This window comes from Tachyglossus aculeatus, chromosome 5, assembly GCF_015852505.1.
Source record: "Tachyglossus aculeatus isolate mTacAcu1 chromosome 5, mTacAcu1.pri, whole genome shotgun sequence".
Lineage (NCBI taxonomy): Eukaryota > Metazoa > Chordata > Mammalia > Monotremata > Tachyglossidae > Tachyglossus > Tachyglossus aculeatus.
Window position 1 is genome coordinate 17,890,822 of NC_052070.1, and position 144,179 is coordinate 18,035,000.

A 144,179-nucleotide genomic window follows, 5' to 3' on the forward strand; every position below is an offset into this window, starting at 1 on the left:
GATAGTTTGTGGGTAAATGGACCACTGTACCTTTTTAAGTCATCCATGTTTTTCCATCTCCCTCATTTCACAATGCTTTTCCTGCTGAAAAAGCTATCTGACAGAGAGCACTGTCTTGTGGTCTTGACTTTTTGTTTCTTTCTGTCTAGCTGCTTTTGCTTTTATTAAGGCTTCATGCTACTGAACAAACATTCAGCAATCTGCTCTTAACTCTTGTACTCCAGCTCCCTGGGTAATCGTTCATAAATTTGTCAGGAAGCCATGTCTAGCATATCGACCCGTTGATGTCGCGTTCTCAGAGAACAGATGGTGAAGAATCATATGATCTGATACCAACACAGATGAGTGTGCAAACATACTTCCTTTGTTTTTGTTGTTAATATCTATTAGGCACTTTTTCAAACGGAGACCTCCTCAGGGAAGCCAAACTCAGAAACTAAGAAGCAAGACACTAATCTCCACCTCTTGAACTGTCAGGTGCCACTAGTGGGAATGGGCGAGGTGTCCTGTAATCACAATGTTCCAATATACATCTGTGTATTACATGATAACATTTACGATGGGGCCAGGTCTGCAAGGAGGAGGGAAAGCAAATGGGGGACAAGCAGGGATTTTTTTACTTTCGGTAGTTAAGTGCATATTGTGTGTCGAGCCTTGTTCGAAGCACTGGGGTACATACAAGTCAATCAGGTCAGATACATCCCTGACACAGTCTAAGTAGAAAGGAGAACAGGTATTGATCCCTATTTTGCAGTTAAGGAAACTTAAGCACAGAGATTAAGTGATTTGCCTAAGATCACACAGCAGGTAAATGGCAGAGGGGAGATTAGGACCCAAGTCCTCTGGCTCCCAGGCCAGTGTTCTTTTCACTAGACCATGCTGCTTCCCAATTTAGAATGTAAGTTCTGTTATCTTCTCCCTTCACCTCCTCTCCAACATGCAGGGGTCGCAAAAGATAGTCCACTGCCTCCATATGTGGTAGGTTGCCCCAACCGCCCCTGAGCAGTGGTATCAGATGGTTGTCATAGAGAAGGGAGATAGGGGATGACTGACCTTCACTGGCCAAGTTGGGCATGGAAGGCCTGCCATAGGTTTGGGAGTCAGAAGGTCATGGGTTCTAATTCTGACATCACCACTTGTCTGCTGCGTAACCTTGGGCAAGTCACTTAACATCTCTGTGTCTCAGTTCCCTCATCCATAAAATGGGTATTGAGACCGTGAGCTCTACGTGGGACAGGGACTGTGTCCAATCCGATTTGCTTGTATCCACCCTAGTGCTTAGTACAGTGCCAGGCATATAGTAAATGCTTAACAAATACCATTATTATTATTATTATTAGTTATTATCTTAACAGTGCTTGGCACAACGCAAGCACTTAAATACCATCATTATTATCTTCCCCATATTCATTCATTCATTCAATCGTATTAATTGAGTGCTTACTGTGTGTGGATCACTGTGCTAAGCACTTAGGAGAGTACAATACAACAATAAACAGACACATTCTATGCCCACATTGAGCTTACAGTCTAGTGGGGAAGACAGACACTAATGCAAATAAATTATTACAGATATATTAATTACATTTATTACCCCAAAGAAAAACTATCTGGAGTCCTAATCACTAGGAGAGGATGGTACTTCAGGGCATGAGGCTCGGGAAACTATCTCAAATGAGTTTTTGGATGTAATAGTATGGCACACAATTCATTAAATCTTGTTAATTTGAGATTTAAATCCAGCATGCATTAAATCATTAAAGTCTTGCTGAAAATGATGGTGTTTCTTAGACCTCTGCTGTCAAGTGATGGCATTTATTAAGCACTTACTGTGTTCAGAGCATTCTACTAAGCACTTGTGGAAGTACAGTACAACAGAATTGGAGGTTATAGTCTACTGGAGGAGACAGACATAAAAATAAATTACAAATAGGGGAAACAGTAGAGAATAAGGATAGGCATATCATGCTGTGGAGCTGGGATGAGCAACAAAGTGTTTAAAGGATACACATCCTAGTGCACAGGCAACTAGGAAGGGTGAGTAGGGGAAAATGAGGGCTTAATCAGAAAAGGCTTCTTGGAGGTGATGTGATGTCAGGAGAGTTCAATGGATCTCATGCATATTTACAGTAATACACACCAACCAAAGCTTGCTTGCAGGCATTTTTAAAGAAAAATAATCAACCAGGTGGAAACACACACATTTTCATACATCCTATGTGAAAGAAGCCACAACTTAGTTGCAGGCAGATCCTTATAGGTTGTGCATCACCATATTCTAGGCATCGTGCTAAACATGGGGGCCGATATCATACAAGATAATCATGGTAACCAAATTTTACTGGCACAATCCTTTAACCTCAGTGAAAGATAGTTGTACCTGAAGCGATTGCCCTTTGGCTGTTATTTGCATCCTTGACTTCATTCCATCTCCATCTTCTCATTCTCTTTTTCCTCCTCTTGGTTCTTTCTCTACCCTCTTATGAGGACAAATAAAGTGCTTTGGGAAAACACAGAAGCTATTCAGATTCAAGGAATTATCTGCCTCTGCCTGCCTCCAGATCTCTTCTTCTGACTCAACTTTTCTCCCATTATCTCTTGCTAAATAGATAAAGGATGAAAATTTAAAACCCAGATCATCCAATGTCACCTTCCTTCCCCACTCCCTTGCATCTTGAACCAAAAAAATTGACTCTACATCAGTTATGTGTTCACTAGGTATGTGATCTACTGGTACAAATTCTTTGAGATCAGGGAATAGATGTTTCATCGTGATTCTGTTCAGGCTGTTGGCACAGCGCCATGTAAATAGAGGTACTTAATAAATTCTGAGCTGGAATTCTGCCCCCTAAAGATAGGGAAGATGATTGTCTTAAGCCCAGGTACCCAAGCGCTCAGTACAGTGTTCTGCATACATAAGTGCACAATAAATATGGCTGAATGACTGAATGGCCAAGGGGACTTGAGAGAGAAAACAAGAATAAGGGAAAGGAGAGGATAGAATGTGTTTACTCTGGCCCCTCGCAAACAAATGCAAAGATATTCCTGGCATGTGGAAAATAATAATAATAATGGCATTTATTAAGTGCTTACTATGTGCAAAGCACTGTTCTAAGCGCTGGGGAAGTTACACGGTGATCAGGTTGTCCCACGGAGGGCTCACAGTCTTTAATCCCCATTTTACAGATTAGGTAACTGAAGCACAGAGAAGTTAAGTGACTTGCCCAAAGTTACACAGCTGACAATTGGCAGAGCTAGGATTTGAACCCATGACCTCTGACTCCAAAGCCTGTGCTCTTTCCACTGAGCCACGCTGCTTCTCTACCATGGTGTGTGTGCCTATCAGGGGCTAGGCAGTTCAGGGGAGAGAGGACTCAAAACATCTGGTGAGGAGGTAGGAGAGAAGGCCTGAGAATGGGGTAGAGATCGATTGATTGACTATTGGTTCCCCTCTCCCCACACTATACCCCTGCCCCAACTTCCTCTGGCATCTCACTGTGCTTCAAAAGGCAAGGGGGCAATCCTGGACGATAAGGAATAGAGTGGTCACTATTCCTACTTAGAGCACCAAGGTCTCATGTTCATAATAATAATAATTATGGTATTTACTAAGCACTTACTAGGTGCCAGGCACTGCACTAAGCACTAAAGTCTGTTGAGGCATACAAAATGATAAAGTGAAAAAGGCTTAGGAAGAGAGGTAGTGGAAAGGAGGTGAAGCAAATTAAGGTGAGATTGCCTCTACTCAGATGGTCCTAATTAAGCCAAAATCCTAAAATGTCAATTTAGTAGGTGAAATTTCTGGTCTTCCCCTGGTCTCCCCCACCACCCATCCAGCAGTCTATCAGAATGACAGGGAGTCTGGAACAATTACACTTCTGCAAGACGTCAGATCCAAAATGGATCTGGCTTGACTTGGACCTCTCTGTGGTGCCTCCCCACTCAGAGAAGATCCCCAAAATCGTATTCCCAGGCTTACAGGGTATGCTCAAGGTGGGCTTGGGAGTCAGGAATCCCCAGTGCCAGTCCACACGGAGGGCTTCTTTGTCACTGTTTTTGCCAGCCCCAGGGAATCTCTCAAAGGGTTTGGTGTCTCCCTTTGAGGGTACTTGTATACATCAAAGGTCAAGAATATAGCACTTTCTGTAAGCCATTCCAGTGTCTTTCCAGTCCACCCTGGCCCTGGGTATATATTAGATTTACATGCCTTCTGAGTATGTACAGTAGTTTCCCACACTATATAGAGCACCAGTCATTCATTCATTCAATTGTATTTATTGAGCGCTTACTGTGTGCAGAGCACTGTACCAAGCGCTTAGGAAGTACAAGTTGGCAACATATAGAGATAGTCCCTACCCAACAATCAATCAATCAATCAATTGTATTTATTGAGCACTTACTGTGTGCAGAGCACTGTACTAAGTGCTTGGGAAGTACAAGTTGGAAACATATAGAGACAGTCCCTACCCAACAACGGGCTCACAGTCTACAAGGGGGAGATAGATAACAAAACATGTGGACAGGTGTCAAGTCATCAGAATAAATAGAAATAAAGCTAGATGCACATCCTCTCTGTTTCAATAGCCCATAACCTTGGTGTTATCCACAACTCGACTCTTTCACTCAACTCTCATTTTCAATCTGTCACCAAATCCTGTTGGTTCAGCCTTTGCAAAATCGTGAAAATCTGCCCTTTCCTCGCCACGCAAACTGCTACCATGTTAAACCAAGCACATATCCTATACTGCTTTCATTACTACATCTGTCTCCTTGCTGACCTTCCTGCCTCTTGGCTTTCCCCACTCAAGTCCATACCTCACTCTGCTGCCTGGATCGTTCTTCTACAAAAACATTCAGTCCATGTTTCCCCACTCCTCAAGAACCTTCAGTGTTGGCCCATCGGAAACTCCTCACCATTGGCTTTAAAGAATTCAATTACCTTTTGCCCTCCTATCTTACCTCCCTGATTTCCTAATGCCAGCACAACCCAGCCCATACACTTGGCTCCTCTAGTGCCAACATACTCATTGTACCTCAAACTTGCCTAGCTCATCGCTGACCTCTTGCCCACATATGGCCTCTGGCCCGAAATGCCCTTCCTCTTCATATCTGACAGACAATCTCCCCTCCTTCAAAACCTCACTGAGGGCACATCTCCTCCAAAAGGTCTTCTCAGAATAAGTCCTCATTTACTCTGTTTATTGTACTCTTGCCATTCCCTGGAAACCACCACACAATTGACAAGTTCCCCCTCCCACAGAAGTTTCTCCATCATAAACTTATTAAAACAGAGAAACAGTGTGACCTAGAGGAAGGAGCCCAAGTCTGGGAATCAGAGGACCTGGGCTGTAATTCCATTTCTGTCAGTTGCCTGCTCCTTGACTTTTCACTTCTCTGTGCTTCAGTTTCCTCATCTGTAAAATGGGAATTAAATGCCTGCTCTCCCTCCCCTTTAAACTGGGGATCCCATATGAGACAGAGACCGTGTTCAACCTGATTCAGCCTCCTCTCCGATCTCCCATCCTCTTGTCTCTCCCCACTTCAATCCATACTTCATGCCACTGTCCGGATTGTCTTTGTCCAGCAACGCTCTGGGCATGTTACTCCCCTCCTCAAAAATCTCCAGTGGCTACCAATCAACCCATGCATCAGGCAGAAACTCCTCACCCTCGGCTTCAAGGCTCTCCATCACCTCGCCCCCTCCTACCTCACCTCCCTTCTCTCCTTCTACAGCCCAGCCCGCACCCTCCGCTGCTCTGATGCTAATCTCCTCACCGTGCCTCGTTCTCGCCTGTCCCGCCGTCGACCCCTGGCCCACGTCATCCCCCTGGCCTGGAATGCCCTCCCTCCCCACATCCGCCAAGCTAGCTCTCTTTCTCCCTTCAAGGCCCTACTGAGAGCTCACCTCCTCCAGAAGGCCTTCCCAGACGGAGCCCCCACCTTCCTCTCCCCTCCTCCCCCTCTCCATCCCCCCGCCTTACCTCCTTCCCTTCCCCACAGCACCTGTATATATGAATATATGTTTGTAAGTATTTATTACTCTATTTATTTTACTTGTACATATCTATTCTATTTATTTTATTTTATTAATATGTTTTGTTTTGTTATCTGTCTCCCCCTTCTAGACTGCGAGCCCACTGCTGGGTAGGGACCGTCTCTATATGTTGCCAACTTGTACTTCCCAAGTGCTTAGTACAGTGCTCTGCACACAGTAAGCGCTCAGTAAATATGATTGATTGATTGACTGATTGATTATCTTGTATCTACTATAGTGCTTGGCATGTAGTAAGCGCTTTTTGCAAGTACCACATTTAGTATTAGTAAACTGCCTTTGGCCTCATGTGAATTCTTTCTGGAATCTATGCCACCAGCTCAGATTCAACTCTACTTAGTCTCTCTGATGGCTGGAGAGGTAACATGACATGATCCTTCTCCCGTGATTCCTCCTTTTCTTCCTCCCATGATTCCTCATTCTTTTCTTCCTCCTGTGGCTCCTGCTTCTCCCATGATTCCTCCTCCTCCTCTTCCTGTGACTCCTCCTCCTCCTGTGGTTCCTGCTCCTTCTCTTGTGCCTCCTCCTCCTCTTCCTGTGGTTCCTCTTCCCCCCCTCCCCTGGCTCCTGCTCCTCCTCCTCCTCCTCCTCTGGCTCCTCCTTCTCTGCCCAGGGCTCCTCCTCTTCTTGTGGCTCCTCCTTTTCTTGTGGCTCCTCCTCCTCCTCCTGGAGAGTGCCAGTTGTCCAGCCAATGGTCCTTCATCCCAGATTGCTCCCACTAGGAGTCACAGGAAAAAGTAAACCTTCCCTTCAAGGAAACAGCCACCACCAAGGTAGACCAGCTCCGATCTTGCCATGAAGAGGCACTGAGAATACTGAAATGAAGATGAAAAGTGTATACACCTCATACAGGATGAATATAACCAGCTGAATAAACACTTCTACTAGAAAACTTTCTTTGTTTAGGGAAAAAAGATTTGTCACTCCAAGCATAATAAAACCAGCATTTGTCACAGGAGCCAGCACGTTGTTATTTCAAATGAGCTTATTTGAATATGTGACTTAAAGATCTTTGGAAATTGCCCAAGACTCTGCTACAGGTGGGGGTGAAATCATTTACCACTCTTGTGGGCTGGCACAAAAATAGGAGAGCCATTTAAAACAGGAGCAGAATTCAAGGAAGGGAAAGAGCAGAAAGAGACAAAGAAAAGAGTGGAAATTGTGGCCAAAGCTGGCTTGGTGGAGAATTGCTTATGTTGTTATTTTTACCTAAAAAGAAAAGCAAGCAACATCATAGCTGTGGCAGCAGCAGATTGACAGTTAGGAGGCCCTGGTTCTCTCTGTGGGTTCTGACTTCTGAAATGCCATCATGACACCTGAAATCTGGTCTTTGCTCCAAGCTTCTCTGGCTGCCCCCGGGCCTTGGCGTATTCCCAATTCTTCATTTTTTTCAATGATAATAATAATAATAATGGTATTTGTTAAGCACTTACTATGGTCCAGGCACTGTACTAAATGCTGTGGTAGATACAAGCAACTAGGATTGGACACAGTCCCTGTCCCACATGGGGCTCACAGTCTTGATCACCATTTTACAGATAAGCTAACTGAGATACAGAGAAGAGAAGTGACTTGCCTTAGGTGATACAGCAGACAAGTGATATTTGTGAAGTGCTAACTGTTAGGCACTCTACTGAGAGCTGGAGTAGATATTCATTCATTCAATCATATTTATTAAGTGCTTACTGTGTGCAGAGCACTGTACTAAGTGCTTGAGCACTGTATTAAGATATGAGATAATCAGGGTGGATGTAGTCCCTATCCCACAATGGGGCTCACAGTCAAAGTTGGAGGGAGGAGAATTCAATCCCCATTTTACGGATGAGGGAACTGAGACACAGAGAAGTTAAGTGACTTGCCTAAGGTTGCACAGCAAGCAAATGGTGGAGCTGGAATTTGAACACAGGTTCTCTGACTCCCAGGCTCTTTGCACTAGGCCATGCTGTTTCCCCAACCTCATTCCCACTTTCTTTTTCAAGTTTCCCTCCACCCCACCCTCTGAAGTTCAAGAAGGGTGGGTTTAGCAAATCTGGCCTCAATCAATCAATCAGTCATATTTATCATATTTATTGAGCACTTGTGTGTACAGCACTCTACTAAGTGCTTGGGAGAGTACAATACAACAGAGTTAACACATTCCCTGCCCACAGTGAGTTTATAGTCCAGGGGTGGGGGATATAGACATTTACATAAAGAAAAAAAATTACAGATATGTATCTAAGTGCTGTGGGGCTGAGGAAGGGGTGAATAAAGGATGTGAATCCAAGTGCAAGGGTGTTGTAGAAGGAAGTGGGAGAAGAGGAAATGAGGACTTAGTGAGGGAAGGCCTCTTGGAGGAGATGTGCAGTAAATAAGGCAGTATAGGATACGGGCTCAGATTAACATAGTAACACATTGGATATGTGCTTTGAATGAGAGAGATGAATCAAGGATAATGCCAAGTAAAACAGAGAAGATGGTGGTGCTGTCTACAGTGATGGGAATGTCATGGGAAGGACTGGGTTTGGTTGGGAAGATAAGGAGTTCTTTTTTGGACATGTTAAGTTTGAGGTGTCAGCAGGACATCTTAGTAGAGATGTCCTGAAGGCAGGAGGAAATACAAGACTGCAGAGAAAGAGAAAGATTAGGGCTGGAGATGTAGATTTGGAAATCATCCACATAAAGATGGTAGTTGAAACCATGGGAGCGAATGAATTCTCCAAGGGAGTATGTGCAGATGAAGAATAGAAAAGGACCCAGAACTGAACCTTGAGGGACTTCCATAGTTACGGGGTGTGAGTATGCAACCGAGACTGAGAAGGAGTGGCCAGAAGGATAATGATGGCATTTTATTAAGCTCTTACTATGTGCAAAGCACTGTTCTAAGCACTGGGGAGGTTACAAAGTGATTCGGTTGTCCCACGGGGGGCTCACAGTCTTAATACCCATTTTACAGGTGAGGGAACTGAGGCCCAGATAATAATAATAATAATAATAATAATAATAAGGAGAAGTGAAATGACTTGCCCAAAGTCATACAGCTGACAATTGGTGGAGCTGGGATTTGAACCCATGACTTCTGACTCCAAAGCCCGTGCTCTTTCCACTGAGCCACGCTGCTTCTCATAAGGATAAGGAGGAGAAAAAGGAAAGGAGAAGAGGGTGGTAGACAGTGTCTAGGGCAGCTGAGAGGTCAAGGAGGATCAGGAGGGAATAGATGCTGGTGGATTTGGCAAGGAGAAAATCATTAGCGACCTTTGAGATGGCAGTTTTGGTGGTGTGAAGGGCGTGGAAGCCAGATTGGAGGTGGTCAGGGGGAGAATTGGAGAGGAAGTGGAGGCAGCAGGTGCAGACAATTCATTCAAGGAATTTGGACAGAAGTAGTAGAAGGGAGATAAGGCGATAACTGGAGGGAATTGTGGGATCAAGAAAAGTCTTTTTTTTAGGGCTAGATACATGAGCATGTTTGAAAGCGATGGGGAAGAAGCCATTGGAGAGTGAACAGCTAAATATGGTGATCAGGGAGGGGAGAAGGGAGGAGTCACGGATATTTATGAGGTGCAAAGGGATTGGGTTAATGGTGCAGGTGGAAGGGATGGATTTTGAGAGGAGGGGAGAGATCTCCACTTGATATTTTGCAAGGAAAGATGGGAGAGTGGAAGCAGCATGGCCTAGTGGAAAGAGCACAGGCCTGGGAGTCTAATCCAAGCTTTGCTAAATACTTGCTCCATGACCTTAGGAAAGCCACTTAACTTCTCTGTGCCTCAGATCTCCTGTTCTCCCTCCTACTTAAACTGTGAGCCCCATGAGGGACAGGGACTGTGTCCAACCTAATTCACTAGTATCTATCCCAGGACTTAGAACAGTGTTTGACACACGGTCAGTGCTTAACAAATGCCATTTAGAAATGAAAAACAAAGAAGGCAAACAGGAGGGAGAGACTGGAGAGAAGCAGGAGACATTTTAGGGAGAGCACGTCCGATGACTTCTATTTTCTTAATAAATTTCATGGCCAGGTCATTAAGGGCAAGAGGCAATAATAATTATGGTATTTGATAATTGCTTACTATGTGCCAGGCTAAGTGCTGGAGTAGATAAAAGATAATAATAATAATAATAATAATAATAATAATAATAACAATGGCATTTATTAAGCACTTACTATGTGCAAAGCACTGTTCTAAGCACTGGGGAGGTTACAAGGTGATCAGGTCGTCCCATGGGGGGCTCACAGTTTTAATCCCTATTTTACAGATGAGGTAACTGAGGGACAGAGAAGTTAAGTGACTTGCCCAAAGTCACACAGCTGACTCCAAAGCCCATGCTCTTTCCACTGAGCCACACTGCTTCTCATATTCAAATTGGACACAGTCCCTGTCCCACATAGGGCTCATAGCCTTAACCCCCATTTTTCAGATGAGGGAACTGAAGCACAGAGAAGTTAAGTTACTTTCCCATAGTCACACAGCTGACGAGTGACAGAGCCAGGATTAGAACCCATGACCTTCTGACTGCCAGACCAGTGTTCTATCCACTAGGTCATGCTGCTTCTGTAGAGATGTGGCTGGGGTGGGGTTGCATGGTGGGGAGACAGGGGATTTGAAGAGGGAGATAAAAATATGAAACAACTGGAGAGGGCAATGGGATTGGAAGTCAATAAGGATGGAGAAATAATGTTGCCGTGTGGAGGAGAGAATAGAATTAAAGCAGGCAAGGATGTAGTTGAGATGGACAAGGTCAGTGTTATACCTAGATTTCCACCAGCAGTGCTCTCTGGCTCATGCACAGGAGTGAAGGAAGTATAATGTGGAGGTGATCCTGGGCTGTGGGATAGTGATATGAGATCAGTGGAGGGATAGAGGAGCAAGTGACTTGAATTCAGTAATATGGGTGGTGTTGAGGTTATCAATTTTGTTGTCAGGGGAGTCTAATTGGGGCATGGTGACTTGAGGCCTTCCCAGACTGAGACACCTTTTTCCTCTCCTCCTCTCCATCCCCCTCGCCCTACCTCCTTCCCCTCCCCACAGCACCTGTATATATGTTTGTACAGATTTATTACTCTATTTTACTTGTACATATTTACTATTCTATTTATTTTGTTAATGATGTGCATTTAGCTTTAATTCTATTTGTTCTGACGACTTGACACCTGTCCACATGTTTTGTTTTGTTGTCTGTCTCCCCCTTCTAGACTGTGAGCCCGTTGTTGGGTAGGGGCCGTCTCTATATGTTGCCAACTTGTACTTTCCAAGCGCTTAGTACAGTAATCTGCACACAGTAAGTGCTCAATAAATACGATTGAATGAATGAATGAATGAATGAGAAAATGTATACGAGTAAAAAGATCGGAGTTCTCTGTGGAGGGAAGAGGACGACCTCCTTTTCTAATCCCCCACCCTCCTGTCTCTCCCTGCTTCGGTCTATACTTCACTCTGCTGTCCGGATTACCTTTCTACAGAAACACTCTGGGCATGTCATTCCTCTCCTCAAAAATCTCCAGTCGTCGTCTTTCAACCTTCATATGAAGCAAAAAAACTCCACACTCTCAGTTTCAAAGCTCTCCATCACCTTGCCCCCTCCTACCTCCCCTCCCTTCTCTCCTTCTACAGCCCAGCCAGTACACTCCTCTCCTCTGCCACTAACCTCCTCGCTGTACCTCGTTCTCGCCTGTCCTGCCTTTTACCCCTGGCCCATGTCACCTCCCTGGCCTGGAATGCCCTCCCTCCGCACATCTGCCAAACTAGCTCCCTTCCTCCCTTCAAAGCCCTACTGAGAGCCCACCTCCTCCAGGAGGCCTTCCCAGACTGAGCCCCCCTTCTCTCCTCAATCAATCAATCAATCATATTTATTGAGCACTTACTGTGTGCAGAGCACTGTACTAAGTGCTTGGGAAGTGCAAGTTGGCAACATATAGAGACGGTCCCTACCCAACAGTGGGCTCACAGTCTAGAAGGGGGAGATAGAGAACAAAACCAAACATATTAACAAAATAAAATAAATAGAATAGATATGTACAAGTAAAATAAATAAATAGAGTAATAAATATGTACAAACATATATACATATATACAGGTGCTGTGGGGAAGGGAAGGAGGTAAGGCAGGGGGGATGGAGGGGGGAGGAGGGGGAGAGGAAGGAGGGGGCTCAGTCTGGGAAGGTCGCCTGGAGGAGGTGGGCTCTCAGTAGGGCCTTGAAGGGAGGAAGAGAGCTAGCTTGGCGGATGTGGGGAGGGAGGGCATTCCAGGCCAGGGAGATGACATGGGTCAGGGGCCGACGGCGGGACAGGTGAGAACAAGGCACGTTGAGGAGATTAGCGGCAGAGGAGCGGAGGGTGGGCAAGCAAGAAGGAATCAATCATATTTATTGAGCGCTTACTGTGCGCAGAGCACTGTACTAAGCGCTTGAAGGAAGCCAACTCCTCCCCACTTCCCCTTGAGTCTGGGGGAGTGGGAAAAGATGAGGCCCCCTCTGAGGAGAGCAGCATCAGGGGAGATAGCGTTATCTGGGGAGAGCCAGGATTCAGAATTAATTGCTAAATGTCCACTTGAATATACATAAACATTCAAATGAGGAGGAGGAGGGATATCAATATAAAATGACTTATGGGGTTGATTGGACCTGGGTTGTTAAGAATTGACTGGGGAGGAATAATTGGTGGGGGTGGGATGGGTTGCTGTCAGGATGGCTTTGAAAATACGCCAAGCCAGGTATAAAAACTTCTCCCACATACTTTCAGTCCCCTCCATCACCATCGAGAAAATCACTATGGTCACTGCCCCTTTCCCTTCAGCTGCTGAGGCCCCTTGGCCTTGGCTTTGTGGAATATGCTGGGCCAGGGACAAAAACTGCTCCTGCATGCTCTTGGACCTCTCCATCACCGCTGAGAAAAGCATTATGGTAATAACGACCACCTTCTTTCCTACCACCAAGGCCACTTATTCCCGGCAGGCTCCAAGTGCTCCAGGATGGAGATAAAAGCTGGTCCCATGTGCTCTTGGACTCCTCCATCATTTCTGAGAAAAGCATCATGGTAATAACAACCACCTTCCCTCCTATGATGAGGGTCCCTGCTCCCAGCATACTTTGTGTGTACTGGGCCGAGCATTAAAAAGCAGCTACCATGCACCCTGGACTTTGGAGACCCAAGACTTTGAGCCATCAAGACACTGAGGCTTCAGTCCCCATCTTTGTATGCTCTTCCGGTGCTTAGTACAGTGCTTTGCACAGGGTAAAGGCTTAAAAAATGCTATTGCTTCTACTACTCGGGGCGTTGAGGTCTGCTGGATTTGTGGGGGTGAACATACATAATAATAATAATAATAATAATAATAATGATGGCATTTATTAAGTGCTTACTATGTGCAAAGCATTGTTCTAAGCGCTCGGGGGATACAAAGTAATCAGGTTGCCCCACATGGAGCTCACGGTCTTTCATCCCCATTTTACAGATGAGGTAACTGAGGCCCAGAGAAGTTAAGTGACTTGCCCAAAGTCACACAGCTGACATCTTCATCCCCATTTTACAGATGAGGTAATTGAGGCTCAGAGAAGTTAAGTGATATGCTCAAAGTCACACAGCTGACAAGTGGCGGAGGCAGGATTTGAACCCATGACATCTGTCTCCAAAGTCTGTGTTCTTTCCACTGAGCCACACTGAGTGTTGAGCTTGCCCCAAGAACTCCAAAATCAACACACCAAACCTAATTTACAGAGAGCATTTCAGATTTTCCCACCCCAGAATGACCGCAACATTCAGAAGGAAGAAGGCAGCACATTCATTCATTCATTCAATCATATTTTTGAGCGCTTACGGTGTGCAAAGCTCTGTACTAAGCATTTGGAAGAGTACATTATAACAACAAACAGACACATTCCTGCCCACAATGAGCTCACAGTCTAGAGGGAGAGACAGACATTAATATAAATAAATAAATAGATAAATGAATAAATTACAGCTATATACAGATTTATACATATATACTGTGGGGATGCCCCTCTCAGGGTTGCAGCTGGAGTGTCTAGTACTCTACCGGTCTTGACTACTGGAGGGAGAGTCAAGCAGAGGCATACCCATTCCATTCCTAGCTTGAACAGTGGCTAGCCAGTGGAAGGCAATCCGCTACAAGCCCAACTCAACTGTGCTGGGCAGCAGCGACATGGGAGAGAGTCGAGGGAGTCTTTTAGACTGTGAGCCCACTGTTGGGTAGGGACTGTCTCTATATGTTGCCAATTTGTACTTCCCAAGTGCTTAGTACAGTGCTCTGCACATAGTAAGCGCTCAATAAATACGATTGATTGATTGATTGAGGGAGGAGACGCAAGCTTACTTCACGGAAGGAGGCAACGGTAAACCACTTCTGTATTTTTACCAAGAAAACTCTAGGGATACACTACCCAGAACGACTGCAGATTGAGGTGGGTCGCTCTGAAAGGGATGTGTCCATGGCATCGCTATGGGTTGGAGATGACTCGACGGCATAAGATAAGACTATGGGGATGGGAGGGAGGATGAATGAAGGAGCAAGTAAGAGCGGTGCAGAAGGGAGTGGGAGCAGAGGAGTGGAGGGCTTAGTCGGGGAAGGCTCTTTGGAGGAGATGTGCTTCAATAAGGCTTTGAAGTGGGGAAGAGAAATTATCTGTCTGATATGAGGAGGTTGGACATCAACTGAGAAGGATGTGGAATGACCTTGGCTCACAGTGGGGTGTCCTGCACTGGACCATAATGATACTGATCGGGACACCTTGAGCTCAAGTAGTATCTGCACCCATGGCTGGGTAGAGATGGACTGGTTGACTGTGCTAACACATGGCTGTAGGCTGGGCTCCTGCCCTGGTACAAGGGTATTAGCAATCAATCAATTCATTCAATTGTATTTATGGAGCACATACTATGTGCAGAGGATTGTACTAAGCACTTGGAAGAGTACAATATAATAATAAAGACACATTCCCTGCCCAATCAATGGCATTTATTGAGCACTTATGGTGTGCAGAGCTCTGTACTAGGCACCTGGGAGAGTACAATACAACAGAGTTGGTAGACACATTCTCTACCCACAGGGAGCTTCCTGCGGTCGTGTGGTTTAACTGACTCGGTCAGGTCCTGGGAGTTGCTGAGGTGGTTCCATGCCAGTCCTGGCAAAACCAGCATTCAAATGTCCATTTTTCAGTTGGGAGAATCCAACCTTTGTCTTAACTCTCGGCCTGTCTTTTGTTTCCTCCTGCTTTAATTAAAGATTAGTGGATATTTGGAATTGAGAGTAATTGAAAATAATTAACAGGATTGTCAATAATTATTGACAATTTATAGCAATGAATTTTAAATGAGAACTAGAGAATTGACAGAACACTTGGCTGAGGAGCTATCATGTTACTCACAGATGGGAGCTTGGATGAAGATACACATTTGTAGTCGCCTTGTGATCATAGCAACAGAATTAAATTTATTTGCCAGAATCCAATTTGTTGGAAGCAAGTCTTGAACTGGAGAAAACTGAAGGGGAGTTTTACAATTCTTCTGATTTAAATGTAAAATGTAGATGTTTAGTAGAGCACATGACTGGAAATCAGAAGATCATGGATTCCAATCCTGGGCTCTGCCACTTGTCTGCTGTGTGACCTTGGGCAAGTCACTTCACTTCTCTGTGTCTCAGTTACCTCATCTATAAAATGGAGAGCAATTATAATAATAATAATTGTGGTATTTGTAGGAGTAATGGGGAGTAATAATAATAATAATAGCTGTAGTATTTTTTAAGCACTTACTAAGTGCCAGTCGCTGGGATAGATACAAGGTAATCAGGTCAGAAAACAGTCCCTACTTGGGGCTCACAGTCTTAATCCCGTTTGACAGATGAGGTTACCGAGGCACAGGGAAGTTAAGTTAGAGAAGCAACATGGCTCAGTGGAAAGAGCACGGGCTTTGGAGTCAGAGGTCATGGGTTCAAATCCCAGCTCCGCCACTTGTCAGCTGTGTGACTTTGGGCAAATCACTTAACTTCTCTGGGCCTCAGTTCCCTCATCTGTAAAATGTGGATTAAGACTGTGAGCCCTCCATGGGACAACCTCACCACCTTGTAACCTTCCCAGCGCTTAGAACAGTGCTTTGCACATAGTAAGTGCTTAATAAATGTTATCATTATTATTATTGACTTGCCAAATGTCACACAGCAGCCAAGTGGCAGAGCCAGGATTAGAACCCAGGTCCTTCTGACTCCCAGGTCCGAGGTCTATCCACTAGTCCACACAGCTTCTCTGAAGCCACGCTAACAAATACTATAAAAAGAAATGAACCCAAGGAGCATTTGAGATTTCCTCTACTATGCATTTGCCAGAAAAACCTTGATTCTAAGTATAAATTAGAGAAAGAGTTGCAATTTACTATAAGATTGATGTTCTAAAACTAATTATTCCTTACAAACATACCATTTTATATCAACTTCTGTTCTGAAGTGTGCAGTCCTTGTCTTGAAATTCGCTCAATCAATCAATCAATCATATTTATTGAGCACTTACTGTGTGCAGAACACTGTACTAAGCGCTTGGGAAGTACAAGTTGGCAACACATGGAGACAGTCCCTACCCAACAGTGGGCTCACAGTCTAAAAGGGGGAGACAGAGAACAAAACCAAACATACTAACAAAATAAAATAAATAGAATAGATATGTACAAGTAAAATAAATAAATAAATAAATAGAGTAATAAATGCTTTCTGGGACAGGGAATTCTCAAAAAAAGTGTTCTTAATATTATGTTTATTACTATAAATAGTCATAACAATCATAATAATAACATTGGTTAAGTGCTTGCTATGTGCCACGCACTGTACTGAGTGCCTGGGCAGATCTAAGATAATCAGGTCAAACACAGTCCCTGCCCTTCCTCGGGTTTACAATCTAAGTAAGATGGAGAACAGATATTTAATCCCCAGATGGGGAAACTGAGGCATTGAGAAGTTAGTGATTTGCCCAAGGTCACAAAGTAGGCAGGTGGCGGAGTCAGAATTAGAACTCAAGATTAGAACTAGGTCATGCTGCTTCTTGCTTTCTTTAGCTATAAATGATATTGCATTTGACTCTCTATCCTCCCTTGTCACACCATCACAGAAGTGGGGGAATTTTTTATTTGCGACTTTCAGCCAACTTTATTATCTAGGAGGGGCCCTATTTTTAGATATGAGCCTCCATCTGGCCAGTGACCACATAGAGACTTCTGCCCAGCAGTTCTTTGGGGTGCTATTTGCATAATTGACATTTGATTGGATTTATGAATGTGTCTGGGCACCCCATCCATCTCTCTGTTCTACCTCCAAATAGTTGAAGGGTTAATTTATGACCTGCTAATGAGCTAAGTCTTCTGGTTGGTTTGCCAACTCTGTTGTACTGTACTCTCCCAAGTGCATAGTACAGTGCTCTGCACATAGTAAGAGCTCAGTAAATACAATGAGGACATTGAAGATGATGACAATGAGTTCCTGCAAATTCGTTTTGAACCTCTGTCAGTCCCACGATGCAATCTGATGCGGGCGATGCCTGATCAGCCGATCGATCATACTTATTGAGTGCTCACTGAGTGCAGAACACTGTGTTAAGTGCCTGGGGAGTAAAATATAACAATGTAACAGACACATTTCCTGCTCACAAAGAGCTTACACTCTAGAGGGGGAGACACACATTAATATAAATAAATTACGGGTATGTACATAAGTGCCATGGGGCTGGGAGGGGTGGTGAATGAAGGGAGCGAGTCAGGGTGAAGCTGAAGGGGGTGGAAGAAAAGGAAATGAAGGCTGAGACGCTGAAGACCTCCTGGATATGCTTTCAGTAAGGCTTTGAAGGTGGGGAGAGTAACTGTCCATTTGCATATGGAGAGGGAGGGTGTTTTAGGGCAGAGGCAGGATGTGGGTGAGAAGCCAGTGGTGAGATAGATGAGATCGGGTATAGTGAGAAGGTTCGCATTGGAGAAGCGAGGTATGTGCACTAGGTTGCAGTAGGAGAGTAGCGAGGTGAGGTGGGGGGGCACAAGGTGAATTGTGGCATTTGTTAAGCACTTAGTATGTGCTGAGCACTGTTCTAAGCACTGGGGAAGATACAAGGTAATCACGTTGTCACACGTGGGGTTCACAGTCTTAATCCCCGTTTTACAGATGAGGGAACTGAGGCACTGAGAAGTCAAGTGACTTGCCCAAAGTCACACAGCTGATCAGTGGTGGAGCCGGGATTAGAACCCACCACCTCTGACTCCCAAGCCCGTGCTCTTTCCACTAGGCCACGCTGCTTCTTTAATTATGTTACAGCTGGTTATGAACTTGTGAGACAGGAACAATGGTGGCATTGTCTACAGTGATGAGAAAATTTGGGGGAACACGGGGTGTGAATGGGAAGAGTTCTGTTTTGGGCATTTTAAGATTGAGGTGATGGTGGGACATCCAAGTAGAACTGTCTTGAAGGCAGGAGGAAATGTGAGGTTGCAGAGAGAAAGATAGATCAAGGCTAGAGATTTAGATTTGGAAATCATCCACATAGAGATGGCAGTTGAAGCCATGGGAGTGAATGAGTTCTCCAGTTGAGTGGGTGTAGATGGAGAATAGAAGGGGACCCAGACTGAACTTTGAGGAACTTCTCGGTTAACGTGTAGAAGGCAGAGGAGGAGCCTTAGAAAGACTGTGAATAAGCAACCAGAGAGGTAAGAAGAGAACCAGGAGAGGTCATTGTCAGTGAAGCTGAGGTTGGATAATGTTTCCAGGAGAAGGGGGTGGTCCACAGTGTCGAAGGCAGCTGAGAGGTAGAGGAGGATTAGGATGGAGTAGAGGCCATCGGATTTGGTAAAAAGGAGGTCATTTGATTCAGTTTATTAAATAGGGTAGGGGGAGGGAATTGTATCTGGTGGCTGCCACTGGTTGGGTCATCTTGAAGGATTCGCCTGATACATGCATTGTAACTCAGATTGGCACTAATATTTCATGGAACCGTGATCAGCTCACGGTAGGTGTCAATGAATACTATAGAACACATTAAAAGGAAAAAAATCCATTACAGATCATCCAAACTCTGAGTTTTTTGCCCATTTCTTGCTTGGATTTGGCAGTATTTCTTTGTTTATTAACATTTCAACAAGTGACTGCTCAGAAGAGAAAGATGAAGCCAATCAGTTTTGTATTTTTTTAGCCATTCTGGGAGACATTTAGGCTGGGGAGAAGGGTTTTTCATTCATTCAATCGTATTTATTGAGCGCTTACTGTGTGCAGAGCACTGTACTAAGCGCTTGGGAAGTACAAGTTGGCAACATGTAGAGATGGTCCCTACCCAAAAACAGGCTCGCAGTCTAGAATGGGGAGATAGACAACAAAACAAAATATGTAGATAGGTGTCAAAACTGTTAGAATAAATAGAATTGTAGCTATATGCACATCATTAAAAATAGAGTAGTAAATATGTACAAGTAAAATAGAGTAATAAATATGTACAAATATATACAAGTGCTGTGGGGAGGGGAAGGAGGTAGGGCTGGGGGGGCAGTGGGGAGGACTATGTGTCAAGCAGTGTTTTATGCGTTGGGGTTGATACAAGTTAATCAGGTCGGATAAAGTCCCTGTCCCACATGGGGCTCACAGCCTAAGGGGGAGGGAGAACAGGTACTGACTCATTTTACAGATAGGAAACTGAGGAACAGAGAAGCTAAGTGATTTGAAATGGTTGAAATGAATATCTAGAATGGAGATTCAGGATTACTTGTGGATTTCACTGATTCATGCTATTATCTTCAAGCTCCATTTCTATAGTTAAGGCAGTTGGTAAAATTTCTCCAATAAGAATTACTTATTGGAATTCTTGAATGTGTAGGAGAAGCAGCGTGGCTTAACGGAAAGAGCACGGGCTTGGGAGTCAGAGGTTGTGGGTTCTGATCCCAGCTCTGCCACTTGTCAGCTGTGTGACTTTGGGTAAGTCACTTAACTTTCTGTGCCTCAGTTACCTCATCTGTAAAATGGGGATTAAGACTGTGAGCCCTGCGTGGGACAACCTGATTACCTTGTATCTACCCCAGCACTTAGAGCTTGGCATATAGTAAGCGCTTAACAAATACCATTATTATTATTATTATTTTCATTAGACTTCCAACTTTTAATTTGATGTTTCTAAAATTTAAAGTTACAGCTGCTGGTCTTCAGAAAAAGAGTACTAGTAGTAGAAGTAATGAATCAATCAAGGCATATTTATTGAGCACTTACAGTATGCAGACCACTGCACAAAGCTCTTGGGAGACATCAGGAGTAGTAGCAGTAGTAATAGTGGCTTTCTTTTAAGTGCCTAGTTGGTGCAGTGCACTCAGTGCTTGGGAAATACAGAATAAAGAAGTTACAGATTCCCTACGCACAAGGAGTTTTCACTCTAATTTGATGGGGGAGGGACAAATATAAAAATATTTACAGGGGCATAAGTGGTTACCCAAACCGTTTTTTTATGGTGTTTGTTATTAATAATAACAATAATAATAATGATAATGATATCTGTTACATGCTTACTATGTGCCAGACACCATAATAATGATAATAATACTGGTATTTGTTAAGCACTTACTATGAGCAAAGCACTTCTCTAAGCACTGGTGAGGTTACAAGGTGATCAGTTTGTCCCACATGGGGCTCACAGTCTTCATCCCCATTTTACAGATGAGGTAACTGGGGCACAGATAAGTTAAGTGACTTGCCCAAAGTCACACAGTAACTGGGGCACAGATAAGTTAAGTGACTTGCCCAAAGTCACACAGCTGACAATTGGCGGAGCCGGGATTTGAACCCATGACCTCTCACTCCAAAGCCTGTGCTCTTTCTGCCGAGCCACGCTGCTTCTCTACTAGTAAGCGCTGGGGTGGATACAAGCAAATCAGGTTGGACACAGTCCCTGTCCCACGTGGGGCTCACACTTTCAATCCCCCATTTTACAGATGAGGTCACTGAGGCAAGAAAAGTGAAGTGACTTGCCCAAGGTCACACAGCAGACAAGTGGCAGAGCCGGGATTAGGACCCACGACTTTCTAACTCTCAGGCCCGTGCTCTATCCACTACGCTATGTTCAAACACTGTTCTATGCACTGGGGTAGATACAGGTCAATTAGGTTGGTCACAGTCCCTGTCCCTCATGGGGCTCACAGTTTCAAAACACCTACTAGCCCACAAAATTCTCACGAACCCCATGCTTACTCAAGCAGATTTTTTGCTTGGAGAATTCGACATTCACAACTTCACGCCGTTTTTTTTTTTTAATGCTATTCGTTCAGCATTTACTACTTGTCAAGCACTGTTCTAAGTGCTGGGGAATATACAAGTTTATCAGGTTGGACACAGTCACTATTCAACATGGGGCTCACACAGGCCAAGTTGGAAGGAGGATTTAATCCCCATTTTAGAAGGCGAAACTGACTAGACTGACTAGACTAGACTGTGAGCCCTTGTTGGGTAGGGACCGTCTCTATATGTTGCCAACTTGTACTTCCCAAGCGCTTATTACAGTGCTCTGCACACAGTAAGCACTCAATAAATATGATTGAATGAATGAAACTGAGGAACAGAGATGTTTAGTGACTTGACCAAAGACAAACAGCAAGCAATTGGCAGAGATTGGATTAGAAATCAGGTCCTCTGATTCCCAGGCCCCTGCTCTTTCCACTAGGTCCTGCTGCTTCTCCTAGCAGATCAATCAGTCCATCAGTTGTATTTGTTGAGTGCTTACTGTGGGCAGAGCACTGTACTAAGCACTTGGGAGAGTACAACACAAGAATATAACAGACACATTTATTTATACATATTTATTCCATAAATACGACTGAATGAATGAAATTCCCTACCCACTACGAACTTAGTCAGTCATTAAATTGTTTTTATTGAGCTGTTATTGTGTGTAGAGCACTGTACAAGTGCTTGGGAGAGCACAACATAACAATAAACAGACACATTCCCACAATGAGCTTACAGTCTAGACAAGGAGACAGACATTAATATAAATAAACTATAGCTATGTGCATAAATTCTGTGGGGTGAATAAAGGGAACAAGTCAAGGCAATGCAGAAGGGAGTGAGAGAATAAGGATAAATTCTTTCATTCATTCATTCAATCATATTTATTGAGCACTTACTGTGTGCAGAGCACTGTACTAAGCACTTGGGAAGTACAAGTCAGCAACATAAAGAGACAGTCCCTACCCAACAACAGGCTTACAGTCTAGAAGGAGGAAACAGACAATGAAACAAAACATATAGACAGGTGACAAAACTGTCAGAACAAATAGAATTAAAGCTATATGCACATCATTAACAAAATAAATAGTAAATATGTACAAGTAAAATAGAGTAATAAATCTGTACAAATTAATATTATAATGTTGTGATTATACAACCATATAGAAATATAATCGCACTCTTCCAGTTCATACGGATTTAAATTAAACATAATGTTTACCAACTTGCTGACTAAATATAGTGACTCAACTATTGTAGCTCTTGCGCTTTCACCTCCTCTGGCAGGAAGGGTCTCATTGAGTCTCCTGACTTCCTTCGAGTTTCCCTTTCTTCAGCCCACACTACCAGCAACAAGGATGAGTCACCTTTCTGGAAAGTCAGCTGGTCCACATCAATCCTCTCCTTCAAAGTCTACTGTGGCTCTCAGTCTCCACTGGCATCTTACTGGAGCTTCTCAACATTAGGTCCAATGCCCTGCCAGGCACCATAGTGAACTCCATAAAAAAAATCACATTTAAGGGTTAGACACAGTCTCTGGTCTTCCAGGGGCTCACAATCTACAAATAAGGTGGGGAAGGGTTTGGCTAAAGAACCGGTAGGAAAGTTGGCAAAATTTAAATACCAAACAGGGTAATAATAATTGTAGTATTTGTTAAGTGCTTGCTATGTGCCAGGCACTGTACTAAGCACTAGAGTAGATACAAGCCAATCGGGCTGCACACAGTCCCTGTCCCACCTAGGGTTCAGTCTTAATTCCCATTTTACAGATGAGGAAACTGAGGCACAGAGAAGTGAAGTGATTTGCCCAAGGTCACACAGAAGACAAGTGGCAGAGCAGGTATTATAACCCCATTCCTTCTGACACCAGGCCTGTGCTGTATCCTCTAAGCCATGCTGCTTCTCAAGTAAAAGACCAAGTTTGAAGTACAGTAAATCCATGTCCCTCCCTTCCTTAAAAAGCCACCTCCTTCACTGACTAAAGTCACTCTCCTGGTCTTGTCACCTACTGTGGCCTAGTCCCCATTTCTATTCAGATCTGTGCTTTCAGGCCTATATTTCATGTGCAGGTGTGTTTCCTCCCCTTAGGCAGCAAATTATTTGAGGACAGGGAACTGATTTCCTGTGATTCTCCTCAGCGACTAATTCTGAGCATTGCCTATCAGGTGAAAATACCCCATGACATTTATTAAGTGCTCACTACGTGCTAAACACCCTCTTACCATTCCTCTCCAAACTCCTCGAGCAAGTTGTTTACACCTGCTGTCTCAAGTTCCTCTCCTCCAATTCTCTCCTTGATCCCCTCCAACCTGGCTTCTGTCCCCTTCACTCCACAGAAACTGCCCTCTCCAAGATCATCAGTGATCTCCGTCATGCCAAATCCAACGGCCTCTACTCCATCCTAATCCTCCTCGACCTCTCAACGGCCTTCGGCACTGTGGACCACCCCCTTCTCCTGGAAATGTTATCCAACCATGTCTTCACTGAATCGGTCCTCTCTTGGTTCTCCTCTTATCTCTGGCGGTTCATTCTCAGTCTCCTTCTCAGGCTTCTCCACTGCCTCCCACTCCCTAACTGTGGGGGGTCCCTCAAGGTTCAGTTCTGGGTCCCCTTCTATTCTCCATCTACACCCACTCCCTTGGAGAACTCATTCACTACCACGTCTTCAGCTACCACTTCTATGCAGATAATACCCAAATCTACATCTCCAGCCCTGATCTCTCTCCCTCTCTCCGGTCTTGCACCTCCTCCTGCCTTCAAGACATCTCTACTTGGATGTCCTCCTGTCACCTTAAAGTTAACATGTCCAAAACAGAGCTCCTTACCTTCCCACCAAAACCTTGTCCTCCCCGTGACTTTCCCATCATTGTCAACAGCACAACTATCCTTCTAGTCTCGCAAGCCCATAACTTTGGTGTTTTCCTTGACTCCTGTCTCTCATTCAACCCACATATTCAATCCGTCACCAAATCTTATTGGTCCCACCTCACATCACATCACATTGGTCACATCATCGCTAAAATTTTCCTTTTCCTCTCCATCCATACTGCTACCATGTTAATATATTCACTCATCCTGTCCTGCCTGGATGACTGCTTCAGCCTCCTTGCTGACCACCCGGCCTCCTGTCTCTCCCCACTCCAGTCCATACTTCACTTGGCTGATCGGATCAGTTTTCTACAAAAACGCTCAGGGCACGTCACCCCGCTCCTCTAAAAACTCCGGTGGTTGCCCATCCAACGCCGTATCAAACAAAAACTTCTAACCATTGACCTGTATTAATGTCTATTTACTCATATTGACGTCTGTCTCCCCAACTCTAGATTGTGAGCTCCTCGTGGGCAGGGATTGTCATGGTTTATTGTTGTATTGTACTTTCCCAAGTACTTAGTACAGTGCTCTGAGCACAGAAAGTGCTTAATAAATACAACTGAATGAATGAATACCTCACCTTGCTTCTCTTTCTACAACTCAGCCTGCACAATTTGCTTCTCTAATGCTAACCTTCTCACTTGTGCCTCTTTCTCACCCTTCTTGCAGCTAACCCCTAGCCCAAGTTCTGCCTCTGGCCTGGAATGCCCTCCCTCACCAAATCAGATAGACGATTACTCTCTCCCCTACTTCAAAGCCTTATTAAAGGCCCATCTCCTCCAAGAGGCCTTCCCAGACTAAGCCCCAGTTTTCCTCATCTCCCACTCCCTTCTGTGTCGCCCTGACTTGTTCCCTTTGTTCTTCCCCCCTTCCCAGCCCCAGAGAACTGATGTGTCTGTAATTTTATTGATTTGTATTGATGTCTTTCTCCCCCCAAAGGCTGTAAGCTTATTTTGGGCAGGGAATGTCAGCATTTATTGTTGTATTGTACTTTTCTAAGTGCTTAGTACAGTGCTCTATGCACAGTAAGTGCTCAATAAATATGATTGAATATTAAGTGCCTTTAATATTATATGCACCCTAGTGAAAGCTCACTTCCTCCAGGAGGCCTTCCAAGACTGAGCCCCCCTTTTCCTCTGCTCCTCCTCCCCTCCCCATAGGTAGGGACTGTCTCTATATGTTGCCAACTTGTACTTCCCAAGCGCTTAGCCCAGTGCTCAGCACACAGTAAGCACTCAATAAATATGATTGGATGAATGAATGAATCACCCCTACTCCCTCCCTCTGCTCTACCCCCTCCCCATCCCATAGCACTTGTGTATATTTGTACATATTCATTATTCTATTTATTTTATTAATGATGTGTATATATCTATAATTCTATTTATTTATATTGATGCTATTGATGCCTGTCTGTTTTGTTTTGTTGTCTGTCTGCCTTCCCCACTTCTAGACTGTGAGCCTGTTGTTGGGTAGGGATTGTCTCTGTTGCTGAACTGTACTTTCCAAGAGCTCAGGACAGTGCTCTGCACCCAGTAGGCGCCCAATAAATACAACTGAATGAATGAATGAATGACTACTGTACTAAGCACTGGGATAGATACAAGATAATCAGGCCGGGCCCACCCCAAATCCCACATGGAGCTTACAGTCCAAGGGGGATGGAAACTGGTATTTAACCCCCCTTTTACGGATGAGAAAACTGAGGCTCAGGGTAGTGCAGCGACTCAGCCGAGGTCCCAGGGCAGGCAAGCGGCAGGGCTGGGGTTAGAACTGGGGTCCCCTGACTCTCACTTCTGTGCTCTATTATATTACTAGTAGTGGAAAGGGCACGGGCTTGGGAGTCAGAGGTCATGGGTTCTAATCCCAGCTCCACCACTTGTCAGCTGTGTGACCTTGGGCAAATCACTTAACTTCTCTGTGCCTCAGTTACCTCATCTGTAAAGTGGGGATGAAGACTGTGAGCTCCATGTGGGGCCATCTGATGACCTTGTATCCCCCCCAGCGCTTAGAACAGTGCTTGGCACATAGTAAGCGCTTAACAAATACCATTCGTATTTCCTAGACTGTGAGCCCGTTTCTGGACTGCGAGTCCCTGTTGTTGGGTAGGGACCGTCTCTATATGTTGCCGACTTGTAATAATAATAATAACGATGGTATTTGTTAAGCGCTTACTATGTGCAAAGCACTGTTCTAAACGCTGGGGTAGATACAAGGTTATCAGGTTGTCCCAAGTCCAGGAGGCCTTCCCAGACTGAGCCCCTTCCTTCCTCTCCCCCTCATCCCCTTCTCCATCCCCCCCATCTTACCTCCTTCCCTTCCCCACAGCACCTGTATATATGTTTGTACATATTTATTACTCTATTTTACTTGCACATATCTATTCTATTTATTTTATTTTGTTAGTATGTTTGGTTTTGTTCTCTGCCTCCCCCTTTTAGACTGTGAGCCCGCTGTTGGGTAGGGACTGTCTCTAAATAGGCTTCCAGTCTAACAAAACAAGTAGACAGGTGTCAAAACCATCAGAATAAATAGAATTATAGCTATATACACATCATTAATAAAATAGAGTAGTAAGTATGTACAAGTAAAATAGAGTAATAAAGATGTACAAATTATACAAGTGCTGTGGGGAGGGGAAGGGGGTAGGACAGAGGGAGGGAGGGGGGTGATGGGGAAGGGAGGAGGAGGAGAGAAAAAAGGGGGGGCTCAGTCTGGGAAGGCCTCTTGGAGGAGGTGATCTCACAGTAGGGCTTTGAAGGGAGGAAGAGAGTTAGTTTGGCGGATAATAATAATGATGACACTTTTTAAGTGCTTACTATGTGCCAAGCACTGTTCTAAGCACTGGGGTAGATACAAGGTAATCAGGTTGTCCCCCGGGGGGTTCACAGTCTTCATCTCCATTTTGCAGATGAGAGGACTGAGAGCCCGCTGTTGGGTAGGGACCGTCTCTATGCGTTGCCGACCTGTACTTCCCAAGCGCTTAGTACGGCGCTCTGCACACAGTAAGCGCTCAATAAATACGATTGATTGATGTGTTGCCAACTTGTACTTCCCAATCAATCAATCATATTTATTGAGCGCTTACTATGTGCAGAGCACCGTGCTAAGCGCTTGGGAAGTACAAATTGGCCACATATAGAGACAGTCCCTACCCAACAGTGGGCTCACAGTCTAAAAGGGGGAGACAGAGGACAAAACCAAACCTACTAACAAAATAAATAGAATAGATATGTACAAGTAAAATAAATAAATAGAGTAATAAATAGGTACAAACATATATACAGGTGCTGTGGGGAAGGGAAGGAGGTAAGATGGGGGGGATGGAGAGGGGGACAGGAAGGCCTCCTGGAGGAGGGGGAAGGCGCTTCCCAAGCGCTCAGTCCGGCGCTCTGCACACAGTAAGCGCTCAATAAATAGGACTGATTGATTGATTGATTGATTGATTGATTGGGGGGTGGGGGCCCGCCAACTGGGCCCGGGGGTCAAAGGTCAGGGCCCGCCCCGTTTTCCCCCCCCGCTCGGCGTCGGGGCCGCTCCCTCCCCGCCGAGGCTCTGCCCCCTCGTTGCCCCTCCTCGTCCGGGATGATGCTGCTGCCGCTGCTGCGGAGTAGCTGCTTCCCTTCGTCTGCCGGTGGCGGCGGCGGCGGCGGCGGCCGGGCGGGAGGAGCGGGGGCCGGGCGGGAGGCCGGGGGACCGGGACCGGGGCCGGGGCCGGGGCCGAGGCAGGGCGGGCCAAGGGGACCGTATGCCTGCATGGAGCCGGCGGCCTCCCTGCAGCGGCGCGGCGGCGGCGGCGGAGGAGGAGGCGGAGGAGGAGGAGGGCCGGGCCCGGCGTTGGGCTCCCCGGCCCCTCCGGGCGGCCCGTCCCGGCGCAGGAAGCAGCCCCCGCGGCCGGCCGACTTCAAGCTGCAGGTCATCATCATCGGCTCCCGCGGCGTCGGCAAGACCAGCCTGATGGAGCGCTTCACCGACGACACCTTCTGCGAGGCCTGCAAGTCCACCGTGGGTAAGGGAGGGACGGAGCCCGCAGGCCCCAGCGGATCCTCGCCCCCGGGCCCGGGGCTCGCTCGCTCGCACACACACACACACACACACACACACACACACGTGCGTTCAGCCCTCGACCCTTGGCCAGTTCACCGCCTGCCTTGCCAAGGCCCCTTCTCTCTCTGGATCCCGCGTCTCTTTGACCTTAATCACCCCCGCACTCTCTCCGTGCCCTCTCCTCCATCCGCCGCCCCTGCAAACTCGGCCTCCCATGCCCTCCTCACCATACCCGTCTTCTCCCCCCCTGCCCTCCTCACCATGCCCGTCTTCTCCTCCCCCATGCCCTCCTCACCATGCCCGTCCTCTCCCCCCCCGCCCTCCTCACCATGCCCGTCCTCTCCCCCCCGACCTCCTTACCATGCCCGTCCTCTCCCCCCGACCTCTTCACCATGCCCGTCCTCTCCCCCCCTGCCCTCCTCACCATGCCCGTCCTCTCCCCCCCTGCCCACCTCACCATGCCCGTCCTCTCCCCCCCCCCGCCCTCCTCACCATGACCCTCCTCCCCCCCCCCGCCCACCGCACCATGCCCGTCCCCCCAGTACCCTCCACCTCCTCCATGATCCCCGGTTTAATCTAGGCCGCAGGGCAGCCCACTGCTGAATAGGGACTGTCTCTATATGTTGCCAACTTGTTCTTCCCAAGCGCTTAGTACAGTGCACAGCACACAGTAAGCGCTCAATAAATACGATTGATTGATTGATTCCGTGAAACCCCCCCCCTCCTCCCCTACCCCACCAGTCCCACCACCTCCCCCATGTTCCCCGGTTTAGTCTAGGCCGCAGGGCACGGAGGTTTCCGTGAGACCGCCCCCCCCTCCCCCTGCCCCACCATTCATGCATTCATGCATTCGATCGTATTTATTGAGCGCTTACCGTGTGCAGAGCCCTGTACTAAGCGTTTGGGAACTACAAGTCGGCAACATATAGGGACGGCCCCTACCCAACAGCGGGCTCACAGCCTAGGAGGGGGAGACGGACAACAAAACAAAAGATATCAACAAAATAAAATAAATAGAATAGAAAATATGTACAAGTAAAATAAATATGTGCAAACATATATACAGGTGCTGTGGGGAGGGGAAGGAGGGGGCTCAGTCTGGGTCCACCAATTGGGCCCACTCCGACTTGGCGGGGGTCGAGGCCATTGCCGCCCCTGGGGTAGCCGGACATCTTTGGAGAAACTACTACCGGGCGGTTTCATCTCAGACCGTCCCCTCTGCCTCCCGCCGGGACAGGCAGGACTTCGGCCATGGCCACAGGGCCCCCTCCACCTCCTCTTCCAGTCACCCCCTGACCCTCCACACACGCCCCGGCCTATATATGTTTGTACATATTTATTACTCTATTTTACTTGTGCATATCTATTCTATTTATTTTATTTTGTTAATATGTTTTGTTGTCCGTCTCCCCCTTCTAGACTGTGAGCCCACTGTTGGGTAGGGACTGTCTCTATATGTTGCCAACTTGTGCTTCCCAAGCGCTTAGTACAGTGCTCTGCACACAGGAAGCGATCAATAAATATGGTTGATTAGAGTGGGCCCCCCCGACCCTGTGTCCCCCAATCTCTCTGAGCCGGGGGGGTAACCCTCCCTCGCCCCGGGCCGCGGCGGCCTGGAGGGAAACCAGTAGCCCTGTTGGGAGGGGACGGTGGCCATGGGCAGCCCTCAGGGATGACGCGGAAGTGCTATCTCGCCCGAATGGCCCATGGCCCGCCGTGGCCTGCCTTCGCCACCCGCTTGGGATTTCTCCTTTTACCTCAGGAAAATGGCAGCGGCCAAACAGGGGCAGGGCTGCATCGGGAAAACACCATATGCTAGGATACTGGGAGCTTTACACTATTTAATTCATTCAATCGTATTTATTGAGCGCTTGCCGTGTGCAGGGCGCTGTACTAAGAGCTTCCTTTAAAAATTCATTCAGTCGTATTGAGCGCTTAATGTGTACAGAGCACTGTAATAATAATAATAATGTTGGCATTTGTTAAGCGCTTACTATGTGCGGGAGGATACAAAGTGATCAGGTTGTCCCACGTGGGGCTCACAGTCTTAATCCCCATTTTACAGATGAGGTAACTGAGGCTCAGAGAAGTTAGGTGATTTGCCCAAGGTCACACAGCAGACGTGTGGCGGAGCCGGGATTCAAACCCATGACCTCTGACTCCAAAGCCCGTGCTCTTTCCACTGAGCCACGCTGCTTCGCTAAGTGCCTCACTGTAGCACTTAGAACAGTGCTTTGCACATAGTAAGCGCTTGACAAATGCCCTCATTATTATTATTATTATTATTACCAAGCGCTTGGGAAGTACAAGTCGGCAACATATAGAGACGGTCCCTACCCAACAGTGGGCTCACAGTCTACAAGGGGGAGACAGACAACAAAACATATTAACAAAATAAAATAATTCCTGTAATCAAGACTTTGTGCATACGGTTCTTGAGGGCTATGGAGTCCGAGTCATGGGTTCAAATTCCAGCTCCGTCACTTGTCAGCTGTGTGACCTTGGGCAAGTCACTTAACTTCTCTGTGCCTCGGCTACCTCATCTGTAAAATGGGGATTAAGGCTGTGAACCCCAAGTGGGACAACCTGATCACCTTGTTTCCCCCCCAGTGCTTAGAACAGTGCTTTGCACATAGTAAGCACTTAACAAATACCACCATTATTATTATTATTATATTATTATTATTATTATTATTGTTACAGAGCACTGTAGTGCTTAGAACAGTGTTTTGCACATAGTAAGCGCTTGACAAATGCCATCATTATTATTATTATTATTATTATTACTAAGCGCTTGGGAAGTACAAGTCGGCAACATATAGAGACGGTCTCTACCCAGCAGCGGGCTCACAGTCTACAAGGGGGAGACAGACAACAAAACAAAACATATTAACAAAATAAAATAATTCCTGTAGTCAAGACTTCGTAAATACGGTTCTTGAGTAGCTCAGTGGAAAGAGCACGGGCTTTGGAGTCCGAGTCATGGGTTCAAACCGCGGCTCCGTCACTTGTCAGCTGTGTGACTTTGGGCAAGTCACTTAACTTCTCTGGGCCTCAGTTCCTTCATCTGTAAAATGGGGATTGATTGTGAGCCCCCTTGGGACAACCTGATCACCTTGTAACCTCCCCAGCGCTTAGAACAGTGCTTTGCACATAGTAAGCACTTAATAAATGCTATAAAAAAGTCACTTAACTTCTCTGTGCCAGTTACCTCATCTGTAAAATGGGGGTTGACTGTGAGCCCCCGTGGGACAACCTGATTCATTCATTCATTCAGTCGTATTTATTGAGTGCTTACTGTGTGCAGAGCACTGTACTAAGCGCTTGGGAAGTACAAGTTGGCAACATATAGAGACGGTCCCTACCCAACAGCGGGCTCACAGTATAGAAGGGGGAGACAGACAACAGAACAACACATTAACAAAATAAAATAAATAGAATAAATATGGACAAGTAAAATAAATAGAGTAATAAATACATACAAATATATACATATATACAGGACCACCTGATCACCTTATATCCTCCCCAGCTCTTAGAATAGTGCTTTGCACATAGTAAACACTTAATAAATGCTATCATTATTATTATTGAGCGCTTACTGTGTGCAAAGCAATGTAACAATAACAATGATGGTATTTATTAAGCGCTTACCATGTGCAAAGCACTGTACTAAGCACTTTCTTTAAAGATTCCTGTAGTCAAGACTTTGTAAGTACGGTTCTTGAAATAGCTCTCAGGGCCTATGGATGGAAGATGTTGGTTAAAAAAAATTGGTTAAAAAAAATTTAGAAAAGTAAAGCTGCTTAACTCCAAATAACAAATAAAACATTTCATATGTGGATTTTTTTTTTCAGCTTGCTCCCAATCTAGTTCCAAACCCTGATCTGCCACATAATAATGATATTTGTTAAGTACTCAATAATAATAATTGGGGTTCTGTTAGGCGCTTACTATGTGCCAGACACTGTACTAAGTGCTGGGATGGATACAAGTAAATCGGGTTGGACACAGTCCTTGTCCTGCATGGGGCTCACATTCTTAATCCCCATTTTATAGATGAGCTAATTGAGGCACAGAGAATAATAATAATAATGGTGGTATTAAGTGCTTACTATGTGCCAAGCACTGTTCTAAGTGCTGGGGTAGATACAAGGTAATCAGGGTGTCCCATGCGGGGCTCACAGTCATAATCCCCATTTTACAGATGAGGTAACTGAGGCACAGAGTGAAGTGACTTGCCAAGTACTTTACTAAACAATGGGGGGTAAATACAAGATAATCAGATTGGACCGACCTTATTTTCCATATGAGGAAACTGAGTCCCAAATAAATCAAATGGCTTGCCCAAGGTCACACAGCAGGCAAGTGGTGAAGCTGGAATTAGAAACCCAGGTTCCCTAACTCCTACTTGTCTGCGGTTTGACCTTGGGTAACTCACTTGACTTCTCTGGGCCTCAGTTTCCTCTTCTGGAAAGTGATTAAATATCTGTTCTCCCTCCCCCTTGGACTGTGAGCCCTTTGGACGATAGGGATGTGTGTGATCCAATCGTGCCTATTCCAGTGCTTAGCACAAAGTGGGTGCTTAACAAATACCTTTACTGTTGTTATTACTACTGCTAATATTAACTCCATTAATCGCTGCTCCAGGTCAGAAGGTTGGACATTCCTGTATCAAACTGAAACTGTAGGGACAGTTTAAGGAAGGTAGTACCTCATTGTGAATGTGATCAGAACATTAGGATTAACGTATGTGCTCTTTTGGAGTGGAAAAGCCCCTTATGAGGTATAATGACCTCAAGCCAACAGGACTTTTGTTGCTCATATGATCAAGGGCACTATCCCCTTCAACCGAATAGAAAGGATATTCTGTAACTCTGAAGGGAAATTACATAGAAATCACAAGCAATGAGGGATTTTCCCAGGGTAAGTTAAAGGAACATTGAACTTTATACTTTAAGGAACCATTTAAAAAATATCCAAAGGGAGATTTCATTTTAATAACATGGCCATATATCAAGTTCAGTCAGCAGCAAGGATCAGAGAGAAAGGCCTTGCTAATTACATGGACATTTTTATCAGCTTTTATTTGGCAACTTGATTGTTCATCTTCAAATTCTACAGTATTTGTGTTTGAGTGTGGCAGAGAGAAACCTGCATAATTTTAATTTGTCATTAGAAAACTACCCTTGGAGCTGACAATTTTCGTATCATAGCTGACATCTAAGGGGCCTATGATAAGGGAGATTTAAAATTTGTGAGCTTCAGTGAAGTTTTCAACAGTCTATAGTTTCTAAAAATAATGCAAAATAATGGTACTACTTTGTAAATGTTTAAGAATAATCCATCTAAGATTAATTTCTCTTAAAATTAGAGTTATTTTAATGCACTTCCATATTCAAGTGTTTAGTACAGTTTTCTGTACACATTAAAGCACTCAATAAATAATTATCTTATGTTTCCCCCTTTATAGCTTATTTGTTCCAGGCCTCCTGAGTGTTTTTTAGAATTGATCCAACCAATAGTATTTATTTGTTTACTTTTTTTAAGGTATTTGTTAAGCGCTTACTATGCGGCAGGTACTGTATTAAGCACTGGGGTAGATAACTAGTTCATGTCATTCATTCAATCGTATTTATTGAGCGCTTACAGCGTGCAGAACATGGTACAAAGCGCTTGGAAAGTACAATACAGCAATAAAGAGAGACAATCCCTGCCCTTAATGGGCTCACAGTCTAGAGGAGAGGCAGATAGCAATACAAGTAACAGCATCAATGTAAATAAATAGAATTATATATTATATGTATGCATGCATACATAAGTGCTGAGAGGAGGGGTGGAAGAGCAAAGAGAGTGAGTCTTGGTGATGCAGAAGGGAGGGGAAGCTGAGGAAAAGGGGGCTTACTCTGGGAAGGCTTCTTGGAGGAGGTGTGCCTTCAGTAGGGCTTTGAAGGGGGGAAGAGTGATTGTTTGGCAGATGTGAGGAGGGAGGGCATTCCAGGCCAGAGGAAGGACGTGGGCCAGGGGTCTATGACTTGACACCTGTTCACATGTTTTGTTTTGTTGTCTGTCTCCCCCTTCTAGACTGTGAGCCCGTTGTTGGGTAGGGACTGTCTCTATATGTTGCCAACTTGTACTTCCCAAGCGCTTAGTATAGTGCTCTGCACACAGTAAGCGCTCAATAAATATGACTGAATGAATTAGACAGGCAAGATGAAGGCACAGTGAGGAGGTTAGCACCAAAGGAGCGGAGTGTGCGGGATGGGATGTAGAAGGAGAGAAGGGAGGTGAGGTAAGAAGGGGCAAGGTGAAAGAGAGCTTTAAAGCCAATAGTGAGGAGTTTTTGTTTGATATAGAGGTGGATAGGCAACCACTGGAGATTTTTGAGGAGGGGGGGGTGACATGCCCTAAACATTTCTGTAGAAAGATAATCCGGGCATGTCCCACAAGGGGCTCAACAGTTTTAATCACCATGTCACAGATGCAGTAGCTGAGGCAGACAGAAATTAAGGGACTTGCCCAAGGTCACACAGCAGACAAGTGGCTGAGCTGGGATTAGAACCCAGGTCTTTTTGACTCACGGCCCGTGTTCTTTCACCTGGGCTGTGCTGCTTCTACTGTTTGCAGATCATTGTACTAAGCACTTGGGAGAGCCCAAGATAATAGAGCTGGTGTACACATCCCCTGCCCACAAGGAGCTCAGGTCACAGTCTAAAGGGGGCAAAAGACATGAAAAATAAATGGATAAATTACAGCTATGTACATAAATGCTGTAAGGCTGAGTGAGGTACTGTCAAGTACTTAGATCCAAGTGCATAGGCAAAACAGAGGGAGTAGCACTGAGGCTTTGAAGGTGGGGAGGGTGATGTTCTGTTGCATCTGAAAGCAGAGGGTTCAGGCCAGAGGAAGGATGTGGGCATGGTATCTGTGGCAAAAGAAATGAGATTGAAGGGGCCTTGTGGCTTTGAAGGTGGGGAAAGTGATGTTTTGTTGCATATAAAAGGAGAGGGGATTGCAGGCCAGAGGAAGGATGTGGGTAAGGTAATCTGCCACAAAATAGATGAGATTGAAGTACAGTGAGAAAGTCGCAGTTCCAAGAGCAAAAGCTGTGTGCACATGGTTGTAGTAAGAAAGGTCGGTAGGGATGAGCTGATTGAGTGCTTTGAAGCCAATAGTCAGGAGTTTCTATTTAATGTGGAGTCGCATAGGCAACCACTGGAGTTTCTTGGGGAGTGAGGAGATGTGGCTGGATTTTTTTTTTTTTTTTTTTTAAGAAAAATGATCTGGTCAGCGGAATGAAGTAAGAACTGAAGTGGGGAGAGATTGGAGGCAGGGAGGTCAGTGAGGAGGCTGAAGCAATAGTCAAGGCAGAATAGGATAAGTGGATAGTAAAATCAGTAGGGCAGTAGTTTGGATGTAGAGGAAAGGGAGCTTTTATGCAGTGTTGTGAAGGTTGAACTGACAGGATTTGGTGACCAAATGAGAGGGATAAGTCAGGGATAATACCAAGGTTGTGGGCTTGTGAGACAAGGAGGACAGTGGTGTTGGCTACAGTAATGGGATAAACAGGGAGAGGACAAGATTTTAGTGGGAAGAGGAGAAATTCTGTTCTGAAGATGTTTAATTTTAATTTGAGGTGGCAGCGGGACATCCAGGTAGAGATATCCTGAAGGCAGGAGGAAATGCAAAACTTCAGAGTAGGAAAGGTCAGGGCTAGAGAGGTGGATTTAGGAGTCATCTGCATAAAGGTGGTAGTTGAAGCCATGGGAGTGGGTGTAAATAGAGAACAAAAAGGTATCCAGTAGTGAGCCTTATGGAGTCCCGGTGTTGGAGGGTGAGAGGCAGTGGAGGAGCCTGTGAAAAACTGAGAAGGAATAGGAGGAGAACTAGAAGAGTTCAGTGTCAGTGAAGCCAAGGTTGGATAATGTTTCAAGGAGAAGAGGGTGGTTCACCATGTTGAAGGCAGCCAAGAGGTCAAGAAGGATTAGGATGGAGTAGAGGCCATTAGATTAGGCTAGAAGGAGATTAATTGTGACCATAGAGAGGGCAGTTTCCACGGAGTGAAGGGGGGTAGAGGCCGGATTTGAGAAGGTCAGGGAGAGAATTGGAGAAGATGTGGAGGCAGCAAAGGTAGACAACTCGCTCCAGGAGTTTGGAGAGGAATGATAGGAGGGGGATGGGGTGATAACTGGAGGGAGTCATGGGGCCAAGGGAGGGTTTTTTTAGGCTAGGGGGTACGTGAGCATGTTTGAAAGCAGCAATTCATTCAGTTGTATTTATTGATTGCTTACTGTGTGCCGAGCACTGCACTAAGCACTTGGAAAATACAATTCAGTAACAGAGACAATCCCAGCCCCCAGTGGGCTCACAGTCTAGAAGGGGGAAGACAGGCATCAAAACAAATAAATAGGCATCAGTATAAATAAGTAGAATTATAGCTATAAATAGAATTACAGAAGAAGCCATTGGAGTGTGAACAGTAGAAGATGGTGGTCAGAATGGGGAGAAGGGAGAGGGCAAGTGTTTTGTTAAGACGCGAAGGGATGTGTTTGGCGGCACCAGTGTAAGGCTTCTTTGTACTTAAATACAGAATTGATATAAAGGAAAAAAGTTATTTTCGAAAGGGTGCGTTCACATGTTCTTTTCTTATTGCCCAAGAGTGAGCAATAGTGAGATTTGCAGGTTGTTATGCTTTCATTTCCTAAAGGAGGCACCCATTAGTGTGATAAATTAGATGTAAAGCTGCTAGTATTGAAAGTGATCCTTACTTCCCCAAACAGATGTATTGTGGAGTAAAGACAGATCTGATATAGAAAAGCTAAGGGAAATGGCTGGGAAATTTTACATCCTAGCCTGAATTGTTTGTGGCCCTTCATCAAGCCATTTATCTCCTGCCCCTTTTTCCGTTTTTAAGATTAGGATGATAAAGGTTGATTTTTTTTCTCCTCACAGGAATAGTGTACAGGAGAATTAATTTCTTAAGTTATTTGGGAAAAAATACTAAAAATATACAAGATATTGTAGTGTCTTGAGTTGCTTGTTTTCCAAATCTTACCCTGCTTGCTTAGAGTAAACATCCTTTTACTTGGAATAAATATAAATTGGGAATTAACTTTCTGAGTCAGTTGTGCTGTAAGTCTTTCTTTCAGACTTTTAAAAATCATGGTTGTTACAGTGTGATTAGGACCACAAACTCATATGGTAAAATCATGTTTACTGCATAATTCGCAGGGGTTTGACAAATCTAATTAATAATCCTATAATATTAACTGACCTACTTAGAGCAGAATATGTTGGTCTGACATTTCAAAATGGGATTTCCTGTTAAATGAATTTGGGTTGACCATTTCGTGAGACTTTTATGCAGACTTTGTAGCATGGAAAAGTGGTAGATTGTAAATCATTCTTTACAGGCTCCAAAAGCACACAGCCATTAGTGTCCTCTTTGACAAAGAATAGCAAGATCCTGTATTGAAACTTCACTATAGAATTTAGGAAGAGGTTGTTTAGATTTGCTATAGGAAGTATAGTGACAGCTTTTTGAAGTTTGAAATTATTTTCAAGACTGACTCTTGACGTGGCAAAACACTGGATTGCCTAAGAGTATCAGGTTCTGCAAAGCTGCGCCTACCTACGCCATTAGCCTTTTTGATTCTTGGTGGGAGAACAAGAGGAAAAGAAGGTTGTAAAAGGTCAGTGACCCTTCCATCCCTCTCCCCCTTTCTTTGGGAATAGGGGGACATAACTTCAGCATTGCATATCCCCTCCTTCCCTGTCTTTTCACCTTTTGGGAATTGTAGCTCTGTCCCTGTGAACACTAGTGGACACGGAGGCAGATGAGTAAGCAATTATAAAGCTGCTATTAAAAAGTTGACCTATTTCTCACGTGGCTCTCAAAGCTATATGATTTCCTTCTCAAATCCCAAAGATATCAGTAGGTAAATGAATTGGGAAGTTAACTTTCAGTGTGCAAGAACAATAGTGTGAGGTTCTTTTGTAATATTTACATTATTATTATTATCCTCATCATTAGTACTGTGATCTGTTAAGCCACTTAGTGTGCAAAGCACTGCCCAAAGTGCTGGGGTAATTTTATGAGAATGCATTAATATACAGTCCCTGTTCTGTAAAGTATTCATAATCTAAATTGGGGAGGACAGGCACACATAATGATGGGAATGTAATCCAGTCATCAATAAAACAAATTTAAATCAAAATCTCAATAGTAGAATATGGGCTGTAATCATTCAATGTAAATTAAACAATATTTGGAGGGGGAAGCCTTCAGGTATGTCACCCCTCAGGCCAAACAGTGCTGAGGGAAGAATTACCACAATTGTTCCAAACTTACATACTGGGGCCTCTTCCCACTGCTGACTTTTTCTCAGAACTTAGATGGGAAGGGGAAAACTGCCTTGGCCATTGGGGATTCCCCCACCTAGACCCTGGAGTTTCTGGGGCCTCTGGTTGGAAAGGTGCCAGCTTCTACTTGTCCTGTGCTGTGTGACTGGGCAAGTCACTTCTTTGTGCCTCCGTTTCCTCATCAGTAAAATGGGGAGAAAATACCTGCCCTCCCCACCTCTTATCATCATCATCATCATCAACATCATCAATCGTATTTATTGAGCGCTTACTATGTGCAGAGCACTGTACTAAGCGCTTGGGAAGTACAAATTGGCAACATATAGAGACAGTCCCTACCCAACAGTGGGCTCACAGTCTAAAAGGGGGAGACAGAGAACAAAACCAAACATACTAACAAAATAAAATAAATAGAATAGATATGTACAAATAAAATAAATAAATAAATAGAGTAATAAATATGTACAAACATATATACATATATACAGGTGCTGTGGGGAAAGGAAGGCGGTAAGATGGGGGGGATGGAGAGGGGGGGCGAGGGGGAGAGGAAGGAAGGGGCTCAGTCTGGGAAGGCCTCCTGGAGGAGGTGAGCTCTCAGCAGGGCCTTGAAGGGAGGAAGAGAGCTAGCTTGGCGGATGGGCAGAGGGAGGGCATTCCAGGCCCGGGGGATGACGTGGGCCGGGGGTCGATGGCGGGACAGGCGAAGCGAGGTACGGTGAGGAGATTAGCGGCGGAGGAGCGGAGGGTGTGGGCTGGGCTGTAGAAGGAGAGAAGGGAGGTGAGGTAGGAGGGGGCGAGGTGATGGAGAGCCTTGAAGCCCAGGGTGAGGAGTTTCTGCCTGATGTGCAGATTGATTGGTAGCCACTGGAGATTTTTGAGGAGCGGAGTAATATGCCCAGAGCGTGAGTCCCATGTGGAAAAGGGACTGTGTCCAATCTGATTATTTTATATCCACCCCAATACTTAGAACAAAGCCTGGCACGTAGTTCACACTTAACAAATACCACGATTATTATTATTTCCCAACCCAAGTTGCAAATACCATACATCAATTTCAAGTCCCTACTGTGGAAGATGTGATCCAAATTTAAATGCTTTAGGCAGTACTAGGGCATTGTTTCTCCAATGGACCCTTAGGTCCCCAGAGAGATTGAGACCACAACTGTAGCTCCCTAAACCGCTGTTGTTGGTGACAGCGTTGGTAACATCTTAAATTGAACAGTAGGCTTCTCTCTTTCTCTAAAACAATAACAATACCGTTAATTGTAGGCTCAGTGGAGAGAGCACAGGCTTGAGAGTCAGAGGTCATGGGTTCTAATCCCTACTCCACCACTTGTCAGCTGTGTGACTTTGGGCAAGGCACTTCACTTCTCTGTGCCTCCGTTCCCTCATCTGTAAAATGGGGATTAAGACTGTGAGCCCCACGTGGGACAACCTGATCATTTTGTATCCCCCCACTCACACTTAGAACAGTGCTTTGCACATAGTAAGTGCTTAACAAATACCATTACTATTATTATTATTATTTTTAAGCACCTTCTATGTGCCACCCACTGTACTAAGTGCTGGAGGATAGGATAATCAGGTCCCAGGTGGAAAACAAGTATCAAATTCCCCCCTCCCCGCCATTTTGCAGATGAGGGAACATAAGAACATAGAACAAAGAGTTTAAGTGACTTGCTGAAGATCACACAACAGGTAAATGGTGGAGCTGGAATTAGAAACCATGACCCCTTATCCCCAGGCCCGTGCTCTTTCTACTAGGTCATGCTAAACCTCTCTCTCTGAACTTACTTTTGGAGAGATGGAAGGAGACTTTGAAGGGTAGATAGGGCATGAGTCTTAAGTGCAGCTAGACTTCTTGGGCTTCTTTCATGGCCCAGGATGATAAACTACCTAGGGAGGAGAAAAGGTTCATGGTGCCATATTAGGAGGCACTGGAGCAGGCTCCGTAAATTCATTGTCCTTCTCCATCACCTCCAGCCCAACCTGGCCCTGTTGTTGAGCTACTGGAGCTATTTTTAGTCCTGGGGCCTTGGGTGGAATTTGGACTAGGCCTAGAAGCAGCAACTTGAGTCTGTACGAGAAGCACAAGACTTTGCTCGTATTTAAATTCAAGCTAGATCCTGCCTACTGCACAGGTCCTGGCCCAGCTGGAGAGTCTTGGCCAGTGGCCCAGGAAAGGCCCAGGCAAAGAGGAAATCCAACTCTGGCTCGGTTGGGGCCCAGACAGGAGAAGCCGGGCCACCGTTCCAGTGAGCCTCCCTGGCTCTCCATGAGGGTTTCCACGGACCCTTTAAGAGCACGGGCTTGGAAGTCAGATTCTAATCTCGGATCTGCCACTTGTCAGCTGTGTGCCTTTGGGAAAGTCACTTAACTTCTCTGTGCTTCAGTTACCTCATCTGTAAAATGGGGATTAAGACTGTGAGCCCCACGTGGGACAACCTGATCACCTTGTATCCCCCCCAGCACTTAGAACAGTGCTTTGCACATAGTAAGTGCTTAACAAATGCCATTATTATTAACTATCAGAACTGGCTCTGTGGAAGTGCAGAACTCCCATCTGGGGACCTCTTTACCTGAAGCTGCTGACAGAAACCCTTCTCATACCTCCCACTTGTGGCCTTGGATCAGCTGCTCTAGTTACACTATCAGTCGTATTCATTGAGCACTCACCGTGTGCAGATCACTGTGCTAAGGGCTTGGGAGAGTAAAATATAACAAAGTTGGTAGACACAGTCCATGCCCACAATGAGCTTACAGTCTGCCTTTTGGACCTGCCAAACATCTTTCCCATTTTCTGAGGAATAATCTTGTGCAGATATCTCCCTGGAAATTGCAGTTCCATGTTGGAAGTAATAGGGTGCCCTAGAGAGATTGCATGTAGTGAGGAAAATATCTGTTATTTTCTGCTACACTTCCTCCATTTTTCCTGGAAGCTACCTATCTACTTAGTATATATCTGTAATGCATATTAATGTTTGTCTTCCCCTCTAGACTGTAAGCTTGTAGTGGACAGGGAATGTGTCTGTTGTTGTATTCTCCCAGGTGCTTAGTACAGTGCTCTGCACACAGTAAGTGCTCAATAAATAAGATTGAATAAATGAATCCATGCTGGCAGGACCACATCATTTTGTCCTGTTTTGAGGTGCAGATTTTCTGCTTGCTCTGAGTGGCTTTTGACCTCGCCATAATTCTAGGTTTGTAGAGGATATAGGTAAAGGAAAGCAGGTGGATTGGTGCAGAGAAGAGCATATGTCGTGGTTAATAGAGTGGGATTTTTTTCAGGTATTTAAGCCCTTAGTATATGCGAGGCACCTTATTAAACACTGGAGTAGATACAAGCTAATCAGGTTTGACACAGTCCATATCCCACATGAAGCTCACAGTCTTAATCCCCATTTTACAGGTGAACTAACTGAGTCACAGAGAAGTGAAGTGATTTGCCCAAGACCACACAGCAAACAAATGGCAGAGCCAGGATTAGAACTCAGTCGATCAATCAGTCATATTTATTGTGTGCTTACTGTGTGCTGAACACTGTACTTAGCACTTGGGAGAGTACAATCCCACAGAGTTAGACACATTCCCAGTCCTTAAGGAGCTTAGCGTGGCTCAGTGGAAAGAGCACAGGATTTGGAGTCAGAGGTCATGGGTTCAAATTCTGGCTCCGCCACTTGTCAGCTGTGTGACTTCGGGAAAGTCACTTAACTTCTCTGGGCCTCAGTTACCTCATCTGTAAAATGAGGATTAAGACTGTGAGCCCCCCGTGGGACAACCTGATCACCTTGTAACCTCCCCAGCGCTTGGAACAGTGCTTTGCACATAGTAAGCACTTAATAAATACCATTATTATTATTATTATTACAGTCTAGAGGGGGAGACTGACATTCATATGAGTAAATCATTTATAATATATAGTATAAATATATTACATAGTGCTGTGGGGTTGGGGATGGGGCAGATATCCGAAGATCACAGGTTGAAGTGCATAGATGATGCGGAAGGGAGAGAGAGCCAAGGAAAAGAGGGTTTAATTGGGGAAGGGTCTCTTGAAGGAGATGTGACCTTAATAATGCTTTGAAGGGTGGTCTGGCATATATGGAGGGGGTGGGAGTTCCAGGCTAGGGGGAGGATATGGGAAAAGGGTAAACGGTGAGGTCAACAAGATTGGGGCACAGGTCCTCTGATTCCCTGGCTCGAGCCCAGTTCACCTTGAAGTTTAAAGTACCACTCTAAGGATTGGCATTTTGCTTCCAGGATTTTGGCCTGGACTTTATAAGCCAAGCACAGACATCTTTTATATACCTGCACAGGTCCTCTGATTCCCTGGCTTGAGCTCAATTCACCTTGAAGTTTACAATGCCACTCTAAGAATTGGCATTTTGCTTCCAGGATTTTGGCCTGGACTTTATAAGCCAAGCACAGACATCTTTTATATACCTGAGACAATTTCTGATTAGTTTTCATTCAGAACCAATGAGGCATTGACCACTTATTACTAATAAAACACACCCCATTCTTCAGTGAATTAAAAGCAAAATATAATTTTGACTTTTTTCCTGAAGTTATTAGTATTAGGTTCTTTTAGAGGAAAATAAAACAAAGAACAGTTGATATTGGGATACTATTAACGGAAAGCATGGTTTATTTTAATTTTCCTTATTTACGTGAGCACTATCCCAAATGCTTAGTACAGTGCTCCACTCATAAATACCATTGAGAGATCACTGATCTACTCGTTTCACTTTCGAAAGGAAGTGAGTAAAACCTTCCAGAATATTCGCTCATAAAGCCCAGAAACCTTTTTTCCTCCTTACTATTGCATTGTGCCACCTGGGTATATCTTGTGAAGTAAAAAAGGACTTCATGACATAATTATAATAATTGTGGCACTTATTAAGTGCTTACTATGTGCCAATCACTGTAGTATGTGCTGGGTAAGATTGAAGATGGGACTCACAGTCTTACATAAAAAAAACTGATCTTTTGTGGTCATTTAGTTCATACGCATTTACATTTAAGATCTGTAGTTTGATTTATTTAATGGAAGTTATTTAAAAGGACATCCTTATTCAGGAGTAAAATATCAGTCATTTCAAAATAGGCAGAATCTTTTAAAGAACGGCAGCATGTGTTGTTTTTTCATTGAGAGTTTGACTGTAATCTATTTAAAGACCTGTAATATAGACACACATTCATTGTAGGCCTGTCTTAAAGTAGATAGATTTCTTCATTTGTAATTTAGATTGATGCCACCCTTAGAGTTTACTGTTTTCCTTATGTACTTCAGGAGCTAAAATTGGCCATAATCAATCAGTGTTATTTATTGAGTGCTTACCATTTGCAGAGCACTGTACTAAGAACTTGGAGTGTAAAGTACAGTAGAGTTGGTAGCCAAGATCCCTGCCCCCCCAAGCTTACACTCTAGAGAAGGAAACAGACATTAAAATAAATTATGGATAAAGAAAATGGAAGAAAATAGGATGCATACAAAACAGAATCCATCTGTTGATTTTTAGAATTCTCCCCCTGGAGTTTTGGGGCAATCCAACTGAATCTGAAGCCCATTAGACATGAGATTTAATATTTTAATAGTGAAATTGATTGTATACTTTAAATAAACCCAAGTGCATGAAGTTTTATCTTCTGTCTTTTACATTTAGAGAACATTTGGAAATCTAAAAATTATAAGCATTAAGTACTACATTTATTTCAGTTAAAGAGCATTAAAAGCTTTAAAGCATAATATTTGTCCATTGAATTTATAATTTTACATTAGAAACCTATTCAAGTAAATCCTTGTTGGGTGATTTTGGGTTTATTCTATGTGATATATAAGGTGAAGTACCTATTTTCTCCCAATCACTTGATACTGCATTATTCTTCATTAACAGTACTGCATCTATTGAATCCAAATAACCTTTTTCTTTACCTCCCGTTTTTTTAGAATTAATATGTCTTTACTCTATGGGGATGACCCTTCAGTACACTAAGTAAATTATGAGTCTGAATATGTGCCAGACTTTGAAATCTAATTTTTACCTACACTTTTGGAAGGAAATCCAAATTAAATAGAGCCTCCTTAAAATATTTTAATAAAGGGTCATCAATAACTTCTAGTAAAATGTAGTAAAAATAAAAAATACCAATAACTTTAAGCTCCTTGTGGACAGGGATCATGTCTACCAACTCAATTGTATTATTCTCTCAAGGGTTTAATACAGTGTACACTGTAAGCACTCAATAAATACCACTGATTTGATTTTAGTTGCAAAAATTCTGAATAGTTAAGCAACCATCTCCCCCAGCCCCCAACCTTTGTTTTAATGTTTTCTTCCCTTTCGTAAGTCTCAAGAACTAGAGGGGGAAAATATCATAGATCAGTAACTCAGTTCTAAGTATACTTGTTCTAGTACAGAAAGTTTAATCAGCAAGGGCTACTGAAAAAGTGTATATTGCTGAACTCAACAGTAGACATTTGTACTTTGGAAATCAAAAGCCCTGATGAAGGCTAGCCTACAAGACCAAGAACCAAGTGTTCTAAGAGAGAAATCAAGAAACCCAGCAAATAAATAGAGAGCGTATGAGAAAATCAGTTGAAGAATGCAGTGCTTGGAGAATAGAGAATCCAAATGAAAAAAGAACTAGATTAAGCACTATAGTGAGGGAGGTTATATATTAACTGATGATACAGATACATACATAAGTGTAGTTGCTGCTTAGGGAGTATGGACCGAATGCCTGGGTGATGCACAGAGGCGGGAAAGAGGTGGGGAGATGTGAGGTAAATCAGAGAAGCCTTCCAGTAGGAGGTGAGATTGTAGTAGAGCCTTGAAGATGAGGTAGTGATGGTTTGTGAGTTTTGTGGGGCATGGAATTGATTAGGGTGAAAGCTACTGTAGGGCAGCAACCATGTGTAATAATGATAATGATGATGGTATTTGTTAAGCATTTACTATGTGCCAAGCACTGTTCTAAACACTGGAATAGTTACAGAGTAATTAGGTTGTCCCACGGGGGGCTCACAGTCTTAATCCCCATTTTACAGATGAGGTAACTGAGTCATAGAGAAGTTAAGGGACTTGCCCAAAGTCACACAGTTGACAAGTGGCGGAGCTGGAATTAGAACCCATAACCTCTTTCCACTGAGCCACGCTGCTTCTCACAGTTATGGTATTTGTTAAGCATTTACTGTGTGCCAGGCACTGTACTAAGCACTGGGGTTGATCAAGCAAATCGGGTTGGACACAGTTCCTGTCCCACATGGGGCTCATAGTCTCAATCCCCATTTTCCAGATGAGGTAACTGAGGCACAGAGCAGTGAAATGACTTGCCCAAGGCCACACAGCAGACAAGTACATACTGCTGCTCATATATTAGAAGATTTAGGGAGAACAAGAAGCAGCAGCATGGCCTAGTGGAAAGAGCGCAGGCCTGGGGAGCCAGGGGACCTGGGTTCTAATCCCAGCTCCCCCAGTTGCCTGCGTTGTCACCTTGGGCAAGTCACTTCACTTCACTTCACTTTTCAGTGCTTCCATTCCCTCAGCTGGAAATCAAATGGGGATCAAGTACCTGTTCTCCCTCCTACTTGGACTGTGAACCCCATATGGAACTGGAACTGTGTTCCACCTGATTGATTTGTGTCTGCCCCAGTGCTTAGATCATTGTTTGACATATAGTAAGCACTTAACAAATACCACACACAAAAAAAGAACAATGCCCTCCCAGCCCTCTCCCCTTATAGATTGTGTGGTGTGGGGAATAAGTCTCCACGGGGCCCCGTTGGAAGGATATAGTGTGGAGGGATGTGCTCTATTCCTTTCCTCATTAGTTGGAAAAATATCAAAGTTTTATATTGCCATTAGCTACTTCCACCCTCTTTATGACAAGGACTCTTAATGTATGAAATAATTCAAATGACACCTAGATTGTCCAACAACTTTCAGTGAATGAGGGTGTCTTCAGTGACTATATTAAGAACATTGTGTACTTAGGTATTTAATTCAACATTGAATAAACACTTCCCCCCAAATGTCCCAGATTATAGTGCAATAAATTAGTGGGTATTGGAAATAATGTGTTATTAATCTTCATAGTTGCTGAAATTGAAGATATTAGAGAAAGTTAATAAAAGATTTTAGTTGGAAAATGTGCAGCGAATAAGTCTGTTGAATCATAGTGGACTATAATGCTAGTAAGTACATCCATCCCTGATTTTGATCGTATTTAGTAGATACTGACCCTCCCAAAAATTGAAGTTCTGAATAATAATAGTAATAGTAATTATGGAATTTGTTAAGCACTTACTATGTGCCAAGCACTGTTCTAAGCACTGGGGTAGATATAATAATAATAATAGTAATTGTATTTAAGTGCTTACTATGTGCCAAGCACTGTTCTGAGCGGTGGGGGGGATACAAGGTAGTCAGGTTGTCCCACGTGGGGCTCACAGTCTTCATCCCCATTTTATGGATGAGGGAAGTGAGGGTCAGAGATGTTAAGTGACTTGCCCAAAGTCACACAGCTGACAAGTGGCAGAGCTGGGATTCGAACCCACAACTTCTGACTCCCAAGCCCATGACATTTCCACTGAGCCATGCTGCTTCCCTGGTAATCAGGTTGTCCCATGTCGGGCTCACAGTCTTAATCCCCATTTTACAGATGAGGTGACTGAGGCTCAGAGAAGTTAAGTGGGTTGCCCAAGGTCACACAGCAAACAAGTGGTGGAACCCACATCCTCTGACTCCCAAACCCGCGCTGTTTCCACTAAGCGACACTGCTTCTCTGCAGATTAGAGCCATACTTGATCCATGCCCATTTGTTCCTACTTAGTGTGTTGATGGTTCCTGAATGGATCACTTCTTACCGTGCTAGATTTTAAGCTCTTTGAAGGCTGGGATTGTAACTACCTTTTCTCCCAAGCATTTAGTACAGTGCTCTGTATACAGTTAGTGCTCAATAAATGACCCTGATTGCCACTAAAGCCCAATCCACCCACATTGCTCCTTGAACACCAAGCTACTCACTGTACCTCTCTATCCGCCGTCTTCACCAGCCCTTCTGGCCTGAAACTCACTCCCCCTCATCAGACAGATCACTGAAGACCCACTAAAATCGCCTGTCCTCTTAGGGCCCTTCCTCAACTGGGGCTTCATTCGTCCCATTCACCTTCCCTTCTGTGTTGCTCAGACACTTGGATCTGTAATCCATAAGAACCTGATATTCGTCCCAGCCCTATAGCACTCAAGCCATGTGGCCTAGTGGATAGAGGAGCATGGGTCTGGGAATCAGAAAGACCTGGGTTTTAATCCTCACATCACCACTTTGCTGTGTGACCTTGGGTAAGTCACTTAACTTCTGGGCCTCAGTTTCAGTTTTCATCCCCATTTTATAGATGAGGTGAGCCCCAGGTGGGACATGGACTAAATCCAACCTGTTTAGCTTTTATCTACCCCAGTGCTTAGTACAGGGCTTGGCACTCAGTAAGCACATTACAAATACCATAGAAAAGTACATATTCTCTACTCTCCCATTCCCCCTTCAGTGCACCTTTAGACTGTGAGCTCCTTGTGGGCAGGGGACTTATCTACCAAATCTCCTGTGTTGTTCTCTTTCAAGCACCTTGTAAAAATGCTCAGCACACAGTGAGCGTTCAAAAATATCATTGATTGGGTGATTAAAATGCTGCCCTCATCATTTCTTTACAGAATAATGTTTCCAGTAAGAGTAGGTTAGTAGGAGCCAAAGAGAGTATCAGTGCATTTCAGGAAGTTGTATGAGAGAAAAATGCCATTTCTGTACTTAATTTGGAGCCTTGCCAGTTCTTTGAAGCCAGAGACTTATATTACGTATTCTGTGGTTACTTTAATAACTAGCAAATAATGTACTATCCCAAATCTTCAAAATATGACATTTAATAGTTGATATTCACTTTTATTATCTATTATTGTCTTTTGGGACTTTTGGTAGTGATCGGTTTTGAGGATTCACACCACAGAGAGATTAGTGCAAATTCAAAATTTGTAAAATATTGCCTATAGGGCCTATAGTCATTTGAACTTCATCTTTACTAGTTGTGGTTCATTTCCTAGTTTTCTTCTGTCTTTTAAAAAATGGGAGGGAAAACTAATCTCCAAAGTAAAGTAACTGTCAGTAGTAACTTCTTTAAATTCTACTGAAGCATTCAGAAAATAAAATTTGGTATTTTATATTTACACCTAGTAATCACCTTTTCTCTTATCTCAGCACTAATCGGTTGAGAAAAATATCTTTTCTTCGGATAGAGTTCATAATAGTGCAAGTTATATCAAAAAGAGTATTTTCATCAGTGGTATTTATTGAGCATTTATCTTGGGCAGAACACAGTACTGTGTAAGCACTTTCCTAAGGAATTAATTGTAGATTTATTTATTTATTTATTTATTTTAGTGGCATTTATTAAGTGCTTACTATGTGCAAAGCACTGTTCTAAGCGCTGGGGAGGTTACGAGGTGATCAGGTTGTCCCACGTGGGGTTCACAGTCTCAATCCCCATTTTACAGATGAGGTAACTGAGGCACAGAGACGTGAAGTGACTTGCCCAAAGTCACACAGCTGACAATTGGCAGAGCCGGGGTTTGAACCCATGACCTCTGACTCCAAAGCCCGTGCTCTATTAAGTGCTTACTATGAGCAAAGCACTGTTCTAAGTTCTGGGGAGTTTACGAGGTGATCAGGTTGTCCCACGTGGGGTTCACAGTCTCAATCCCCATTTTACAGATGAGGTAACTGAGGCACAGAGACGTGAAGTGACTTGCCCAAAGTCACACAGCTGACAATTGGCAGAGCCGGGGTTTGAACCCATGACCTCTGACTCCAAAGCCCGTGCTCTTCTCCACTGAGCCACGCTGCTTCTCATACTTTGGTTTTTAAAAATTGAATTTTTGTTCAAACTATAGGGTGAGGGGGGGGAAAATATGTCACTCTTGATGGCATGCTGTACAAAGCTCATCCAGTTTTTTAAATGAATTGTATGCCATGCTTTGAAAATAGAGAAAAAGAAGTAACAGGTTCTTGTATTAGGGAAAAAAGAGTTTGATGTTTTGGCCAGAAGTAAATTTCCTTTTGTGGGTCAACCTTACAGCCTATCCACTGTTTGAATTCATTAAATGATTTATAATTAAATAAAATGTAATATGAAATTAATTAAATGTAATATTAAACTGGTGAAACAGGGCAGCCATTATTTCTACACCTAGGCAAATAGGGTTTGAGGAAATCATCAATCAGTGGTATTTATTGAGTGTTTATTATGTGCAGAGCACTGTCCAAAGTGCTTGGAAAACTGTAATTCAGTTGGTTTTCACGATCCCCTCCCACAAGAAGCTTACAGTCTCATGAGGAGCTAAATGAACTCAATTTTATTCCTAGAGTTGAATTATGAGGTAGCATCACTCTTTATTTCATTCAATCACATTTATTGACAGCTTCCAGTGTGCAGAGCACCGTACTAAGCACTCGGGAGAGTACAATACAACAGTAGTCACATTCTCTACCCACAACAGGTTTACAGTCTAGCGTGGGTGAGACAGACATAAATACCAATAAATAAAATTACAGATATGTACCAAAGTGCTGTGGGGTTGGGAGGGGAGAAGAGCTCATTGACCAAAGCAGAAATTCTCCTTTTCCAGTGCAACATTTTATCCTGTGGTTTCAACCCAAGTGCCTCGCATATTTCATCTGAGTAGATTTAATGGGCTGACGATATCCAGTCTCATTGTTTTCTGTGAATCTGTAATAAGTATGCCTTCTCTAGACGGTAAGCTCATTTTGAGCAGGGAATATGTCTGTTACATTTACTCTCCCAAGTGTAAACACTTCCCAAAGTAAGTGCTCAATAAATATGATTGATCAAATATCATATTTCTATGCAAGTGAAACTCAAAACTTCTGCAGAATGTTTGATTAGGCAAGTTTTCCCCCACTTGATGCTTCCATGAGTGTGTCTCCCTTTCTAGACTGGAAAATTGTCGTGGGCAAGGAATGTGTCTTCCAACTCTGTTATAGGGCACTCTCCCAAGCGCTTAGTACAGTGCTCTGCACACAATAAGCACGTAATAAATACCACTGGTAATGAACAGCTGATATAGGTCAGTGGTATTGAATTGTTTTGTTGTCTGTCTCCCCCTTCTAGACTGTGAGCCCATTATTGGGTAGGGACTGTCTCTGTGTGTTGCCGACTTGTACTTCCCAAGTGCTTAATACAGTGCTCTGCACACAGTAAGTGCTCAATAAATACGATTGAATGAATGAATGAATGAAGGATGGAAATTCAAGTGAAAGTCTTGACACAATCCTGGGTACATGAAGTCTCCCCAGGCCTTGAGAAGCAGTGTGGCCTAGTGGACAGAGCAAGGTCCTGGAAGTAAGAGGGACCTGGGTTCTAATCCTGCCTTCACTGCTTATCTGTTATGTGACTTTGGGCAAGTCACTTCTCTGTGCCTCGGTTATCTCATCTGGAAAATGGGGATTAAGACTGTGAGTCCCAAGAAGGATATGGACTGTGTCTAATCTGATTCTTTCCTTCCTTCCTTCCTTCATTCATTCAGTTGTATTTATTGAGTACTTACTGGGTGCAGAGCACAGTACTAAGTGCTTGGGAATATACAATAAAGCAATAAAGAGAGACAGTCCCTGCCCACAATGAGCTCACCATCTAAAGGGGATCAATCTAGAGGAATTTTCTTATATCCACCCCAGTGATTAGTACGGTGCCTGACAATAAGCGTTTAACAAATACCATTAAAAAGAAATCTATTTGCTTAAAGGAATGTTCTCTAAGTGATTCATCTGAGCAAACATGAAATCATAGCAGGCCACCAATCAGTGAAGTAATCTAAGATGCTCGTGTCAGGGCATAAATGGGCATCCTCAGTAGCTTAAAGTAGCTGACTATGTGTAGCTTAAAGTAGCTCACTATGTTGGCAGTTTCTCAGATTTGTGAGCGCCACTGGAGTCAGTAACTGTCTCTGCTCTGATTGTCTTGTATTGGCCCCAGTGCTCCGCTCTGCATCTAGTAAGCACTTAATAGTTACCATAACGGACACAGTGATCCTAGCTCAGAAAAATGACAGCCATAGAAACACATACGTGCACAGGAGCAGGCACTTCTAAAATGATATCCTACTAAAGTATAATGAAAATGTACTTAAAATGTGAGAATTCAAGAATCTCACCCCTAATTCATTCATTCACTCATATTTATTGAGCGCTTACTGGGTGCGGAGCACTGATCTCAGTGAGTCTCATATATTACAATTTCACAGTATTCCTTGTTTTCCAACATGGCACCTACTAAAGTGGTAGTGCCATAAGGAGGATAGTGTTAGAGCTGTAAAGCTGAAATTAAAGGCTCTTTGTCTTAACCCATAATGTTTAAATTGAAGTCCGCCTGTTTACAAGAAAGAAGAGAGTTTTAAAAAAAGTAACAGGCTCTTCAGATCAACTGAATGTTGGATGCTTTATAATAAATATTGCAAGAGCACAACTAGACCTAAAAGCAGTCTGTAGCTATAGTTGACAAAACAAAAATGCAAAAATCATCATTGTTCTCCTTCAAAGGTAGATGCATTATTGTTCAGTGTAAGTGAAAGTCTGAGAGCCTATTTGTATGATTTTTGTCTAAACTCGTCCTTTTAGACTAAGCATTTTGTGGACGGGAATGTGCCTACCAATTCTGTTATATTGTACACTCTCAAACGCTTAGTATAGTGTTCTGCACACAGTAAGTGCTTAATAAATGCCATTGATTAATGCGAAGTTAGGATTTGCTGTGAGTTATTTCCTCTTTAAGATACTCCTTTCAGGAATACATATCCAGTTCATAGTGTGGTATGCCTGTAGCTTATTCTTTCATTCATTCAATCGTATTTATTGAGTGCTTACTATGTTCAGAGCACTGTACTAAGAGCTTGGGAAGTGCAAGTCGGCAACATATAGAGCTGGTCCCTACCCAACAATGGGCTCACAGTATAGAAGGGGGAGACAAACAACAAAACAAAACAAGTAGACAGGTGTCAAAACCATCAGAATAAATAGACATATAGCTATATGCACTTCATTAATAAAATAGAGTAGTAAATATGTACAAGTAAAATAAATATAGTAATAAATATGTACAACTATATACAAGTGCGGTGGGGAAGGGAAAAGGGTAAGGCAGAGGGAGGAAGGGGGCGATGGGGAGAGGGCGAGAGGAAATGGGGGGCTCATTCTGGGAAGGCTTCCTGGAGGAGGTGAGGTCTCAATAGGGCTTTGAAGGGAGGAAGAGAGCTAGTTTGGCGGATGTGTGGAGGGAGGGCATTCCAGGCCAGAGGTGGGATGTGGGCCAGGGGTCGACGGCGGGACAGGTGAGAATGAGGCACAGTGAGGAGGTTAGTGGCAGAATAATAATAATAATGGTATTTGTTAAGCACTTACTATGTGCCTAGCACTGTTCTAAGGGGGAGAAGATATTCCTGTTGAAGGGATATTTGGAACTGTGTAAGAATACTGTCTGCTAATTCTGTTGTATTGTACTCTCCCAAGGGCTTAGTACAGTGCTCTGCATGTAGTAAGCTTTCAATAAATACCATTGATTGATTGATCTCAGGATGTCTACATTAGCACGGAAATTAAGCATTCTGTAAATTATACTTTTGCATTTCTTGAATGATAAGCAAGGAAGTTAGTGGTCATCTTCAACTTTCAATCAGTGGTATTTATTGAGTGTTTACTGTATGCAGAGAACTGTATTAAGCACTTGAGAGAATAGAGCGGAGTTGGTAGACATGTTTCCTGCCCACAACGGGTTTACAGACTTAAAGGGATGGGCTTATTCATTCATTCATTTATTCATTCATTCAGTCAATCATATTTGAGTGCTTACTGTATGCAGAGCACTGTACTAAGCGCTTGGAAAGTACAATTCAGCAACAGAGACAATCCTTGCCCACAACGGGCTCACAGTCTAGAAGGGGGGAGACTGACATCAAAACAAGTAAACAGGCTTATTGTCCAATATATTATAATTGGAATTCCATGGTAGAGTATATTGACACATCTTAAACAGTAAGATAAGAAAAGTTACTTTACATTTTCTTTTTTCTGATGTCCCACTTCCTTTTTTTTTCATTTAAAGCTCATATATATACTATCAACAAGAGAAGTGTATGGTCTGTTGTGGAGTATACTTTTTAAAATATCTAAATGACTCATGACTATTTTCATCATCACTGTCCCTCTGCCCCTCTTGCCTTTAATAACATTAACCACAAGTTTCTTCAGGTTGCTTCTAATGTGAAGTTAGAAGGCAGAATGCTCATCCACAGTATGAACTGGTGACAAATGCCCAAATGCAAATTTTCAGCTGTTTCTGTAAATAACACTTCCAAGGGTCACTGTGAACCTTATAAACAGGTCTTTGTAAGCAAGACCAAAAGCAGAGAATGAAGAAGCATTTTAAGAATATGATAATAATGGCTTTATTTCTGTTTGTTCTGATGACTTGACACCCATCCACATGTTTTGTTTTGTTGCCTGTCTCCCCCTTCTAGACTGTGAGCCAGTTGTTGGGTAGGGACCGTCTCTATATGTTGCCGACTTGTACTTCCCAAGCGCTTAGTACAGTGCTCTGCACACAGTAAGTGCTCAATAAATACGATTGAATGAATGAATGATAATGCAAAGCCTTCGACTGTGCAATATCCCCGCTGAAAAACTGGCAGTCAGTTGCTGCAGATGAACCAGCATCGCACACAGTAGTCAAGAAAGGCATTTCTCACACTGAGCTGAAGTTTTGTGAGGCTTTTAAGAAACAAGGAGGAAAAAGCAAAAGCATGTCACGTGTGCTGCCATTAAGTAATGCCAAAACTTGATTTTCATCTGCAACCAGGCTTGGGTCAAGCTAGATCAAACAATAGCACTTACTGTGTGCTTTACCTTGGAGAGTGCTATGCTTAAATGCTTGGGAGAGTTAAATACAGTAGAAGAGCTGGTAGGCAGTCTCTTCCCACAAGGATCTTACAGCCTAATCCACTGAAGTACTTTCTTTGCGTTATACTTTCACCTGGTTAGAAGAGCTGCATCTAAGCTGTGTGGTTCTTTTATTTAAAATGTCACACTCATGGAGGAGTATTTCACTACTGTAAGTATAGGAATCAGCCCTTTTGGGCACTGGGTGCTGTTGTCCCCATGGGTTTCTTAAAGGAAACAGTTGTTTTCATTCCCTCCATATTTTGGGATAAACTCAAAGCCTCCCTTATTCTGGTCTGCAACAGGCCCTGAGGCTACAGGTATGACTGAAAATATCCCAAATCAAGACTTTCTGACTCTTTAGCTCCTTGAAGCTTCTCATCCAGCACGTAGAACAGTGCTTGGCACATTGTAAGCGCTTAATAATAACGATGGTATTTGTTAAGCGCTTACTATGTGCCAAGCACTGTTCTAAGCGCTGGGGTAGATACTTGGCAATTAGGTTGTCCTAAATGGGGCTCACAATCTTAATCCCAGTGCTTAGAACAGTGCTTTGCACATAGTAAGCTTTTAATAAATGCTATTATTATTATTATTATTATTAATCCCATATTTTTTACAGATGAGATAACTGAGGCACAGAGAAGATAAGTAACTTGCCCAAAGTCACACAGCTGACAATGGCGAAGTCAGGATTAGAACCCATGACCTCTGACTCCCAAGCATGTGTTCTTTCCACCAAGCCACGCTGCTTAACAAATACCATTATTATTATTCCATTCTTACTCCCCTTTCCACACATTTCCCACCTTAAAAGCAATGCCCCCTTTCCAGCCTTAGCCAAAAACTGCATAGTTGGCATTTCTGGGTTCAAGGTTAAAATTTTACATATGAAGATGGAGAGCAGCTTGGTCTAGCAGTTAGAGCACAAGACTTGGAGTTAGAAGGACCTGGATTCATTCATTCATTCAGTCATATTTATTGAGTGCTTACTGTGTGCGGAGCACTGTACTAAGCGCTTGGGAAGTACAAGTTGGCAACACATAGAGCTGGTCCCTACCCAACAAGTCTAGAAGAGGGAGAGAGACAACAAAACATATTAACAAAATAAAATAAATAGAATAAATATGTACAAGTAAATTAAATAGAGTAATAAATATGTACAAACATATATAAATATATACACGTGCTGTGGGGTGGGGAAGGAGGTAAGGCGGGGGGATGCGGGGGAGAGGAAGGAGGGGGCTCAGTCTGGGAAGGCCTCCTGGAGGAGGTGAGCTCTCAGTAGGGCTTTGAAGGGAGGAAGAGAGCTAGCTTGGCGGATGTGCGGAGGGAGGGCATTCCAGGCCAGGGGGAGGACGTGGGCTGGGGGTCGACGGCAGGACAGGCGAGAACGAGGCCCAGTGAGGAAGTTAGCGGCAGAGGAGTGAAGGGTGTGGGCTGGGCTGGAGAAGGAAAGAAGGGAAGTGAGGTAGGAGGGGGCGAGGTGATGGACAGCCTTGAAGCCGAGAGTAAGGAGTTTTTGCCTGATGCGTAGGTTGATTGGTAGCCACTGGAGATTTTTGAGGGGAGTAACATGCCCAGAGCGCTTCTGCACAAAGATGATCCGGGCAGCAGCGTGAAGTATAGATTGAAGTGGGGAGAGACAGGAGGATGGGAGATCAGAGAGGAGGCTGATGCAGTAGTCCAATCGGGATAGGATGAGAGATTGAACGAGCTGGGTAGCGGTTTGGGTGGAGAGGAAAGGGCGAATCTTGGCGATGTGGAGGTGAGACAGGCAGGTTTTGGTGATGGATTGGATGTGAGGGGAATAATAATGGTATTTGTTAAGCGCTTACTATGTGCAAAGCACTGTTCTAAGCACTGGGGAGGTTACAAGGTGATCAGGTTGTCCCACAGGGGGCTCACAGTTTTAATCCCCATTTTCCAGACGTGGTAACTGAGGCACGGAGAAGTGAAGTGACTTGCCCAAAATCACACAGCTGACAGGTGGAGCCGGGATTTGAACCTATGACCTCTGACTCCGAAGCCCGGGCTCTTTCCACTGAACCACGCTGCTTCTTCACCCTGCCACTTGCTGCTGTGTGACCTTGGGCAAGTCGTTTAATTTCTCTGTGCCTTAGTTTCCTCATTTCTAAAATGGGGATTAAGACTGTGAGACCTGGGTGGGGCAGGGACTGTGTCCAACTCAATTATTTTGTATCTACCCCAGGGCTTAGTACAATGCCTGGCACATAGTAAGGGCTTAACAAAGAGCATTAATAAAAAAAAAGATACTCTACCAAATAGCCCCTTTCAATTGGTGGTCTTTGGAGTCCAAGGAAGTGCTATGGTATGGGACTTTATAGATGTGCAAATAGAAATGTATGGTTTGGAGTCATATTAATCTGACTCCTGCTCAGGAGTCAGGATCTAACTATCAGTGGTATTAATTGAGCACCTGTGGAGATCAGCACACTGTGTTAAGCACTTGGGACAGCATAATACAACAGACCTGGGAGACACCATCTCTGTCCACCAGAAGCTTACAGATAAGAGGAGACAACCATTAAAATAAATTATGAATATGTGCATAAGTGCTGTGGAGCTGAGGGAGGAGTGAATTTCAAACAATAGTAATAATCATGGCATTTCATTCATTCAGTCGTATTTATTGAGCACTTACTCTGTGCAGAGCACTGTACTAAGCACTTGGAAAGTACAGTTAGCAACAGAGACAGTCCCTGCCCAACAATGGGCTCACAGTCTAGAAGACGGGCTCACAGTCTGTTAAGCACTTACTATGTGCCAGTCACTAAGAACTGGGTTGGACACAGTCCCTGTCCCACGTGAGGCTCATAGTCTCAATCCCCATTTTACAGAAGAGGTAACTGAGGCTCAGAGAAGTAGAATGACTTGCCCAAGGGCACACAGAAAACAAGTGGCAGAGCAGGGATTAGAACCCATGACCTTCTGACTCCTAGCCTCATGCTCTATCCCCTACACCATGCTGCTTCTCCATGGGCCTAAAGGGTTCAATTCCAAGTGCATAGGCAACATAGAAGGTAGAGGGAGTAAGGGAAGTGAAGACTTGGGGAAGGCCTCTCAGAGGAGATGTGATTTTAGTAAAGGTTTGAAGGTTGGGAGCATGATGGTCTCTTGTATATAAAGGCGGGGGGAGTTCCAAGCCAGAGGGAGGATGTGGGCAAGGGCTTGGTGGTGAGATAGATAAGATTGAGGTACATTGATTAGGTTGGTGTTGGAGGAGTGAAGTGTGAAGGCTGATTGTGGTAGGAAAACAGTGAGGTAAGATAGGAGGGAGTGAACTAATTGAATAAAGCTAATGGTTAAGGAGTTTTTGTTTGATGTGGTTGTGGATGGGCAACCATTGAAGATTTTTGAGGAGTGGGAAGACATGGACTGAATTAGTTTTTGTTTTTTTTTTTTTAAGGAAAAATCATCTTGGCTGTAGGGTGAAGTAAGGACTAGAGAGGGGAGAGACAGGGAGGTCAGTGAGGAGTCCGCAGTAGTCAAGGCAGGATATACGTGCTTGGATCAGCGTACTGGAGGTTTGGTTGGAGAAGAAAGGGTGGATTTTAGCAACGTTAAGTTCAAACTGACAGGATTTGGTTACCGATTGAATATGTGGGTTGAATGAGAGTGATGAATCAGATAATAGCAAGGTTATGGTCTTGTGAGACGGGGGATAGTTGTGTTGTCTACCGTGGTGGAAAAGATGGGGAAGATGGGGCTTGAGTGGGAAAATGAAGAGGTCTATTTGAGGTGTCTAAATGAATGAGGGACATTCATTTAGAGATGTCCTGAAGGCAGGAGGAAATGTGAGACGGCAGAAGAGAGAGCTCAAGGCTGGAGAGGGAAATTTAGGAATCGCCCGCATAGAGATGCTAGTTGAAGCTGTGAGAACGAATGAGTTATCCAAGGGAATGGAGTGTCTCTAGGTCCTAGTAGAAAGAACACCGGAGTCACAGGACCTGGGTTCTTGTTCTGGCTCCACCAATTGCCCACTGCTTAGCCTTGGGCAAGTCACTTAACTTTCTGTGCCTCAGTTTCCTCATCTGTAAAATGGGGATTCTATACCTGTTCTCCCTTCCACTAAGACTATGAAGCACCAGGTGGGAAAGGGACTTGGACTGTGCTGACCTATCTATCTTTTATCTGCCCAGTGATAATTATAATAATTATGGTACTGTTAAGCTCTTATAATGTGCCAAGCATTGTACTAAGCACTGGGATAGATACAGGTTAAGTAGGTTGGACACAGTCCCTGTCCCATACAGAGCTCATACTGTTAATCCCCATTTTACAGATACAGCAACTGAGGCCCATTCATCCAGTCCTATTTATTGAGCACTTACTGTTTGCAAAGCACTGTACTAAGTGCTTAGAAAGTACAATATTGCAATTAAGAGAGACATTCCCTGTCCACAACGGGCGTACAATCTAGAGGCGGGGAGAAAGACATCAAAACAACTAAACAGGCATCAATATAAATAAATAGAATTATATATAAGTGCTGTGGGGCGGCAGGGAGGAGGGAAGGGAGTGAGTCAAGGTGATGCAGAAGGGAGGGGGAGCTGAGGAAAAGGGGGCTTAGTCTGGGAAGGCCTCTTGGAGGAGGTACACATTCAGTAGGACTTCGAAGTGGGGAAGAATGATTGGCCGATTTGAGGAGGGAGAGCGTTCCAGGCCAGAGGTAGGACGTGGGCCAGTGGTCAGTGGCGAGACAGGCGAGATCGAAGCACAGTGAGAAGGTTAGTACCAGAGGAACGGAGTGTGCGGGCTGGGACTTAGAAGGAGAGAAGGGAGGTGCTTCATGCTGCTGCCCGGATTATCTTTGTCCAGAAAAGCTCTGGGCATATCACTCCCCTCCTCAAAAATCTCCAGTGGCTACCAATCAATCTGCGCATCAGACAGAAACTCCTCACCCCCGGCTTCAAGGCTCTCCATCACCTCGCCCCCTCCTACCTCACCTCCCTTCTCTCCTTCTACAGCCCAGTCCGCACCCTCCGCTCCTCCACCGCTGATCTTCTCACCGTACCTCGCTCTCGCCTGTCCCGCCATCGACCCCCAGCCCACGTCATCCCCCGGGCCTGGAATGCCCTCCCTCTGCCCATCCGCCAAGCTAGCTCTCTTCCTCCCTTCAAGTCCCTGCTGAGAGCTCACCTCCTCCAGGAGCCTTCCCAGACTGAGCCCCTTCCTTCCTCTCCCCCTCATCCCCCACTCCAACCCCCCATCTTACCTCCCTCCCTTCCCCACAGCACCTGTATATATGTATATATGTTTGTACATATTTTTTTTTACTCTATTTATTTACTTATTTAATTTATTTGTACATATCTATTATATTTATTTTATTTTGTTAGTATGTTTGGTTTTGTTCTCTGTCTCCCCCTTTTAGACTGTGAGCCCACTGTTGGGTAGGGACTGTCTCTATATGTTGCCAATTTATACTTCCCAAGCGCTTAGTACAGTGCTCTGCACATAGTAAGCGCTCAATAAATACGATTGATGATGATGATGATGATGAGGTGAGGTGAGAAGGGGCAAGGTGATGGAGAGCTTTGAAGCCAATAGTGAAGTGAAACCAGAAAAGCTATGTGACTTGCCCAACATAGTTTACCACTTTTCATTCATTCAATCATATTTACCAAGCACTTACTGTGGCAGAACACTGTAAGCACTTTTGCATGCTGGTTTCTCCTTGCCTATTATTTAGGAATATGGTGCAACTGAATAAGGCACCAATTTCATTGCCCAAGCTCATGCAGCCGACATGTGGGATTAGAACCCAGGTCTTTCTGACTCCTAGGCCTGTGTTCTATCCACTAAGTCACACTTTTCTCAATGCTTAGCCCATATCACAATTATTAGATCCTGCCTGTTTCTGGCCCTGGGGAGTGAATCAGATGATCTAATAATTATGGTTCTTGTTAAGCACTTACTATGTGCCAGGCACCCTTGAGCTCACCCAGGACCGGATAGGGAACCCATCTCGGGGTCTGAGACATCCTGGTTTGGCATATCGTAAAATAATAATATTGTATAATAATAATGATGGTATTTAAGTGCCGAGTGCCAAGCACTGTTCTAGATAGATACAAGGTCAGCAGGTTGGACACAGTATCTGTCCCATATGGGGCTCACAGTCTCAATCCCCATTTTCAGATGATGTCACTGAGGCACAGAGAAGTGAAGTGATTTGACCAAGGTCACACAGCAGACACGCGGCAGAGCTGGGATTAGAGCACACATCCTCTAACTCCCAAGCCTGGGCTCTTGCCACTAGCCTCTCACGGCTTCTTAATGGATGGGTCAAACTTGCATTTCTCCACTGGAGTTGTTTGGTAAAACTACTAAAAGTTGTTTGTGAATCATTTTCAAAAATAGGAGAATTACTTGAGCTTCAGTAGATCAACCTCCTCACTTTAGGGATTTTGCTCAGGGCTAGTGTTGTGGATATTTTATGTAAAACAGGGTATCAGTAGACAAGAATCATGATTTCTTAACCAGTATAATTCAATACCAAGACAAGAAAGAACAGCAGAAAGAAGTGAAGTGCTGCTGAAACTCTCAATATTTTTCTTTTAATGAAACTGATTTTCTTTTTTTTAATGCCTCAAGTTCTAGAGATGAAGAAATCGGTGAAATTTGGAATTGTTAGAGTACGTTTTTGACTCTAACATACGTTAACTTTCCATTCAAAGGCTGTTGGAAAGTAAGGAACAACAAAATTGTCTTCCTATCTTGAAGAATTACAAATATTGTATTAAAAGTGTCCTTTCTCTTCAGTCTGTATAATACCCATTTCTAATTACTCATTTTGTTATCCTGAAGGTAGCTATTCTTCCTTGCATTCTGGGAAATTAATGTTGCCTTAGTGGACTTCATTGTTTTGTACCTAAATCGTTGCTTATCCGTTTATAGTTTAGCCAAATCTAGAGCTTCAGAAAAACTCCAGCTCTGTGGCAAGTATAAGCTATTATGATCATATATAAAAGAAATTGGATGCTCAAGATTTTTATGGGGCCTTTATATAGATCAAATCATTTTCTGTTATGCAGGAATTAGTACAGAAAGTCAGATTTCTTTCACAATTGATATTTGAAAACTGCATCTTAAATGGAAACACGTCAGAATCACCAGTTTTTTTTGTAGAAACAATGTTAGAAATGAGGGATTGTTTCCTGAACCATAGTCAGATACCTATTTTTACCCAAATTTCTCTAAATTGCACACTGAGTTAATTATAGATGAATGATATAGCTACATTAATGTTTTTATACTGTCAGCGATGTTCCGGCTTAGGAGCGCTGATGTTTACTTTATTGCAAATGAAATGGATATGTTGACTTCCCTGGTGACGCCCATCTGAAGATCAGATAACCCTCCCCTTCCTATCCCACCCTCCCAACCCTCTGGTCTCATCTGCTTGCTGTGATGCTCCCCGCCCCCCAACCCCACAAAAAAAAACCCCAAACACCCTCTTTACCTCCCATCCCTCCAGCCTCATTTCCTTCTCCTCCCCTCAACACTCTCTTTACACTTTCTTCCCCATTTCCTCCGCCTCCCAATCACAGCTTTTTAAAAGTTACTTCCTCTTTTCCCTGGTGGCTACAGCGCAACCCACCTCAACTTCTGGAGCCGGTGTCATGAGGGAAACCAAAACTGATAAAGTCAAAACTGATGAGCTTGAGAAGCTGAAATGGTGTCAATTTAGAAGTGTTTTTATGTGTCGCTTGTCCTAACTTGAAAAGCCTTAGGTTGAAGACTCCTAGGAGATGTTTTGATTCATTATGAATTAAAAAGAATAAGGCACCAGTATTCAGGTGGAAAAATAGTTTGCCACTTTTCGAGACTGTTTCCATGTTCTCCTTTCCTGTTGTTTAGGAATATTTAGGATGGTGCAGTTGAAAAGGGCACCAATATTTCTTTGAATACTTAGGTCTCCTTGGTATTGATTTAGAGGTTAACCAATGTCTGTTGCTTAATTTTGGGTTTTGAAAAACGTATTTGGAAAAAAGAGTATTTGGAGAATCAGATCTACCGTTGCCTAAAATTACTCCTTGGTTAGGAATTTTGAGAGTGGAATTAGCTAAATTTCACACTACTAAGGGACTGCTGAGCGCATTAGGGCATTATAGTAGTCCATTTCAAGCCAACAGTCAATCAATCAATGGCATGTATTGAGCATTTATTGAGTGCACAACACTGTTCCAAGCACTTGGGAGAATGCAATACAGTTGATTAATAATAACAATAATAATAATAATTGTGGTATTTGTTGAGCCTTTACTATTTGCCAGGCACAGTGCTAAGTGAGGGAGTAGATACAAGCAAATCAGGTTGGACAGAGTCCCTGTACCACATGGTGCTCACAGTCTTAATTCCCATTTTACAGATGAGGTAACTGAGACCCAGAGAAGTGAAGTGACGTGCCCAGGATCACATAGCAGACAAGTGGCTGAGCTGGGATTAGAATTCAGTTCCTTCTGACTTCGAGGCCCATGCTGTATCCACTATGCTATGCTGCTTCTCGGCATGATCCCAGCCCACAAACTTGTATCTGATACCCCAGAACTTAAAACAGCTTTTGACATGTAGGTGCTTAACGAGTACCATAAAACAAATGATAAAACAAACACTAGGAATTTATAGCCTACAGGGAGGAACAGGGTTTAAAATAAATTACAGATAGGGGAAGTGGCAGAGTATAAGGATGTTTACAAGTGCAGTGGGGCTGGGGCTGACATGAATATCAAAATGCTTAAAGTGTACAGTGCAGAGGCGATGCAGAAGGGAGAGTGAAGAGGGGAAATGAAGGCTTAGTCAGGGAAGGCCCTTGGATATGCTTTTAGTGGGGCTTTGAAGATGGGAAGAGTGGTGATTTGTTGGATTTGGAAGACAGTAAATATTTATGCACAGTGTCACCAGGATTTAGATTTAGAAAATCTTAAGTCAGAAGGAACTAGTTTTTGTGTGCCTCTGAGATGATTTTCTGTGACAGCTTGTGTAGATATTGAGCAAAATACATTGCTGAAAACCAGAAATGAAAAGTACCCTTTTTTGGACCCAAGGGAATAGGTGACACAGAAGGAAGGGTGAATAGGGTAGGGAGCTAAGAGCTGAGTCAGGGACAGCTTCCTGGAACTTTTAGTAGGATTTTGAAATTGGAGAGAGTCATGGTCTGTCAGATTTGAAGTGGGAGAGAGTTCCAGGCAGGAGAATGAAAGGGAAAGGAGGAAGTGAGCAAGATATCAATGATGAGAGGTAAGATAAATCAATTTATTGAGCACTTACTATGTGCACAGCACTGTACTAAGCTCTCGGGAGAGTAAAATACAACAGAATTAGCAGGAACATTCACTGCCCCTAACGAGCTAACAGTCTAGCGGGAAGACAGACATTAATATGAATTAAAAACTTGTAATATATAATTTAAAGATATGTATATAAGTGCTATGAGATTAGTGGTGGGGAGAATATCAAATATCCAGTGGTCACAGACTGAAGTGCATAGGCGACACAGAAGGGCGAGCAAGCCAGGGAAAAGAGGGCTTAATGGGAAAAGGCCTCTTGGAGGAAATGTGATTTTAGTAATGCTTTGAGGGTGGGAAAAGTGGTGTTCTGATGTATATGGAAGGAGAGGGAGTTCCAGGCTAGGGGGAGGATGTGGGAAAGGGGTAGGTGGTAAAATAGACAAGATCAGAGCACGGAGAGTAAGCTGGCGCTAGAGGAGCGGAGTGTGTGGGTTGGACGGTAGTAGGAGATCATCATCATCATCATCATCAATCGTATTTATTGAACGCTTACTATGTGCAGAGCACTGTACTAAGCGCTTGGGAAGTACAAATTGGCAATATATAGAGACAGTCCCTACCCAACAGTGGGCTCACAGTCTAAAAGGGGAGACAGAGAACAAAACCAAACATACTAACAAAATAAAATAAATAGAATAGATATGTACAAGTAAAATAAATAGAGTAATAAATATGTACAAACATATATACAGGTGTTGTGGGGAAGGGAAGGAGGTAAGATGGGGGGGATGGAGGAGATTAGTTAGGTGAGGTAGGATGTTAAGCTGAGTGCTTTAAAGCCAGTGGTAAGGAGTTTCTGTTAGAAGCGGAGATGGATGGGAAGCTATTGGAGGTTCTTGAGGAGTGGGGAGACATGAACTGAACGTTTATGTTAGTAAATGGTTCATGCAACAGAGTGAACTGTGGATCCGAGTGGGGAGAGACAGGAGGTCAGGGAGGAGGCAGATGCAGTAATCAAGGAGAAGCAGCATGGCTCAGTGGAAAGAGCCCGGGCTTTGGAGTCAGAGGTCATGGGTTCAAACCCCGGCTCTGCCAATTGTCAGCTGTGTGACTTTGGGCAAGTCACTTAACTTCTCTGTGTCTGTCACCTCATCTGTAAAATGGGGATTAAGACTGTGAGCCCCCCGTGGGACAAGCTGATCACCTTGTAACTCCCCAGCACTTAGAACAGTGCTTTGCACATAGTAAGCGCTTAATAAATGCCATTATTGTATTTGTACATATTTATTACTCTATTTTATTAATGATGTGTATATAGCCATAATTGTATTTATTCTGATGGTATTGACGTCTGTCTACTTGTTTTGTTGTCTGTCTCCCCCTTCTAGACTGTGAGCCCATTGTTGGGAAGGGACCATCTCTGTGTGGTGACGATTTGTACTTCCCAAGCGCTTAGTACAGTGCTCTGCAAACAGTAAGCGCTCAATAAATATGAATGAATGAATGATTATTATTATTATTAAGGAATGACAGGATAAATGCTTGGATCAGCATGGTAGTTTTTTGGATGGGGAGGAAAGGGTGGATTTTAGCAATGTTTTGAAAGTAGAACTGACAGGATTTGGTGACAGATCAAATATGAGGGTGGAATGAGAGAGATTAATCGAGGACAATGCCAAGGTTATGGTCTTGTACATTCATTCATTCAGTCGTATTTATTGAGTGCTTACTGTGCAGAGCACTGTACTAAGCGCTTGAAAAGTCCAATTCGGCAACAGAGACAATCCCTACCCAACAGCTAGCTCACAGTCTTGAAACAGTGAGACAGACAAGAAAACAAAGCAAAACAAGTAGACAGGCATCAATAGCTTCAATATAAATAAATAGAATAATAAATATGTACGTATACACAAGTGCTGTGGGGTGGGGAGGGGGTAGAGCAGAGGGAGGGAGTCAGAGTGATGGGGAGGGGAGGAGGAGCAGGGGAAAGGGAGGGCTCAGTCTGGGAAGGCCTCCTGGAGGAGGTGAGCTTTTAGGAGGGATTTGAAGGGGGGAAGTGTGCTAATTTGGCGCGTGTGAGGAGGGAGGGCATTCCAGGCCATTCCAGGAGGGAGGCCATTCTTTTAGACTGTGAGCCCACTGTTGGGTAGGGACTGTCTCTATGTGTTGCCAATTTGTACTTCCCAAGCGCTTAGTACAGTGCTCTGCACATAGTAAGCGCTCAATAAATACAATTGATGATGATTCCAGTCCAGAGGTAGGATGTGGGCCAGTGGTTGATGGTGAGTACAAGGCACAGTGAGGAGGTTAGCAGCAGATTAGTGGAGTGTGTGGGCTGGGCTGTAGGAGAGAAGGGAGGTGAGGTAGGAGGGGACAAGGGGGTGGACAGCTTTGAAGCCAATAGTGAGGAGTTTCTGCTTGATATGAAGCTTGATCGGCAACCATTGGAGATTTTTGAGGGGAGTGACATGCCCAGAGCGTTTCTGTAGAAAGATAATCTGGGCAGCAGAGTGAAGTATGGACTGATGAGGGCAGAGACAGGAGGTTGGGAGATCAGAAAGGATGCTGATGCACTAATCCCGACTTGTACTTCCCAAGCGCTTAGTACAGTGCTCTGCACACAGTAAGCGCTCAATAAATGTGATTAAATGAATGAAATAATCCAGTTGGGATATAATGAGTGATTGTACTAACAAGGTAGCAGTTTGGATGGAGAGAAAAGGGCGGGTCTCGGTGATGTTGTGAAGGTGAGACCAGTACGATTTGGTGACGGAATGAATATGTGGAGTAAATGAGAGGTAGGGAGGAGAGTGATGTCGTCTACACTGATGGAAAAGACGTAGGGAGGGCAGTTCAGTTTTGGACATGTTTCACTTGAGGTATTGGTGGGACATTCAAGTAGATATTTCTTGAAGGCAGGAGTAAATGCGAGATTGCAGGGAAGGAGAGAAGTCAGGGCTGGAAATGTAGATTTGGGAATAGAGATGCCAATTGAGCCGTGGGAACTACTGAGTTATTAAGTTTAAGGAGAGGGGGTGTCTGTAGTGTCAAAGGAGGCTGAGAGGTCTCGGTATATTAGGATGAAGTATTGGCTGTCAGATTTGGTGGGAGGGTCATTGATGACCTTTGAGAGGGCTGTTTCTATGGAGTGAAGGGGGCAGAAGCCAGATTGGAGGGGATCTAGGAGGGAATTAAAGGATAGGAAGTGGAGACAGCAAGTGTAAACAACTCTCTCAAGAGGTTTGGGGGAGAAATGGTATGAGGGAGATGGGATGGCAGCCGTGGGGACGAGGGAAGTTTTTTTTAGGATAGGGGAAACAAAAGCATGTTTGAAAGCAGTGGAGAAATAGCCAATAGAAAGTGAACAGTTGAAGGGTGCAGTCAAGGAGGGAGAAAGGGAAGGGACGAGTTATAAAAAGGATGGGGTCAGAAGTGCAGGTGGAGGGGACAAGCGAGGAGACGAGAAGGGAGATGAGAGATTTCATTTTGAGTTACTGCAAGGAACACAGAGTCGAAGAGGGTGAAGGCGGGGGATTGAAGAGGGGCAGGGGAGATTTTAGGGAGATCACACAATAACAAGATTAGTGTAAAGGAGCGAAGTGCATGGACAGGATTTTATTAGGAAAACAGTTTGTCTACTTTTGTCCCTGAGCATTATTGTTGTTATTGTTGTTGTTATTATTATTATTATTATAAACTGTGGTATTTGGTAAGTACTTACTATGAGCCAAGCAGTGTTCTAAATGCTGGGGTAGATACAAGGTAATCAGGTCGGACACAATCATTGTCCCACACAAGGCTTGCAGTCTAAAAGGCGGGTAGAAAGGTCAGGTATTTCACCCCCATTTCACAGGAGCAGAAACTGAGGCCCAGAGAAGTGAAGTGCCTTGACCAAAGTCATATTACAGGCAAGTGGTAGAGCTGGGATTAGAACCCAGGTCCTTTGACTTCCAGGCCCTGTATTCTTTCCAGTAGGTGACACTGTTTTAATAATAATTGTGGTATTTGTAAAGCACTTACTTTATGCCAGTCACTGTTCTAGGTGCTGGGATAGAGGCAAGATAATGAGGTTGGACACAGTCCCTGTGCCACATAGGGCTCACAGTCTTAATCATCCCACTTTACAGATGAGGGAACTGAGGCACAGAGAAGTGGTGACACTTGCCCAAGATCACACAGCAGATAAGTGGTGGACCCGGGATTAGAACCCAGTTCCTTCTGATTCCCAGGTCCATGCTGTGTCCACTAGGACATGCAATACCAAAAAAATGATTAACACCAAAGAGGATTTGCATATGAAAACTTGGGAAAAATTTCAAGGCTCACAGTGTTTGTGCTGTAGTCAAACCCATCCTATATTTTGATATGGAGCTACTGTCAATGCCCCTATTGCCTAGGAGAGCCAACTTGGTGAATGTAGGTGAACTGAGAATGCACTGGTAAACATGCAGTGTTTGAGTCGTGTGTGCTTCCAGGAGATTGCTTTTGCTCTACAAGACCTAATTGTTTTTCCACATTTAATGTGATCCATAGCAAGCCTTATGGCAGTCAAAAGGGCTGCATTAACTCCAGGAATATATGTAGTTGTAGTGGGTTGGACTGTATCCTTTCTTTGTCATTGAAATAATAGTTTGTTATTTTGGAGAAGCAGTGTGGCTTAGTGGATAGAGCAAGGGCCTTGGAGTCAGAAAGACCGGGGTTCTAATCCCAGCTGTGCCACGTGTCTGCTGTGAGACCTTAGGCAAGTCACTTACCTTCTTTGTGCCTCAGTTACCTCATCTGTAAAATGGAGATAAGAGTGTGAGCCCCAGGTGGGACAGGGATTGGATCCAACCTGATTAACTTGTATCTACCTCAGTGCTTAGAAGTGTGTTTAACAAGTACCATAGTTATTATTACTAAATGGCAGTTTCACTGTTCATCTGAATGTGTTCATAGGCACTAAAGGGGACTGCTCTACATTATTCACCATGTATGCTTTTCTACAACGCACTAAATGCTCACCTAGCAGTTCTAATGCTTCTACAAATTCTGACTTGGAAAGTCAAGGTGTAACCGGCCACCGGAAAAATCGGGCTCAATAAGTTTAAACCCTTCTTTGTAAGGTGGACAGCTGCTTTATTAGAAAAGAATAATCAAGGGTTTGATTCGAGTAATCTTTGGGATTTTCATTCATTCATTCAGTCATATTTATTGAGCACTTACGGTGTACAGAGCACTGTACTGAGCGCTTGGGAAGTACAAATCGGCAGCATATAGAGACGGTCCCTACCCGACAGTGGGCTCACAGTCTAGAAGAGGGAGACAGACAACAAAACAAATAGACAGATGTCAATACCATTTTCAACTCACAGGAGCCACCAAGCAGTAAAATCAACATGATAATTTGCATGAGTATTTAATTCAGAGAAAGGATGTTTTTAGTTGTTTCAGTTCAGTATTTTGTACCTCCTAATTCCTCAAATAATAGACTTAAGTTCCTCCATTAAAGTTCCATTATTTCCTAAAGGAGTGCCAACATTATCATATAAGTACAAAAGTATATTAAAGTATATTAAGCACTCTTGTGCTATTCCATTCGTTGTAAGAAATACTCTCAAAAGCGTGGCCTAGTGGATAGAGCACAGGTCTGGGAATCAGAAGGCCCTGGGTTCTAATCCCAGTTTTGCCACTTGTCTGCTGCATGACCTTGGGCAAGGCACTTCACTTCTCTGGGCCTCAGATTCCTCATCTGTAAAATGGGGGTTAAGACTGAGCCCCAGTTGGGATAGGGATTTGGTCTAACCTGATTAACTTGTATCTTTTCCGTGGCTCAGTACAATGCCTGGCACATAGTAAGTGCTTAGCAAATACCATAAAAAAAAGTAGTTGGCTTCAGGAGATGGAGCACTTGGTTTCTGAATGACCACTTTTGAACAATCCATTTAACTGAGTCAGAAACAAATAGCCAATTTATTCTTAGCAGCATGGCTTAGTGGAAAGAGCCCGGGCTTTGGAGTCAAAGGTCATGGGTTCAAACTCCGGCTCCGCCAATTGTCACCTGTGTGACTTTGGGCAAGTCACTTCACCTCTTTGTGCCTCAGTTACCTCATCTGTAAAATAGGGATGAAGACTGTGAGCCCCCTGAGGGACAACCTGATCACCTTGTAACCTCCCCAGCACTTAAAACAGTGCTTTGCACATAGTAAGCGCTTAATAAATGCCATTATTAGTATCAAGTCACAGATGCCTTTATTATTTTAGCTGTTGTGGCAAAATGACCCATGCTAATATAGCCTTTGCATATGTTTACCTTGTCTCTAAGAAGCCAGAGAATCAACTATGTCCCAATACATTAGAATAGAAGATTAAAATATTACAGTTAATGTGAAATCACATGCTGGAACAATTTTAGAGGGTGTATTTGGTAGTTTTATGAGCGTGCTCAGTCTAGAGTTTATTTGCCAGTTCCTTTCAATTAAAGCATTTTTTTTTTATGTGTGTGGGCGCTGCAGTTCCTTTAAATTCTATAGCTGTACTGGGTATTTCTTTCACAATGATCCTTCCAAAACAGTTTTCAGTCAATGAAATGAAACATGTAGTCAGTGTTCCATGTGACTTTGTTCACTCTGCTTTGCTTTCTGGAGCCATGGGGCTGATGTAATAATCTTTGCATTTCAGATTTTATAAGTAATGTATTTTTCCTATTAATATTAATCTCTAAAGTATCCTCTCAAGCTTACAAAAATTTTCAGGGTATGTTAGTATTGTATAATATTTTACTTTTGCTTGTAGGGTTGTGCGTTTCTTAAGGGCAAAGATAAAATTATACCCTCCCAAGCACTTAGTACTGTGCTATGTACTCAGTAAACACTCAGTAAATATCCTTGGTTGATTGCTTATACCTGGTTTTCTGGCTGGTGTAAACAGCGCTCGACTGTAAGCTTGTTGTGGGCAGGGACAGTGTGTACCAATTCTGTTATATTGTATTCTTCCAAGCTTAGAACTTACCGTATACAGAGTAAGCGCTCAGTAATACAGTTGTTCGGTTGATTGGTTATTTCTGGATTATAGGGGTTGGAATTCGAGGGGCAAACCTACTTACAAAAAAGGGATGGAAATCCTTGGAACAGGACCCAGATTTAGGCAGAGGGAGGGTAAAAACCCAGATAAGATACTTCAGTCCTTTAGCTTTCAGGATTTTGTTTTGGTGTTTTCCCTGGGTTTTTTTGTCGTTGTTTGTGTTTTGTTTTGGGGGGATTTTTTTGGCTCAGGAGGCACGAATGGACTCCTGGACAGCAACAGTAATGGAGGTATATGATTAGGGGAATTGAAAGGAGTCGGTGTTCATGTCTGGTTTGTCAGCTGGGTCTTGCTGAGGCGTTTGTAATGGATTTGAAAAACTGGCCTAAATAGAAAAAAGAGGCTGAAACAAGGAGGCCAAAGCCAAAACAGTTACAAGAGGTGCAAGTGACAGTGATGACAGGACAGGGGACAGTCTGTTAGTGTGTACAGAGCAGCCAGAACTCTGGGTCTCGTGATGGCCTCTTCAGTCATGTGCATGTCTATGCATGAATTTCACTATTAATAGCATATTCTTCCAATATGAAGGGGCACGGGGAGAGAGAGAGAATACGCATGTGTGTCCGCCGCCCCCCCACCCACAGATTCTCTCTTAAAAATATATGGCATGATAGACTATTTCTAGTAGTAGTACTAGTATTTATTGAGCACCCACTTGGTGGAGTGCACTGTACTAAGTGCTTGGGAGATGCAGAAGAAATACCACATTCCCTGCCGATATGGAGCTTACACTCATGGAATGTTATACAGTCAGATCTGCCGTAACATTGTGTTTAGGCTAGAAAACTGTTGAAGAATGTAGGAAACTTTCTTCCAACAGCAGATTTCAGTCTGGATAGAACATGATGGGATGTGGGAAGGAACAATTGTGCATGTGTGCAATATGTCAGGGCTTAAATACCACAGTGCTATTACTCCTTAAAGGAAGGTTTTACAAGAATGCAAATGCAACATTAAAGAACTGACCTCGATGACCCAACTGGCTTGTGAGTCACTCTCCTTCATTTGCTGCATGGCTTTTAGTAAAAAACTAGGCAACGTGTATTTTAATGGATGATTTTGCCTTGGCATCAGGCACAGATCCCTTTTGGTGATCACTTCACCCCTGCCCATAATGATAATTAATAATTATGGTACTTGTGTGCCAGGCACTGTTCTAAGCATAGAGGTGGATACAAGTCAATTAGGTTACACACAGTCCCTGTCCCACATGGGACTCACAGTCTTAATCCCCATTTTACGGATGAGGTAACTGAGGCCCAGAGAAGTGAAGTGACTTGCCCAAGGTCACACAACAGACATGTGGTGGAGCCAGGATTAGAACCCAGGTCCTTCTGACCCCCAGGCCTATGCTGTATTCACTCACCCACACTGTTCCTCATGTGGACCAGGCATTGTGTCCCTTGGCCCTTGCTCCTAAAATACCTGGTCTCTACCACTAGCCACACCCCCTTTCCCTCAAGAATGCCTGTTTACTGTACCTGATAAAATGATAAGCGCTTAGTACAGTGCTCTGCACACAGTACACGCTCAATAAATACGATTGCATGAATGAATGAATTTTTTAAAAAATGCAGTCCTCAGCCATATTCTGTTTTTTGATTTTCTGCTCTTCAGTATTTTCGTTTTGTTTTTAATGGTACTTGTTAAGCGCTTAATATGTGGCAGGCACTATACTGAGCTCTGATGGGTTGGGCACCCCTGGCGTTAGCTATTAAAGTTTGAATAGCTTTCTGAGATTTTTGGCATTGTTAAGAAATCAACTTCTCAGAAACGTTTGCTGTTTGAAGACTTTCTCAAAGTAACTTTTAAATCATAAAGCGAATCAGGTTGCAAAGCAAAGACTGGAATTACATCAGTAGTATTTATGGGGCCCTTATTGGGTACACAGTATTGTTCTAAGCTATTGGGAGAGTACATTAGAGTGGTAGACATGATCCCTGTCCTCAAGAAACTTACAATCTAGTGGGAGAGAAACAGACATTAATACACCTTACAGATTGGTCAAGCGACAGAGTACAAGGATATGTACATACGTGAGGTAGGCTAATTGTCAAAATGATTAGGGTGTACGGATCCAAGTTCATAGGCAACACAGAATGGAGGGACAGTAGGGTGGTGAGATGAGAGGTTAGTCAGGGAGGGCTTTCTGGAGGAGATATGATTTTAGAAGGGCTTTGATGAAGATGGAAAGGGTGCTGGTCTGTCAGATATGAAGACGGAGGGAATTCCAGTCAGGAGAGAGGGTGTGAACAAAGAGTTGACAGTGAGAGATAATAAGATTGAAGCGCAATAAGTCGGTGTTAGAGGAGCGAAGTGTGTGATCTGGGAGAGGAGTGAGGATAGGTAGGAAGAAGAGAACTGAAGAAACACCTTAAACCCATTGTCGAGGAGCTTCTGTTTGATGCAGAGGTGTATAGGTTACCATTGGAAGGTTTTGAGGAGTGGGAAAACACAGACTGGATGTTTTTGTAGAAAAATAACCCAGGCAGCAGTGTGAAGTGTGGACTGGAAAGGGAGGGAAGCCAGCAAGGAAGCTGATGTAGTATTCAAGGTGGAATGTGGTAGATGCTTGCATCAGTTAAGCAGCAGTTTGAATGGAAAGGAGAGGGTGGATTTTAGAGATGTTGTGAAGGTAGAAGTGATGGGCTTTGGTGACAAACTGAATATGCGCACTGAATGAGAGAGCTAGATCGAGGAAAATGCCAGTGTTGTGGGCTTATGAGATGAGGGTGGTGGTGTTGTCTACAGTGGTGGAGAAATCATGGGAAGATAAGGAATTTGGAACATGCTAAGTTTGTGGTGTTGAGGTCTCAACTCATCCAAGTTGAGCTGTCCTGAAGGCAGGAGGAAATGTGAGAATGCTAAGGACAGAGATTGGAGCTGGAGAACTAGATTTGGGAGTCATTTGTACAGAGATTCATTCATTCATTCATTGTCGTAGTTATTGAGCACTTACTGTGTGCAGAGTACTGTAATAAGTGCTTGGGAAAGTACAACGATAAACAGTGACATTCCCTGACCACAAGAAGCTCACAGTTTGGAGGTCAGAGATTACGACTGAAGGGCACTGGAGCAAATGAGTTCTCCAAAGGAATGGGTGTAAAATGAAGAATAGAAGGGGAGGGACCCAGAAGTCACCCCCCATCGTTAGGGGGTGTGAGTCAGAAGAGGTGACAAAAGAGACCGAGAAGGAGTGGCCAGAGGGGAAGGAGAACCAGGAGAGGACAGTACAGATGAGGTACCTGAGGCCCAGAGAAGTGAAGTGACTTGCCCAAGGTGACTTGCCACAGCAGGCAAGTGGCAGAGTCAGGATTAGAACCCAGGACCTCTGATTCCCAGGCCTGTGCTCCTTCCAGTATGCCATTTTGCTTCTCTATTGTGTCAGAGCTGACAATAGTATGGTACTTTCATGAAGGCCAAGTACCCGTTGGGATGCATAAGACTGCGTATTTGTTTTCATGATGCCCTTGACATTGCCCTGTTGCTTGCAGAATGTTACTTAGGATAAAAATCAGTCACACATAAAACCATAGAGACAAGTTATATACAAAGTGTGCCTTTTATTTTTGGTTTTGTGCAATATGTTTTGTTCAACATCTAAACAAGCTATCACAGAAAATAGCCCCAAGAAGCACACCCAAATTAGATCCTTCTGACTGAAATTTTCTACACCTAAATCCTAGTGGACACTGTGCATAAATATTTACTACCATTCATAGTCTGACAATTGTGAAAGGAAGCAAAGATTTGAATTCAGTTGTGAAGGCAACCTATTATGAAAAAAATGGTTAAGAAAACGTTAAGAAGTACTAGGAATTGAGTGAAAGACTTATCCCACAGACTACCACTTTCCCTATCTTCAAAGCTGTACTAAAATCATTTCCCTTTCAGAAAGCCTTCCTTGCTAACCTCTCATTCCCAACCCTATTCTCCCTCCCTTCTCAGTTGCCAGCACACTTGGGCCTCATCTATAAACCCTAAACACTTTGATACTCACCCCACCTCTGGAATTTATTTATATCAATGTCTGTCTTGCCCTCTAGACTATTAACTCATTGTGAGCAGGGAATATACCTGTTTATATTGTGCTCTCCCAAGCACTTAGTACAGTGCTCTGCACACAGTAAGCACTCAGTACACCCCCAGCTCTTGTGTTCATCCTTATCTCTTGCTTCTCCTAACTATAATTTATTTTAATATATGTCATCCTCATTCATTCATTCATTCAATCGTATTTATTGAGCGCTTACTGTGTGCAGAGCACTCCACTAAGCGCTTGGGAAGTACAAGTTGGCAACATATAGAGATGGTCCCTACCCAACAGCGGGCTCACAGTCTAGAAGGGGGAGACAGACAACAAAACAAAACATGTGGTCAGGTGTCAAGTCATCAGAATAAATAGAAGTAAAGCTAGATGCACATCATTGAATAGAAAATATGTACAAGTAAACTGAATAGAGTAATAAATCTGTACAAACATATATACAGGTGCTGTGGGGAGGGGAAGGAGGTAGGGCGGGGGGAATGGGGAGGGGAGAGGAAAAAGGGGGCTCAGTCTGGGCCCCAGTCCTTATTAGATTGTAAGCTCCTTGAGGGCAAGGGGACATGTGTACCAGATCTTTTGTTTGATTAAGGGAAGCAGTGTGGCCTAGTGGAAAGCACGGGCCTGTAACTCAGAGGACTTGGATTCTAATCCCAGCTCTACCACTTGCCTACTGTGTGATGTTGGAAAAGTCCCTCTAGACTGTAAATTAATCATGGGCAGGGAACATATCCTCTAATCCAATTGTACTGTACTCTCTCTAGTGCTTAGTATAGTGCTCTGTGCCTAGTAAGCACTCAGTAAATACCACTGATTAAAATCACTGTACTTCTCTGAGTCTTGGTTTCCTCAACCGTAAAATGGCCATTTCTCCCTCCTACTTAGGCTTTGAGCCCCATGTGGGACAGGGATGGTGTCTGCCCTCATGAACTGATACACCTACCCTGGTGTTTAGAACAGTGCTTGACACATAGTAAGCACTTAATAAACACAGTAATTATTTTTATTATTACAATATTACCCAAGCCCTCATTTCCCCTATACTTTCTCCCTTTTGCATTACCTTTGCATGTAGATTTGTACCCTTAAGCACGTGATGTTCACCCCACCCCCACAGCTCTTAGGTACATATCCTTACATTCTTCCATTTCCCCTTTTTGTAATTTATTTTAGTGTCTCTCTCCCCCTCTAGACTGTAAGCTCCTTGAGGGCAGCGTCTACCAACTGTTGTATTCGTACTCTCCCAAACACCTAGTAGAGTACTAAGGTCTCAATAAACAGCAGTTGTTTGCTATGGATAGCACAGAACATCATAGAACCTGTTGTCTTAACCTTAGGAAGTGGCAGGGAGGGGCGGGGGGTGTAGTATAAATCTTTGTAAAGCTATTAAATTGAAAAAATTTAGAGGACTTTTACTATCTCAGCAGTGTATTTTTGAGCATCTAATACAATTTCATCCGATCACTTTGACTTGCTGTATCTTACAACACGTTCTGTTAGGGTCTCCACAAGAGTTTTAAAATAAAAGTAATACTTTATTTTGCCTTTCAGTTCTTGCTATTAATGTCTGTCTCTGTGTGCAGATTTTGAAGGTATTCCTTTTAAAATAAAAGTATTAAAATTGTGCTTCAGCTAAAATTTTGCAGAGCAAGGGAATTAGGCCAAAATGATATAAAAGGCATGTTATACTCAGTAACATTTTGTTAAGGAAGTTGAAAGGCTAGTTAAAAAAATACTCCCAATTTCCATAATTATTCATTCATTCATTCAATCGTATTTATTGAGTGCTTACTGTGTGCAGAGCACTGTACTGAGCGCTTGGGAAGTACAAGTTGGCAACACGTAGAGACGGTCCGTACCCAACAGTGGGCTCACAGTCTAGATGATCACATAATCATCATTATGTGATGATTCCTTGTGCAGACATGGCCCCTTTGTCACTTCATAAGTTTCTTAGTATCCTTTTGTGATGGCATAATTGCATTTTAATGCAGATATTTCTTACAGACTTTTCTCGCTTTGAAAAATTTACAATCTCTCACTAAAATTTTACTCCTCCCACTCAAACCTTGAAATATTTTTACTCACTTGAATAAAATGATTAAGTCCCATTTCAGTTTAGCATAAATAATAAGTCCCATGTGTAATAATAAATAGCATACTGTGACGCCTCCAGGAGGCCTTCCCAGACTGAGCCCCCTCCTCCACTTCCCCATCCCCCCGCCTTACCTCCTTTCACTCCCCACAGCACCTGTATATATGTTTGTACATATTTATTACTCAATTTTACTCGTACATATTTATTCTATTTGTTTTATTTTGTTAATATGTTTTGTTTTGTTGTCTGTCTCCTCCTTCTAGACTGTGAGCCCTCTGTTGGGTAGGGACCGTCTCTATATGTTGCCAACTTGTATTTCCCAAGCACTTAGTACAGTGCTCTGCACACAGTAAGCGCTCAATAAATATGATTGAATGAATGAATGAATGGGTTGTGAAAGATATGCTGAAAATTAAATGTTCAAATTTATCTATAAAAATGCAAGTCAAAGTCTAATAATTGGTACAAACTGACATAATTTGATCATTTAACTATATTTCATTTAGCATTTTTCATGTAGCACTTTTCATGAATCCAGTTAAAACACTAGCAAGGAATAGGTGTAATTAACAGAGAAGCAGCGTGGCTCAGTGGAAAAAGTGCGGGCTTTGGAGTCAAAGGTCATGCGTTCAAATCCCTACTCTGCCACTTGTCAGCTGTGTGACTTTGGGCAAGTTACTTTACTTCTCTGTGCCTCAGGTCCCTCATCTGGAAAATTGGGATTAAGACTGTGAGCCCCCCGTGGGACAACATGATCACCTTGTATCCTCCCCAGCGCTTAGAACAGTGCTCTGCACATAGTAAGTGATTAACAAATGCCATCATTATTATTATAATAGTGTATAGAGCACGGTCCAGGAAGTTATAAGATCATGGGTTCTAATGCCGGCTCCGCCACTTGTCTCCTGTGTGACCTTTGGCAAAGTCACATTACTTTGGTTTCTGTTACCTCATCTGTAAAATGAGGATTGAGACAATGAGCCCTATGTGGGACAGAGACTGTATCCAACCCAATTTGCTTGTATCTACCCCAGCGCTTTGTACAGTGACTGGCACATAGTAAATATTTACCAAATACCATAGTTATTATATATTATTAATTAACGATCTGTAAAACTATTTTAAATCTTGTTTAGTCACTCAGTGGTATTTACTATATGCCGAGCACTGTACTAGCACTTGGGTGAGTACAGTACGTGTTCCCTACCAACTGTTAAGTGCTCACTATGTGCCAAGCACTGTTCTGAGTCCTAGGTAGATACAAAGTCCCTGTCCCACATTGGGCTCACACTCTTAACCCCCATATTTTACAGATGAGGTAACTGAGGCACAGAGAAGTTCAGCGACTTGTCCAAGGTCACACTGGCCATGAGCGGTTGGGGACGAACCAGCACACTGCCATAGAGAAGGGAGCAGCTTTCATTTACTGCCCCCTCCCAGCCCCACAGCACTTGTGTCCATATCTGTAACTTTATTTATAATGATGTCTGACTCCCCCTCTGGACTGTAAGCTCCTTGTGGACAAGGAACGTGTCTGTTATATTGTTAATTTGTACTCTCCTCAGCACTTAGTACAATGCACTATACACAGTAAGCGCTCGATAAATACGATTGGCTGACTTTGTCATGAGCTTGTGGTGACTGAAGTAGTTGGAGGAGATGGAGAAAGAGAGAGAGGGTGCCTAGAAATGAGATCAGGCTTTAGCTTGCACTGCATACGCGCATGCATGTACATGCATGAGAGTGCTTGGTAAAACCTGCCGTGGTGGTGGAAAAGGAGCAAACATGGAAGAACCCCGGTGGGGGGCTACCAAGTCATATCATTGAGTAACACCAGTGTGCTGCACCAGCCGGTTGGAACCCTTCTTTCTAAAGCACCGTCTGTGCACAGGGATTTTTTTTTTAAAGCCTTTATAATCATCAGGTTTCTTCTAACTGCCCCGCTAGGAGAGCCATTCTTAATCTTGCAATGTGTCCGGCAAAAAACTCTGCAAATAGAGACTCACCAAAATGATTCCCCGTCTTGCTGGAACTCCTTGCTTCTCCAAATCCATTTACTAGTTGTATGGCTTAGTGGCAAGACCCTGGGAGTCAGAGGACCTGGGCTCTAAACCCGACTCTGCCACTTGCCTGCTGTGTGACCTTGGGCAAGTCATTTAATTTCTGTGCTTTGGTGTCCACATCTGTAGAATGGGGATTAAATACTTCTTCATCATACTTAAACTGTTAGCCCCATGTGCCCGTGTGTATACCCCAGCACTTAGTATGGTGCTTGATGCACAGTAAGTGCTTAATATATACTGGAATAGTAATTATTATTACTTTATCTAATAAAATGATTAACCTTAGTTTTTTATTTCATTTTATGATCACTTCTGAAATGTACAAAATAATATTCTAGTTGTTTAATTAAAGTTGTCTATTTTACTGCTGTATTATGACAGGGTTTGTGCCATGGAGCAGTAATTCTCTTTGAAGACTTCCCTAAATCCTACCCCACACTATCTCAGAAACAACCAAGCGGTTAAGTGCGCATGCCTTGCAAATGTTTTCAAAACATGTTCCAAGAGGGCTGAAAATAGACTTCTTTTGTTGTTGTTCCAGGGTAGCTTAAAAGCCTTTAGAAGCTTTTCCTGAATACAGCACGATCCCTGAAGGAGATAGTTTAGTGATACTTAAGCTTTTCAGTCTTTAGTGAATTATTGTCTAAAGTACATTTTTGAGGTTGTAAATTAGTAAAATTAGAAATGTAATTCTGTCTGAAGTGCCTTTTAAAAAGTTGTTATGAATGATGCCACGGATGATAAACTTTACTCCATTGGGAAGGGGGCACAATTTAGGATCCGATGCAGCCCAGATGGAATCTTGGAACAGAATTCTAAACCAAGGCCCGAATTCTCATTGAGCCTCAGCCTTTCTTCAGCTGAGTCATGGTGGATGTGATGTCCTTGTGTGTTCATTTTACTGTGATGATGTATAACCAGAGTACAAGGAGCATTCCTTTTTATTTTAAATTTCACCTTCCTTGTTTGTTTCTTGCCTATAGCCTGAAACGCCTTCCCTCATCAAATTTGACAGTTACTTCCCTGCTTCCTTCACATCCTATTTATGGCACATCTCCTACAAGAGGCCTTCCCTCAATCCCCCTTTCCTCTTCTCCCACTCCCTTCTGTGTCACCCTGACTTGCTCCCATTGTTCATCCCCCCTCCCAGCCCCACAGCACTTTTGTGCACATCTATAATTCATTTATATTAATGTTTGCCCCCCCTCCCTGCCAACCTCTAGACCATAAACTCGTTGTGGGCAGGGAATGTGTCTGTTTATTGTTGTACTCTTCCTTAGTGCAGTGCTCTGGACACAGTAAGTGCTCAATAAATACGATTGAATGAATTCATTTTTTCATGTATTATTTATTTCATTATTTCTAGGTGTTGATTTTAAAATCAAGACAGTCGAGCTAAGAGGGAAGAAAATTAGATTACAGATCTGGTAAGTAAAGCATCCTGAAGCTAGCAGTGAATTTAATAACTGTGTATTGTATCTTGGATTTATATGCTTCTTCTAATAAGATTAACTGTTTACAAGCTGGTTTATCTCTTGCCCTAGAATTCAATTTTCCTCATTTCTAAAGTAATTCAAGGGGATTTCCTCAGCATTTGAAAGTGTAATGGGCAAAATTTAGGCAAAGTTGTAAAAGTAATTTCCAACTATGGAAACAAGGTACAGTTGCACATACATGGTGGCTGATGAAAAGAAACTTTAATTGAGAAAGCATTAGTTCTTCATAATAGAGATGTTGACTCTTTCCCCAGATGCCTATCTCTCACATTTTATCAATAATTTAGTAACCCCTTATCATATTGCCATTAATTTCTAATTTGAAATGACATCAAAATCACTCCCTTTAAAACTGGATCGCAATTTATAAGTACCCTGAAATAAAGTGTCACTTCCAAGACCTTAGGGACATTATTCGTTGAGGTTTTTTGAGTGAGCTTCTTCATTCAGTCTAGTCTAGGAAAAGTCTTTCATGGTGTGTAATATTACCGTCCAATGGATCACTGTTAATGAGAGAATAAACCAGCTGGCTTAAGTGTATACTCTAATAGCTTTCTTTAACGATTAACAGTGCTTTGTATGTAGCTTTAAAGAATAACATTGCCAGAAGTGCTACCCACCAAAGAAGAAGCCCAACCAATCTGGTGGTGGTTTGTAAATAGCACCGTTGAGATTTTCTGATAATGCCATTTTGTTTTTTAATGACGTAGATGCAGTGTACTCAGCTTACTAACTCCTCTTGGCAGGTCAACCACAACTCTGTCTGTCACACACACACCATGTGTTTGTTTGCTTCCATCTGCGTTAATTGCTGCTTCATCTTTGGCATCACCGGTCACCTAATGCTTGAGTGTTAGTGGCATGTCTTCATACTTCATCTGTGTCCCTATCTGGGGCCAACTACAGTTGAGCCAACCTTGCTTGCTGAGTCCTCCAATGGTGTATGAGGTAATACAGTTTTTTTTTTTTTCAGTTTGGAGATATTTATAGTTCATTCTTTGGGGTTTTTCCCCATTTTGAAATGTGTGTCATCTTTGCCAAAAGCACCAAAAAACAAAATGAACGTTTTATAACCTTAAATCTCTGGAAAAGCTGCAAAATCCTGATTCGTAGATTCTCTCCCCACTTTGAAATATTTGAAATTCAAGACTGAATAAACTGACCTTTTTCAGGCAGTATCCTAGATAAAATTCAGGGGTATTTAACGTGGTCGTTTATCTTAAAAGGAAAAAGAAATACCAAATTATGCTAGCATTTAAACACCTTTTGGCAAAGGACCAAGTTTGTCTTTTAAATGTTCTGTGCACTTGTGGGTGATGTGATCAATGTTACTTGAAGGCTGAGTCTTGTACGAGACTAGTGTAGTACTTTTCCCCAACAACAGGTAAGATCTGAACAGTCTAGCCAGTGTAAGTGTATCCCAAATTGGTAATGTGGCTTATCTAAAAAAAGGTGAGAATCCTTCAAGACAGGTAATAGAGAAAATAAGAAATTTCTAAATCAGTCATATTTATTGATCTCTTACTGTATGCAGAGCACTGTACTAAGCCCTTGGGAGAATACAGTATAAAAGAGTTAGTAGACACATTCCCTGCCCACAAAGAGACCAGTAATAAACATCTGACTTCATGTCCAAAATGTAAATTTGCCATTTCCTTGCAGTACTAATCAAGGTACTCATCACAAAATAGTTTTTTTCTCATTGCTGCCAAAATATTTCTCCTCATAGTTTCCTTTTGCTTTCTCCATTTCTCTATTCCCTGTTCTCCATGTTTTCAGGTATCTTTACACATGTCAAATACTGAAGGTAGGAGAAGAGTAAGAGAGGATTGAATTCCTCCCAAGATTTCTATTAATCGAGAATAAATGATAAAAGAAATAAGGCTTCCATGAAAATATTTTTCTTTGCCCAGGACTGGACTGATATCACTTTATCCTGCCATTGAGCTCAGATTTCTGTTTAGTTTTTGATCTTCCCCATAAACTCATTGTCAGTTTGTACTTATTGAGCACCCAGAGTGTAAGAGAAACTGTTGTGTCTCTCATAAGAGTAAAACCTTTGTGAGCAACATAGTTGGGTCTAATAAGGAATTGCTAGGGTGTGTTGTCTGCAATATGGGCACATTCAAAGCCCTACTGAGAGCTCACCTCCTCCAGGAGGCCTTCCCAGTCTGAGCCCCATTTTTCTTCTCCTCCTCCTCATCCCTCCCCGCCCTACCTCCTGTTGTCCGTCTCCCCCTTCTAGACTGTGAGCCCATTGTTGGGTAGGGACCATCTCTATGTTGCCGACTTGTACTTCCCAAGCGCTTAGTACAGTGCTCTGCACACAGTAAGTGCTCAATAAATATGATTAAATGAATGAATATTTGTTTATTCCGTTTTCCCCCTCACACCACCCGAGTGGTTGGGGCGCAGCCTGAAGGCACCTTCCCCCTTCCCTCATTGAGCAGATAGAGTAACAATATATTTCCTTCCCATGTGTAAGTGAATAGATAAATTCATTCAAGGTTCCTGTTTCCAGCTGGCTCGGTGACTCTTTTTGCGGTTGTGTCTGGCATAGCAGTTTTGCTGGCAGTTTCCTATTATCCTGTGTTAGGCGTTTGCGGCATCGTGTGATTTCCTTCTTAGATGTCTGCGGTTTTTTTGTTCTTCTTTACTTACCCATTCGTGAGGGCAGTCTCACAGACGGTGGGTAGCACTATACAGAAGGTCTAGTCCTTGCCTTTTCGAATCGTAGATTTTTAAAAGGATACCCCCATGGAGACATGAAGAACCATGGAGTTGTCATTAGTTTTCGTTTTTGTTAAATATTAACTCTCTTTTGACATTGTTTATGTTTACCTTGGAGGAGTGGAAAAAGAGTACTAGGGAAGGAGTTGTTTCCTATTCCCCTTAGTCATTTTTATAATATGAGTGAGCAAGGTGCTGGCTCATGTTGTACTCTGCTGTGTCAAGTGCATTACCCTACCTGTGTTTGCATTGGCCTTATCTGCAAGCAGAAGCAGAATAAGCTTTACTGGAAGCAAAACAGGGTGACATGATAGATGATTATGAATTACAATTACTGTAGTGCAATCTGGCCAGTTCGTTTTTCTTTTCAAAAGTCTCACCAAGGACAATCAACTAATTCTGTTGCTTCTACCTTCACAGCCTCTCTAGAATCCACACTTTCCTTTCCATGCAAACTGCTACCACGCCGATCCAAGTACTCATCATTTCCTGCCTTCACCACTGCATCAACCTCCCTGCATCCCTCTCCCCTCCCCAGTCCATACTTCATCTGCTACCTGGATCATTTTTCTGAAAAGCCATTGGGTCCATATATCCCCAGTCCTCAAACCTCCAGTGGTTGCCGATCCACCTCCGTGTCAAATGGAAACTCATTACCATTGGTGTGAAAACACCCATTCAACTCTCTCCCTCCTACCTTACCTGGTTAATCTCCTACTATAACCCAGCCAGCACACACTGCCCCATTAACACCAACCTATTCTCTGCCTCGATCTTGTTTATCCCACCCCCAACCCCTTGCCCATGTTCTACCACTCTCCCCTCCTTCAAAACCCTCCTAAAATCACATTTCCTTCAAGAAGCCTTCCCAGAGTAAGTCCTTTATTTTCTCCATCCACCCTCCCGTCTGTAATGACTATGGACTTGGCTCTGTACCCTCTGAGTCCTTTGATACTCACCCCAGTCAGTCGATCAATCAATTGTATTTATTGAGTGCTTACTGTGTGTAGAGCACTGTATTAAGTGCTTGGGAGAGAACAAAATAACAGAGTTGGTAGACACGTTCCCTGCTCACAACGAGCTTACACTCTAGATGACAAGTGTATAGTCTAGTCCCAGCCCCACAGCACTTCTACAAATATTTCTTTACTCCAGTATTTATCCTCTCCATAATCTAATGTCTGTCTCCCCCGGTAGACTCTAAGCTTTTTGTGGGCAGGGAGCATGTCTACCAAATCTGTTGTATTTTCCCAAGTTCTTAGTTCAATGCTCTGCATGTAGTATAGTTTCTTGCTTTTGTGAAGCATCCTGGCTTATGAAACCTTACATAGCTCTTCAGTTGTTTGACATATTTGAAATCTTAGGATAACTGTTACATTCCTTCTCATGTTACATTGAGAAGCAGTGTGGTTCAGTGGAAAGAGCATGGGCTTTGGAGTCAGAGGTTGTGGGTTCAAATCCCGGCTCCGCCACTTGTTAGCTGTGTGACTTTGGGCAAGACACTTAACTTCTCTGTGCCTCGGTTACCTCATCTGTAAAATGGGGATTAAGACTGTGAGCCCCATGTGGGACAACCTGATCACCTTGTAACCTCCCCAGCGCTTAGAACAGTGCTTTGCCCATAGTAAGCACTTAATAAATGCCATTATTATTATTATTATTCCTCAAACTAATTTAAAATACAGAATTTAATACACCATCTTCAATATGAGAAAAGGTTCTACTATGGGAGTGCTTCCTCTCCATTTAGGACAGAAAAAGAAATATTTCAATTGGAGCACGAGAGATTTGGATTAGATAAAATTATGTCTTTCCAGTGTTTAGTGCTCTGCATATTGTAAACACAATGAAGAAATGTAGTTTTCAACTTTAGAACTGAATACTAAAAGAGCTCGTTGGAATCTATTACTTGGTTGGACTTCAAAAATACAATAAAATTTCATCTGTCTGTAATGACTACATGTGTTCCAGCATGAAAACTGGGGAATATACCTGCATTCTCACTGTCCTTTCCACCTTCATTATTTTAAACTCACTGTGTTACGATTTCCAGTGTTAATCATGAATGAGGTCTTGGAATTATAAGGAAACATATTTTAACTTTTTATACTACATAAAATGCCTCCGTAAAGAAAATATAGGCAAACAAATTCATGGTTATTTGTAACAAGAGACACACCAAGGTGATGGTTTGTTATCTGTCCATGTATAGATACACATGGAGTTGAGGATGATGAGGATAAAAACAAAGGCAAAATGTTCACCTTACCTTTTTAGTGCTTCAGATATTTGGGATATCATAAAAGTATAGTAATAACTTCAGCTAAACTATGTTAGGTTGCTAACCTCCAAACCTTCAAATTAAATTATCAATCAATTAATAGTATTTATTGAGTGTTAACATATATTTATTGAGAGACAGTATTGGAGAGAACAAAAAAAGGATTTATTTAGTGCAGTCTTCAGGATGCCAAAAATAAATAGAAATGCATGAAATTAATAAAAAGGGTACCAGCAGAAGGAAGAGACTTTTTCATTCCAAACAGTCCTGCTATAGTGTGGAATAGTCTCCAGAGTAAAGTGTTAACTGTATTTATTGAGTGCTTACTGTATGCAGAGCCCTGTACTAAGGTCTTGGGAGAGTACAATTACAACAGAGTTGGTAGAGGCAATCCCTGCCCACGAGTTTACAGCTTAGAGAGGGATACAGATATTAATGTAAATAAATTACAGATAAGTACCTAAGAACTGTGGGCTGGTGGAAGTAGAGGGGTGAATAAAGGGAGCAGTTCCAAGGGTTTACTTCATCACCTGGGAAATTCAGGGCAGGAATGGGGATAGCACTCAACCATGGAATTGAAAGAATGTACTGGATTGCTGAGTGGGAAATAATTGGTCTTGTCCTAGATATAATTTTAGTAGAAGCTGAAGCCAGGATCTTAGCATTATTTACTCACTGCTTTGAGTTATGTAGATTTCCCAGCGGGAACACTATTGGTAGGGACAAGAGAGTATGAGAGGCAGTGTGCAAACCACCAATGGAATCCATTTCATTCGTGCAGATTCTTGATCCTGACGTTTCAGGTTAGAGGCTCAGCTGTAATCATCACCAACTGTAGGTTATTAATTAGTAATTAGAAATTAGTAATTTCCTACTATAGGTTTCCTACTTTTACTATAGTAAAAGTAATTTCCAACTGTAGGTTTCCTAGCATATGTGTGTTTGAAGAGAAGCAGTGTGACCTAATGGAAAGTGTGGGCTTGGAGACAGGACCTCAATTGTAGTTCTGGCCCTGTCACTTGACTGCTGTGTGACCTTGTGCAAGTCACTGAAGTTCCCTGTGCCTGAGTTTCATCATCTGTAAAATGAGGGTTGAGTGCTTATTCTCCCTCCTTTTTTGACTGTAAACCCCATGCGTGAGAGGAATTGTCTTTCCACATATGCTGTATCAACCCCAGTGCTTAGTACAGTGCTTGGCATAGAGTAAATGTTTAACAAATGCCATAATTATTAAGCAACTTTCCTAATTTTTTAAAGTCTGGGAGCCAGTCAAGAAGGCTTTGGTTGACAAGTCTATTAGTACTTCAGCTCTTGGTAAACACTACTACTATTACTATCTTTGTCTTTAAATTCTTTGTTTCATATGTTAGCTAATTAATTCTAAATTGAGAGGTGGAAATGCATTGCTACAAGCTGAGCTGTTCTGGAAAATTAAAGATTGCTAGATTGAAATTACACATTTTTATCATAAAGATGTATCTTTTCCTGTATACAAGCCATGAGGTACTAAGAATAGTGGGGGAAAAGAATTGTGGAGGAAAAATCTGTTTATCTAAAATTATATAAAGAAAATGCCTTTTCTTTTCCTCCCCAGTAAAAGAGGAAATGTAGTTGGATGAAGATGGGGAGTAGGGAGGAAGGTTGCTTTCCAAGAATGGGATAGGTAATTTCTTAGCGTTCCGTTATCAGCACTATTCACTATTTTTAAAACATGGAAAACAATGAGTCAGTATCTTCTTCATAGAATCTCTTGATGTGGCTGAAGTTCATTAAGTTACTCTTTACCGAACTCTTCTTTTTCCACCCCCTGAATCATTTTTGTCTCTTTACCTTGGCTCCTCTTCAGTTTCTAAATCCAGTTACCATTGGGGACTCAGCTACTCTGATGAGAATAGAATTTCACAAGCTTCCCAATTTTTTCAGTTCACACTCCTGTAGATATGTCCCGATTGCCATGATGGCCTTTTTAATTAATGGCACTCTTTTGCTATCTGACTCAGCTTCTGATCAACTATGACAACCAGATCTCTTTCAGCTGAATTTGTACCTAGCCAGTCTCTCTCTATCTTGTCTTTGTGGGTTGTAATTTTCATCCCTAAGTGCTCTGTCTTAAATTCGTCCCCATTGAATTTCACCCTATTTTGGGGGCCTAGTTCTCTGATTTTTCCTGTCAGAGACTGTGTCCAATCAGTCGATATTATTTATTGAGGGCTTATTCTGTGAAGAGCACTGTACCGAGCCTTTGGGAGAGCACACGAGATCATAGAGAGAACAGGAGGAGACTGCAGTGCAACTGATGGATGGTACGCAACCTCAGGGGCTTTGGGGAGGTAGGAAGCATGGGTAAATTCATGGCTATTTATGGGCCTGCATCTTCGTGGAAGAGAATGGAGAGATAGATGACCCCAGGGGCATCCTGGCAAATTCCCACACTCCTGCCATTCTGCTTCAGAGCCTTTAGCAAGGACACCTTCAACCATTTAGGGGCCAGGGGAAAAGACGGGGATCACAGGCCTGAGATAGGGCTTCTAAAGTCCCCGACTCTGACAGCTGTGGGCAGGGATTGCATCTGCAAATTTTGTTGTCTGAATCTCTCCCAAGCGTTTAGTACTGTGCTCTGCACACAGTAAACACTCAATAAATTCCATTGATATCTAGCAGATGTGTTCTGTGCCCTGAAGGAGTGTGCTCTTATTTCTACCAGGTCATCACTCAAATCGGTAAAGATGCTTCTGCTCACCAAATGCTATCAATCAGCCGTATTTATTGAGAACTTCCTGTGTGTAGGGCACTCTACTAAGCGCTCAAGATAGTACAAAACAACAATATAACAGACACAATCCCTGCCCATAATAATAAAATAATAATAATAATAATGGCATTTATTAAGCGCTTACTATGTGCAAAGCACTGTTCTAAGCGCTGGGGAGGTTACAAGGTGATCAGGTTGTCCCACATGGGGCTCACAGTCTTAATGCCCATTTTACAGATGAGGGAACTGAGGCACAGGGCAGTGAAGTGACTTGCCCAAAGTCACACAGCTGACAATTGGCAGAGCTGGGATTTGAACCCATGACCTCTGACTCCAAAGCCGCCCATGCTTTTTCCACTGAGCCACGCTGCTTCTCTGAGCCACGATGACAAAACACTAATGAATCAATATGAAATATAATTTTTCCCAGAAGTCACCCCTTTAGAACGAATACCACTCAAAGTGTTCCTGCAGACAGACACCTAACAATCTATGGCTGTTCTTGAGAGCAACCCCAGAGCCAGTCATGCTTCCATTTACCATATCATTGTCAATTTTGAGACTAGCCTAGCTTGGCAATGAAGATGTTCCATAAACATGCAACAGAGCTGGATCTTCTCCACAGCCCTCGGGGAAAAGTTTGACTTGAACATCCATACCAACGTAGAGTAGCCTTAGGTTCAGTCACATTTGCATAATAAGTACCAGAACCCAGGTTGACTGTTGTTTTCTATAAAGCACATAGTATAGAGGCCTTGGTATTGCTCTCTGCATTTCACCCCACCGTCAGCCCCATAACACTTATGTACATAGCCTTAATTCATTTAAGTGTCTCTCTCCCCCCTCTAGCCTGTATGCTTCATTCATTCATTCATTCATTCAATCGTATTTATTGAGCGCTTACTGTGTGCAGAGCACTGTACTAGATGATTGGGAAGTACAAGTTGCTTCTTGTGGGCAGGGAGCATGTCTGCCAATTCTGTTGTGGTGTTCTCTCCCAAATGCTTAATACAGTGCTCTGCATACAGTAAATTCACTTGCCCGCGTTATGACCTTGGGCCTCACTTAATTTCTCTGTGCCTCAATTACCACATCTTTAAAGTGGGAATTAAGATTGTAGGCCTTCTACAGGAAAGGGACTGTGTCCAACCTGATTATCTTGTGTTTACCCCAGTGCTTAGTACAGTGCATACCATTGATTGATTTTTTTTCATTATTTGCATCTAGCTCTTGCATACTTGTCTTCTATCAACTTACCTGTGTGTTTTCTAGGAGGCATCACACTTCAAAATTAGCTGCCCTGGGAAGCTCTTGTTCCTTGGGAAAGCCTGTGGCTTTGTCTTATCTGTTGTCAGCCACTTATTCCATAATACTGTACATTGCTTTAAAAACTGCTTTTGGAATCCTGTGTGCTTGACTTTTCTTTTAAAATGATTACAAACAAATGGCTGTTTTTTTCCCTGGAGCTTCCGGAATCCTATATTACTCGTGCTTGGTATGAACATTCATTGTTTTTAATTTTCCCTCATATAAAAAACAACCTTTAATAATTTCCATTTGATCTCTATCTATTCCCACTAGAAGTGACCTCTAAAAGGTATCTGAGAGCTCCCTATCCGTGATACATTGGCTTAGAGGAGACCTGAGACTTGATGTTTTTCAGCTTTTGGCAACCTAGATTTCTTCTGATCCCGCTGTGTGCTTATCTTTCTTAGAGAGAAACAAACAATAGAATGATAACATGTAATGTGTAAACTGTAATGTGGACTATTCACTGGGTTTGTGCCGTGGAAACCGTTGTAGTGTGTGTGCCAATGTTTGATATTACTTCTTAGGGACACAGCAGGCCAGGAGAGATTCAACAGCATTACCTCAGCTTATTACAGAAGCGCCAAGGGAATCATATTAGTCTACGATATCACTAAGAAGGAGACATTTGAGGACCTACCCAAATGGATGAAAATGATTGATAAGGTAGGCTTTGCATGCTTTTCTTGAAACTGAATCTCATGGTCATTGTTGCCTACCACCTATTTTTCATGTAAAATCCATTATAGAATTGTCCTATTAAGACTGAACTTATTAAAACAGTTTTCTATTTAAATAAATATTGGTTGGCCCCGTTACTGCCATGGAGAAATGGTGCCTGTAACTGGCCCAAAACTTGAGCTAGCAACTTGACCTGCCTGGGTTTCTAGGATTTTGCGTTCTCCTCTATTGGAAAACTGCTGGGCATGTATGTCATGCTTTCTATTAAAGACACAGCATGTACACTGGGAAAGTCAGGCCACTTACTTTTCTATAAGTGTGATGGCACCCAAAAGGACATTACTCCTTTGTATCCTCAAATCTTTAGAGAAGCAGCATGGCCTAGTGGAAACAGCAGGGTCCTTGGAACGTCTGCCCTTTCCTCTCCATCCTCTCCATAGATCCGCCTTTTCCTCTGCATCCAAACCACTACCTTGCTGGTTCAGTCTCTCATCCTATTCCTACTGCATTACAGCACCAGCCTCCTCTATGATCTCCCATCCTCCTGTCTCTTCCCACTTCAGTCTATACTTCACTATGCTGCCCGGATTATCTTTTGTACAGAAATGCTCTGGGCACATTACTCCCCTCCTCAAAAATCTCCAGTGGCTGCCTGTCAACCTATGAATCAAGCAAAAACTCCTCACTCTCGGCTTAAGGCTGTCCATCACCTCGCCCCCTCCTACCTCACCTCCTGTCTCTCCTTCTCCAGCCCAGCCCGCACCCTCCATTCCTCTGCTGCTAACCTCCTCACTGTGCCTCGTTCTCACCTGTCCCGCTGTCAACCTCCGGCCCACGTCCTTCCCCTGGCCTGGAATGCCCTCCATCCTCACATCCGCCAAGCTAGCTCTCTTCCTCCCTTCAAAGCCCTACTGAGAGTTCACCTCCTCCAGGAGGCCTTCCCAGACTGAACCCCCTTTTTTCTCTCCTCCTCCCCATCTTCCCCTGGCCCTACCTCCTTCCCCTCCCCACAACCCTTATATATATTTGTACAGACTTATTACTCTATTAATTTTACTTGTACATATTTACTATTCTATTTATTTTGTTAATGATGTGCATATAGCTATAATTCCATTTGTTCTGATAATTTTGTCACCTGTCTACATGTTTTGTTGTCTGTCTCCCCCTTCTAGACTTTGTGCCCGTTGTTGGGTAGGGACCGTCTCTATATGTTGCCGACTTGTACTTCCCAAGTGCTTAATACAGTGCTCTGCCCACAGTAAGTGCTCAATAAATGCAATTGAATGAATGAATCTGGGAACTGGCATGGAGGGGTGGTCGGTGGAGATATAATAATGAGCACCTGCCCAGCCCTCATTCTTGGTTGTGGCAACCCTCCAATCAATCAATCCACAATATTTATTGAGTGCTTACTGCATACCGTGCACTATACTAAGCGCTTGGGAGGGTATAATACAATAGAGTTGGCAGACACGTTCCTTGTCCATAAGGAGTTTACAATCTAGTGGCGGGGAGACATACCAGTTAATTACAGCTAAGAGATAAGGACAGAGTAGAAGCATACATTTATGGCTCCTGTGGGGCTGGGAGTGGGATAAGTATAAAAGTACTTAATGTGCTTATAAGTATCAAAGTGCTTATACTATTGTCTGTCTCCCCTGCTAGACCTTATATTTTTTGTGGGTAGGGAACCTGTCTACTAACTCTGTTATATTCACTACCTCTCTTCCTCCCTTCAAAGCCCTACTGAGAGCTCACCTCCCTCAGGAGCCCCCCTTTTTCTCTCCTCCTCCTCCCCTCCCCATCATCCCCCCCGCCCTACCTCCTTCCCCCCCCACAGCACTTGCATTTGTACATATGTATTACTTTATGTATATAGCTATAATTTTATCTATTTTGATGGTATTGACACCTGTCTACTTGTTTTGTTTTGTTGTCTGTCTCCCCTTTCTAGACTGTGAGCCCATTGTTGGGTAGGGACTGTCTCTATATGTTGACAATTTGTACTTCCCAAGCACTTAATGCAGTGCTCTGCACATAGTAAGCGCTCAATAAATACAATTGAATGAATGAGTGAATAAGTCTTGGGTTCTATTTCTGGCTTCACTTCTTGTCTGCTGTGTGACTTTGGGCAAGTCACTTCACTCCCCTGTGCCTCACTGTCCTCTTCTTTGAAATGGGGATTAAGTCCTACCTAGACTGTGAGCCCCATGTGGGACAGGGACTGTGTCCAACCTGATCATCAGGCAAAAACTCCTCACCCTCGGCTTCAAAGCTGTCCATCACCTCGCCCCCTCCTACCTCACCTCCCTTCTCTCCTTCTACAGCCCAGCCCGCACCCTCCACTCCTCTGCCGCTAATCTCCTCACTGTGCCTCGTTCTCGCCTGTCCCGCCGTCGATCCCCGGTCCACGTCATCCCCCTGGCCTGGAATGCCCTCCCCCCGCACATCCGCCAAGCTCCCTTCCTCCCTTCAAGGTCCTACTGAGAGCTCACCTCCTCCAGGAGGCCTTCCCAGCCTGAGGCCCCTCCTTCCTTTCCCACCTTCCCCCTCCCCATCCCACCCGCCTTACCTGCTTCCCCTCCCTACAGCACCTGTGTATATGTATATATGTTTGTACATGTTTATTACTCTATTTATTTATTTTATTTGTACATATTTATTCTAATTATTTTATTTTGTTAATATGTTTTGTTTTGTTGTCTGTCTCCCCCTCCTAGACTGTGAGCCCACTGTTGGGTAGGGACCATCTCTATATGTTGCCAACTTGTACTTCCCAAGTGCTTAGTACAGTGCTCTGCACACAGTAAGCGCTCAATAAATACGAATGAATGAATGAATAATCGTATCTACCATTGGCGCTTAGAACAGTGGGCACATAGTAAGCGCACTTAACAAACACCATAATCATTAGGTGGGATGACTTTGAGGGAACTAGCCATAGACATTTTGAGGGATCCATCAGGTATTAGATTTTTTGTTCCTTTTTCTCTTTATGCGTCATAAAAGGAAGTAAAGCTTTAACATGTCTTAATACCTCTGAGAGACCATGACAGAGGGTTAACCACTATAGAGTAGGAAGCTTCTATTGTACTTTTACAGGTCGAACTTTGAATTCTTTGTTTTTTAATTTCATAGTATGCTTCAGAAGATGCAGAGCTCCTCTTAGTTGGAAATAAATTGGACTGTGAAACTGATAGAGAAATTACTAGGCAACAAGGTGAAAAGGTAAGAGAATTTGCAAAGAATGTGCAGTCAGGAACTTCTCCCTCAATGGGATAAAATGAATCACTGTTTCCAGTTACCAATCACTGTGGTCAATTCTCTCCTTTAATATTATGCCTTTTTTCTTATTTCTCAAATTGACTTAAAAATGGAGGGAAGCATTGTTTCTTCACATCTATAAGATTCATTTTTGCATTCATTCATTCAGTCATATTTATTGAGCGCTTACTGTGTGCAGAGCACTGTACTAAGTACTTGGGAAGCAAATCTTTGCATGTTATATTTCATTTTGACTCTGCTTTTAACTTGAAGATTTTCTGTTTTCTAATATACTGATAGCACTATCAATTTTATTAGCTTTTACTAATTACCTCCTTAGAAGAGGATAGTTTTTGTATATAGGTAGCATTTGTATATCATTAAATAGATCCAAAATATAAACAACATAGGCAGATATTTACTGGATTGCCAAAGGAACACAAAACAAGATTGTTGCTTAAACTAAGCTAACTTTTGTGGTATGTGTTCTTTTAATTGAATGTTTCATTTGCTTTTCCATTAGTTTGCCCAGCAAATAACTGGGATGCGGTTTTGTGAAGCAAGTGCCAAGGATAATTTTAATGTTGATGAAATATTTTTGAAACTTGTCGATGACATCCTGAAAAAGGTAAAATGCATTGGTATCAGATAGGTGGCTTCATGGAATATATCCTATTTGGGAAACATTTTATTTGGACAAAATTAAAGTGAATCTTAGCTCTGGTTCCTCTTAAAACATTTGGTGGCATTGTGGGGTGAGGGAGGATGATTGGCATGGGATAATTATAATAATAACAGTGGTAAGTGCTTACTCTGTGCCAAGCTCTGTTCTAGTCTCTGAGATAATAATCAATCAATCAATCAATCAATCATATTTATTGAGCGCTTACTATGTGCAGAGCACTGTACTAAGCACTTGGGAAGTACAAATTGGCAACACATAGAGACAGTCCCTACCCAACAGTGGGCTCATAGTCTAAAAGGGGGAGACAGAGAACAGAACCAAACATACCAACAAAATAAAATAAATAGGATAGAAATGTACTAGTAAAATAAATAAATAAATAAATAAATAAATAGAGTAATAAATATGTACATGTAAATGTACATGTAATATGTACATGTAAATATGTAATAAATAACAATAATGATGGCGTTTATTAAGTGCTTACTATGTGCAAAGCACTGTTCTAAGTGCTGGGGAGGTTACACAGCAATTGGGTTGTCCTACAGGGGCTTGCAGTCTTAATCCCCATTTCATAGATGAGGTAACTGAGGCACAGAGAAGATAAGTGACTTGCCCAAACTCACACAGCTGACAGTTGGCAGAGCCGGGATTTGAACCCATGACTTCTGACTCCAAAGCCCGTGCTCTTTCCACGGAGCCACGAGCTTGTCCTATGTGGGGCTCTCAGTCTTAATCCCTATTTTACAGATGAGGTAACTGAGGCTCAGACAAGTTAAGTGACTTGCCCAAAGTCACACAGCTGATAAGTGTATAAATGGTGGAGCTGGGATTAGAACCCACGACCTCTGACTCTGAAGCCCGTGCTCTTTGCACTCAAACACACTTCTGGGATGGAGGGCTTACCCCAGAAAGCTGGAAGCAGGAGGCCAAATTACATCCAGTTGCTGCCTTGGGCCTCTACAAATCAATCAATGGAATTTATTGAGTGCTAACTATTTGCGGAGAACAGTACTAGGGGCTTGGGAAAGTACAATTCCAAAGAGTTGTTAGACATGATCCTGCCAACAAAGTACAAAATAACAAAGTACAACAAAATTATTATTATTATTATCATTATTATTATCTCAGCGATTAGAACAGAGCTTGGCACAGAGTACAATCTACAGGGGGAGACAGAAATGTAAATAAATTACAGGTAGAAGAAAAATAGGATATTTATGTAACTGCTGTGGGACTGGGGTGTGTAGCAAAGTGCTTGTACACTTATACACAGGTATACAGCCAAGTGCATAGTTGCGCAGAGGGACATAAGTACTTAACAAATTACCATAATTATCATTATTATTACTATTATTACAGCAGAATTAACAGATACATTCGCTGCCCATAACAAGCCTTCCTTTTATAGTATGTTTGATTATTTTGGAAGTGAGGCCAAATAGAAGGTTAATGTCAAGGAAACTTATGGATACCTATTTATTTTTTTTTTGCTGAAGTGCTTTTCTTTCACTGTTCTTGTTCTGTTTTAACTAGCTCTTAGCATCTAGTTATGTACTTTTCTGAAGCAGGCATTGAATTCAATTAATAATAATAATAATAATAATAATAATGTTGGTATTTGTTAAGCGCTTACTATGTGCCACACGCACTGCTCTAAGCACTGGGGCAGATACAAGGTAATCAGGTTATCCCACGTGGGGCTGACAGTCTTCATCCCCATTTTACAGATGAGGGAACTGAGGCCCAGAGAAGTTGAGTGACTTGCCCAAGGTCACACAGCTGACAAGTGGCAGAGCCGGGATTTGAACCCACGACCTCTGGCTCCACAGCCCATGCTCTTTCCACTGAGCCACGCTGCTTGATTGTGATGATGATGATGATGATCAGGGAAACTGTCACTTTTTTAATAATAATAATGGCATTTATTAAGTGCTTACTATGTGCAAAGCACTGTTCTAAGCACTGGGGAGGTTACAAGGTGATCAGGTTGTCCCACGGGGGGCTCACAGTCTTAATCCCCATTTTACAGATGAGGGAACTGAGGGCCAGAGAAGTGAAGTGACTTGCCCGAAGTAACACAGCTGACAATTGGCAGAGTCAGGATTTGAACCCATGACCTCTGACTCCAAAGCCCGTGCTCTTTCCACTGAGCCACGCTGCTTCTCCTTCAGAAACTTTTAAGAAATTTTCTTAACCTACTGTTCACCTGTTATTACAGCGTAGGTACTTAGAATTGCCTAGACTGTGAACCCTGTAAATCCTGATTAGGGAAGGGACTATGCGTTCAACCTCAAAACCTTCTGTCTACCCCAGCACTTAGTACGGTGCTTGGCACATTAGTCAGGACTTAGCAAATACCAAATTAATTAAGAACCTCATTTTAGAGCAGCTGAACCTCTTTAAATGGGCTGTCGGGTTTTGCAGCGAAGGTACCTGGGCTATGCCGTTCATTCCTAAGCTCAGCTCTCTTTTATCCTTCTATTTACAATGGGACTAGTTGAGAAAGACTCCAGTATTAATTGCAGGCGTTACAATTTTCTGCCCCTCTCTCAGATGCCCTTGGATTTCTTAAGGCATGGCTTGTCCAACAGTATCCTCTCCCTGCAACCAGAACCCGAAATACCACCCGAACTGCCTCCCCCAAGACCTCCTGTCCGTTGCTGCTGACGAGCTTCTTCAGAGACAGGGTGAAAAAGGAGTGGAGCCGGGGGAGAGAGATGCCTGTTCCACTCTGCACTACAATCATTTTGGCAGTTTCATGTCGCACTTTGTTATCCAAGTCAGAGCTACACACTAACTTGTAAATATGCAAATATGGAATCCTGGGTAGGATTCAGCTTCGAAACAGTTACACAATTCCCCCTTTATTGCAATTTTTCATTCCCCCCGCCGGTGTTATAAATATCGTATGGTCACTGGGGAAATTGCTGCCCTTCTGATCCAAATGAGTGGGAGAAGCGAGAGCTGTAACACTTCTTGACAGAAATGTTTCAATAGTCCTTATCAGATATATGAAAGGGGCAGAAGCTAGTCTGGTATGATAAGTACCCGGTGCTTTGCAAACTATTTTAAAGAAGCATTTTTAAAACTAAAGATTTTTGTGAGCAGAGCGTCCATGACTTTTCTTGATTTAAACATTTTTTTTCAGCTGTAGCATCTTTGCAGCAACAGAGTGGTTCCGCAGCAAAGCATAAGTCATTCGTTGCCAACTTTCACAATTATTTATTATGTCTAAGGGTAGAGGATTACCAGGGTTAGAAGCATTGAACTTGACACAGTACTAAGGCAGCCTGAGGGACCCGCTGTACACTATGCGAACCACGAGGATTCGGTAGAGATGTATTTGAGGCTCTTAAGATATTTAAAAAAGACAAAAAAAACCCTGCTGCTGTCCCAAACAAGTCCTGTTTAAAGGAATTTTAAGAAGACACATTTTTCTGGGTAAAGGAATATATCTATGTATTTGCCTGAACATCTTGGTTCTTTTTAATGGTAAGACTTTTTTTTTCTTATGGTGAAGCTTATTCCTCTCAAGTATATACTGTGTTCAATTTTTTGGTCCGATAATGAATTTGTGAACTATATCTTTGGTATATCTTTTATTAAACTGCACTGTTTAGTTTAGTCGAGGTAAATAAGTAATTACATATTTGAATAACTCGATGTGCCCTGAATGTCGTGGTATTGAAAAGCATTGTGGTCTTTCTAAACTAATGAAGTGCAAAAATAAAATTTTGTATTTATGAATGATGCGGTTGCCTCCACTTGTGGTCTTTACTGTTCAGTGTGTATCCAGTGATACCTGTTTAATGCAATTTTGGGGGACATTTGCAAAGTAGATCTTTTTTCTATAGGAAAAAGACCTGATCCTCAAAGGAGGACTCATCATTTTTGTTTTGCATGTAACTACTGGCAGAATTTGTTATTACTAACTTCTGACGGTTTGGGGTGGGAACGTCAATCCTGCTACTGACTACAAACCCACTTTGGCTCTTGCCCCTGGGGCCTAAGACTCCTAGACTTCCAGAGTTGCTGCCCATTTTTGAATTTCCCAAGGAGGCAAAGTCATGGGAGAATGGAGCAGGCCGTGGAGAAGAAGCCTCAGCTCATTCAGCAGTGAGGGCGGCACAGTTCGTAGGGTCCATTTTTATGTTACAAAAAAAAAAATCTCCATCCTCCCTACCTTAAAAGCAGGGTCCTGGGAGTGTGACTGAAAGGGTGGATGTTTTTGTTTGGCTTTGAATTTTCTTCCAGAAGGCCAGATTAGGGTGCTGACTTTTCACAAACACACCCTGGAGGGAGGAGGAACTCATGTTAGGAATCTTCCCCTAGTTTAGGGTCTCTGCATCCACCCCTCTCCCTCCATCCCCCAACCCTAGCTTCTGCCAGCCAGGCACCCAGCCTTTTGGCCCCCGACTCCCTCCTCTCCCAATTGTTCCCGTCTCACATGGCTTCTCTTCCTCATTCGTTCCTTGTGTGTGCTTCTGCCGAGACATTCATTCAGTCATTCAATCGTATTCATTGAATGCTTACTGTGTGCAGAGCACTCTACTAAGCGCTTGAAAAGTGCAGTACAGCAAATGGAGACAATCCCTGCCCACAGTGGGCTCACAGTCTGGAGTCCCTTTGGCCCCTCTCATTGCACCTCTTCTTGCACCAAGAATCTACAGAAAACTGATTTTTATTTTGCGCCAAAAATCAGATAAAAGAAAGCAAAGAAGAGGGAGGAGAGGAAGAAACCCAATTTTAAAAAAAATCCGACTACTACTTAAATGATAATGCAATTTTTTAAGCATTTACTATGTGTCAAGCATTCTACTAAACACTGGGGTAAATACAAGATAACCAGGGCAAACACAGTCCTTGTCCTTCGGAGTAGGGAGAGCAGGCTTTTAGTCCCCAATTTACAGATGGGAAAGCTGAGGCACAGAGACAGTAAGTGATTTTTCCAAGGTCACATAGTGAACAAGTGGCAGAGCAGGAGTAGAACCCAGTCCCCTGACTCCCGGTTCCATGCTCTTTCCACTAGACCACACTGCTACATAGTGATCTTATTTTAGCACTTTTTCACAATAGTACTTCTTGAATTTTAATGAGATTGTTCTTGATTTTTTGTTTCCTAACTAGAAGCTCCTAGAGAGCAGGGATAGTGCCTGCTAACTCAAATTGTACTCTCTCAAGTGCTAAGTACAGTGATCTGCCTCCAATAAGCACTCAATAAATGCTCCATACCCACTTAAGCACTCAAATCCCATTGACTGAGACAACTTTGCACAGTTTACCATGGCTTAAGCACTTTCCTTCACCACACTTGAAAATACAGTGACTGATTTGCATAGTGACTAAAGCTCATTTCAATTTAGCATCATTAATGGAAGATTAATGTAAGTAATGACACCTGTAATAATTATGGTATTTATTCATCACTTACTATGTACCAAACATTGTAGTGGGGCTGGGATACATACAAGATAATCAGGTCTAACACACTTCCTGTGGTACAAATGGCTAACATTCTGAGAGGGAAGGAAAATAGGTATTCAGAATTTTCACATGAACAAACTGAAGCACAGAGAAGTTGTGACTTGCCCAAGGTCACACAGCAGACAGATGCTGGCTCAGTAACTAGTCCCAGGGATTCCTGACTCTGAGGCACATGCTCTTTCCATAAGGCCACTTTGCCTCACCTCAAAAAAATATATTTGCAAAATGAGATTGAAAGATAAGATTAAATATGGTAATTTTAAGGATTTATTTTGTGCTAAACACCGGGGCATTTGTGGTTGTATCTTGACTATCATGGGGTTTTCCTAAGGAGTTACACACTATAAATTGGGGTTTCTTCCAAATTCTCTGGAAGGGTAACATGAAATTCCTTTTCATGCAATGATAAACATTGTAAAACTATTTCATCTTTATCAAAGTAGTTCAAAGCATAACATGACATCAATCAATGGTATCAAAGTGTACAGAGCACTGTCGAAGCACTTGGGAGTGTAGAAGGCTCTCAGGAAACTCAGTCTGGGGGGAAACAGACATAAATATAAAGAAATGGCCATCACTGTAATATGATTGTGAATTTTCACATGAATCTGTAGAAGTAGCAGCTTGTTCTTCCAACTGTGGTAGTGTTTTTTTCACCATTAGTGAAGAATCTCTCCAATTCGAGAAGCAGGTGGACAAGGATATCACCACAGTGAGAGTCTCTTTCCTGGAGGCAGGAGACTGGATCACATGACCTTTTGAAGTTCATTCATTCAATCATATTGAGCACTTACTGTGTGCAGAGCACTGTACTAAGCGCTTGGGAAGTACAAGTTGGCAATATATATAGACAGTCCCTACCCATCAACGGGCTTCACCTGAGCACTCTGCTTCTGTGAATGTGTATGTTCTTCATTCGTTCATTCAATTATATTTACTGAGCACTTAATGAGACCAGTACGGTTACTCCCATTTAGCCCTTGATTATCACGGAACCAATTGAACTTTAAGTCAAAGTGCTAAACCAAATATAGTTTTCTATAGGAAATATAGTAAAATGCATAAATATATTCAGATCCAAAAAAATCAACCAAAACAAAACATTGAACAGAAAAACACAAGTATAGGTATGATGTCCAATAGCCATGTACACACTTACCAACGATTATGGATTAGCTGTTTTTATACACACGTAAATATTTCATTGCTATCGTTTGCTTCTCATCCAACAATGACACCTCGTGCTAACTAACCAAAGAACGAGCATTATCGATTCCACTGCCCACCCATCTCCTCTTCCTTGTCAATTTTAAAAGTATAGCCTTCCTTCTGTATTCTTTTTTATACTTTGGTTTTGCAAAAGTATTCATTGTCCCCTTCCATTAATCATCCCAATCCTGTCTTAAAACTCTTTTCCATGCTGCACCCTAAAATTGAATAGCTCTGCCATATCTCCTCCAGGAAGCCTTCCCTGACTAACCTCTCATTCCTCACCCTCATTCCTCTCATTCCTCTCACAGTACCTATGAACATAGCTTTATACTCAGTTGTATAAAGGTACATGTTTAAGGTAATACCTTAACCTTTAATTTCGTTTAATGTCTGTCAATCTATGGTATTTATTGAGCACTTACTATAATAATAATGATGGCATTTAAGTGCTTACTATTTGCAAAGCACTGTTCTAAGTGCTGGGGAGATTACAAGGTGATCAGGTTGCCCCACAGGGGGGCTCACAGTCTTAATCCCCATTTTTACAGTTGAGGTAACAGGCACAGAGAAGTTGTGACTTGCCCAAAGTCACACAGCTGACAACTGGCAGAGCCGGGATTTGAACCCATGACCTCCGACTCCAAAGTCCGTGCTCTTTCCACTGAGCCATGCCGCTTCAGAACACTATAGTAAGAGCCTGGGTCAGTACATTGCAAAATAATTAAAAAGCATGTTCTCTACCCATAGCAAGCTCACAGCCTAGAGGCAAGCTTATGCCTGTTCATTCATTCATTCAATCGTATTTATTGAGCGCTTACTGTGTGCAGAGCACTGTACTAAGAGCTTGGGAAGTACAGGTCGGCAACATACAGAGACGGTCCCTACCCAACAGCGGGCTCACAGTCTAGAAGGGGGAGACAGACAACAAAAAATAAAACATATTAACCAAATAAAATAAATAGAATAAATATGTTCAAGTAAAATAAATGAATAAATACAATAATAAATACGTACACACATACATATATACAGGTGCTGTGGGGAGGGGAAGGAGGTAAGGCTAGGGGATGGGGAGGGGGAGGAGGGGGAGAGGAAGGAAGGGGCTCAGTCTGGGCACTGAGAGTGTGCAGAGCATTGTACTAAGTGCTTGGGAGAGTACAATAATAATAATGATGGCATTTATTAAGCACTTACTATGTGCAAAGCACTGTTCTAAGCGCTGGGGAGGTTGCAAGGCAATCACGTTGCCCCACGTGTGGCTCAGAGTCTTAATTCCCATTTTACAGATGAGGGAACTGAGGCCCAGAGAAATGAAGTGACTTACCCCAAGTCACCCGTCTGACAATTGTTACAGCCTGTTACACGGTATAAGCTATTGTACTCATATGCTGTATATGGTGCTCTGCATCTCCCTTGGCTTTCTTTTTATGTTTATCATTCCCATTAGAGGGTAAATTTCTTGTGGGCAGGGAAAGTGTCACTTCATTATTCTGTACTTCCCACACACATAGCACACTTGGCTGAACCAAGTAGAGACTCACTACTACTACCTCACCAAATTCCCTTACCCTCTTTTGGGCTCATAGTCACAGCAATTTAGTACCTGCTCATTTTTCTAAATATCTTTTATTTCTGTCAGCACCAGAGTGGCCTTCATTGCAAAGACCAGAGTAGCTATGGGCAAAATTCAATCAGATAAGCAATGTGGCCTAGTGGAGAGAGCCTGGGCCTGGGAGTATGAAGGACCTAGGTTCTAGATCTGCCAATTGCTTGCTGTGTGACCTTAGGCAAGTCACTTAACTTCTCTGTGCCTCAATTTCCTCAACTGAGGAAACAGGGATACCTGTTCTGAAGCAGCATGAAGTAGTGGATACAGCATGGGCCTAGGAGTCAGAAAGCCATGGGTTCTAGCCCTGGCTCCTCCCCTCTCTGCTGCTATGTGACCTTGGGCAAGTCACTTAACTTCTCTGTATCTGTTACCTTATCCGTAAAATGGCATTGTGACTGTGAGCCCCAGATGGGACAGGAAGTGTGTCCAACTCGATGTTCTTGTGTCCACCTCAGCACTTAGAACAGTGCGTGGCACATTATAAGGGCTTAACAAGTACCATTATCATTATTATTATTCTTATGTTCTCCCTCCTACTTAGACTGTCAGTCCCTTGGGGGCAGGGACTGTGCTCAACCTAATTAACTTGTACCTTTCCCGGTGCTTAGAACCGTGTTTGACACAAAATAAGTGCTTAATACCATAAAAAACCAAAATCATAGACTGCAACTGTGCCACCAAATGATTCTTTACTGTGAGCCAAGGGGTGTATTCAGCTCTCCAAGAGGTCATTCAGTCCAAGGCCAATTCAGCTTGCCAATTAAGCAAGGGCAGAAGGGGCTGCAGCTTTGCCCCCGGCAGATCCTAACTAATAATAATAATACTAATGGCATTTATTAAGCGCCTACTATGTGCAAAGCACTGTTCTAAGCACTGGGGAGGTTACAAGGTGATCAGGTTGTCCCACGGAGGGGCTCACAGTCTTCATCCCTATTTTACAGATGAGGTAATTGAGGCATAGAGAAGTTAAGTGGCTTGCCCAAGGTCACACAGCTGACAATTGGCGGAGCTGGGATTTGAACCCCTGACCTCTGACTCCAAAGCGCGTGCTCTTTCCACTGAGCCACGCTGCTTCCCCAAACTAGCTCTGAGTTTGCCACGGCCTCCAGAGCTGCTGAAAATAATAGGGACTTGTGGGTGGGAATTATTAGGTGTGGTTAAATATATTTGCAGCAGGCCGAGAGTCCGTTCAGAACTGCCTCAGTCACACATAGAACAGCCTCCATCTCTCAAACCCTGACCCGCTCGTCACCATGAGAGGCACACAGGTTTGTGTGCAACAGCCTGGCCTGGTTTAAAGAGCACGGGCCTGGGAATCAGACAACCTGCGTTCTAATCCCGGTTTAACAACTTGCTTGCTGTGTGACTTTGGACAAGCCACTTAACTTCCCTGGGCCTCAATTACTTCATCTGTAAAATGGGGATTAAATAATCCTCCAATTTAGACTGTAAACCCCATATGGGACAGGGACTGAGTCCAACCTGATTGGCATGTTTATACCTTAGTGTTTAATACAATGCCTGCCACAGAGAAAGTACTTGGCAAGTACTACAGTTAAAAACCCATACAACAGTTAGAAAATAGGGTAAGTTTCCCACCAACCCAAATGGTTGCCCTTTCTTAACTTAGAGAGTCAGGAACTAAATCAATAGTATTTATGGACACTTACTGTGTGCTGAGCATTATACATATATATAACGGTATATGTGTATATAATAATAATAATAATGGCATTTATTAAGCACTTACTATGTGCAAAGCACTGTTCTAAGCACTGGGGAGGTAACAAGGTGATCAGGTTGTCCTACGTGGGGTTCACAGTCTTAATCCCCATTTTACAGATGAGGGAACTGAGGCACAGAGAAGTTAAGTGACTTGCCCAAAGTCACACAGCTGACAGTTGGCGGAGCTGGGATTTGAACCCATGACCTCTGACTCCAAAGCCCAGGCTCTCCCCTGAGCCACATATATATAATGGTACTTGTTAAGTACTAAGTGCTAAGCACTTGGGGAGAGATAAATTGACAAGTTGGACAGAGTCCCTGTCCCATGTGGGGCTCACAGTCTCAATCCCCATTTTACAGATGAGGTAACTGAGGCACAGAGAAGTTAGGTGGCTTACCCAAGGTCACACAGCAAACATGTGGAGGAGCTGGGATTAGAAACCAGGCCCTTCTGACTCCCGGGCCTGTGCTCTATCCACTAAGCCATGCTGCTTCTCATGGCCTAGTAAATGCTTGGGAGAGTACCATTCAATAAGATCTTGCTTAATACCACATGTAGCATAGCCCCATGGGCTTCTAGGCTCTTAATAAATGTTCTTGAGGATCAGGAAAATTTTCAACTACCCACACTATCACTGTTCTCTGTTATCCCTTTCTAATATAGACTTGCCTGGATTTGAATAAAATTGTGGAAGATATTGTTAAATAGTGAATTGTTAAATAATCATAAACATTTCAAGAATCGTAATCAATAGTTACGTAGAAATCATTTTATGAAATAATCTGCATGTTTGGTAGATTTTTCAGTTGTTTGGGAGAAGACTTTTGGAAGAGACTACTTTTCCTTTAAAATGTAGAAATGAGACCTTTCAGATTAAAAAGAAGAAGAAGAGAAGCAGCGTGGCTCAGTGGAAAGAGCCCGGGCTTTGGAGTCAGAGGTCATGGGTTCAAATCCCGGCTCTGCCAATTGTCAGCTGTGTGACTTTGGGCAAATCACTTCACTTCTCTGGGCCTCAGATCCCTCATCTGTAAAATGGGGATGAAGACTGTGAGCCCCCCGGGGGACAACCTGATCAGCTTGAAACCTCCCCAGCACTTAGAACAGTGCTTTGCACATAGTAAGCACTTAATAAATGCCATTAAAAAAAAAAAGCTAGTGTGTGGGTCGTACTTAAAGTTCTTTGAGTCAGTTGTGCTTTAATTCCTCATTGCTGTAACCAACACTTCTTCTGTAATGACATTCAAGACTGGATATTTTTACCTTTCGGAAATCTGTCATCTGTGAGTGCTTACCCTGTATTTTGTCTTCAGAGACTGATTAGGTTTTGCCATTTAAAAATCTCTCACCCGACTTGCTTGTGAAACAATTTGCCGTAAAATATTTCTATTCCATTATAGAGGCCACTGGCTTGAAATGCATCAACCAACCGTTGAGTTGAAGTTGATGATGGTGCAAATAGATGTGCAGTAATTACCATTCCGGTAATGCCAATCTCTCATGGGTTTTCAGATACTGTGAAATAAATATAATGGTTAGGTATTTTCTTAAGACTCTCAAACTGAACTGGGTTATGCTGAGACAATAATGTCTTTGTTGGGAGAAAAATGGCAGAATCTGAAACCTTTTAGAACATTTGATTCAATCATCCTATTTGTAGCTTCTAAACAATCAATGGTATTTATTGAGTACTTACCGTTTGTAGAGCACTGTTCTTAGTGCTTGGAAGAGTACAACAGAGTTGGTAGACACATTCCCTGCCCACAATGAGCTTACAGTCGAGTAATTAAAGAAGTTCAAGTTCATTCAATCATATTTATTGAGCGCTTACTGTGTGCAGAGCACTGTACTAAGTGCTTCGGAAGTACAAGTTGGCAACATATAGAGACGGTCCCTACCCAACAACGGGCTCACAGTCTAGAAGGGGGAGATGGACAACAAAACAAAACATGTAGATAGGTGTCAAAACTGTCAGAATAAATAGAATTATGGCTATGTGCACATCATTAATAAAAGAGTAGGAAATATGTACAAGTAAAATAGAGTAATAAATATGTACAAATATATACAAGTGCTGTGGGGAGGGGAAAGAGGTAGGGTTGGGGGGCGATGGGGAGGGGAGGATGAGAGGAAAAAGGAAAAAAGTTCAAGAAGAATCATCAACAAATTCTGAGACTGGGTTGTATAGGTAGAATTAGAAATGCTGGTTAAAGTCCTGTCTCCCTAGGTAAAATTTTTGTACTTTTGATAGTGTGCTAACTCTTTCAGGGAAGTTTTTACTCATTTTTACTTTGTTCATGTTCTTGCAAATTCACCTTTTTCCATAACCAATTTGGCACAAATTTCAACTTGCAAATCTGATTAAAATGATTAGCATAATAGCAAGATATGCTATCTTTTAATCAGCCAAAGAAGGAGCATGATCTGGTGGATAGAGCACGGGCCTGAGAATTAGAAGGACCCAGGTTCTAATGCCTGCTCTGCCACTTATCAGCTGTGCAACTTTGGGAAAATCACTTAACTTGTCTGTGCCTCAGTTACTGCATCTGTAAAATGGGAATTAAGACTGTGAGCCGTAGATGGGACAGGTACTATGTCCAACCTGATTAACTTGTATCTACCCCAGCACTTAGAACAGTGTATACACATAGTAAGCGCTTAACCAATGCCATGAAAAAAAAATGTCACTGTTAGGAAAAATCAATTTCAAAAAGGAGCCCATCTTTCATTACACTTAATTTAAATATGAAAAAGAAAGTTATATATATGTATGGACATAGAAGTAGCATGAGAGATACTTCAGTTTCTCCTTTCTGTTTTTAAAATTATGGCTAGTATCATCCCATCTACCTACCTAGATAAAATGTCACTGAGTAAGTTTAGTTCCCGATTAATTATGCATGCTGATGTGATGAACCTTTGCTATTTTAAATAATTAAAAAATTTAAGGCTATTTATCACTAATATTTATGATAGACTCCCACTAAGATTCTCTGAGTCTAAGAATGGCTATTTATCACTAATATTTATGATAGACTCCCACTAAGATTCTCTGAGTCTAAGAATGTTTAGTACACCTTAAATATAATCAGTATAAATTATATCTGGATACCACGCTTGTACAGAAATAATCTTGAAACTGCTACGGCAATGATGCAAAATTTCCATTAGGGGCTGCTAAAGGGCTAATGATAAAAAAAAAGAAACGGATTAAGAACATCACATTTTATCAAGTGTGATTCTTTTTATGACAAATCTAAATTGGGAATCTCTGTAACATATGTTTAAATTAATAAATAATACATTCATTCAACAGGTAATTGTGGATGGTTATACCTTCTGGGGGGAAACGTTGGACTGAAATAATAATATTTTCATTTTTAAAATAGCACAAAAGTTGAGGTCATGGCCAAGTGTACTTCATTCCCCTTTTTATCTTTAATTCATGTTGTTGCTTATCTTGCTTAGCAGAAGCAGCGTGGCTCAGTAGAAAGAGCATGGGCTTGGGAGTCAGAGGTCATGGGTTCTAATCCCAGCTCCACCACTTGTCAGCTGTGTGACTTTGGGCAAGTCACTTAACTTCTCTGGGCCTCAGTTACCTCATCTGTAAAATGGGGATTAAGACTGTGAGCCCCACGTGGGGCAACCTGATCACCTTGTATTCCTCCCTCCAGCACTTAGAACAGTGCTTTTCACATAGTAAGCGCTTAACAAATGCCATCACTATTTATTTATTTATTGTTTCCGTAGAAAGAGGGATGTCCAAACATCATGTTCTAGCCTGTTAACTTTTGTAAGCTTGGTATGGGCAGGGAACCTATCTGCTAAATCTTTTGTGCTGAACTTCCCAAGAGCTTAGTAATCAATCAATCAATCAATCAATCAATCAATCATATTTATTGAACACTTACTGTGTGCAGAGCACTGTACTAAGCGCTTGGGAAGTACAAGTTGGCAACACATAGAGACAGTCCCTACCCAACAGTGGGCTCACAGTCTAAAAGGGGGAGACAGAGAACAAAACCAAACATACTAACAAAATAAAATAAATAGAATAGATATGTACAAGTAAAATAAATAAATAAATAAATAGAGTAATAAATTATGTACAAACATATATACATAAATACAGGTGCTGTGGGGAAGGGAAGGAGGTAGGGGGGATGGAGAGTGGGACGAGGGGGAGAGGAAGGACACATCGTAAGCACTCAGTAAATATGATTGACTGATCCAGACCCTCCAGAAGGTGTTCTTCACCCAAATTAAATCAACCTTGTCCTTCTTCACTCACTACCCTCCAACTTACTCTCTTTGCTTCTTGCAAGCTAACCTTCCAATTGTACCAAACTCTCTACTCCTCCACCTCCACTATTTTTGTTTTTTGGAGGTTTTTTAATGGTATTTTTTTAAGCACTTACTGTGTGCCAGGCACTGTACCAAGTGCTGGGATAGATACAGTCTAGTCAGGTTGGACACAATCTATGTCCCGCATGGGGCTCACAGTGTTAATCCCCATTTTGCCAGTGAGGTAACTGAGGCACAGAGAAGTTAAATGACTTGCTCAAGGTCACACAGCAGTCAAGTGGCAGAGGTGGTTTTAGAACGCAAGCCTTCTGACTCTCAGACCCGTGCTCTAACCACTAGGCAACACTGCTTAGACCTTCCTCCCCTCTGCCCAAATCTGAAAGACCACAGCTCACACCTCTCTCAGTGCTCATAGCCCTCCTAAAATCCTGCCTTCTATAAACCTTCCCTGATAAATTCCCAACTAGAAACTAATCACTGTGGCTATGAGAAGCAGTGTGGCTTAGTGGGGAGTCAGAGGACGTTGGGTTCTAATCCTGGCTCCGCCACTTATCAGCTGTGTGACTTTGGGCAAGTCACTTAACTTCCCTGTGCCTCAATTGCTTCATCTGTAAAATGGGGATTAAGACTATGAGGCCCACCTGGGACAACCTGATTACTTTGTCTCTACCTCAATGCTTAGAGCAGCGCTTGGCACATAGTAAGTGTTTAACAAATACCATCATTATCATTATTTATTCATGTATTCAAATACATATTCAAATATCTATTTTGATTTCACTATTTGTAAATATTTTTGTTTGTCTCCCCCAATAGCATGTAAACTCCTTGTGAGCAGAGAATCTGTCACTTCTTAACTTTGTATTTCCCAAGTGATTAATTGCCCTCAGAAAGTACTCAAGGAATGCAACTAAATGCCCTTACTACTCCACTTCCTCTCTATCCAATTCAAGCTATATATTTCCCCAAAAGTCTGTCTTTATCTGTATCTTCTTTCCCTTTCTCATTCCCCAGTTTCTTTCCTAACACTGCTCTTTCATTGAACTCCCTCTCTTTTTCAGAGGAACTACGAGAGTTCTTTCTTTGAAGAAACCAGACAGTCAGTCATCTGTAAGCGCTTTATGGGCAGGGAACATGCCTAATAATAATAATTGTAGTATTTGTTAAGCACTTATTATGTACTAGGCACTGTACTAAACACTTGGGTGGATATAAACAAGTGGGGTTGGACACAGTCCCTGTCCCATGTGGAATTCACAATCTCAATCCCCATTTTGCAGATGAGGTAACAGGCCCAGAGAAGTGAAGTGACTTGCCCGTTGTCACACAGCAGACACTGTACTTATTCCACATTGTCAACAATATTACCTATTTTTTTATGGTATTAGTTAAGCACCTACTATGTAGCAACAACTGTTCTGAGCATTGGTAGATACAAATTAATCAGGTCAGACACAGTTCCTATCTCAAATGGGCCTCGCAACCCAAGTAGGAGGGAGAACACATATTGAATCACAATTTTATAGTTGAGAAAACTGAGGCCTAGAGAAGTTAAATAACTTGCTCAGGTCACACAGCAGGCGAAGGGCAGAGCTGGGATGAGAACCCAGGTCCTCTGACTCCCAGGCCAGAGTTCTTTTAGACTGTGAGCCCACTGTTGGGTAGGGACTGTCCCTATATGTTGCCAACTTGTACTTCCCAAGCACTTAGTACAGTGCTCTGCACACAGTAAGCGTTCAATAAATACGATTGATGATGATGATGATTGATTTCCACTAGGCCATGCTATTCTAGAGTGCTTCTGTCTGTGGGTAGTGGGAAAGAGATGAGCAGCAGGGAAGCTGAGTAAGGGTTTTTTGGAGGTCCAGTGATCCAATCAATCAATCAATCAATCAATTGTATTTATTGAGCGCTTACTATGTGCAGAGCACTGTACTAAGCGCTTGGGAAGTACAAATTGGCAACACATAGAGACAGTCCCTACCCAACAGTGGGCTCACAGTCTAAGAGGGGGAATACCAACTCTTCTAAATTTCAGGTACTTAGCTGCAAGTGAGTGCATTTATTAAGCTACTTACTGAACCCATCGTCCTCTGAAGTTTATCCCCTTAGAATTGCCAACATCCCTTTACCTCCTTCAAAGACTTCTGGGCCCAAATTATTTTGGTGTTGAGAAGATTTTTTTTTGTATTTGTTAAACACCTACTAGGTACCAGGCATTGTAATAAGTGCTGGGGTAGATACAAGACAATCAGGTTGGACACAGTCCATGTTCCACATGGGGCTCACAGTTTTTAATCCCCATTTTACAGATGAGGTAACTGATGCACAGAGAAGTAAAGTGATTTGCCCAGGGTCACACAGTAGACAAGTGGCACAGCTGGGATTAGAACCTAGGCCCTGCTGACTCCCAAGCCTGTGCTCTATCCACAAGGCCATGCTGCTTCTATTTGGGAGAAGAGGGGAGAGAGAGATAGCCAAAAGCCCAAGAAAGAAAGCTCCAATTTCGATTTGACTAGTTTTACTAGCAGACTTTCGGTGTTTAGGGTGAGAGTGGGGGAGGGCAAACCAGGCTCATTTTGAAACAGATTCCATCAAACCCTGAGGAGTTCCCTAAAGGGACTTCGAGTTTCAGTCAGCAGGAGAGAATGGTGCTTTTTGGGGAAACGATTGCAGCAACAGAAAGAATTGGAGAAATGGGTTTGGGAAGTAAGGCTTCCCTTAAAGACCAGCAGCTGCAGAAATGAGCAATTTCACCTTGAAAGTCCCATCGATCAGTGGAGCAGCTTCCAGGGCTGGATGAGCAGAGCTCAGGTGGCACCCTCCAGGGAGGAAAGAAAAAGAGGTGACACAGACAGTCAGACACTAACAGCCCTTTGTGCCACCCTGCTGATCAGACAGCTGTCTTCCTCAATATTGGTTCCTCAAATTATACATTAGATTGTCCTTTGCCTTTATTCACCTCATAATTTCTCTACTGATTATCCTGATGATCCTGATGTTAATGGTGGTGTTCAAATAGCAGCTCACCCCCTTACATGCAATGTGGCTCAGTGGAAGGAGGGAAGGGCTTTGGAGTCAGAGGTCATGGGTTCAAATTCCGGCTCGGCCTATCGTCAGCTGTGTGACTTTGGGCAAGTCACTTAACTTCTCTGGGCCTGCTACCTCATCTGTAAAATGGGGATGATGACTGTGAGCCCCCCGTGGGACAACCTGATCACTGTGTAACCTCCCTAGCGCTTAGAACAGTGCTTTGCACATAGTAAGCACTTAACAAATGCCATCATTATTATTATTATTACATAATGTGATTAAAAGAAGAAATCAGAGACAGGAAGGTCAGTACATATTGGTCTTTCACTCCCTTTGGGACTATGATTGATTGATTTGGGAAACATGGGTGAAATCAGTCTTAGCTGAGGACTCCATCCTAATTATCACTCGATGCTTTAAGCAGAGAAATGCCATCCTGTTCTGTTGATTTTATGGTGTCTTTGCTAGCTATGTCTCTCTCCATGAGAATGATTTTGTCCAGAAGCTGAGTGTACTAAGCTTCAGTCAATCAATCTTACTTAGTGAGTGCTTACTATGTGCAGAGCACCATACAAAGCACTCGAGAGAGTACAGTATAGGTAGACATGTTCCCTGCCCACAAAAAGCTTACAGTCTAGCTTCAGTCTATTTATTAAGCCCCCCATTTTCCTCAGATCTCCCTCCCTGTCACCCCGACTCGCTCCCTTTCCTCTACCCCGCTCCCCGCCCCACAGCACTTGTGCATATGTGTATATATTTATAATTCTATTTATATTATTGCCCATTTACTTGTTTTGATGTGTATATGTCTATAATTCCATGTATTTATATTGATGCCTGTTTACTTACTTTGATGTCTGTCTCCCCCCTTCTAGACTGTATGCCCAGTGTGGAAATGGATTGTCTTTATTGCTGAATTGTACTTTCCAAGTGCATAGTACAGTGCTATGCACACAGTAAGTGCTCAATAAATGCGATTGAATGAAAGATATGATCCCTGTCCTTACACATTTTCTCAAATCATATTGTAAACTAGATTGTAAACCTCTCGAGGACAGGGATTATGTCTGCTCGTTCTGTCGTATTCTGAGTGCCTAGTACAGTGCTCTGCACAGAATAAGTGTTCAGTGCATACTATTGATTGATTGATTAATACTATGGCAATAATAATTTTAGACTGTGAGCCCACTGTTGGGTAGGGACTGTCTCTATATGTTGCCAATTTGTACTTCCCAAGCGCTTAGTACAGTGCTCTGCACATAGTAAGTGCTCAATAAATACGATTGATGATTGATGATGATGATGATGAATAATAATAATAATGGCATTTATTAGGTGCTTACTATGTGTAAAGCACTGTTCTAATAGTATCAGTCTCCACAGTACTCAGAAAACAAGAAAAACAATCAAATGAGTAGGAACATTTTAAGAGCCACAAATGTATGCTCCCTAAGTTCCACTTTTCATTTCCTTCTGGGTTCCTTGTCACGAGGAGAGGAACTTCCAACACTCTGCCTGGGTGTCAGAGACCTCTCTGGCGGGGGTCGGGTGGGGGGGCAGGGCAGCATCTGCTAAGCCTCCTGCTTCTTCAGGTTCCCCTGATGCCCACAAAGTTGTTCAGGCAGAAGAACCACTCTTTGCCTCAATTTTCTCATCTGTAAAATGGAGATTAAAGGCTGTTCTCCCTCCCACTTAGACTGTTGGACATGTGGGACAGGGACTGTATCTACCCTGATTATCTGGTATCTACCCCAGCACTTAGTACAGTGCTTGGCACACAGTGTTTAGTGACATTTATGGCCATACCACCCTGAAGGCCCCTGATCTCAGAAGCTAAGCGGCGTTAGACCTGGTTCGTACTTGGATGGGAGACCGCCTGGTAATATGGGGTGCTGTAGGCTTCCTGCTAGACTGTGAGTTCAATGCGAGCAGTGATTGTCACTGTTTTTATTGTTGTTCTTAGAGCTTAGTACAGTGCTCTGCACACAGTAAGCGTTTAATAAATATGATTGAATGAATGAAATATTATTATTATTATATGTGCTGAAACTGCCCAGGTTGACTGAGCTCCTGCACAGTCCCAGAATCAGATGTTCTGGATCATGGTTCTCCAGACTAGGCTTGGTCCAGAGCCACCCAGAGAAGCAAAGTCCAACTCGATATGCCTTTGGTTGGTCTTCGTTTTGGAAGAGGGCAATATTGCAGAAAGATTTCAACCAAGCAAGAGAGTGGGCTTGTGACCAATGATACACAAAGATTGTCCTTAGCCATGTGTCTCCATTTCTGGAGCTGTTTTTGATTGTGCCTATTGTTACATTCCTGAAGCCTCTGCTCGAAAACAGGGACCCAGTTCAGTAAGTGCTCAATAAATAGCATATAATATATAACCCAAGCTCCGCCACTTGTCAGCTGTGTGACTTTGGGCAAGTCACTTCACTTCTCTGTACCCCAGTTCCCTCATCTGTAAAATGCGGATTAAGACTGTGAGCCCCCCGTGGGACAACCTGATCACCTTGTAACCTCCCCAGTGCTTAGAACAGTGCTTTGCACATAGTAAGCGCTTAATAAATGCCATTACTATTATTATAAGCTTGATCTATCGTTGGTATTTATTGATATAGGGAAGCGGCATGGCATAGTGGATAGAACACAGGCCTGGGAGTCAGAAGGTCATGGATTCTAATCCTGACTCCACCACTTGTCTGCTGTGTGACCTTGGGCAATAATAATAATAATAATGGCATTTGTTAAGCGCTTACTATGTGCCAAGCACTGTTCTAAGCGCTGGGGGGATACAAGGTGATCAGATTGCCCCACATGGGGGCTCACAGTCTTAATCCCCATTTCACAGATGAGGTAACTGAGGCCCAGAGAAGTGAAGTGACTTGCCCAAAGTCACACAGCTGACAAGTGGCAGAGCTGGGATTAGAACCTCCGACCTCTGACTCCGAAGCCCGGGCTTTTTCTACTGAGCCACGCTGCTTCTCTTCTTTTCCTCAGTTTCCTCATTTGGAAAATGGGGATGGAGACTGTGAGCCCCACGTGGGACAGGGACTCTGTTCAACCAGATGTGCTTGTATCCACCACAGTGCTTAGAACAGTGCCTAGCACATAAAGTGCTTAACAAATACGATAATTACTTTCTATCAATATATATACATCTATATAATTGATCTGTGAACCTGATTACCTTGTACCCCCCGCTCTCCCCAGCACTTAGAACAGTGCTTGGCACATAGTAAGCGCTTAACGAATGCCATCAAAAAAAAAACAGTGCCAGGCATGTAGCATGTGCTTAACAAATGCCACAATTATTATTATTATCATTATTATTTTTATCATGTCGACGATCATGTCTTTTGTATTGTACTCTCTCAAGTGCTGAATATATACATATATTCAGTCTAGGAGGGGAGTATATATAAAGTCTATCTCCCCTCCTAGACTTTAAGCTCCCTGTGGGCAGGGAATATGAGAAGCAGAGAAAATGAGAAGCAGCGTGGCCTAGTGAATAGACAAGGGGCCTGGGAGTCAGAAGGTTCTGTGTTCTAATCCCAGCTCTCCCATGTGTTTGCTGTGTGGCCTTGGGCAAGTCACTTCACTTCTCTGTGCCTCAGTTACATCATCTTCATCTTCGGAGGCCTCCCCAGACTGAGCCCCCTCCTTCCTCTCCCCCTCCTTCCCCTCCCCATCCCCCCACCTTACCTTCTTCCCCTCCCCACAGCACCTGTATATATGTATATATGTTTGTACATATTTATTACTCTATTTATTTATTTTACTTGTACATATTTATTTATTTTATTTTGTTAATATGTTTTGTTTTGTTGTCTGTCTCCCCCTTCTAGACTGTGAGCCCGCTGTTGGGTAGGGACCGTCTCTATATGTTGCCAACTTGTACTTCCCAAGCGCTTATTACAGTGCTCTGCACAAAGTAAGCTCTCAATAAATACGACTGAATGAATGAATGAATGAATCATCTGTTAAATGGGGACTAAGACTGTGAGCTCCATGTGGGACAGGGTCTGTGTCCAATACGATTTTCTTGCATCCACCCCAGCATCATGGGTTCTAATCCCAGCTCCTCCACTTGTCAGCTGTACGACTTTGGGCAAGTCACTTAACTTCTCAGTGCCTCAGTTATCTCATCTGTAAAATGGGGATTAAGACTGTGAGCTCCATGTAGGACAACCTGATTACCTTGTACCCCCCGCTCTCCCCAGCACTTAGAACAGTGCTTGGCACATAGTAAGCGCTTAACAAATGCCATCAAAAAAAAAACAGTGCCACGCATGTAGCATGTGCTTAACAAATGCCACAATTATTATTACTATCATTATTATTATTATCATGTCGATCATGTCTTTTGTATTGTACTCTCTCAAGCGCTTAGTACAGTACTCTGCACACAGAAAGTGCTCAATAAATACTACTAGTTAATTGAAGTTTCTGCTTGAAAACAAGGGCCTAGTTCCAGATTTCCATGTGTCAGTTTCATGTGCCTGACCAAACGTCTTTCAGCAGTTAACTGCTGTGCTGCAATGAATATTTAAGATTCTTCCGTTTCTCTTGCTAGTGTTCCTCCATAATAATAATAATAATAATAATAATAATAATAATAATAATAATGACATTTGTTAAGCATTTACTATGTGCAAAGCACTGTTCTAAGCTCTGTGGGAATACAAGGTGATCAAGTTGTCCCACATGGTGCTCACTGTAAAATCCCCATTTTACAGATGAGGTAACTGAGGCGCAGAGAAGTTAAATGACTTGCCAAGGTCACACAGCAGACATGTGGCGGAGCTGGAATTAGAACCCATGACCTCTGACTCCCAAGCCCGGGCTCTTTCAGCAGCTGTTTGGGAATCATCATTAACGGTATTTATTTGAGCTCTTACTGTGTGCAGAACACTGTACTAAACGCTTGGGAAAGTTAGCGGCAGAGGATCCTCTTCTTTTCTCCATGTACACCCACTCCCTTGGGAAACTCATTCGCTCCCACAGCTTCAACCATCACCTCTATGCTGATGACACCCAAATCTACATCTCCAGCCCTGATCTCTCTACCTCTCTGCAGTCTCGCATTTCCTCCTGCCTTCAAGACTTCTCTACTTGGATGTCTTTGCATCACCTCAAACTTAATATGGCTAAAACTGAACTACTTATCTTCCCACCCAGTCCCTGTCCTCCCACTCACTTTCCCACCACTGTTGACAGCACCACATCCTTCCTGTCTCACAAGCCCATAACCTTGGCATTATCCTTGACTCCTCTCTCTCATTTCACCCACATACTCAAGACATCACTAAATCCTGTCAGTTCCACTCTCACAGCATCGTCAAAATCTGCCCCTTCCTCTCCATCCAAACTGCTACCACATTAATGCAAGCACTTATCCTAACCTGCCTTGATTATTGTATCAGCCTCCTCGTTGACCTCCCTGCCTCTTGTCTCTCCCCACTCCAGTCTATACTCCATTCTGCTGCCCGAATCATTTTCCTTCAAAACCATACAGACCATTTCTCAAGAATCTCCAGTGGTTTCCCATTCACCTCCGCATCCAACAAAAACTCCTCACCGTTGGCTGTAAAGCATTTAACCATTTTGCCGCCTCCTACCTCACCTTGCTACTCTCCTACTGCAACCCAGTCCACACACTTCATTCCTCTGAAGCTAACCTTCTCACTGTGCCTCGATCTCGCCACTGACCTCTTGCCCACAGCCTACCTCTGAACGTCCTCCCTCCTCATATCAGACAGATAATTGCTCTCCCCCACTTCAAAGCCTTATTGAAGGTACATCTCCAAGAAACCTTCCCTGACTAAGCCCTCCTCTCTTCTTCTCCCATTCCCTTCTGCACCACTCTGACTTGCTCCTTCATTCATCCTCCCTCCCATCCCCACAGCACATATGTATATATCTATTATTTTTTATATATTTATTTATGTATATTAATGTCTGTCTCTCCCTCTAGACTGTGAACTAGCTGTGCACAGGGAATGTGTCTGTTGTTATATTGTACTCCTACAAGCACTTATTACAGTGTTTTGAACACAGTAAACACTCAATAAATATGATTGAATGAATGAATTCTCACATTAAGTCTGTTGGCAACTCTTTTTTTAATGGTATTTGTGAGGTGTTTACTCTGTGTCAAGCTCTGTTTGAAGCAGTGGGTCACTTATAAGTTTAACAGGTTGGACACAGTCCCGTTCTACATGGGGCTCACAGTCTAAATTTGAGGGAGGAGGATTTAGTCCCCATTTTGCAAATGTAGTAACTGAGGCACAGAGAAGTTAAGTGACTTGCCTAAGATTACAGAGCAAGCACGTAGCAGAGGCAGGATTAGAATCCAGGTCTTCAGATTCCCAGACCTGTGCTCCTATTACTAGGGCATGTTGCTTCTGACAGTTTTTTCCTCCACAGCATTTTCCAGATTCTCCCCTCCACCTCCATCCATATGACCATCACCCTGGTCCAGGAGCTTGCCATTACCTTGATTAGATTTACCCTATCAACCTCCTCACTGGTCTCCCTGCCACCAGACTCTCCTCACTTCAGTCCATACTTCATTCTACTGCTTGGATTCCTTTTCTCTCCACTCCGTGTAGGCCTTTAATGGTTAAATACTTATTTCTCTTCACAGCAAGCAAAAATCCCTGACTCTTAGGTCTAAGACAGTCTAACAGTTCTCTCCATTTTACTTTTCCACATTCTTCTCACACTGTACGACTGACTGACTAACTGACTACTCCAGTTTAACTGTTCTTCCACTCTGGCCTCCAATCTCTTGCTCATTGTAATTTCCCCGACCTCAAATTCCCTCCCCCTTCAGATCCATCAGACCATAGCTCTCCCCTTTTTTTAGAACACTTCAAAAATTCCATCTCCCCCAGGAGGCCTTCCCTGCTTCATTTTCCTTCTCTTCAGTCCTCAGCACTTTTGCACCACTTCCATATTGATACACACCTTATCACTGGTGGCACTTCTGTATATATTAATCTGCGTAGTCTACTCATCCACATATCCATCTTTCCATTCCCTTTTTCCTCCTATCTGTAGCAATCATAATCATGGTGTCTATTAAGTCCTTACTATGTGCCAAGTACTGTGGTAGATGCAAGATAATTAGATTGGGCAAGGTCCTTGCCCCACACTGGGCTCACAATTGAGAGGCAGCGTGGCTTAGTGGAAAGAGCATGGGCTCTGGAGTCAGAGGGCATGGGTTTAAATCCCAGCTCTGCCGCTTATCAGCTGTGTGACTTTGAGCAAGTCACTTAGCTTCTCTGTGCTTCAGTTACCTCATCTGGAAAATGGGGATTAAGACTGTGAGCCCCCCGTGGGACAACCTGATCACCTTATAACCTCCCCAGAGCTTAGAACAGTGATTTGCACATAGTAAGTGCTTAATAAATGCCATCATTATTATTGTTATTATTAGGGGGACAAACAGGTATCTTGTACTCATTTTACAGAAGAGGAAACTGAGGCCCAGAAAGATTAAGTGACTAGCCCAAGATCACACAGTAAGTGAATCTCCTCACTGTGCCACATTCTCGCCTGTCCCGCCGTCGACCCCCCAGCCCACATCATCCCCCTGGCCTGGAATGCCCTCCCTCTGCCCATCCGCCAAGCTAGCTCTCTTCCTCCCTTCAAGGCCCTACTGAGAGCTCACCTCCCCCAGGAGGCCTTCCCAGACTGAGCCCCCTCCTTCCTCCCCCCTCCTCCCCCCTCCATCCCCCCTGACTTACCTCATTCCCTTCCCCACAGCCCCTGTATAAATGTATATATGTTTGTACATAATTATTACTCTATTTATTTATCTTACTTGTACATATCTATTCTGTTTATTTATTTTGTTAATATGTTTGGTTTTGTTCTATGTCTCCCCCTTCTAGACTGTGAGCCCACTGTTGGGTAGGGACCGTCTCTATATGTTGCCAACTTGTACTTCCCAAGTGCTTAGTACAGTCTCTGCACACAGTAAGCGCTCAATAAATACGATTGATTGATTGATTGATTGATTGATTGACCAAGAGTAGAAACTGCATCTATTTATTCTATGCTCTTTCCACTAGGCCCCATGCAAATGTATGTCCGTCTTCCCCACTAGAATGTAAGCTCCTTGAAGGAGAGCAGGGAGTATGTCTCCTAACTCCATTGTGCTCTCCCAAACCCATATTACAGAACTCTGAAAACTCTTGATGCTAAGTAAATATTATTGATTGATGAGCTTTGCTTGATTCTGAATTATTTTATAATAATAATAATAATGGCATTTAAGTACTTACTATGCGCTGAGGTAGATACGAGATAATCAGGTCCCACATCGGTTCCACCGTCTAAGTAGGAAGAAGAACAGATATTGAATCCTCATTTTGCAATTGAGGGAAATGAGCCCAGAGAAGTTAAATGACTTGCCCAAGGTCACACAGCATATATGTTCTGACTCTTAGGCCCGTGCGCTTTCCACTAGACCACACTGCTTCTCTTTTGGTGAGCCCGTCTTGCAGAAGGATGTTAACTATGACATTTGGGTGCTTCTGTTCCCCTTTTCCTCTCTCCAACTGAGTGAGCAAACACTTGTAATAGATCTAGTCATATTTGATTAATTCTATCCAAATATCATCTAGGGAGAGGCCTTTCTTGACTAAGCTCTTATTTCCCCTACCCCTTCTCCCTTCTGGTTGCACTCTGTAGGCACTTGATATTCACCCCACCCTCAGTGCTACAGTACTTATGTACATATATGTAATTTATCTAATATCTGTCTCCCCCTCTAATACTGTAAGCTCCCTGTGGGCAGGGAACGTGTATGCCTACTCTGATGTATTCTCCTAAGGAATTAGTTCAGTGCTCTGTACACAATAAGTGCTCAATAAATACCATTGATTGATTGAATCCCTCCAGCTCAACAGGCTGCAGGCACCATTAAAAGGCTTGGAAATAACACACTAAAATGGAGGACCCTCTATCTGTCTATCTATCAAATAATAATAATAGTAATATTTGTTAAGTGCTTGCTATGTGCCAAGCATTGCACTAAGGGACCGTCTCTATATGTTGCCGACTTGCACTTTCCAAGCACTTAGTACAGTGCTCTGCACACAGTAAGCACTCAATAAATACGATTGAATGAATGAATGAATACAAGTTAATCAGGTTGGATACAGTGCCTGTCCCACGTGGGGTTCACCAAGTAGTCGGGAGAATAGGTATTTAACCCCCATTTTACAGATGAGGAAACTAAGGCACAGAGACAGTAAGTGACTTGTCCAAGGTCACACAGCAGGTAAGTTGCAGAGTTGGCCTTAGGACCCAGGTCCTCTGACTCCCGGCTCGTGCTCTTTCCACTAGACCACACTGCATTTCTATTGTTCTATCTTTGTCTCAGCCTCTCTCTCGATCTATCTACCAATCTTTATCTACCTCTCTCTTTTTATTTCTATCTCTCAAGTACCTAAATCCCAATTGATCCAGATCTACATTCACTGTATGATGGCATTTCTCCTAATTGTTACAATTATTTTATACTGGAGATGTTCCAATTTCATCAAAGGGATGTTGAAAACAACAGGTCTACCCTAAAATAATTGGATATGGTTACTCGAGAATTTGGCACAGATTGCTAAAGAAAAAATAAAAAATATGTCCTGGAACAAATTCTACTTGTGTGCTGAAATCAGAGGGGACCAGTTAGCGCGTAGCTCTTAACAGAAGAAAATACATTTCAACATCTCTTTCCAGACTTCTAATGTAGCATGAATAGCAAATGGAAAACAATCTTATGATCTGATGGGGCTCATTGTAAGAAGCCCTCTATTATTCAAAGCAGACTAAAATGGTAAACAGCAGATTACGGATTAAATGATTCTTTCAGTAGCCAACAATGGAGTTTTATTCACCTGAAATTGAAATGCATTTGAGAATTTATACAGCTGATCTTTATGGGTCTGATGCTGAGGATGCCAATGGTGAAATCTTGTCCAAATGGTGGGATGAGGAGAACGAGTGTAGCTGATCAAACCAATTAATGGCTGACAGTTTCACCCACATCATAGTTATGGAAAGGTTGCTGGACTATTACACATGTCCTGGTGGAAAGAGCACGGATGTGAACTCTGATCCTGGCTCTGACACCTGTCTGCTGCATGACCGAGGCCAAATCACTTAACTTTCTGTGCCTCAGTTTCCTCATCTGTAAAATGGGAATTCAATACTCTTCTCCCTCCTACTTAGACTGAGAGCCTTGTGTGGAACAAAGACTGTGTCCCACTTGATTATCCTGTATCTATTCCAGATTTAGTACAGTGCTTGACACATAGCAAATACTTGGGAAATACAGCAGTTATTATCATTATTATTCAAAATGCCAGGCAGCCTTTTCTCTTCATTCAATCAATCAGTCAATCATATTTATTGAGCGCTTACTGTGTGCAGAGCACTGTACTAAGTGCTTGGGAAGTACAAGTTGGCAACATATAGAGACAGTCCCTACCCAACTCACAGTCTACAAGGGGGAGACAGAGAACAAAACCAAACATATTAACAAAATAAAATAAATAGAATAAATATGTACAAATAAAATAAATAAATAAATAGAGTAATAAATATGTACAAACATATATACATATATACAGGTGCTGTGCGGAAGGGAAGAAGATAAGACGGGGGATGGAGAGGGGGACGAGGGGGAGAGGAAGGAGGGGGCTCAGTCTGGGAAGGCCTCCTGGAGGAGGTGAGCTCTCAGCAGGGCCTTGAAGGGGGGAAGAGAGCTAGCTTGGCAGATGGGCAGAGGGAGGGCATTCCAGGCCCGGGGGATGACGTGGGCCAGGGGTCGATGGCGGGACAGGTGAGAACGAGGTACGGTGAGGAGATTAGCAGCAGAGGAGCGGAGGGTGTGGGCTGGGCTGTAGAAGGAGAGAAGGGAGGTGAAGTAGGAGGGGGCAAGGTGATGGAAAGCCTTGAAGCAGAGGGTGAGGAGTTTCTGCCTGATATGCAGATTGATTGGTAGCCACTGGAGATTTTTGAGGAGGGGAGTAACATGCCCAGAGCGTTTCTGGACAAAGACAATCCGGGCAGCAGCATGAAGTATGGATTGAAGTGGGGAGAGACACGAGGATGGGAGATCAGAGAGAAGGCTGATGCAGTAGTCCAGACGGGATAGGATGACAGCTTGAACGAGCAGGGTAGCGGTTGGGATGGAGAGGAAAGGGCGGATCTTGGCAATGTTGCGGAGCTGAGACCGGCAGGTTTTGGTGATGGCTTGGATGTGAGGTGTGAACGAGAGAGCGGAGTCGAGGATGACACCAAGGGAGACGGGAAGGATGGTAGTGCCGTCAACAGTGATGGGAAAGTCAGGGAGAGGTCAGGGTTTGGGAGGGAAGACAAGGAGTTCAGTCTTGGACATGTTGAGTTTTAGGTGGTGGGCAGACATCCAGATGGAGATGTCCTGAAGGCAGGAGGAGATGCAGGCCTGGAGGGAGGGGGAGAGAGCAGGGGCAGAGATGTAGATCTGGGTGTCATCAGCGTAGAGATGATAGTTGAAGCCGTGGGAGTGAATGAGGTCATCAAGGGAGAGAGTGTAGATCAAGAACAAAAGGGGACCAAGAACTGAACCTTGGGGAGCCCCCACAGTAAGGGGATGGGAGGAGGAGGAGGAGCCTGCAAAAGAGACTGAGAATGAACGACCAGAGAGATAAGAGGAGAACCAGGAGAGGACGGAGTCGGTGAAGCCAAGGTCGGATAGTGTGTTGAGGAGAAGGGGGTGGGCCACAGTGTGGAAGGCAGATGAGAGGTCAAGGAGGATTAGGATAGAGTATGAGCCGTTGGATTTGGCGAGCAGGAGGTCATTGGTGACCTTTGAGAGGGCAGTTTCCGTGGAATGTAGGGGACGGAAGCCAGACTGGAGGGGGTCGAGGAGAGAGTTGGTGTTGAGGAATTCGAGGCAGCGCATGTAGACAACTCGTTCAACTCGTTCTTCGGTCTCATGGTGCTGTGATTTCTCAAAGCCTCTGTACTATCACCCATTTTTAATTGCTGCTCACCAGGCTGGTTTCTCTTCTGCTCATAATGATGATGATGATGATGATGATAATGATAATAGTAACTGTTAATGGCTTCCTGAGTGCAAGAACTGTACTAAGAGCTAGGGTAGACACACAGCATAATCAGTTCAGACACAGTCCCTTTCCCTCATGGACTCACAGTGGTCTCTCAGCTTTCCGCAGCAGTACCTAATTGCCTGATGTTTTGCTTCACTGTGTTTTTAAAAATGTTCTGTCCTCTATTTATGGTTTTTCCACATCAGCTAGCTATAAAGTAGCTTTTTGGCGTCGTCCTCTCATTCAGTTTCTTTACATGGCTTTCCAGTAAATCAAGGCAGTCAATACTATTCATTCAGTACTTACTCTGTGCTGAGTACTGTACTAAGCATTCATTCATTCATTCAATCGTAATTATTGAGTGCTTACTGTGTGCAGAGCACTGTGCTAGACACTTGTGAGTGTAAAATACAACTATAAGCAGACACATTCCCTACTCGCAACAAGCTTACAGTCTAGAGCGGGGAAAGACATACATTACTATTAAAAAAAAATTACAGATATGGACATACATGCTGTGGGCCTGGGAAGGGGGAAGAACGAAGGGAATAAGTCAGGGCGATGCAGAAGGAGGTTGGAGAAAAGGACAGGGAGGCTTAGTCAGGGAAGTCCTCTTGGAGGAGATGTGACTTCGGTAAGGTTTTGAAAGGCAGGGAGAGCAAAGATTTGAGGAGGGAGGGCTTTCCAGGCTTGACACAGGACACAGGCAAAGAGGAGTATATTTGGGGGAGTACAATATTGTAGAGTTGGTAGGCACGATCTCTGCCCTCCAGTGGTTTTCAATCTATCAGGGGAAGTGGGTAAAACCACCAGGAACTTCTGACACTTTCCCATCGTTGCCAACTTGTACTTCCCAAGCGCTTAGTACAGTGCTCTGCACACAGTAAGCACTCAATAAATACGATTGATTGATTGATCGTGACACACAGGGTACTCACTCCCGCTCAGCCTGGTGCATGCTGGGCCATGAGGCCTTTAAGAGGCAGCAGATAGGGACCTTTGCAAGTTTTAGAATTTATGGACACTTTGTAAGGTCCAGGTGGCAACCCTCAGAGGCTCCTACAGATCCATTTTATGGGTGGACTTGCTGGACTTCAAATTCTGCCTCTGATGTTATTTTGTAATAACTGTGGTATTTGGGTCTTTTCATTTATTTGTTTTTTATGGTATTTGTTAAGTACTTACTATGTGCCAGGCACTGGGGTAGATCCAAAGTAAACAGTTTGGTCACAGTCCATGTCCCAAGTGGGGCTCTCATTATTAATCCCCATTTTACAGATGAGGTAATTGTGACCCAGAGAAGCTAACTGACATGCCCAAGGTCACACAGCAGTCGAGTAGCTAAAGGGGTTCACACGCAACTACACAGGAAATGCAGAAGGGAGGACAAATAATTAGGGAAATCAGGAGTTAGGTAGGGAAGGCCTCTTGGAGGAGGTGTGATTTTTTGTAAGGTTTTCAAGTTGGGGAGAGTGGTGGTCTGTCCGATACATAGGAGATGAAGTTTAAGGCTGGAAGGAAAGTGTGAGAAACGAGTCAATGACGAAAGAGATGTGATTGAAACATAGTAATTAAGTTGGTGTTAAAGGAGTGTGGGTTGGGTTGCCCTGGGATAGGAGCTAGGTTAAGTAGGAGGGAGAGAGCTGACTGAATTACTAAAGTCAATGGTGAGGAGTTTCTGTTTACTGTGGAAGTAGATGGGCAGCCATTTGAAGGCTTTGAGGAGCGAGGAGACATGCACAGAACAATTCTTAGAAAAATGGTATGGGCAGCAGAGTGAAGTGGGGAAGCAGTGTGGCTCAGTGGAAAGAGCCCGGGCTTGGGAATCAGAGGTCATGGGTTCTAATTCCAACTCCTCCACTTATCAGCTGTGTGACTTTGGGCAAGTCACTTAACTTCTCTGTGCCTCAGTTACCTCATCTGTAAAATGGGGATTGAGATTGTGAGTCACACGTGGGACAACCTGATTACCTTGTATCTACCCCCAGCACTTAGAACAGTGCTTTGCACATAGTAAGCACTTAACAAATACCATTATTATTATTATTATTAAAGAGGGGAAAGATTAGAGGCTAGCAAGGAGGCTGATGCAGTGGTAGAGTAGAATGGAACAAATGCTTGGGCTAGCATAGTAGCACTTGGGTGGAGAGGAAGGAAGATTTAAAAAAATTGTGATGGTAGAACAAACAAGATTTGGTAACAGACAGGCTATGTGGGTTGAACGAGAGAGATGAGTCGAGGGTAACGCCAAGTTTATAGGCTTGGGAGACAGAATGGTGGTGGTGTCAACAGTGATGGGAAAGTCAGGAGGAAGAGAGGGTATAATAATAATGGCATTTATTAAGAGCTTACTATGTGCAAAGCACTGTTCTAAGCACTGGGGAGGTTACAAAGTGATCAGTTTGTCCCATGAGGGGCTCACATTCTTCACCCCCATTTTACAGATGAGGTAACTGAGGCACAGAGAAGTGAAGTGACTTGCCCAAAGTCACACAGCTGACAATTGGCGGAGCTGGGATTTGAACCTATGACCTCTGACTCCAAAGCCCGTGCTCTTTCATCATCAATAGTATTTATTGAGCGCTTACTGTGTGCAGAGCACTGTACTAAGCGCTTGGGAAGTACAAGATGGCAACATATAGAGACAGTCCCTACCCAACAGTGGGCTCACAGTCTAAAAGGGGGAGACAGAGAACAAAACCAAACATACTAACAAAATAAAATAAATAGAATAGATATGTACAAGTAAAATAAATAAATAAATAAATAAAGTAATCAGTATGTACAAACATATATACATATATACAGGTGCTGTGGGGAAGGGAAGGAGGTAAGATGGGGGGATGGAGAGGGGGACGAGGGGGAGAGGAAGGAGGGGGCTCAGTCTGGGAAGGCCTCCTGGAGTAGGTGAGCTCTCAGTAGGGCCTTGAAGGGAGAAAGAGAGCTAGCTTGGCGGATGGGCAGAGGGAGGGCATTCCAGGCCCAGGGGATGACGTGGGCCGGGGGTCGATGTCGGGACAGGTGAGAACGAGGTACGATGAGGAGATTAGCGGCAGAGGAGTGGAGGGTACGGGGTGGGCTGTAGAAGGAGAGAAGGGAGGTGAGGTAGGAGGGGACGAGGTGATGGAGAGCCTTGAAGCCGAGGGTGAGGAGTTTCTGCCTGATGCGCAGATTGATTGGTAGCCACCGGAGATTTTTGAGGAGGGGAGTAACATGCCCAGAGCGTTTCCGGACAAAGACAATCTGGGCAGCAGCATGAAGTATGGATTGAAGTGGGGAGAGACACGAGGATGGGAGATCAGAGAGAAGGCTGATGCAGTAGTCCAGACGGGATAGGATGAGAGCTTGAATGAGCAGGGTAGCGGTTTGGATGGAGAGGAATGGGTGGATCTTGGCAATGATGCGGAGCTCAGACCGGCAGGTTTTGGTGACGGCTTGGATGTGAGGGGTGAACGAGAGAGCGGAGTCGAGGATGACACCAAGGTTGTGGGCTTGTGAGATGGGAAGGATGGTAGTGCCGTCAACAGAGATGGGAAAGTCAGGGAGAGGGCAGGGTTTGGGAGGGAAGACAAGGAGTTCAGTCTTGGACATGTTGAGTTTTAGGTGGCGGGCAGACATCCAGATGGAGGCAGACATCCAGATGGAGGCAGTGCTCTTTCCACTGAGCCACGCTGCTTCTCTATGAAAGGACATGTTGATTTTCTTGATTTGGTTTTGTATCTCATTTTCAATATACTTACATCTTTGGATGACAGGTGCCTAGACAGCAAAATTCTGGGAAAGCAGTTAACCCAATCGCCATTGGAGATTCTTGGCTATAGACTGAACTGCTGGATGGAGGGTGATATATAACCCCCACCTTCTGCAGGCTATTTGTCAGGCTAAACTTTTTTTGCTGATTTTGAAAAGCATTTAATATCATCTGCTTCTTAGATCTGGGCTTCTGTAATCCAGTAAATGGAGTATAGAACCTGATTTATTTATGGACTTTGGAGGTTTTTTATGGTATTTGTTAAGTGCTTACTATGTACTGGGTACTGTACTAAGCGGTGGGGAAGATACACGGTAATCAGGTTGGACACTGTCCCTGTCCATATGAGGCTCACAGGCTTACTCCCCATTTTGTAAATAAGGGAACTGAGGTGCAGAGAAGTGAAGTGACTTGCCCAAGGTCACACAGCAGACAAGTGGTAGAGCCAGGACTAGAACCCAGGTGCTTCTGACTCCCAGTCTAGTCCTGTATCACTAGGCCACTCTATTTCCCTTTGGTGATGTTTTTTGCTCATTGAATTGGAAATGATGCTCTTGGCTTGTTTGGCGTTCCACTTTTCAGTTATCTCCAATCACCAAAGTCTTGTCTCCCCTCCACCCTCTTCTCCCTACCTATCCCCACCCTCTTTCAATCATTTGGAAAAGACAAGGATTAATGACAAGAAGTTTCACTGTCCGAGTGATCTCTCTTCTCAGCATCATCAATCGATCAATCAGTCGCGTTATCGAGCACTTACTGTGTGCAGAGCACTGTCCTAAGCCTTGTGAGAATGCAACCCAACAGAGATGGTGGACACATTCCCTGCCCACATCAAGCTTACAGACTAGAGCTTACTGTCTACAGTCTTCGCATCATATACAAGTTTAAATATTAGTTTCCCCCCGAATTCCCCCTTTCCTCTTTTCTTTTCCTCCCTTCCCACCCACTGCCTCAGCAGCAAAAGGGTTAACAGTTCACCCAGTTACCTAGGAAACAGACAGACAGACAGACAACGGGGCCCTTATCTCATTTTCAAAATGGATTTGAATTGGCAGCTGAGGCTTCTGTTTTCCTCAAAGGGGAGCAGAGAGCTAATGCAGTCAAGCGGATAAATTAGTGTTAAGGGGTCATGCAGGCTCTTCATCAGACCCTCTGAAAACCCAACCCAGCTAAACTTCTCTGGCTACAGAAACTCCGACAGCTCCGCATCTCCCCTGAGAGGTGTGTATTTCTGTCAGTGGGCACTCTGATTTTCCTGCAGGATTAAGTTGGATGGACTTTCATTTGGGATTTGAATTATTGGGCTTTGGAAGGCATTTTGCATATTGATTTTGAGATTATGATCTTATGGGTCTGTTTCCTTTGCATTTTCTTCCCACAGAGGCTGCAGGACCATTGCTAAAATGCAGCATTTATTTGAAAATGTCAATCTGAACACATAATACTAATCACAAAATCAATAGGGGTTTGTCATTGCTTCCCCGATAAAATTTCTGACCATAGGCTTCCAGTCTCTCCATCTGCTGAATTCCCCTCCCTAGCTGCTGTCTTCCCCCCTGTCCTTCCAATATCACGCCCTTAGCTTCTCCTAAACCAATCTAACTTGTGGCTCTCCTCAATCGATCCATTGCTCACTTCTTGACATTATCCTCCCCTCATCTCTCCCACTCAACCTGCGCACTCAATCTGTTGCAAATTCCTGTCGAGTCTACCTCCATGACATCTCTAGAATCTGTCCTTTCCTATCCATCCAAACTGCAACCTTGCTGATCCAAGAACTTATCTTCTTCTGCTTGACAAGTGGATCAGCCTCCTCGTTGACCTCCCTGCCTCTGGTTGCACCCCTCTCTAGTCCATACCACACTCTGCTGTCTGGATCATTTTTCTGAAAAAAAAAAAATTCAGTCCATATCATCCCACTCCTTAAATACCTTCAATGGTTGCCCATCCACCTCCACATCAAACAGAAAGTTTTTATCATTGGCTTTAAGGCACTCAATCACCTCTCTCCCTCCCACTTGACCTCGCTGATCTACTGCAAAACAGCCTGCACACTTCACTCCTCTAACTCCAACATAATCTCTGAACCTCTAACTCATCTATCCCACCGCTGGCCCCTTGCCTAAATCCTCCCCCTGTCTTGGAACTCTCTCCCCTTTCTCATCTGACAGTCCATCACTCCCACCATCTTCCAAACCCTTAAAATCACATCTCTAATCCCGACTCTTCCACTTGTCTGCTGGGTGACCTTGTGCAAACCACTCAACTCTCTGTGCCTCAGTTAACTCATCTGTAAAATGGGGATTAAAAGTGTGAGCCCCATGTGGGACAGCCTGATTACCCTGTTTCTACCCCAGTGCTTAGAACAGTGCTTAGCAAATACCGTAATTATTATTATTATCTCTATGGGGTCTTCCTTGACTGTCATCATTTCTCCTCCTCTCCCTACCCTCTGTGTCACCTATGCAGTCTACCCCTTAATAATAATTGTGATATTTGTTAAGTGCTTACTTACTATGTGTCAAGCACTGTACTAAGCAGTGGGGTAGATACAAGATAATCAGGTCCCACATGGAACTCACAGTCTGCCTAGGAAAGAGAAAAGGCATTGACTCCCCAGTCTGCAGCACTCAGGCACAGAGAAGTTAAGTTACTTGCCAAGGTCATCCAGCAGATAAGTGGTGGAGATGAGATTAGAACCCTGTTCCCCTGATTCCCTGGCCTGTGCTCTTTCTACTTGGAATTTTGCTACCCCAGCCCCACAGCACTTGTGTACGCTGTTGGGTAGGGACTGTCTCTATATGTTGCCGACTTGTACTTCCCAAGCGCTTAGTACAGTGCTCTGCACACAGTAAGGGCTCAATAAATATGATTGATTGATTGATTGATAACCTTGTATTCTCCTATTTTAGTGACGGTCTCACCCTGTAGACTGTAAGTTCCTTATGGGCAGGGAATGTGTCTACCAACTTTGTTGTATTGTACTCTCTCAAGTGCTTAGTACAGTGCTCTGCACATGATAAACACTCAATAAGTACCATTGACTGATCTACCCCATTGCTTAGACCAGTGCCTGGCATGTAGTAAGTGCTTAACAAATACCATTAGAAAAAAAAATTTCATATCTACCCCAGCACTTAGTGCAGTGCCTGGCACATAGTAAGTGCTTAACAAATTCCATTTAAAAAAAGTGAACACACTGTAAATACCATCTTCCCTAGAAGTATCTCAAGAGGAGATCCGCTGCCTTCTCTCAAAATCCACCCCTTCCACTTGCACATCAGACCCCATCCCTTTGCACCTAATCAAAACACTTGCCCCTCCCTTCTTCCCTCCCTGACCTCCATCCTTAACTGTTCCCTCTCCAATGGCTTATTCCCCACTGCTTTCAAAGGTTCCCATTTATTTTGGGTATTTGTCAAGCACTTACAATGTGCAAAGCATTGTTCTAAGTGCTGGGGTGGATACAAGGTAATCAGGTTGTCCCACATGGGGCTCACAGCCTGAATCCCCATTTTACAGGTGAGGTAACTGAGGCACAGAGAAGTTAAATGACTTGCCCAAGGTCACACAGCAGACAAGTAGAGGAGATGGGATTCTCTGACTCCCAAGCCCGGGCTCTTTCCATTAAGCCATGCTGCCCATGTCTCCCCTATCCTAAAAAAACCCTTCCTTGACCCTATGGCTCCCTCCAGTTAGCACCCCATCACTCCCCTATCATTCCTCTCCAAATTCGTTGAGCGAGTTGTCGAAATCTGTTGTCTCAAATTCCTCTCCTCCAATTTTCTCCTTGACACCCTCCAATCCAATCTGGCTTCCATCCCCTTCAGTCCACAGAAACCACCCTCTCTAAAGCCACAAATTATCTCCTTCTTACTACCTCCTATGGCCTCTACTCCATCCTAATCCACCTTGACTTCTTATTCAATCAATCAATCGTATTTATTGAGCACTTACTGCATCAGGGCCCTGTACTAAGTGCTCGGAAGGGTACAACACAACAATATGATAGACACACTCCCTGCCCACAACGAGCTTACAGTCTAGAGAGGGAGAGGCATCAATACAAATACATAATTTACGGGTATGTACATAAGAGCCGCGGGGCTTGGGGGAGATAGGATCGGTGGTGAATTAAGGGAACAAGTCAGGGTGATGCAGAAGGGAGTGGGAACAGAGGAAATGAGGGCTGGAAACATTATCCAACCTCGGCTTCACCGGCACTGTCTTCTTCTGGTGTTCCTCCTATCTCTCTGGCTGCTCATTCTCCTTCTCTTTTATGGGCTCCTCCTTGGTCTCCCATCCTCTTACCTGTGGAACTCCCTCAAAGCTCAGTTCTGGGTCCCCTTCTATTCTCCCACTATTGATTGATTGACTGATTGATTGCTGACTAGAGCAGAGGATGCCAATCAGTATGCCATGGAATATTTGGCATGATTTTGGACTGTCCCAAGGGCACTTCCCCAGAATTTCCTGTGAACTTTAGGGTGCTGCCAACGAAGAGAAGCAGCGTGGCTCAGTGGAAAGAGCACGGGCCTTGAAGTCAGAGGTCATGGGTTCAAATCCCATCTCTGCCAATTGCCAGCTGTGTGACTTTGGGCGAGTCACTTAACTTCTCTGTGCCTCAGTTACCTCATCTGTAAAATGGGGATTAAAGACTGTGAGTCATTCATTCATTCATTCAATCGTATTTATTGAGTGCATACTGTGTGCAGAGCACTGTACTAAAAGCTTGGGAAGTACAAGCTGGCAACATATAGAGACGGTCCCTACCCAACAATGGGCTCACAGTCTAGAAGGGGGAGACAGACAACAAAACAAAACATATTAACAAAATAAAATAAATAGAATAGTAAATATGTACAAGTAAAATAACTAGAGTAATAAATCTGTACTAACACATATACAGGTGTTGTGGGGAGGGGAAGGAGGTAGGGGGAATGGGGAGGGGGAGAGGAAGGAGGGGGCTCAGTCTGGGAAGGACGTGGGCCGGGGGTCGACGGCGGGACAGGTGAGAACGAGGCACAGTGAGGAGGTTAGCGGCAGAGGAGCGGAGGGTGCGGGCTGGGCTGTAGAAGGAAAGAAGGGAGGTAAGGTAGGAGGGGACAAGGTGATGGAGAGCCTTGAAGCCGAGAGTGAGGAGTTTTTGCCTGATGCATAGGTTGATTGGTAGCCACTGGAGATTTTTGAGGAGGGGAGTAACATGCCCAGAGCGTTTCTGCACAAAGATGATCCGGGCAGCAGCGTGAAGTATAGACTGAAGTGGGGAGAGACAGGAGGAAGGAAGATCAGAGAGGAGGCTAATGCAGTAATCCAGTCTGGATAGGATGAGAGATTGAACCAGCAGGGTAGCAGTTTGGATGGAGAGGAAAGGGCAGATCTTGTCCCCATGGTACAACCTGATCACCTTGTAACCTCCCCAGCGCTTAGAACACTGCTTTGCACATAGTAAGCACTAAAAAAATGCCATTATTATTATTATTAGTAGTAGTATTATCTTTGATTCCAAAATAAACACATAGACATGTCCCTTTGCTGACTTTGTGTCTACTTGCGCTATGGTAAATCAAAGATGATTCTGCATTGAAATGGGGCTTTGAGCGAGTCTTCTCCTGAATCTTCAAGTGTGGCATGGCTATCAATCGATCAGTGCTATTTATTGGGTGCTTACCCTGTGCAGAATGCTGTACTAAACACAGGGGAGAGTACAATACAACCGAGTTGGTAGACACATTTCCGGCCCACATTAAGCTTATAGTCTAGAGTTGGGGAAAGACATTAGTATAAATAATTTATAATATGCAATTTATAGGTATGCACATAAATACTGTGCAGCTGAGGGTGGGACAAATACCAAATGCCCAAAGGCCACATATCCAAGTTCTGGAGACTACCCTTTCCACATGGGACCCCTACCAGAAAATGGCAGAGAGCCTGAAAGAGGAGCGTGTGGAAGTTGTGACAAAATTCATCTAAACTTTTCCCCACCAAAAATAAAAAGAAATTACTAATTTAGTATTTTTGCTGATTAATTGATTCTTTTCGTGGATACAGCATTACTCAGAAGTTGTGATAAAAATTCTTCTCATGAAGGAGCTGAGATGAATTTTTGTGTTTATAAATACCATTCAATGTAAATGTGTCATCAGTTTCTTCTACAGCCTTTATATGGGATGCGAAAATGTTTCCTTGAAATTGTGGGAAGTGACACCTCCTGCCCAAACTGATCTCATTTGGATAATTAGCAATTTCTTTTTGTGAGACTTTAGGTACAAATACAACCATTTCTGCTATAACGCAGTAACTGTGTTCTTGTGTTGGGGGAAATCATATTATAGTAATCAATGATTCAATGGGAATTAGAGATTTAGGTGGTAAATAGTTCAAAAATACCACCATGACTATCATTTTCAAAATAAATTCCTGTATTATTGTTATATCCACTATGAGCAGACTGTTTTACCCTCTTGCCACTCATTGACATTTTAATGTATTAAATACTGTAAAGTTGTAGAAACACAAAGTACTGCATGTTACAGTACAATAAGGCTGAGGCAGAGGTGGGGAAGAGTAACAGCATCATGTACATCATGTACATCATGTACATCATGCATTCTGCACAGAATGCACTCTAAATAAATTTTATTTAAGACTGAAAGGTCATTATGGGCAGGGAACGTGTTTATTAACTTCATTATGTACTCTCCCAACCACTTAGTACAGTCCTCCAAACACAAATTATTATTATTATTATTATTCATAATAATATGTCATTTCCGATTCATAGTGACTCCATGGATATACTTTCTCCAGAACGTCCTGCCCTCTGCCATAATCTGCAACCTTTCTAACAGTTTTTCCATTATCGTTGTTATTTTCTCTATCCATCTAGCTGCCAGTCAGCCTCTTCCATATTTTCCCTGGACTTTTCCCAGCATTAGTGTCTTCTCTAGAGAATTAGTCATCCTGATGGTGTGTCCAAAATATGGTAATCTAGTCGAGTCATTTGACATTCCAAAGACCATTTTGGTTTAATTGGCTCTAAAATCCATTTGTTTGTCTTTCAGGCAGTCCGTGGTATTCGCAAAAGCCTGCTCCAAAACCATATTTCAAAGGAATCGATGTTCTTTCTATCCTGTTTTTTCACTGTCCAGCTTTTGGATCCATACATTGTCAATGGAAACGCCATAGAGTTGACAATTCGTATTTTTGTGGCAATTGTTACATCAGCACATTTCATGACTTTTTCCAGGCTCTTCATAGCTAGTCTTCCTAACATTAATCTTCGGTGTATGTCTTGGCTACTATTTCCTTTATTATTGATTATCGTTCCCAGGAGAGAAAAAATGTCAACTATTTCAATCATAAATACCACTGATGACGATAAGAACAGCTTGGCCTAGAGGAAAGAAAACGGGCCTTGGAGTCAGAAGAACTGGGTTCTAATCTTGACTCTGCCATTTTTCTACTTTGTGAGTTTGGGCAATTAATAATAATAAATAATGATGGCATTTGTTAAGCGCTTACTATGTGCAAAGCACTGTTCTAAGTGCTGGGGAGGATAGAAGGTGATCAGGTTGCTCCACGTGGGGCTCACAGTCTTCATCCCCATTTTACAGATGAGGTAACTGAGGCACAGAGAAGTGAAGTGACTTGCCCAAAGTCACCCAGCTGACAATTGGTGGAGCAGGGATTTGAACCCATGACCTCTGACTCCCAAACCCATGCTCTTTCCACTGGGCCATGCTGCTTCATTTAACTTCCCTGTGCCTCCGTTTCCTCATCTGTAAAATGGGGATTAAATCCTCTTCTCTCCTATTTAGATTGTGAGCCCCATATGGGACAAGGACTCTGTCCAATCTGATTGTCTTGTATCTACAAGAAGAAGCATGAGAAGCAGCACAGTGTAGTAGATAGAGCATGGGCCTAGAGTCAGAAGGTCATGGGTTCTAATCCCAGATCTGCCACTTGTCTGCTGTGTGACCTTGGGCAAATCACTTCATTTCTCTGGGCCTCATTTGCCTCATCTATAAAGTGGGGATTAAGACTGTGAGCCCCATATGGGACCCCACAGCACTTGCGCATATTTGTACATATTTATTACTCTATTTATTTTATTAATGATATGTATATAGCTATAATTCTATTTATTCTGATGGTATTGACACCTGTCTACTTGTTTTGAGTTTTTTTGTCTGTCTCCCCCTTCTAGACTGTGAGCCCGTTGTTGGATAAGGACCGTCTCTATATGTTGCCAATTTATACTTCCCAAGCACCTAGTACAGTGCTCGGCACACAGTAAGCACTCAATAAATATGATTAAATGAATGAATGAATGAATGACAGGAATTGTGTCCAACCCAATTAACTTATATTCATTCAATCGTACTTATTGAGTGCTCACTGTGTGCACAGCACTGTACTAAGCACTAGGAAAGTACAATTCAGCAACAGATAGAGACAATCCCAACCCAACAAGGGGCTCAAAGTCTAAAAGGGGGAGACAGCAACAAAACAAATCATAACATCAATAACATCAAAACAGATAAATAGAATTATAGATATATACACATCATTAATAAAATAAATAGAATAATAAATATGTACAAATACACACAAGTGCTGTGGGACAGAGAAGGGGGTAGAGCAGAGTATCTACCCCAACGCTTAGTACGGTGCCTTGCAGATAGTAAGCACTTAATAAATACCATGATTATTATTTACCCCACTGTTTAGTACAGTGTTTGGCACAAAGTATGCACTTAAGAAGTAGCATTATTAATTATTGTAATAATAATGCTACTTCTTAAATGCATAATATAATAATAATAATAACAATTGAGCACCTATTGTGTGCAACTACTTTACTAGGCACTTTGGAACAAACAATAAAAGTAACAGCCAGTCCCTGCCTTGGAGCTGGCTTTCTAATGAGGAATCCCTCTTGACATTTTAGTTCTGCTTACAATGTTGCGACAAGTCAAAACTCAATTGTCTTGAACAACACAACCATTACCCCAGCCCTGCCTACAGAGAGCCCTGGAAAGATTTCTGAAAGATCAGTTGAAAAATAACTCCCCTTAAGCCACCATGAATAAAGGGTTTATTTTGTGTTTAGAAGGCAAAACAAATGTTACCCATTTGTAAACCTTTCAAGTTCTTCTTTCTAAAATATTACCTCTTCCTATTGAGAGTAAAAGGGTTCTTTTATATTAAATGTATTAAATGGGCATGAAATAGCATGTATGCTATTAAAACCACTTAATAAGGTTTTTGGGGTTACAGTTAATGATATGGTTACAAACTCAATGACAAGGGGCAATTTCACGGATCCATGAGGTACTTTTGCCTCCGTTTCTGTAAAACCGGGAAACAGAGGACCCATTCATTCATTCATTCAATCATATTTACTGAACACTTACTGTGTGCAAAGCACTCTACCTAGGGCTTGGGAGAGTACACTATAACAACAGACATATTCCTGCCCACAACGAGTTCACGGGCTAGAAGAGGAGACAGATATTAATATAAATAAATAAGTACCCGGTCCAATGGTCAGGAGCTAGTTCTCCATAACCTATCACTTGGTGTCTGTAAATGGTTGGAAGAAAATGTGTTAAGCTACATAACCAAGAGTTCCCCAAAACACACACAAATCTTTGGGGTGGCAGTGAATTTGGGCAGACCAATCTTAAATCCAAGGAAAACTGAGCCGTGTTCCTTGTGACACTCCACTCCCCATGGGCCAGAGCAGTCATGAACTTCTTGTGGCCACAGCTGTCTAAGAATAAGGTCAATGGGAGTGCTTCCAATCAGCCCAGTGCTTAGAACAGGGCTTGGCACATAGTAAGCGCTTAACAGATCAATCAATCAATCAATCGTATTTATTGAGCACTTACTGTCTGCAGAGCACCGTACTAAGAGCTTGGGAAGTAACAGATACCAGTGAAGCAGCATAGCTCAGTGAAGCAGGGTGGCTCAGTGAAAAGACCATGGGCTTTGGAGTCAGAAGTCATGGGTTCAAATGCCGCCTCCACCACTTGTCAGCTGTGTGACTTTGGGTCACTTAACTTCTCTGGGCCTCAGTTACCTCATCTGTAAAATGGGGATTAAGACTGTGAGCCCGATGTGGGACAACCTCATCACCTTATATCCCCCCAGCGCTTATAACGGTGCTCTACACATTGTAAGTGCTTAATAAATGCCATTATTATTATCATCATCATCTGCTTTATCAGAAAGTTTGAGGTTTTTTCTGAGCTCTGTTGAATCTTAGAAGCCTAGGTAAAACTCAGCTTTTTGATGGGCTTGCAGAGCTATTAAGGGATGCAGATCCCCTGTTGAACTTGCTGCGGGAATTGAGTTTGGTTTGTGGCGTCAATGATCTGCATCAGGGCTCCATCGAAGGTGGAAGATGGTAGCTGTCTCCTGCGAATTTAAGAAATGAGGCAGTAAAGAAGGCTGAAAACAATTACTGGGACTCTTGGGAGAGAGGCGGTACACTCTTGGAAGGCATTAACATCGTTAGGGCAAGATTATAGCGGGAATTCCTTAGCATAGTTAGGCTTTAAAACACTCAATCACCTTGTCCCCTCCTATCTTACTTTAGTGATTTCTTCCTACAACTCAGCCTTCACACTTTGCTCCTCTAATGCCGATTTACTCACTGTTTCTCGATTTCATCTGTCTCACCCCCTACCCCTCGCCCACATCCTGCCTCTGGCCTGGGAACTTCCTTGCCCTTCATATTCATACAAAGCAGCGTGGCAAAGTGGAAAGAGCCCGGGCTTTGGAGTCAGAGGTCATGGGTTCGAATCCCGGCTCCGCGACTTGTCAGCTGTGTGACTTTGGGCAAGTCACTTCGCTTCTCTGGGCCTCAGTTCCCTCATCTGGAAAATGGGGATTAAGTCTGTGAGCCCCACGTGGGACAACTTGATTACCTTGTTTCTACCCCAGCGCTTAGAACAGTGCTCTGCACATAGTAAGCGCTTAATAAATGCCATCATTATTATTATTATTATATTGAGAAGCACCTCTGCCTAGGGAAAAGAGCATAGGCCTGGAAGCCAGAGGACTGGGTTCTCATCCCAGCTTCACCACTTGTCTGCTGTGTGACCTTGGGCAAATCACTTAATTTCCCTGTCCCTTAATTATCTCATTTGTAAAATGGGGATTAAGACTGTGAAATATGGGTTGGGTCCAACCTGATAAGTTTGTATTTACCTCAGGGCTTCGTACAGTGTCTGGTACATATAAGCACTTAATGAATATGAATATATATTATATTCATTATTCATATCCATAGACTGTGAGCCCATTGTTGGGTAGGAATTGTCTCTATCTGTTGCCAAATTGTACTTTCCAAGCACTTAGCACAGTGCTCTTCCTCCCTTCAAAGCCCTACTGAGAGCTCACTTCCTCCAGGAGGCCTTCCCAGACTGAGCCCCCTCCTTCCTCTCCCCCTCCCCATTCCCCCCCGCCCTACCTCCTTCCCCTCCCCACAGCACCAGTATATATGCTTGTACAGATTTATTACTCTATTTATTTTACTTGTACATATTTACTATTCTATTTATTTTATTTTGTTAATATGTCTTTTTTTGTTGTCTGTGTCCCCCTTCTAGACTTTGAGCCCATTGTTGGGTAGGGATCATCTCTATATGTTGCCAACTTGTACTTCCCAAGCTTTTAGTACAGTGCTCTGCACACAGTAAGCACTCAATAAATATGATTGAATGAATGAATGAATGAATGCTGTGCACACAGTAAGTGCTCAGTAAAAACGATTGAATGAATGAATGAATATAAAACAAACCATCACTCTCCCCACCTTCAAGGCCTTATTAAAATCACATATTTTTCAAGAAGTCTTCCCCGACTAAGCCCTCAATTCCCACACTCCCTCTCCCTTCTGCGTCACTTTTGCACTTGGATTGTACCGTTTATTCACCCCACCCTCAGCCCCACAGCACTTACATACATATCCATAGTTTATTTTAATCTCTGTCTCCATCTCTAGACTGTAAGGACCTTTCTTACCAACTCTGTTATAATGTATTCTCCCAAGCACTTACTACAGCATTCTGCAAATGGTAAGAACTCAATAAATACCCCAAATTGATTGATTAATTGATTCTCTGTGCCTCAATTTCCTCCTTTGTAAAAATGGAGGTAAGACACCCGTCTACCTCCCGTTTGATTGTGAGACCTCAAATGGGACAGGGACTGTGTCCGATTTGATTATTTTGTAACTACCCCAGCACTTAAAACAATGCTTGGCACATAGTAAGCTCTTGGCAAATACTATTAATATTATTAGTGTCCACCGGACTCTCCGAAGGCTTTAATGCTAAGAATAGCAGATATCTTCTAGAGGGAAACAACAGTGAAATTAGCTTCCCAGAAAAGCCATTTAGCATCAGAAGGGGCCTGGCTGTTTTCCACATGGTCTCATAGCAGATACTTAAGTAATTTTTACCCCTTTGGCAAACTTCAAAGCGAGGTTCCAAAAGAATATGACACCTTGTAACATGCGTGATGAAAATAAGTTGCCTTCTGTCATGGAACCTACCTCAGTGAAATCCCACAAGGGGATGAAATAAGACATTGTGGCCTACTGGATAGAGCACTGGCCTAGGAGTCAGAATGACCTGAGTTCTAATTCTAGCTCTGCAACCTGTACGCTGTGTGAACTTGGGCAGGTCTTTTCACTTCTCTGTGTCTCAGTTACCTCAACTGTAAAATGGGGATTAAGTCTGTGAGCCCTATGTGGGACAGGGGCTGTGTCCAACCTTTACCCGAGTGCTTACAGCAGTGCCCGGCACATAATAAGCATTTAACAAATACCATGATTATTATTGTTATTATTATTACTTTAAACCCTGAAGTACTTGAACACAGCCAGAATGAGTGGGGTTGCCTCAACATTCTCCTGTTTTGTTGTCTACTGTCTACTTGTTTTGTTTTGTCCTCTGTCTCCCCGCTTCTAGAGTGTGAGCCTGTTGTTGGGTAAGGATTGTCTCTATCTGTTGCCAAATTGTACTTTCCAAGCGCTTAGTACACTGCTCTGCACACAGTAAGCGCTCAATAAATACGATTGAATGAATGAATGAATGAGTGAACAGTGTTACAATTAATTATTTTATGGTCTGGGGAAAGTCCTCTACACTGTAAGCTCACTGTAGTCAAAGAATGTGTCTACCAACTCTTTTATATTATTATAGTGTACCCTCCCAATCGCTTAGTACAGTGCTGTGCACACAGTAGGTGCTCAACAAATACGATTGACTGTAGCTTCACAAACTGCGCCTCGGTTTAGATAGCTAAAGCGAAATCAGTTACCTGATTGGTACGCTCTGCATTCTTGGCTGGGCAGATTTTAGTTGCCTCTCTTACCGTTTCCTCCCATCCCACTTTCTCCCTCATACCAGCCCTCCCGTCTCTCTCTCTCTATGAACCCAGGAAGTTTTCCCAGGGCCAGAGCATTGTAGATGAAGAGAATGGATCTTCACAGTTCGACACTGAAAACTGTATTTGAGGTAGTCACTCACTGGTAGCTCACAGCACCCATTGAGGTTACTTGGCTGAATGGCTGTGAGTTTGGGGAGGACTCATCTCTGTTTTCCACTCCACTCATCTTCTACTTCCGCTTCCAATTCTTATTACTCCTTTTCCCCTGATCCTTCCTTCTCTAATCCCTCCCCACCTGCTGAGGCTCCCCTTGGTTTTTCTACTTGGTTTCGAGACAGCTAGCATAAAAAAGTATTAAAATTGGAATATGATATGTTACTGCTAAATTGCACACTTCCCGGGGCCAAATGTCAGTTAATATAATTTATGGTTATTTGTGAGGTGCACAGAACTGACATTTTTCTTGAAAATTATAGCAGATTCCATCTGCTCTAACACATGGACGAAACTCTAATTATAGATTACTGTCACAGTTTTTTTTTTTTCCTAAACTCAAGGTATAAACCTAATTCCCTGAATTCATGGACCTTTTCTCTTGGGGTCACCCATACCAAACCTGTTCTACCACAAGAAACAAAGCTTTAGATGTACCCCTAATTAATTCGTAATTATCTATCTATCTTTCTTATAAGCAAAATTCTACAAATAGAATGTATTTGTACAACACGTAGCATATTGTTTCTATCCAGAAAGCCACACACTTGTGGTACCAATTTTTTTGGACATTAGAGATACCATCCTTAAAATTGGAGGCCCATTATCTTAGCATCTTATGTTGATTACCGAATTATAGGACCATCCTTTCTCCCCTGCTTCATTGTAATTCAAAATCGGTCACATCAACAGGAAGCAATAACATTTTGGTGGTTAATTCTTTTCAAGGTTCTCATCTGGTATTTGGAGTTAAAGGGAATTTGTTAAAGTGGATTCTCTGTGCTTCTTTTTGAAATATAAGTGCCTCATTGAGAGCTTGAATAAATCAATAATAATAATAATAATTGTGGTATTTGCAAGGTGCTTTCTATATGCCAAGCATCGTGCTAAGCACTAGGATAGATACAAGATAATTAGATCAGACACGTCCTTGTCCCACATGGGAATTCATAGTCTAAGGGGTAATGGCATCAGTTATCTTTTCCTCATTCTTACAGATGAAGAAACTGAGGCTTAGAGAAGTTAAGTGACTTGTCCAAGGTCTCACATCATGCAAGTGGCAGAGGTGAGATTAGAGTCTAGCTCTCCTGACTCAAAAACCTGTGCTGATTCTACTATGAGAAGGTGTGTGGCCTAATGGAAAAAGCATGGGCCTGGAAGTTAGAAGGACTGGGTTCTAATCCTGACCCTACCACTTGTCTTGTGTGTGACCTTAGGCATGTCTCTTAACTACTCTGTGCTTCAACTACCACATCTGTAAAATGGGGGTTAAGACTCTGAGCCCCATCTGGGACATGGGTTGTGTCTAACGTGAACATTGTGCTTAGTGCCGTGGCTGGAACATAGTAAGCACTTAACAAATGCCATTAAGAAGAAGATGCTGCATCCCTAAGTCAGTGTTATAATTTGCATTTAAATCATTAGTAATTATTTAGTACCCACTGTGTGCAGGGCACAAATTAGGCACTGAAGGGAGTTAGAAAAGGAATAAGGCATGTTTGCCACCTTTAAATTGTTTTATATTTTATTGGGAAAAGAGGACATATACCAATTCAGTAATACACAAGTAGTCACAACGCCACCGACAGAATCTAGAGACATATAAAAGTATAAACAAAAAATGCATATGCACATAACATATGAAGGTAAGAGTAAATGCTAGGAGGAAGTCAAGATCCTTAGAGGATCTAATAATAATAATAATAATAATAATAATAATGGCATTTGTTAAGTGCTTACTATGTGCAAAGCACTGCTCTAAGCACTGGGGGATACGAGGTGATCAGGTTGTCCCACGTGGAGCTCAAAATCTTAATCTCCATTTTACAGATGAGGTAACTGAGGCACAGAGAAGTTAAGCGACTTGCCCAAAGTCACACAGCTGATAGGTGGCAGAGGCAGAGGACCCATGACCTCTGATTCCCAAGCCCGTGCTCTTTCCACTGGACCACACTGATCCAGTCAGAGACTATGCCCAAACCAAAACTGGATATTTGACTTACACAGATTTTTCACTTGAAAAGCCATCATTTCAAGTGGCCATCGTTAGACTGGGAGCCCCATGTAGAACGGGGACTGTGACGGATCTGTTTATCTTGTATTTATCCCAGCACTTAGCACAGTGCTTGGCACACAGTAAATGTTTAAGATAGTTGATTCTTTTCTGGTTAGTGCTGCTTGGCAGGTCAGCAGTTCTCCAGCTGTGCCCTCCCTGAGGAATGAGGATCCAAACCCATTTGTCCATCTGGATTCCTTCAGGCTGCGATCCAAACCCATCAGAAAGCCAGCACGTGGCCATAATGCAGATCCTGTCCATCAGGTAGATTTGGATTTAGCCCAGCACTTAAGCTGAGTTTTTGTGTTCAGAGCCAATGTTGTTGCTAACACAACCCAACAAGCGTCATCTGTCCCACCCGGTGGTGGCTTCCACTATTCCATTCCAAAATAGTCCAAACACAGTTAATTTCATTTGGAAAATTAGCCAATCAAAAAAGGGTTTCCTGGGATTTTGGTGGGGCAAGGAAATCCCAAGTTTTCTGCGATAGCCCTGCTTTCTTGGAGTCTAGCTTCACAACTAGGGCTTTCCTACAGTCCCCAGTCCCACCTAATTTTCCAGCTTCCTAAGCAGTACAAACCCATTAACCAATTCTAGCACTTCTGAGTTTATTTAGACCCGGTCTTAGCACTCATATCCATATGCTTTGTCAGTTATTTATATTGACACTAATAATAATAATAATAATAATAATAATGGTATTTGTTAAGCATCTACTATGTGCCAAGCACTGTTCTGAGCACTGGGGTTGATACAAGGTAATGAGGTTGTCCCATATGGGGCTCACAGTCTTAATCCCCATTTTACAGATGAGGTAACTGAGGCACAGAGAACTTAAGTGACTTGCCCAAAGTCACACAACTGATAAGTGGTGGAGCCAAGATTAGAACCCATGACCTCAGACTCCCACGCCCACGCTCTTTCTGCTAAACCACGCTGCTTCTCTAATGTTTTATGTTTGTCTCTCCTCTTAGAGTGTGAGTTCCTTGTGGCTGGAGAAAGGGT

The 144,179-nt window shown here is 43.2% G+C and overlaps 1 protein-coding gene across 1 annotated transcript; it reads left to right on the forward strand.

Annotated features, from left to right (window-relative positions):
- Positions 1-27,891: 27,891 nt before the first annotated feature.
- RAB12 (RAB12, member RAS oncogene family) lies at positions 27,892-98,021 on the forward strand. The gene is made up of 6 exons (XM_038747120.1): positions 27,892-28,144; positions 80,435-80,495; positions 90,163-90,301; positions 93,458-93,547; positions 94,107-94,211; positions 96,825-98,021. The coding sequence occupies exons 1-6, from the start codon at positions 27,892-27,894 to the stop codon at positions 96,936-96,938; spliced, it is 762 nt and encodes a 253-aa protein (XP_038603048.1). The 3' UTR covers positions 96,939-98,021.
- The last annotated feature ends 46,158 nt before the right edge of the window (positions 98,022-144,179 follow it).

Bases quoted from the DNA above. Each gene is read 5' to 3' on its own strand.
- RAB12 (XM_038747120.1), top strand. From the start codon at position 27,892: ATGGAGCCGGCGGCCTCCCTGCAGCGGCGCGGCGGCGGCGGCGGAGGA. The intron at 28,145-80,434 runs GTAAGGGAGGGA...CATTATTTCTAG, and splicing joins GGCCTGCAAGTCCACCGTGG to GTGTTGATTTTAAAATCAAG. The intron at 94,212-96,824 runs GTAAAATGCATT...CCCCTCTCTCAG, and splicing joins TCGATGACATCCTGAAAAAG to ATGCCCTTGGATTTCTTAAG.